Source organism: Equus quagga, chromosome 17 (genome assembly GCF_021613505.1).
Source record: "Equus quagga isolate Etosha38 chromosome 17, UCLA_HA_Equagga_1.0, whole genome shotgun sequence".
Taxonomy (NCBI): Eukaryota; Metazoa; Chordata; class Mammalia; order Perissodactyla; family Equidae; genus Equus; species Equus quagga.
Window position 1 is genome coordinate 50,282,051 of NC_060283.1, and position 103,111 is coordinate 50,385,161.

Genomic DNA, 103,111 nt, shown 5'->3' on the forward strand with positions numbered 1-103,111 from the left:
CAGTGGGGGCTGCTCTGTCCTGTGCCACCCTCCAGCCAGCCAGGCCCTGGGGATCCCCAGAGTGCACCCTGACTCCAGACTGCCCCCAGCTGGCCTGGGAGCCGCCACGGTGAGCAGCAGGCACAGTTCTGGCCTGGCCAGGCCGCCTGCAGGACTTGGTCCTGCGCCTCCAGGTTGGAAAGAAAGCTGAGGTCCACTGTCAGCCGCTGGGGATTCCCACCACCCAGGTCCCGAGCCCCAGAGCCACCTAGAGATGTCCCAGACACATCGCTCTTCCTGATTTAAAGATCCCGAAAGATAGAACTTGTTGGAAACGGCCCTGGCCCTGGATCTTTTTCTCCCTGACGGCAGCCGTCAGAACCCTAACCCCAACCATCCCGAGGAGCGCTCCTCATGCCCCTCCTCATCCTCAGAGAGGCGGGCTGGGCTCTCCCTCAGTCCCCTCAGGGTCCCAGCCACGCTGGGCACCAGAACAGACCACTGACCACCTGCCCCACGGGCTGGGAAGGGCCACAGCCGGCGCTGCCACTCAGGCTGGGGGAGGGGATCGGGCGGAGAGGGGGCTGCTGGGAGAGTGGGAGGGCCCCTGCGCTCCAGGGCCCAGACGGGTCCCCGCTGCCCCTCTGTGTTGTGCAATGAGCTCCCCAGCAACCCCCTTCGAGCACCGGTGGGTGCCCCCACTTCCCAGCCTGGGCTCGGAGCTCCGGACACCCGCTCAGGATGGGGTCAGGCTGAGTCTCCGCCCCCAGCTTCTTCCCCCTCTCAGTCTCTGGCCCCCACCTTTCCCCCTCCCTTCCTCTCCGGGTCAGCCCTCTTCCTATCTACCCCCCACACACGCCCCCTACAGACCTCTACCTCTAGGTCTGCCTCCACCTCCCCCATGGTCTCTGCGCCCCGCTCGCCTCTGGGTCTCTGCCCCCACCCCTCCCCCAGCTCTCTCTAAGTGAGGATGCCCTTGTTGGGTGACCCCACATTCCCGCCTCACTGGGGTCGGGAGGCCTTCCTGCCTGGTGTGGGAGCCCTGCCCCCACCCGAGTTCCCGGCAGCCTCTGCAGGCGTCCCGCAGCTGGCCCTCTGCCGGGCCTCCTCCTCGGACCCCTCCCCCAGCCCCAGGCCCGATTTAGCTCCTTTAATCTTCCCTGTCATCCAATCCGGCCGTTTCCTGGGCACACACTGCACTTTCCAAACTGCCCGTCCCTGGAGAGGGGCGAGGGCAGGGCGGCCTCAGTCGCTTGTCCCTGCTCTGCCGGCTCTCCTGCTGTACCCCCTCCCTTCTCCCACCCCGCGGAGGCCCCAGGGAGCTCCGGCTGCGCGGGCCTCTGCCGTCAGGCCTCTGCTAGCCAACCCGGGCCTGAGACAATCCTGACTCCTCACCTGGTGCTTCCCCACCTCAGGGCTTCCCCGATGCTGTTCCCTCTGCCTGGAACACCCTCCCCTCCACAGTGCATTTCCTCCGCTGGAACTCTCAAATTCCACAGGACAGATTCTGGAACCAGACCGCCTGGGTCCTGGGGCCCTAAACCCTGCTCTGCCTCTTCCTAGCTGTGTGACTTTGGGCCAGTTGCTTCCCTCTCTGTGTCTGCATTGCCTCATCTGTAAATAGGGATCATCCTAGTGCAGACCTCAGAGGCTCACAGTGACTGTGAGGATTAATTATTTTATGTCAAGTGCTTAGAACAGTTCTGGGTACATAATAAGTGCTAGTTAAGTGTTAAATGAAAATTATCTTTTCCTGCCTGGTATGACAATGACTTTATTTCCTCCAAGTGAAGACACCAGGAACTGTGAAACACTTCATTTGTTTAATGACATCATTTCGGGGGGGGGGGGAAAGAAACATGACCACGGGAAATGCACACACTGTCTGTAAGACACCTTCCGGCTTCATACATGTGTCAATTGCTCAGTAACCCTATTGGTGTAGCATAGCGGTCTCTTCCCTTCTGCCCCGACGGTCCCTTCAGCCTCGTGCGCATTCATCGCCTGTGATCGGTGCCCAAGGGCTCGAGTTCGAGTCCTTATGCCAGGATTGCATTTAGCTGCGCGGCTTTAGGTAAGTTCTTTGGCTCATTTAAGTCTCGATTTTTCCTAAATAGCCAAGATAACTCTCAACGATTGTAAGGAATATTAAGCGAGACAATACACATTTAGGGCACTTAGTGTTTCATTGGATATTCAACACAGGAGAGCTCTCATTATCGTGATGATTTAAAAACGTTCGTTGGATTGACTCGCGGCTCTCGGAAGGCGCGGGAAGCGAGAGAGCTGGTATCTCATGGTCGAAGTGCCCTCCAGTGGCCATATGGGGGAACTGCAGGCTTCCCGATGCGCTGGTGGGGGTGGTCCCTCCTTTGCTGGTCCGGGAACTATCTCAGCCACCCCCACCCTCAGGCCAAGCTTGTCCGATCCTCCTGGAATTCTTCACGTTATCTTTCCTTTTACAGAGGCTTTAAGGGGCTTTTCAAAAGTACTTAATGCGATAAGACTCAGGGCAGAAGTTTAGTCCAGTATGGCTACAGCAGGAACATGCACCATCTCTCAAAGCTTGTGGGCCCAGGGCCCTGTGGCCGGAAGGGACAATGATGGAGTGCTGTGTGCTGGGCATCAGTTGTCCTCTGGCCTGGACACTGGGATCTGGCTTCTGTGCTTTGCCAGGTTTGTCATTTAATCGCTCACGCACCCTTCCTTCCTTCCTTCCTCCCTCCCTTCCTCCTTCCCTTCCTCCTTTCCTTCCTTCCTTTTCTTCCTCCATCCGTCAATATTTATTGAATACTGGCTGCTTCCAAGCCTCACATCCTAGGTGCAGGGGGTTAAAAAGATCAATCAAACACAGACACAGACACAGCCGCCAAGAGTCGTTCACAATGTCCCAGACACCACATGCAGAGTTAATCCCTGCTCTTGAGTGTTTACGGCTCTGCTGTGAGGCTGAGTGGGAGGGCAGGGCAGCAACACCAGACCCAGGCTGCCTCATTCCCCCTGAGGAAATGTGTCCATAGTGGAAGGCTTGTCTGGCCAGGTTAGGGGCTGACTGCCTCCTCCTGGGCCACACCGCTCCCCTGAGAAATGCTCCCCATCTCAGACATGGACCAACTCCTGGCTCCGCCTGCATCAGGGTCCCTCATCCGCCCTCCTTTTCCCCACCAATGCCCTTTGCCCAGGGCCCGGGGCTGGAGTCAGGGGAGGGTGAGGTGTTTTTAACCCACCCTTGTAATGGATGGCCTGGATAGGGATCTTACTCACCCAATACTTAGCATCCAAAGCCAGCTCGGTGGCCAGCTCCCCACTGTCCAGGATTGAGAAAGGAGCCTAACTCTAGAGACGGTGCACGAGAAGGTAGCTGGAGGTGCCCGGGGCCCGACTTTTGGAAGACGGCAGGAGAGGGAAGAAGGGCTGGGTGAGAGACGTGTGCATTGTTCCTGGGATTCCGTTACCTCCTCGAGCTGCCATTCCCCCTCCTTCCCTTCATGATCAAACTTCTCAGATGTCCTCCCATCCCTTCCTCAGGACCCCCTTGCTTGCTCTGAATTGTTCCATTTCCTCAGAAGTCTTCCCAGCTGCACAGGGTCCCCTCAACTCCTAGACCAGTGCTGTCCGACAGAGATGTAATGGGAGCCACATATGTCACTTCAGATGTTCTTATAGCCACATTTTAAAAAGGTAAAAGATGGGGCCGGCCCAGTGGCACAAAGGTTAAGTTCGCATGTTCTGCTTCTCGGTGGCCCAGGGTTCGCTGGTTCGGATCCCGGGTGTGGACATGTCACCGCTTGGCAAGCCATGCTGTGGCAGGCATCCCACATATAAAGTGGAGGAAGATGAGCACGGATGTTAGCTCAGGGCCAGTCTTCCTCAGCAAAAAGAGGAGGATTGGCAGCAGTTAGCTCAGGGCTAACCTTCCTCAAAAGAAATAAAAAATAAAAAAAAAAGTAAAAGAAACAGGTGAAACTAATTTTAATAATATAGTATATTTAACCCAATTTACCCCAAATATTATCATTTCAACATGTAATCGAAATTTAAAAGTGGACATATATTAGATATTTTTGGGGGTAATCCAATATGTACGTTATCGTATATGCTTAGCCTCTCTCAGTTCGGACTAGCCACATTGCAAGTGCTCAGTAGCCACATGGGGCTGGTGGGTAGTGTATTGGGCATCATGGTTCTAGAACCTTCACTTGCTACATGGCATACATGCTTTCACTATGGGTGGTTAATCTCATCCCCACGTGTCCTGTCTCCCTAGGGAGATTAGCAGCCCCCGGGTCAGAGTCCTCATTTCACCCATCCCCGTATCTCCCTTGGCACCTGCGCTCTGCAGGCCCTCCAAGCATATTTGTTGATGGGAGTGAGCTGGGGATTGATTTCTTGTGGTTTAGTTATGGCTGTAAACGGTGTTTTATAGATTGCTTCTGTAGATGCACCCTGCTGCAATATTAGCAGAAACAAGCAGCCGAGGCTGTCAGCACAGGCGGAGGCCTCGGGGCAGATGGGGCTCTCTCAGGCAGGGGAAATCCTGCCAGACCACATACCATCTCTCTGGCTTAAGAGCCTGTCATTGCCACCGCGGTCTCCTCCCTGCAGCCCCATCTCCCTTAGACCTCGAGATAGCCCTTGTCAGTGTGCATTACACAAAGGATGTGTCTCCAGCATCCCACCCCAGGCTGGGAGCTCCTGGGGGCAGAAAAGGACTTATTCAGGTCGACAAGAGCCCGGCCCACAACAGACGCACAAAACACGCTTGTTGAATGAATAAATGAATGGACAGCTGGAGCCAGCGAAGCCTCTCATTCATGTATTCATGCTCCCAGAAAATCTTTATAGAGCACTTAAAACGTGTCAGGCACTGGGCTAGCCCTGGGGCTTCAGCAGGGAGCAAGGCAGACGTGGGCTGCGCCCTCTGGAGCACCTCTTCTGGTGGTGGAAACAGAGTGAAGAGGTAAACACACAAATAAAATAATGAGCACACTGGCTGGGGACGGAGACGGAGGAGCCCAGAGGACGGGGAATGAGGGCTGGGCTGCTTCCTGCTGGACTATAGGACGCCCTCCCCCCAGGTCCGGGGTCATCATTTAGACACTGGCCACAGTAGGCTAGCCTGAGGCTCGGGGACTGTGAGGACATTACTGTTTCAAATGCATTGATGATGTCATAATGGGCCGTGTGGGTGGACTGAGGACCCTACGAGTTTGAGCAGAGGGCCGAGGCAGCCGGGGGAGCTGGCAGAGAAAGGCAGCAGGTCCAGCTGGTCGGTGTCCACTCAGACTCAGACACGCTTGCCCCGGACACACTCGGCCCGGCCCAGGAGGAGGTGAGCGGGTCACCATGGCGCTCAGCCTCTCTGCCACGTCCATTCCCAGCAACTGGTTCCCAGGCTACCCGGAGGTAATGGACCTGTCTCTCTGTCCATCTTTGGTGGGAGTGTCTGGCCAGTGCAGAGGGCCAGCGTGTGCGTCTTGTGCTGCCTTAGGAATTGCGGGGATAAAAAGATGATTGGGAAATGACCCCTGCCCTCCTTACTGACAAATTAGACCTGAGCATGTGGCCTCCCGGAACAACGCTCGTCATGCTCTCGCCTAGCTTTGGAGGAGCGGGGTGCTGAGTGTTGCTGAATCTTCCCAAAAGCCCTATCTAGTTCCCCAGCTTCTCTTCGTGTCATCCCACGACATGGACTGAGATCAAGGGCAGCCCACCCACTGGCACTTGTGCTTCTGAGAATCTAGGTTAGCGTTTCTCAAGGTCGTCTAAGGACAGCAGAATTATTTGCAGCACAGGTTAAAAATGCACATCCCTGGGCCTCGGTCCAAACCTTCCAAAGCAGAATTTTCAAGTGTGGGGCTCATGAGTCTGCATTTTTAAAAGCCCTCCAGGGAATTCTTATCCTGAGCACTGCCCCGGAGATTAAACACCTTCCAGAGGTCCCAAGTCCCATGTCTGGCTGACCAGGGTGGGTGAGTTTCTCTGTCTGAGATGAGTGTTGGCTTTGATTTTTTTTTTTTTTTTTTGAGGAAGACTCGCCCTGAGCTAACATCTGTTGCTAATCTTCCTCTTTTTTTTGCTGAGGAAGATTAGCCCAAGTGAGCATCTGAGCCAATCTTCCTCCACTTCATATGTGGGTCACCGCCACAACCTGGCTGTCCAGTGGTGTATGTCCACGCCCAGGATCCTAACCTGTGAAATGGGGCCGCCAAAGTGGACTGCACCAAACTTAACCACTGTGCCAAGGGGTGCCCCCTTTGATATTTTTATTATTGATGAGAAGCCATGATTCCTAGGCTGCTGGTGTCCAGCTGGCCGCTTGGAAGGAATCAGAGACCACTGAGAACAGAATTTATCTTTTCGACCCATCCATAAAATGCTTACCTGAGCAGACACTGTTTAAAGGCCATTAAAATACCAGACACAGAATAACCCAGTCCCTGGGACTTTATAGACATATTTACTCAAAGCCAAGTGCTTGCAAAGAGTAAATAAAAGGGAAGCAAAATGAGCAAGCACCCCTAGAAAGACGAACTGAAAGTCAACAGCCCTGGTCACTAAAATAAACAGCACAAATCCAGCGAGGATTAAATGACCTCTAGTCAGACAGGCTCAGAGCCAGAAATGCCCCATCATGGTTCCAGAGGAAGGAGAGGTGACCGTCTGTCCCCACCACCTGGGGGTGTGCCAGGATTGCTGCCCTGGGAGGCCCGGCCAGGACTGCAAAGACAGACTTCCCCTTTGGGGGTGTGAGTGCTCCCCAGACCTCCCTGGGAACATGCCAGGGCCTGAAAATCTCCCAGATTAAAGTCAAGAAGTGTGTCCCAAGGCCTCTGATAAAATGCACATTTTCTGAAAGTGTAGCACTTCAAGTCACTATTATCTGCCATTTATTCACTACTTTAGCGAACTTTGTTTAGCACTTGCTGGGTTTCAGGCCTGTGCCAGGCACTATAGATATCAGGATGAGGAAAGCAGAAACCCGCCCCCCAGTGGCTCGTGGTTTCCTGTGAGATAATAATGGAGAATATTTATTGCTCGCTATTTGACAAAGTTAATGAGAAGCATGCTATGTGCATTGTCTTATTTAATCCTCATAACATTATCAGGTTATTCTGTTATCTTCCCCTATTTTACAGATGAGGGAATTGAGGCCCAAAGTGGTATGATGGTAACTTTTTTTTTTTTTTTCCAAAGATTGGCACCTGAGCTAACAACTTGCCAATCTCTTTTTTTTTGCTTTTTCTCCCCAAATCCCTCCCAGTAGATAGTTGTATACTTTTAGTTGTGGGTCCATCTAGTTGTGACATGTGGGACGCTGCCTCAACATGGCCTGATGAGCGATGCCATGTCTGAGCCCAGGATCCGAACCAGTGAAACCCCGGGCCGCAGAAGCGGAGCGTGCGAACTTAACCACTCGGCCACGGGGCCGGTCCCTGATGCTACCTGTTTAACAGTTAGCTCTCTGGAAGAAGAAAAAGCCCTGATTTGTGGTGCTTGCCAATCTCACTAGTGTAAATACTCCCCAGGCCGGTTTCAAGCTACCGGGCCATTGTCACTGAACGTGGAGTCGGAAAGAGATGCGACTGGGAGGTGGCTCCAGCCCCCACTGCACAGACAGCCTGCAGCTCATCCATGGGGAAGTCACAATCTGAGCCCCAGGGTGGCTGGTTCCGAGGCCACGTGCAAAACCACTCTGTTACACGGTCCGCCACCACACGAGATCGTTGACATTTGAGAGGGAAACATCATGAGACCTCTGTGAAGTGCCAGTTTTACGATCCTCCATAAAACCCCCGGGATTAATCACCAGCGCTTCCCTGTATCTCTTTGTCTTTATCACCAACAGGAGCACGTGGTTTTCTTTTGAGGGCCGATGAAAAAGACTTTTTATTTTGAAGTAATGATACATTCACAGGAGGCTGCACAGAGTTCTCTGTACCCTTCACCCAGTGTCCCCCCGTGGTTACGTCTTCCACAACTACAGCCCAATCACCACCAGGCAGGTGACAAAGGTCAAATGTGTGCGTATAGTTCTATGCCATGCTATCCAGCACTGCCAGATCTAGCAAATAAAAATACAGGACGCTCAGTGAAATGTGAAGTGTAAGTATACCCCGTGCAATATTTGGGGCAACCACTGTTCTCACAGGACTAAGATGTTATTCTGTATTTGTCTGAAATTCAAATTTGACTGGGTGTCCTGTATTTTAGCTGGCAACCCCAATTTTATCGCATGTGTAGAGAATCACGTGACCACCACCGTAATCAAGACAGAGAACTGTTCCAGCACCACAAAGGTGTTCCTGGTGCTGTTCCTTTAGAGTCACACTGAGCCCTGCCCTCACCCTCCCGAGCCCTTGGCTACCACTACCTTGTTCTCCATCTCGAGCATTTTGTCATTTTTTTCACACAGCATAACGCCCATGAGACCCATCCAAGTTGTTGTTATCAATAGTTTGTTCCTTTTTTTTTAAAAAGATTTTATTTTTCCTTTTTCTCCCCAAAGTCCCCTGGTACATAGTTGTATATTTTTTCGTTGTGGGTCCTTCTAGTCATGGCATGTGGGATGCCGCCTCAGCATGGCCTGATGAGCGGTGCCATGTCCGCGCCCAGGATTCGAACCGGCAAAACCCTGGGCTGCCGAAGCGGAGCGCACAAACTTAACCAATCGACCATGGGGCCGGCCCCTAATTTACTTAGTTTTTAAAAGTAGGTAATACATGTACATAGAGAAAAATCTGAAAAGTGCAAAAGGATTTACAGGGAAAGGAAGTACCCCTTCCACCCCAGACCCTCAGCCACCCCATTTCTCCTTCCCAGAGTCGGTTACCATGTTCTTGTGACTGCTGACATGTTTTAAACATATAAGAATATAAGTGTGTGCATCTGGATGTTTACACACACAAATGGCAGCATACCTGCTGTTCTGCCCTTCATTTTTTCACTTAGTTGTGTATCTTGGAAGCTGTTGCCCGGTACCTCTTGTACTTCCTTCTCTTTAACCATGTAAAGTACTTTTTAAGCCTCCCTCCTAGAACATAATTGGTTGGAAATTAGAATCTTGCCTGAGCTACTCACCTCAAGGCATTCTGGGATTTGTAGTCCATAATCAGTTGAATCCAGCATAGGAAACAGGACTTGAGCAGAAGACGTATTGGAAACTAAAGAGCCCTTCCAACGACACTGTTGGAGGACACATTGTCCCGTGTTATGCAAGTTCCTATCATTATACCTAGAAGCAAATTATGTATTCATTTAAACAACCAAGATATCTACCAGCAATGAGATACCCAGAAGTGTCTTGGCATCTGGAAATCAAGATCTGATTCAGCCCCCTCTAAATGCACCCATTTCAGCAGATGGGCAGGACACACACACACACACACACACACTCCGCAATAAACGAATAATGGTAGCATTGTAAACACAGCTAAGGTGAGGAGGGCAAGATTTTCTTGGGAGGCTGAGGGCAAGAATGATTCTCAGAAACTATTCTTGGATAGCTAAGGTGCCCCCCTTGGCCTTCCCACTTCATATTCAGTACCATTCCCTTATCTAGAGATGACCACTCTCCTTCCAAACCTGTTTCCATGCATTCACATATATATTTATATAAAGTCTAGAAATTTAGCTCATTATGTTGGTTTTACCTAAACGCAGTTGCCCTGTAAATATTATTCTGGAAATTGCTTTTTTCCACTTAACAATATATTTTGGAACTTTTTTCTACGATAATACATAAAGATTGACTTTGCATTATTTTTTACTGCCACGTGGTCCTCTGAAACATGGTGTCTCAAACTTTAAAGTGCCTTCAGATCATCTAGGGATCTTGTTAACACGGAGATTCTCATTCGGTAGCTCTGGGGTCAGCCCTGAGGGTCTGCATTTCTAAAACGTTCCCAGGTGTTGTAGATGCTGCAGGTCAACAAATCACACGTTGAGGAACAAAGACATAGGGTCTGAGTGAAGTTGTGTGCTAGAGCCGACTTGGACCAGGTCATAAGAATTGATTGTCAAATTTCCAGGAATTTTGTGATCCCATTGTTACACATAGCAACCATTAAAAAAATCACTTATATAAACTTACTATTAAAAAAGTTATATTACAAACATAAATACTCAGAAATCATCACTGTCAACTATTTTAATATCAATCTATGCTCTTGAGGTTATTTACGTCGATTATATCTATACGGTGGAAATCTATACGATGGTATTCTTTTGCACATCCCTTCCCAACTCCATGTTCAGCTCGTGTTGGCAGCTTGGAAGCAGCCCCAGTGAGTGTTGACACGACAGAAATTAGGTAGAAAGGCATGCATTACCCCAAACCTTCTCAAACACTTGATATTACCAGTGTTTTTCATTTTTGTTAATCTGACAAATCAAAAATGGCATCTCATTTTTAACTTGTATTTCGCTGATTATAGTGAGACTCGATCTCTCTTACATTCATTCCTAGGAATTTAATAGTATTTCTTTTTCTTCTAAATAGGACCTTTTTATTATCCAATTAACTAGTTTATTATTGTAAAGGAAAGCTGATGATTTTTAAAATCAGGTCACCTTCCTACCAATTCTAATAGCTGGTCAGTTTATTTTCTTGAAGGTTCTAAGGAATCATATAAGCTACAAGTAACGACAAACTTTACTTTTCCACATATATAATTGTTTATTTTAGTCCACATTGACTCCCAGCGCTAACAGCTCCATCAGTGTCTCGCTTCTGATCTGAACAGGAGTGCTTCTGACTTCCCCAGTAATGTCTGCTGTAGATTTCTGGCAGACAGCTGTTACCCTTTCTCTTCCTGAGTTCTTAAGATTTTGTTTTGGTTTTTATCACGAATGGATGTTCAATTTACCAAACGTTGACTTTCTCTTTCTAAGTTATCCGCTTTGGTGATGTTTGAATTTCTCACATTAACATGAACTCTTTTTTGTCATCAGAAGAACACGAAAGAGTTCCCTTAGTTGTCTCCTTCCCTGATACGTTGTCCCCCTGTTTCACCTCTTTTCGCTGCCCTTGAATGTGTCCCTTCCCCAGTAGCCAGCCTCTGGCTCCTCAGAGGAAAAGGATATTCTCTCCAGGTCCCACTCAGCACTGAAACTTTATACATAATGACATTTCAATAAGTGGTTAGGGAATGCCATGAATTTAACCCATCACCTGGTGTGTATATTCTTGAACACTCCCCTGCTCTATCAACTCCTTTGAAGTGAGGGCTGCTGGACCTTCCAGCTACTCCCCCAGGCAGTCCCACCCCAGTATGTAAAAGGCAGATTGCTTCGTTCACCTGTAATCCCTGGAGTGTTGACAACATTCCTGTGTTATCAGGTGGGTCCTGTTTTGAACCTGGGAGCCACCAAGAGTTCTGATCAGAATCTATGACTAGGCAGGTGTCTGGGTTTTTTAAATTGCTGCTCACCACTCTTGACTTAGGAATATTGGAATTGCCACCAAGAACATATGGAGTTTGGTTTTTTCTGTCGTTTTAAGAAGTGGAAAGAGTACAGACAGATATGGGTGATCTTGGGCAAGTCATTAACTTCTGTCCCTCAGGGACCTCCGTGTAATGTAACACTTAAGGTGCAGAGAAAAAGGTCCAGAAAAGATCTGAGAGTGGATTGTTCCAGCTCCCTGGAATCGAATTAATTGAGTCGAAACCCCACCTCTGGCCATTTACTACCTTGGACAGGTTCCTCGTCTCTGTCTTTGGGTTTGTTCATGTATAAGATGGGGACAGTAGAAGTACAAAGTTGATAGGGCAGTTGTGAACATGTTAAGCTTTATCATCAAGCTAAAGCTCAGGGCGAGCGCTCCATGAACATGAGCCTTGTTGCCTTCATTATCCCAAGGCTGCCTGTGGAGAGAGAGAACACCTTGTTCAGCACCCGTCGGACCAGGTGAGCTGGCGGGGACCAGTTTTTTCTCGGACTCTCTGACCCTGGGGAGGGGCGGGGGCGAGCGGTTCTCGGCTGTCCTAGCACCTCCGGGACGCCAGAGGGACCCCGCCACCGCCGCGGGCAGGCGACGAGGGGCGGGACGGGCCGCGGGGGCGGGGCGGGCGGACGGCAGGGGGCGGGGCGGGCCGCGCGCAGGCCCCCAGACCCGACGCGAGCTCAGATCTGGGGCTATGCAGGTACATGTTCCCCGCCCCAGACCGACCGGGCGTCTGCTCGGGCCCACGCTCAGCAGCGCGCTCAGGTGGGCGGCGCGCCCCAGCCAAAGCGAAACCGAAAGCCCGGCCCGGGTGACCTGACCTTCCTGAGTTGGAAAGGGGCTGTCTGCAGAGACCGGGGTGGCTGGGAGGTGGGTAGTCCCTGGAGACCACGTGGTGCAGGCAGGGCCAGAGCTGGGCGTCCGCTCCGAGTTTGGGAACCGACGGGGATTTCTCAGCTGGGCGGGCACGTGGGAGCCGGCCTTCGGGGGCGGAGCTAAACTCGGATTAGGGGGCGGGCGGTCTTGGACTGGCTGGGCCGGGAGCGCTGGGGTGTGATCCTGTGGTTGGAGGGCCCGAGCTCTCAGTCGGGAGAGGTTCGGCCCGGCATCTGCGCGTCTCGGTGGGGAAAGGGGCGGAAGCAGACGCTTGAGCCTTGGAGCGGTCAGTGCAGGGCGTTGGTGTGGGGCAGTACCCGGGGCCTCGCTGATAGGTCAGGGGTCCCAGACCTCGTCGGAGACTGAGCGCCCCCCTCCCCTAGGTGGCCATGAGTGGCAGGGGCGGCAAAGAGGCTGTGCAGGCCGCGGCCCGGGAACTCCTGAACTTCGTGAACCGCAGCCCCTCTCCTTTCCACGGTAAGTGACCAGTGCAGCGGAGGGGGCTGGGCTGGGGTGCCCCCTACCGCTTTCCATCGCTGTGAGGGGCTTCTTTCCCTGCAGCGGTGGCCGAGTGCCGCAGCCGCCTCCTCCAGGCTGGCTTCCATGAACTCAAGGAGACAGAGACCTGGGATATCAGGCCTGAGAGCAAGGTACCAGGAGTGGGATGGGAGCGGAGAGGCGGGAACCCAGGCTGGGTCTCAAAGTCCTGTATGCCAGCTGGCTGGCTAATACAACTCAAACTCCCCCCGCACCCCAGTACTTCCTGACCAGGAACTCCTCCACCATCATCGCCTTCGCCGTGGGAGGCCAGTATGTTCCTGGCAATGGGTTCAGCCTCATTGGGGCCCACACGGACAGTCCCTGCCTCCGGGTAAGGAACTGGGGCCCTGCTGGGGTAGGGGTGGTAGGAGGAGGAGTACAGGGCAGAAAGAAGTCAGCAGGTACAATTCAGGGTCTCTGTTCTCTAGAGCAGGAAGAAGGCTCCCTCTCCACTTTGGGCTGTTTGTCACTAATACTCATTTTGTGTTTTTTAGCTTGTGAACAGCCTGTCTCATCTCCAGGTCTTGTCGTGCAGCCTCTGACTTCTCATTCCCTTCCTCACGCTCAGGTGAAACGGCGGTCTCGCCGCAGCCAGGTGGGCTTCCACCAGGTTGGTGTGGAGACCTATGGTGGTGGGATCTGGAGCACCTGGTTTGACCGTGACCTGACCTTGGCTGGACGTGTCATTGTCAAGGTGGGAACTGGGGTTGGACCTTGGAGGTTCTCAGCTTCAGCTGTCTGAAGATTGGCTGTCACCACCTTCAGGGTACCTGTGGAGAGCCCCCCAGGGCAGGGGGGTAGGGGCAGTCCGGGTCCGAGGACCACCTTGGTTTGTCTGGGTTAAGTGGGGGCTCTAGCCAGCTGTGGTTGGGAGATGCCCTGCGCTGACTTGGCCTGGGGGGCACAGTGCCCCACCTCAGGCCGGCTGGAGCAGCGGCTGGTGCACGTGGACCGGCCCATTCTGCGCATCCCACACCTGGCCATCCATCTGCAGCGAAATGTCAACGAGAACTTTGGGCCCAACATGGAGATGCACTTGTGAGCCTGGGCAAGGGCTGTGGTGCCTGGGAGGGAGGGGGTGTGGCACCAGTGATGGAAGGGGCCCTGGTGGGACCTGGGAGATCACTCCCTCATGGGGGCAACCGTCAGGGTCTCCTCTTGGGACCCAGCTGGGAATCGAAGGGCAAGGGCATTTCCCCATCAGGAGATGCCTGAGCTCAAGGATGCCCTCCAGCCCTCCCCACACCCCAACATGTGTCTCCCCACAGGGTCCCCATTCTTGCCACAGCAGTCCAGGAGGAGCTGGAGAAAGGGACTCCTGAGCCTGGGCCTCTCAATGCTGCAGTAAGAGTCCCTGCTCACGGGGAGGTGTGAGCAGAAGGGGAGAGGGGAGGGAGAGCAGACCCTTCTCCCAGCATCCTTCTACCCTGCAGGATGAGCGGCACCACTCAGTCCTCATGTCCCTTCTCTGCGCCCACCTGGGGCTAAGCCCTGAGAACATTTTGGAGATGGAACTCTGCCTTGCAGACACACAGCCTGCGGTGAGGAGTGGCTGCAGGCACTCGTGGGTGGGGACCTCCGGGATCCCAGCCTGGCCCAGCATGTCCCTGGAGGCATTCATCACCTCTGCCAGTCCCCCCGTTACCCTCATTCCTGTTCTTGCCAGTAGATGCCACCGCCCTCTGTCTCCAGGGCAGTGGTTCTCCAAAGGCCGGTTTCCCACTGCAGACCTGCCTACCTGGACTGTCTGGGCTGGGGCCTGGGCCTCGGCCTTTCCACAGATTCCCCAGGAATTTCTGCCACAGGCGGTCTCTGTTCACTCTGACCCATGCTGGCCCGAACCTCTGAGGGCAAGAGGCCTGGCTGTGGCCGCCCTTTTTCTGGAGCCTGTCCTCGTGTCATTCCCAGTTGTTGACAGTAGGAGATTGCCAAGGCCAATTTGAATGTGCACTACGTTGGTCTCCTCCTCTGCTATTTCCTTAGCTTTTCTTGGGACTGTTCAGCCCTTCCCTTTTCCTGTCCCACAGGAAGTGGTTGGGAACTACAGGCCTCTACCACCACCACCCACCCACGCCCCCCTCCCCCGTCCCTCAGCTCTAGCCCAGCCCCCTTCACCATGCTCTGCTTAGCCCTGCACAGTGGGGATCATAGTGCCCTAAGCCAGGGATCAGGGAGACATTGCACAAGGAGCCAGAGAGGCTCGCTCAAACTCAGTCCCTGGGGAGCAGGGAGAACCCGGTGAGTCATGGCACAGGATCCAAAGTCCAGCTGAGTGTCTTGTCTTTCTAGGTCCTGGGTGGGGCCTATGAGGAGTTCATCTTTGCCCCTCGGCTGGATAATCTGCACAGCTGCTTCTGTGCCCTGCAGGTAACGGGCTGGGGTGCCCCCAGGTGGCACACACCACCAGGGGAGGCAGACAGTCTTGTAGGGGGTGGGGGGTGCTGCCTCAAGCCCTAGCAGGTTGTGACATGGCTGCTGGCCACCCCCCACAGTCTGCTGGTGCCGGGTGGACCGTGGGGAGGGGCGTAAATGCTTCAGCCTCAGCATCTCCTGTGGCCCCATCCTTGCACTGGCCTTGGGCCAGGGCTGAGGTGGGGGAAGGCTGAGAGGCTGAGGGCACCAGTGTCTTGTCCTAACCCTGCTCTTGTGGCTTCTCCTTTCAGTTAACCTCTGATTTGGGGAGAGGCCTTGCATGCCATAAGGCAGTGTCATCCACCTCCCTCTGCTCCCCCCACCCCAGACACAAGCCCCGCCAGCCTTCTCTCTGTGCCTTGGGAGCTCTGTGGGGTGGTCTCTTCTTCCCAGCCACCTTGATATTCCCCACCTTCTTTCTACCGTAGTCAGTTCCTTCTCTCCCGTCCTCTCCCTTCCCTCTCTCCTTTGACACCTCTCTTCCCTCCCTGTCCTGTCCTTGGACACGGGCTTTAGGCTGTAATTAAGACTAGAACCAGACCTTGGACTCTTTTCTGCTGAGTCACGTCACCTTGACGGAGCTGCAGTCCCCTCCTTGGACCTCGATCTTTTCGCTGAGGCCAATTAGTTTACCCGATCTGTTTGGTGCTTTTGACTTTCCAGGATTCTCAGCCCTTCCCCTCCGCCTCACACATCCTCCTGCCTTTTGCGTGGGAGGGTACAGGAGAATACCCAAAGGGTGGCTTCTCCCATTCCATTGAAAAGGTCCCCCACGCGCCCTCTGCCAGGCAGTGCCCTGAGAGAGGAGGGCCAGTGGCTTCTCTCCGATCTTGACTATGGGAGGCTGGCGGGGAGTGTCAGCTCCGAGGTTATGAAGAAGTGGGCTGAGGATGATGCCCCGCTTCCTCCCCACACCAGGCCTTGATCGACTCCTGTGCAAACCCTGCCTCCCTGGCCTCGGAGCCCCACGTGCGCATGATTGCTCTCTATGACAACGAAGAGGTACGTAGAGGGCCCTGGGAGGGTCCCCTCTGGAGTCTCCTGCAGCCCCCTTGTGCCAGGCGGCCACCGTGAGCCAGGGCTGTTGGGGAGGCCACAGCCACGGGGGAGACACTACCTGTGCTTCTAAGCGTGATATACCTCCTGTATATCTCTGTGCCGCGTGTGAGCTCCTGGAGGACACGGACTCGCCGTTTCATCCTCGTGGCCCCAGGGCTCAGCATGTGGTGGGTCCTCCTATACGTGCTTGTGTTAGGGTGCAGTCTTAGACGCTGCAACAGGGCTTGAACATGGGGCTAGTTCTCTCGTGTGACTGCACAGGTCAGAGTTAGCAGTTCAGGGCAGGTCTCTGACGTCCTGAACACACAGCTGCCGTCTCAGGGTCCCGGGGGCCATTCCAGCTCCTGCCATCATGTCTACTCTGAGGTAGTAGGCAGGGAGAGAGGACAGAGCGGGAGTGTACACCCGTCTTTTTCAGGGTGTGACCCAGAGGTGGGCTTCATCGCTGCCTGCATTCCATTGAACTTTGCATGGCCATGTTTAGCTGCAAGGGAAGCTGGGAAGGTCACGTCCAGCTGAGTAGTTGCATGCTTAGCTACAACCCCGGTGTTTTGTTATAGAAGACACCATGGCAGTTAGCAGTCTGTGTCACATAGATAAAAGAAGACCGACTGGGGCGGTGGGGCCCCTGTGCTGAGCCCTGGGTGTGAGGGTCGGGGAGAAGGAGGGGAGGCACTGTGGGAAGCCCACCCACAGGTGCTGTTTCTGCCCCAGAGATGACTGTGGGTTAGTTTGGGCCCCACCCACCATCATTAACACCCTCTGTTCTCCACCCACTGACTCAGAGGGGCCCTGGGCCAGTCTGGGCATCGGGCCACTCTCCCTGGCCTCTAGGCCAGACCCCAGAGCAAGGTCTCTGCTGTTGGCAGGTGGGGTCCGAGAGCGCCCAGGGGGCGCAGTCACTGCTGACGGAGCTGGTGCTGCGGCGGATCTCAGCGTCGCCCCAGCACCTGACGGCCTTCGAGGAAGCCATCCCCAAGTCCTACATGATCAGCGCGGACATGGCCCACGCCGTACACCCCAACTACCTGTGCGTCCGCCCTGCTGGGCTCTGACCTCACACTGCTGGAGGCCTCAGGCGGTGCCCGGCCCTGGTCTCTCCCCTCCTCCTTCCTTATTCTGCTGGGAGGTTCAGTGGGGACTTCCTTTTGCCTGCTCCAAGGCCCAACTTGGTCAAAGTCATGTAATGCTTAACCCAGTTTGTTGAATAGGCTCTATCTACAAACTTATTTCCATCTATTGCTAGAGGCTGCCTGGAGCACTGTGTTGAGCATGCCTCTGAGGTCCTGCCGGGCTGAGTGGGAAAGCATGCTGTGATCCGTTGGTCGTGTCTGCCTTGGGAGGGGTGGTGGGTGTTGACAGGCCCAGCTCCTGTTTGCCATCCCTGGCCCTTCATCCATCTCTTACAGGGACAAGCATGAGGAGAACCACCGGCCCTTATTCCACAAGGTGAGGTGCTCCTGATCTCTTTAGGGACCGGAGGCCTGGCTGGGTCTGGGCCCCATCTCGTTCCCTCTGGGCCTGTCACCGTCTCTGCCTCACCCTCGATTCCTGGTCTCCTTCTCCCCAGGGCCCTGTGATCAAGGTGAACAGCAAGCAACGCTATGCCTCAAACGCGGTGTCAGAGGCTCTCATCCGAGAGGTGGCCAGCAGCGTCGGGGTGCCCCTGCAGGTGAGGGCGGGCCCTGCCTGGGAAGGTGTGAGGGCGAGAGTGGGCTCCAGGGCACCAGCAGATGGGCCCCCTGTGAGAGGGGAGCCTGGTAGACAACCTTTAGCCGACAGGGTCCCAGTGGAATGAGGAGAACAGGGGTTGTGGATGTGGGCAGAGCTGGGACCAGTGCTGGCTCTGCTGTGGGGCTCACCCCGTGACCCTGGACTTGTCTCCTGATCTATGAGTCTCAGTTTCCACTCCTGTACAATGGGGCTGATAATGATGCCTCCCTGTGTCTCCTTACACCCCCGGGGGGCTTCCATGAGAGTAGTTCAGGGCTGGGCAGCCTGGCACTCCACCTGCTCATTTTCATTCTTGCCTTGGCAATGGCCCATCTAGCCATAGGTGTATATACATATATAGAGAGAGATAATATGTGTAATACACATGATGTGTGTATTAGGGAGTGCGGCCCGGGTGGTCCAGGGACAGACACAGCAGGCAGGTCCTGGTGAGTCAGGACTAGCACCCTGGCCCCCTGACTCGCAGCTCAGGGCTCCCTCTACTGCACAGCCCTGCCCTGCCCGGTGTAGAGTTGTTGTTCACTCTTAGGAGGGCCTCTCTGAGGAGGTGACGCTTGAGCTTCTAACTATTCTATTAAGAGAAGCAGCCATGGGCGAGTCTGGAGGAGGAGCTTCCTGGCCAGAGGGAACAAGTGCAGAAGCCCCAGGGGACAGGCGGGAGCTTGGTCTGTTGGAAGGAGACAGGCAGAGCGGGAGGGGGAGCCCGTGCAGGCCGGGCGCATGTGGCGCAGGCCTCCAGGGCCTGGAAGGGGTTGCATCTTTGATCTTCTAAGGCAGTGGGAAGACGTTGCGGGACTTTTCTTTAATTACTTGCAGCCGAAGGAGGCCATGTGTACTTTAGAAAATTAGAAGACACAAATAGAAAAAACAAAACATGAATGGAGATCTGTATATTCTTCCAGATTTTTTTTCTCTGCATAGACTTAACACACATTTTTAAAAATGAAATTCTAGTGGATATATTTTTCACTTCCTCTTTGCACTCAGAACTCTCCACTGTTCTGTTTCAGTCAATTTGTATCTCATCAAATGCACAGATCGTTTTCAATTTCCCCAAAATATTCTTTACGGTTGTCTGCCCCACCTTAGTCTCCAGTCCAGGGCCACATGTCGTTATTTCTGGTGGGTACATGGCTTAAATGGCTTTTAATCTAGCACAGCCTCACCTCCATTTTTTTTTAAACATTGACTTGTTGAAGAAACCAGCCTGATCATCCCACGTAATGTCTCACTTCCCGGATTGTCTGGTTCCTTCCGCATGGTGCTTCTAGCTTGTGCCTCTGGCCCCCGTATTCCCTGTAAACTGGAATTCATCCCTAAAGCTTGATGTGTTCAAGGTAAACATTTTTGGCCAGAAGATGTCATGATGGGTGTCCTCCATGTTGCATCATGCACATAGTATCTGGCTGATCCGCCCCAGGGATGATAAGATGGACCACTGGATTGGGTGGGTGGTCCATCCCTCCATCATATGGGGCTTCTCCTCCTTTGACTGGACAGTAACCTGTACAAGGGATGACTTCCCCATCAACCAGACATCTAGTGGTTTTAAGACTACTTGATAATCCCAGCCTAAATCAGTTCATTAGTTTACTGAAAAATGTTACCCCACAATTCATCCCTTCTACATTTCATCCCTTTTACATTTATTAGCTGCCATCTTCCTGTGACGTGGAACTTTTTCCCTCATTCACTAGGGCTTTTTGGTTATCATGAAGTATGGTTCCTACTGGAAAGACAAAAAAAAATGCTAATTATTTCCCTTTAAAGACAGTCTTCAAGATGAGGTGTTTGAATAGCCACCTTCAATGATGACAAATACTAAGGGGTTTTTTTGGTTTCCCTTTTCTAACTATCATTATAAAATCATAGGTTTTCGTTGGTTCGATGTGATCTGATGCACTATAATCATTTTATTTCATCCTCAAGTTGTCATAACTTTGGCCAGCAGGAGCTTTTTCAGTGGAGCTCCTGTGTCCTTTGACACGGCTCCTGAAAGTTTTCTTGCTTTTTGCTACAACAAGAAATTGCAGCTCCTGCTGTTCATTTCTCTTCCCAGACTTGGTTGCTTTGGATGGATGGTGATATTAGGGACCATGTCTGGCATGAGTGTTCACTGGTTTTTTTGGGGGGAGGGACAGTGCTTTTGGGTCATTTCTGTGAACATAGCTAGACAAAAATACATGTATTTTGAAAATCATGAGTTAATACTATAATTCTTATTCAAAAAATAGGAATAGTTATTAATTTATTGGATTTTATAATTCTGTTTTCCCTTAGACTGAAAATTGTGATATCTAACATCATATTATGATTTTCTTATTTACTTTTTTATGAAAGTATAAAGGAAAGAGTTTCCAAATGCCAGTAGCAGTCTTTTTAAAAACACTAAAACTACTGAGTGGTTTTTTGTGTGTCTGTGGAGGGTGGAGTGTGTGTCAAGCAAGAAGGTGACATAAAGGATACGTGTTTTTCTTCAGTCCCCTTGCCTGCTGTGTGGAGAGCGGATTCTTTATAGGAGGCAAAATGATAGCAGCTGGAACTAGGGTGGTGGTAGCACAGATGGAGAGAAGGGGGCCCATTCAGAATGTTCTGCCCTTTGTGCTGCCAGTTCGTCTTGGCTTTGTGGTTTTCTGCCGGTCACCTCCACTCTCCAAGAGGGTAGAAGCGGGCCATCTGCCAGGCCCCGTCCAGCCTTGCAGTTCCAAGGTGACATCCTCCTCGGCCTTGAGGAGCACTTCTACGTGTTGCTCATGAACCTCTCCTCCGCTCCCCAGGATCTCATGGTCCGGAATGACTCCCCATGTGGCTCCACCATTGGACCCATCTTGGCTTCTCGGCTGGGGCTGCGGGTACTGGATCTAGGCAGCCCGCAGCTGGCCATGCACTCCATCCGGGAGACCGCGTGCACCACAGGAGTCCTCCAGACCCTCACGCTCTTCAAGGTGACTCCCACCTCACCCATCACCATGGCAGCTGGGCCCCTTGCCCCTCTAGTGCCTGGAATGGTTGCTGGGGCAACATCACCATCACTAAATGGCGGGCCTAGGTGATGGGGCTGGTGGTCTTGGTGCTGCCGTGTGGGAAAAGAACGGTCCCCATTCTTCTCAAGGCCCTGGGCCCTGATCAGCCCCTAGAGAATAATGAGAGGACAGAAGGGATCAGGGAGGGCAAGAGTGGGGCAGTTGTCACGTGTGGGTGAAGCAACTCTGCCTCTCTTTGGGGCCTGTGTTGGCGGGAGGTGAGCAGCGGGGCGTCTCCATCTGGTCTGCGCTAATTCCAAACCCTGTGTTCCCTCCCAATGTAGGGCTTCTTTGAGCTGTTCCCTTCTCTGAGCCGTAACCTCTTAGTGGACTGAGCCCTCTTGGAAAGACTTGCACTTGAGAGGGGAAGTTCTCAGCTGAGCTGAAGCTGGATTATTAAAGCGGATTTTGCACTCAGACTCAGTCTGTTGTACTTCTTTGGAGACTAGTGGGGTGGGAGTTGAGCCTGGCTTGAACCTCTGGAACTGGAACAGAGCGGGAGGTTGGGGTGCAGGCTGAGGAGGCCACAGATCCTGGGAGCTGACGGAAGCCTGATTTCAAGTATTTCTTCCTTAAGCTCACGCCTGAAGTGGGTGAAGGGTGGGTGGGTCCCCAACTGGAAGGTTACTTCTGCTTTCATGCCCGTCCTCCTCCTTGGCAGCGGCCTCCATGCTCTTCCCTCCTTCCTTTCCCAGAATAGACCAGGAGCCTAGCTTGGCCTCTGAGGTGTCGGGGCTCAGCATTAGGCTCCCCCCAGAGCTGCCCTGGGCAGCCCAGGCTGTTTCCCACCCTCCGTCAACTCCTCCCGACCCCTCCCAGGTGCTACAAAGAGAAGGGCGCAGTCTAGGCATAAGCATCACCATCATCCGCCTCACTTCCCAGCAGCCACTGTGTCATTGGTCGTATATTACCAGGGAAGAAGATTATCACTGACAATCAATAGGAAAAGTCAAAGTCTGCTTATAAACACTTCCATCAAAATAATTCTGCTAACTGGTGTTTTTCCATTTTTTTGGATACCAATAGAAAAATTACTTTTTATATGAATAGGACAATTGAAGTTTTTTAAATGCTTAATATGATGAATAAAACAATAATAATGCTGATGGAATTTAAAATATACGTAACTAAACTGTATCACCACAACAGCATAAAACTCAGGCGAGATCAGCAAGTTCAGGTGTACTAAGTGTCTTGCAATGTCCGGGAGAGAGTGAAGGAATCAATTCATACTGTGCTTTGAAGTCAAAGATACATACTGTAATTTTTAGGAAAACTACTAAAAGAATTTAGAAAGTATTTATAGCTTCTGTTATGGGTCGAATTGTGTCCCCTGAAAAGATGTTGAAATTCTCCCCCTGGCACCTGTCAATGTGATCTGATTGGGAAATAGGGTCTTTGGCAGATGGTCAAGATGAGGTCATTAGAGTGGGCCCTAATCCAGTATGACTGTGTCCTTATGAAAGGGGGAAACATGGACACAGACATGTGCAGAGGGAAGAAGATGTGAAGACACAGGGAGAGGGCCATGTGAAAATGGAGTGGAGCGGCCTCTACAGCCAGGAGAGCCAGAGGCCGCTGGAGGCCAGGAAGGATTCCCCTACAGGTTACGTAAGGAGCATGGCGGCCGACACCTGGGTTTCGGTCTTCTGGCCTCCAGAACTGCGAGATGATAAATTTCTATTGTTTTAAGCCAGCCAATTTGTGGTACTTTGTTTCATCAGCCTTGGGAAACTAATATAACTTCAAACTAATTGAGTGGGGAAAATGGGATAATAAAAACAATCGGTCCATTCTGCAACTTAACTTCAAATGGTTCGGCAAAACCATATTATGCTTGTGTGTGGGTAATATAAAACGGTGAAATGGGTTGACTCTGGGTCTATACGTGGAGAGACTGGGTGTTTGTTGTACTATTCTTTCAAATTTTTTGTGTTTGAACATGTTTATACTAACAGTGTGGGGGTAAATTTTTCAAATTCAATCCAAAAGAAGGGGAGAAGTGAGAAAAAAGAGAAAGTGAAGCAACGGAAAGCTCTTAATAAAGTGGCAGACTGAATCCAAATATATCCAGTTATAACATTCAGAATAAGTGGACTAATAATATCTCAATATGGTGGTTATTTAAAAAAAATAGACTACATAGTTAAAATACAAAGCTTGTCAGACTTGATATCAAAAAATTACAGCTGTTTGCAAGAGATACACCTAAAACAAAAAGATACGGAAGGTTGACAAAACATTACTAAAGATTGATTTTGTGTGCTTTTGAATTCCACAAAAGGAATTTACATTCCAAATTTCACATATGGAACCATATTTACTCTTTTTTTGTCTAGATTCTTTTCAAACTTCTCAAGCTTTTTTTGGTCAACATAATATTCTTGAGATTTATCTGTGTTGTCGCATGTGGAAGTAGTTCTTTTCTTATTATTGCTGAATAATAATCCTTTATGTGAGTATACTGTGATTTCTTTATCCATTCTCCTGCTGATCACACTTGGGTTGCTTCCGTTGTTTGACTGTGATGAATAAAGCTCTTATGAACGTTCTTATACAAGCATATTTGTAGACAAGTACTCATTACTCTTGGATATTTACCTAGGAGTAGAATTGGCTAGATTATAGGTACATGCATCTTTATGAGAAATTGCCAAACAATTTTACAAAGTGGCTATGCCATTTTACACACCCACCAGAGATATATGAGAGTTCCAGTTGCTGTGTACCCTTGTCAACACTTGGTATTCTGGGTCTTTTTCATTTTAGCCATTTTGTTGGGTATGTAGTGGTAACTTATTTTTGTTTTAATTTGCATTTCCCTGATGAGTAATGTTGAGCTTTTTTGAGGAAGATTAGTCCTGAGCTAACACCCACCACCAATCTTTCTCGTTTTGCTGAGGAAGATTGGCCCTGAGCTAACATCTGTGCCTATCTTCCTCTACTTTATATGTGGGACACCTGCCGCAGCATGGTTTGATAAGCGGTGTGTAGGTCTGTACCCAGGGCTTGAACTGGCAAACCTCAGGCCACCAAAGTGGAACATGCAAACTTAACCGCTATGCCACTGGGCTGGCCCCCATTGAGCATTTTTTTATGTACTTATTGGCCATTTGGCTGGCATTGTGAAGTCACCATTCAAATATTTTGCCTATATTCATTGGATCATTGGTCCTATTCTTATTGATTTATATATTGAATATACATACATGCATACACACACACACACACACACACACAAAGGACTTATCTTCTGAATGTATGTGTATGTATATTCAGAATACAAATCCTTTTTTAGATATATGCATCACAAACATTGTCCCCCAGGTGTGGCTAATGAAGGCTCTTCATTTTATTTTATTTTATTTTTATTTATTTATTTTTTTAAGATTTTATTTTTTTATTTTTTCTCCCCAAAGCCCCCCAGTACACAGTTGTATATTCTTCGTTGTGGGTCCTTGTAGTTGTGGCATGTGGGACGCTGCCTCAGCGTGGTTTGATGAGCAGTGCCATGTCCGCGCCCAGGATTCGAACTGACGAAACACTGGGCCGCCTGCAGCGGAGCGCGCGAACTTAACCACTCGGCCACGGGGCCAGCCCCTAAGGCTCTTCATTTTAAAAATACTTTTCAATTTTATTGAGGTATAATTTACACACAATAAATCAGACCCGTTTGAAGTGTACAGTTCTATGAATTTTGACAGATATAGACACCTGAGAAAACACCTCCACAATCAAGATAGAGATCATTTCCATCACCCCCCAAAAGTTTCCACGTACCCTTTGCAATCAATCAATCTCTCCACCCCAAGCCCCAAGCAACCACTGAGCTGCTGTCTGTCACTATAGATTAGTTTGCGTTTTCTAGAATTTTATATAAATAGAATCATGCAGTATGTGCTTTTTGTGCCTGGTACATAACCCTATGATTGTTTCTCCTTAGGCCTATTAACATGGAGAATTATGCTGATGGATTTTTCCTAACATTGAGCCATACTGACGTCCCCAGAATAAGTCCCACTTGGTCACATCATATTGTTTCTTAATGGGCCATTGATTGCCTTTGACATTTTACTTAGGATTTTTGCATCTATATCCAGAAGTAAGATCAATTTGCGGAGTTTTTTGCATGTCTGTCAGGTTTAGGTGTTCATGTTACTCTTGGTTCATAAAAAGAATTTGGAAGTTTCCCTGTTGGTTTTTTTTAAGGCTCTGAACAATTTAAATCACATTAGGATTACCTGACTTCTGAAAATGTGTAGAATTCCTCTGCGAAATCATACGGACTTGATGTTGCTTTGTGGAAAAGTTCCTCCATAACTTTCTCTATTTGTTGTATGGAAATTGGTGTAAGTGTTCTACCTCTAATGGCATCAATTTTCGTAAATTTTATGTTTTCAGGAATATCATTTTATCTAGGTGTTCACACTTATTTGCACGGTTCTGTAAAGCAGTCTCTTATTAAATTTTTTTCCTCTAGTTAGTAATTTCCCCGTCACTTCTCTTTTTTCTCTTTCTTTCTCTTTCATTTTTTTCTTTTCCTCTTTTTTTCTTCCTCTTCCTCCTCTTCCACGCCCTCTTCCTTTTACTTGTATTTGTTTGTTCTCCTTTTTTGTCTTAAGTGAGCCAGTAGTTTGCCTATTTGGTGGGTTTTTTCCAAGTACCAGCGGTTTTATTTATTTGTTAGTGCTAAGTGTGTTGGTGGTAAACCCTGGTAGGCTGGAGCATCATGATTACCGACTTTCGCTGGCTGAGGAAGCAGCGGTGGCTGTCCTCCCTGGGCCAGGTCGATGGTGGCAATGCTGCTTCGGAGCTGAGCTCCCAACGTGGATGTGAGAACAGGATTACAGGATAGCGGAGACCAGGTGGCAGCGCTTTGTCTCCGGAGTTTGCAGTACTTTCTGTCTCCTAATTATGCTGTAAGCATGAGTTATGAGTATTTTTATTTCCTTCTCCTTTCGTTGAAATGAATGATTTTTGGAGGATGTATAGAGAGATTTGGGCTTAGGCAGCCGCTATCACTCGATGGGGACTGCAAATGCTATTTAATAGTAAAATGTTGAAGGTGTTTGTGGAAGACACTGTCGGTAACCTCCCTGTGTTCCCACTTTTACCACTTCAGTGCTCTTGTCCCCACTTCCAACTGCCATTATCTGCACTCCTTTGCCTGAGGACACTCTGGCTGCTTGACTATGGTTTTGCACTCGCGCGGCAGTTGGAAGTGCCAGGGAACTAATGCTCCCTACCCTGAGCATCTCTAACCAGCGACTGACAAGACTCTGCGTGAACCTGACTCATCTTGGGCGAGATAACTCTGATGCGCGTAGTTTACACTGGCTCCCAGAATTGAACTCCGGAACTAAGTCTGATAACACACCCCTTTATTGGCCACCTTCCCCTCCTTGTCACTTCCCCACGCCCCTACCCCTGTTTTCCTTCATGTCCCAAATGAACTCCTTGCACCCAGATCCTTGTCTCAGGTCTGCTTCTGGGGAAACCTAAAGCGAGTTAGAATTCCTCTGAGACTGAGAATAAGGCAAGGATGCCTGCTGTTCTGTTTCTGGTCAACATTGCACTGTGGGTCCTTGGCTGGGTAACAAAGTGAGAAACGAATAAAAGACAGAAGGGCTGGAAAGGGAGGAATAAACTTCCTTTTGATAGGATTTGTTGTGTAGAAAATCCAAAAGATAGAGTATTTGAATTAATGAGAGTTTATCAAGTGAAACTGAAAAATCAATATATAAAAATCAATTCTATTTCTGTATACCAGCAATGAATGGTTAGAAAATGAAATTTATAAAGGATTACTTCTACAAAGCATAAAACTCAAGTATGCATGAATAAACATAAAAGATATGCAAGATCTCTATGGAGAAAATTATATGACAGAAGGTCCAAATAATTTGGAAGATATGTGTTATTTGTGGATGTGAAACTCTATTATTGTAAAAATACTGGTTATCCTCCAAGTTCATTTTCAATGTGTAATCCTAATAACAATATGAACAGGTTCTCTCCTCCTTGCTTTTCTTCTTCTTTTGTGGGAGTTGATGAGCTGATTCTATAATATAGACGGAAAAACTAAGACAAGTTTGAAGAAGACAACTGCCTTACCAGTTAGCAAAGCTTATTACAAAACCATAGTAATTATGACAATATGTTACTGGGGCCACCTCTACAGCCTAGAGGTTAAGGTCAGCATGCTCTGCTTCAGCAGCCTGGGTTCAGTTCCTGGGCGTGGACCTACCTCACTCATTGATGGCCATGTTGTGGCAGTGACCCACATATAAAATAGAGGAAGATTGGCACAGACGTTAGTTCAGGGCAAATCTTCCTCAAGCAAACAGAGGAAGATTGGCAAAAGATGTTAGCTCAGGGTGAATCTTCCTCAGCAAAACAAAGAAAAAAAAAGGCTACAGTATGTTATTGGCTCAAGGATAGACTGACAAATAGAATCAATAGAAACACATGAATATCTGCTACTTGATTTATGACAGAAGTGGTAATTCAGACGGCCTTTTCAATAAATGGTGCTGTGAAAATTGGATATCCATATGGAAAAATGAAATTGGAACCCTACCTCCCACAATAACACAGAATCAGTAGCAAGTGGATTTTAGATCTAAATATAGATGGCAAAATCAAAGCTTTTAGAAAATATTAGAGGAGAATATCTTTATGACCTTGATTAGGGGAAGATTTAAACAGGATACAAAGAACACTAAGCATAGAGGAAAATATTGGCTTATTTGACCTCATTAAAATTAAGACATCATTAAGAGAATTAGAAGACAAGTCACAAAGGGAAACATATTTGCAACACATGTAATTGACACAGGGCTCATGACCAGAGAATATGAAGACCTACAAATCAATGAGAAAAGCACAATGGACAAAATATTTGAACAGGGACTTCATAAAAGAAGAATCCAAATGGCCATTTAATACAAGAAAACATGCTCTACTTCATTAGTCATCAGAGAAATAGTAGGTTGAATCATGTGAAATTGACCATTTTGACCTACACAATGGCAGTTTCATGTGGTCCAACCTAACATAAATTAAAACCATAATAAGACACTGCTACATACCCATTATTATAGCTAAAGTTTTAAAATCTGACAATACCAAGTGTTGGTGAGGATGTGGAGCAACAGGAACTCTCATACAATGTCGGTGGGAGGTCAACTGGCAACAGTTTAGGACATCGGTTTGGCATTATCCTCACTGACCCAGCCATTCTGCTGTAGGTGTACACCTGTAGTAAACATATTTGCGTGTGCACCAAGAGACATGTGCAAGAATGTTCAGAGCAGCACTGTTTGTAAGAGTCTCAAAATGGAAACAACCCAAGAGCCCATGAATCATACACTGGCTACTGGGAGAGGTCCTAGTTTTGTGGGGGCTGAAACATATACAGTTGGAGACCCTCTTTAAAGAGAAGAGTACAAAATTGCAAATAAAAAATTTAATATAAAAGCAACTATTTAATTACTTTTTTAATTAGAATGAGGACGTACATTTGGAAGAATGAACACCAATTCTTCCAAACTCTTCCAAAAAGTAAAAGAGGAGGGAACAGCAGTATTACCCTGATACCAAAACCAGAAAAAGACATCAAGTGAAAAGAAAAGGGAAGAAATTCATCCTTTATGAATACACATGCACAAATTCTCAACAAAATAGGAAACTGAATACAGCAACAAGTAAAAGGGATTATACACCATGACAAAGTGGGATTTATCCCAGGAATGCAAGCTTAGTTCAACTGATGAAAATCAATCAGTGTGATACACCATATTGATGGAACAAAGGACAAAACCCGCATGATCATCTCAATAGATGCAGAAAAGGTGTTTGACAAAATCCAATATTCTTTCAGGATAAAAATAATCAACACCCAGACAGAGAAGGGAACTTCCTCAACCTGATAGAGGATATCTGTGAGAAACCCCACAGATTACATCATACTTAATGATGGGAGACTGAAAGCTTTCCCCCTGAGAGCAGGAACGAGACAAGGATGTCTGCCCTTGCCATTTTCAGTCAACATTATACTGGAGCTTCTAACCAGGGCAATTAGATAAGAAAAAAGTGTAACTAGAATGAGAAAAACATATCATAACAAATTCTTTCTGCAAATCATACAAAAATATTTGATCATGCAAACACCTAGGGCTTCCCCCAGAGCCTTGGAAGGGGTCTGTGAAGATGAGGGCTCTTGAAGCTGAAGGTTTGTTAGCTTCACAGTACATCCCACTCTGAATTGTAATGTAACGTTATCACACAATGGAAGACTATATGGCAAAGAAAATGAATAAAATAGTTACACTCAATAATATGAGTGAGTCTTTAAAATATAGTGTTGAACAAAAGAAATCAGCACAAAATAATACATATTGTATTTATTGAGTTGAATAGTGTCTCCCCAAAATTCATGTCTACGTGGAACCTTATGATGTTTCCTAATTTGGAAATAGGATCTTGCAGATGTAATTAGTTACGGATCTTGAGATGAAATCATCCTGGATTTAGGGTGGGCCCTAAATCCAATGATTAGAATCTTTATAAGAGAAAGGAGAGGGAGATTTGGACGCACAGAGACACAGGGAAGAAAATTATGCGAAGATGGAGGCAGAAGTTGGAGTGATGCTGCCATAAGCCAAGGAATGCTGGGAGTCCGCAGAAGCTGGAAGAGGCAAAGCAGGATGCTCCATAGAGCCTTTGGAGGGAGCGTGGCCCTGCCCACACCTGGATTTCGGACTTCTGGGCTCCAGAACCGTGAGAGAGAAATTTCTGTTGTTTTTAAGGCACCGAGCTAGTGGTCACTTGTTGTGGTAGCCCTGGGAAGCTAGCATGCGGTATAATTACATTTCTAAACACTACTCTTTAGAACTGTGTACTTACCTATGTCGTACAACGACAAAGATAAGGAAGGATGTTATACCACAAAGTCAGGAGAGGGATTAACTTGGGAGGAAGGGAGGAGAGCAAGGGCTGGAACCTGGCCGCGAGAGGGAGGTGTTTCTGGGGTGTGGGCAGCGTTGTTGCCTGGAGAGCACAACATGGTTGTTCTCACTCTAGTCGTCTGTCTGTCGATATGCATCTTTATCTTTTATCCACTTTGGCTTATCTGTGTTACTTTTCACAATCATAAGGTAAAAATACTTCTGAAAAATGGGAAAAAGAAAAAAAAATAAAGGCCTCCAATACAAAAGTTGGCACCAGAAACATTCTTAATTGAAAGAGGAGAGGAGTTGCTTCTAAGCTGACTGGATTATTAGAAGTAAAGAAATGCCACCTTCTTGCCTAATAAACCCCCAAAGCTCGGGACAGCCCTGGGCAGAGAACCGATGAGTGGTCATTTGGGCGCTCCAGGAAAAACCCCAGCCCCGGCCCGCTCCTCTGGTTTCCCCCAGGGGGAGCTGCTCTCCACAGAACTCAGCTTCCAGGGACTGAAGGCAGCCTTTTTCTCTGCTCCCTTAGCCACGGCTCAGGGGAGACTGAAATGTTCAAACAAAAAAGAACCAGAGAGAAAGCCTGGACAATGGGGAGGCAAATGCAGAGAGGACCGTGAATCTACACACTCAGGATGCGAGGGAGAGCTCGACCTCTCCATCCATGTGCTGTCTCAAGAATAAGGGAGACTCTTCCCCTGGATGCCCCCACTCCTGGCTCCTGGCTCTCCTCCATATAGCAGGTGACATTTCTAAGCTTGCTTTTGTGTGCCAGCACACATTTATACACACAAACACAACATGTACATGCTCATGCACAGGTATTCATATACCCACACACATAGATAACCATAACACATACACATGTAAACATACCTACACACAGGCATATATATACACATACGTAAAAGCACATACATAAACATGCACACACGTACACAACACATACTCAAAGGCACACACATACACATGCACAAATAAATCCACATGCCACAAAACAGATCTAAACATATCCATTCACCTATGCACACACAAAACATATACAAATACATACAAACCCACATATAAACACAAACGCATGTATACACACACACACACACACACATACAACCCTGCACCCACATACTGCATTTGGTATCCTTCTTCCAAGATGACCTCCAATGATCTTTACCTCCTATTATTTGCGCTTTTTTTTTTTTTTAAGATTTTATTTTTTCCTTTTTCTCCCCAAAGCCCCCCGGTACATAGTTGTGTATTCTTCGTTGTGGGTTCTTCTAGTTGTGGCATGTGGGACGCTGCCTCAGCGTGGTCCGATGAGCAGTGCCATGTCCGCGCCCAGGATTCGAACCAACAAAACACTGGGCCGCCTGCAGCGGAGCGTGCAAACCCAACCACTCGGCCACGGGGCCAGCCCCAGTATTATTTGTGCTTTTGTGTAGTTCTCTCCCACAACATATCAGGGTTAGCACACGACAGAAATGATGGTATGTGGCTTCCCAGGACAGATTACAAAACTACGGTGACTTCTGCCCTCTTCCCTCTCTCTTGGGCTCCAGAGGAAGCCAGCTGCGGTGTTGTGAGGACACTCAAGCAGCCCTGTGGAGAGGCTGACGTGGCAAGGAACTGAGGGCTCCTGCCGACAGCCAGCACCAAACTGCCAGGAGGGTGAGGGAGCCACACTGGAGGGGGATCTTCCAGCCCCAGTCGAGCCTTCAGATGAATACAGCCCTGGCTGAGATCTTGACTACAACTTTTTGAGAGACCCTGAACCAGAAATCCCAGCTAAGCCTCTCTCAGATCCCCAATCCACAGACACTGTGTGAGACAGACGTTTATTGTTGTAAGCTGCTAAGCTCTGGGATGATTTATCATGCAGGAAGAGAGCAATAGACATGAATATGGTACACTGCACACACACCCAGGCACATACACATGCACACATACACATATACAGAAATACGCCCCCCCCACACACAAACCTACATACACACATACATACACACGGGCACAAGTCCAGATACCCATCTAGTTCTGATCTGTCTCTGAGGAGCTGCCTCTTCTCCAGGAGATTCCCACCAGGGACAATCATGTCCTTGTTCCCTGACAAAGGGTTGTGGTCTGGCTCTCACAGACATCAACACAATGACAGTATCTCCCCCCGGGACATCCAAGAGGAGGCCCAGTAATGGAGGCCCATATCTCCCTCATTGCCTCTCGGCCAAAATGACCCACAGCCAGGAAGCTCCTGGGGAGCCTCCAAGGTTGAGACCAGCTTTGGTCCAGCTTTGGTGAGGCCGCCTCAGGGCTCCCCGTCTCCCCGTCAGGGAGGGCAGCCTCTGCTCTCTGGGACTAACTGGCATCTCTCACCCGTTCCGCTGATGAGCCGTGAAGCAGGATTCTCGGGTTCTGCTCCTGATTCTCTACCAGACCAGCCTGCCCTTCTGGATTTCAAGGTCTCCCACTCACTCGTGGGGCTCGGACTGAGGTCTGAGAATCCCAGGGCGGCTGAAGCTGAAGGGAAGCCGAATTCCACCCACGATGTATTTGTATAGCATGAGGCTGTTTTCACATCCATCATGTCGTTTCATTTTCACAGTCACCCTCTTACGGTGCCCATTTAACAGATGAGAACTCTGAGACAGAGAAGTTCCATACATGTCTCTGGACCCAAAGTCTCTTTCTTTTATTCAACAAATACTTATTGAGCATCCACTCTGAGATAGGGCCCAAGCTAGACACAGAGGGTGTGACAGTAAATGAAACAGACGTGTCCCCTGCCTCTTGGAACTTGTACTCCAGTGGGGAGACAGAAATAAACAAGTAAACAAAGGAAGAAGTCATTATAGTGATAAGTGAACCCAGGGAAATGAAATGATAATGATGTGTAGGGAGAAGAAACATTTCAAGAGCTTGCAGTGTACCAGACCCTGCTCCAGGCTCCTGGAACGCACCTCATTATTCCAAGCAGAGATGCCATCTCAGTAAGGAGGAAAAGATGAGGGTGGTTGGAACCAGGGCGGTGGCATGGGGTCTGGAGACAACATGGACTGACAGGAGAAAAGTTTTGCAAGGAGAAACCACGTGGATGCCTAGGGGGTGCCAGTGATAGACAGGCAGAGTCAGAGAACAGGAAGCGCTAAGGTTAACTGGGCACTTACTATGTGCCAGTCCCGTCATATTTCTAAATGCTCCACGGGCATTAAACTAATGAATCCTTCTAAGAACACTGTGGGCTAGACACTGTTATCCTCATCTGAGAGATGAGGAGCTGGGGCACAGAGAGGTGAAGGTGCTGCCTGCAGTGCATGGAGCTGACCGCTGGCCACCTTACCCTCCAGCACACTATCTTAATGAGTACCCAAGTATGGGACCCTGCTTCTCAAGAATGACAGGTGCCGTTTCCACTGTGCAATTATTAACGCCCCCCCCCCAACATCTTTAATCCTTGGAGATGAGGAGGGTGGAGGCAATGTTCCTGGGGGGCGGGGGAGGGCGTGTCCGGTGGGGATTGTTGGGGGGGGCGCGTCAACTATATTCAGGAGCAGCCCACTCTTAAAGCCCGACTCTGACACCAAGACAGGAAGAGCAGGGGTTAGGGGGCCTTCTTACCACCCGCCGCAATTGGCGGAGCCCAGAGAGAGGGGCGCGCAGAGCTGCCGCTGCGGTTCGGGCGGTGGAGCGCGCGCGCCTGGCGAGACCCTGCAGCGGCCGCTGGGGGTGCGGGGGACCCAGGGGGCCCTAGGCCCTGTGAGCGTGCGTCCGACAGTGTGCTTCCTGCTGTTGAGCAGCTGCCCCGCGGGTCTGGGATGCCATCAGTCCCCAGGGTCCGGAGGAAAGCTGGAGGAAGGGCGGGGGCGGTCCCCAGAGGAGGGGTGCGGAGGAGGGGAGTGCACAAAGCTCGGAAGCTCGGGGAATTGCGTGGGGTGGGGAGAGGAAATTAGAGGGCGTCTTGGAGGCGAGGGTGGGGTGGAGGGGGTTTAAAACATCGGAAGAGGAGGGCGAGACCGAAGAGAAGAGGAGACTGGGGGTACGGCAGGAGGAATGGAGGAGACCCCTGAATGGGCTAAGAGACAGAGATCCAGGCCGCGAGGCCACGGGAGAAACAGCACGCGCGAGGGGCAGGGCGGAGGTGCTCGGCGCCGAGGGGTCGCAGAAGTAGCTGGGTCCGCGGGCACCCAGTTTCGATCTCGGGAAGAGGACTGGGCCCAGCCAGGCGCCTAGGCTTCCCCTCCAGCCTGGAGAGCGGGTTGGGGCGACGCGATCTCAGATGAGAGGGTCGCCTGCGGGAGGGCCTCCTCCCCCTCCCCCGTTCCTCCGTGGGTCCCGGAGCTTGGAGACCGACGCAGAGGACTTCCTGCGGGGCTGGGGGTTCGCGGGGTGCTGGGTGGGCGCGAAGGGCGTCAGGCCCCGTGCAGATGCCTGGCCCTCCCTTGGGGGTCACCTCCAGACCGAGGCCCCGCCGCGCCCGGCTCAGGGTTTCAATACTGGCGATAGCAGGGGCTGTGCCCAGAGTCACTCCCTTTACCTGTCAGTCCTGGGACGGCGACCTCAAAGACCCAGCTCCCCGCCCAAAGGCCTTCTCTCACAATATGCTTGCTGGGCTCTGTTTCTTTCGTTTTTAATTGTCGTATGTATTTTTTATAATCGCTTTCAATCTATGTCAAGAGGTACTGATTTTCCAATTACAGTGGTAAAGTTTCCTTTTAAAATAATTTTAATTAAATAAAACATATGAATCAACTTAAAAGAGTCAGCCAACGATAGTACAATGGTATAAAGATAAGCCCAAAAAAATGACGCTGGTGGGTCTCAATTAACTGAAGTTTGGGAAAAGTCGTGTTAAACTATAATGCTTCCATTTTTGCTAAACTAAATGTATTGGTGACTTTTAAATAACTTTATTGAGATGTAATTCACCAACTTAAAATGGTTTTTCAGTATATTCATGGAGTTGTGCAACCATCACCACAACCAATTTTATAACATTTTCACCAAAGAAACCCATACCCTTTAGCAGTCACTACCCATTCTCCCCTCTAACAACCTCCCCCCTCCACCATCCCTGCCCCCAGCCCTAGGCAACTACCAATTTACTTCGTGTCTCTATGGATTTGCCTGTTCTGGACATTTCCTATAAATGGAATCATACACTGTGTGGTCTTTTGTGACTGGCTTCTTTCACTTAGCACAATGTTTTCAAGATTCATCCATGTTGTAGCACGTGTCAGTACTTCATTCCTTTATATGAATGAATAATATTCCTTTGTAAGGATATGCCATATTTTATTTATCCGTTCATGAGTTGATGGACGTTTGGGTTGTTTCCACTTTTGGGCTGTTATGAGTAACGCTGCTGTGAACATTCGTGTAGAAGTGGTCTGCGGACATGTTTTCATTTCTCTTATGTGGACACCTAGGAGTGGAATTGGTGGGTCATATGGTGCCTCTGTGTTTAATCTCTCCACGAACTACCAGACCCTTTTCCACAGAGGCTGCACCACTTTACATTCCCACAGCAGTGTTTGGGGGTTCCAGCTTCTCCACGTCCTCGCCAGCACGTGTTATGATCTGTCTTGTTGACTCTAGCCATCCTAATGGGTGTGAAGTGGTTTCTCACTGTGGTCTGGATTTGCATTTCCCTAATGACTAATGGTGTTTAACATCTTGTCATGCACTTATTGGTAATGTGAACATCTTTGGAGAAATATCTATTCAGATCCTTTCCTTGGTTTAAAATTGAGTTATTTGTCTCTTTATTGGAGTCTTCATCCTTTTGCATCCTTGTTAGGATCTGCTTGTGAACTGGAGGAGGAGAGAGATTCAGGATGGAAAACCCTGGATTCTCCCGCACCCCACCCCATCTACCTGGGTTGAGGAGGATCTGTATAGTAGAAAGGTCAGTCCCTCATTGCATGGTGGGATATACTGTGGCTTTCAGGAAAAAAGTTTGGACTCGCCAGCCCTAACTGTCTAAAACCACCTTCCATTTTTATGATGGTTCTAGAAGTCTTTCCAGCTCTCCTCCCAGGAAGCAGAACTTCTTCCTCCATCTGTAGCCTGTCCACCTGTCTGTCCATTTAATTTTCGTGGCTGTCCGAGGCTCTGCTCACCTGTCTGTCCACAGGCTGCCTCTTTGCCCGAAGACGCTGCTCATACCTAGAAGTCAGTGCCAAGGGTGAGTGAGAGCCAGAGCAGGAAGAGGCAAAGGGTGGAAGCTGCAGGGCCGGGAGCTGGGGTGGGGGTTGGGAGTCGGGTGTGAGGAAGGGAAGGGTCTGGGAGTGACAGTGGAGAGGGTGCTTCTCCTCTGCAGCTGGGACCTTTTGAAGGCTTTTGGCCAAGTTCCCTGCTAATGCCATTCTTTTTTTTTTAGATTTTATTTTTTCCTTTTTCTCCCCAAAGCCCCCCAGTACATAGTTGTATATTCTTAGTTGTGGATCCTTCTAGTTGTGGCATGTGGGACGCTGCCTCAGTGTGGCTTGATGAGCGGTGCCATGTCCACGCCCAGGATTCGAACCAACGAAACACTGGGCCACCTACAGCGGAGTGTGCGAACTTAACTACTCGGCCTCGGCCTCGGGGCCGGCCCCTGCTAATGCCATTCTTGTGCCCTTAGAGGGACAGAGCCAGGTGGGAGTGCGGCTGGCCAGGTCCCTCCAGGAGGTCATCAACCCTGTCTTTCCATAGTGGCAAGGTGTGCTCCAGCAGCTTGTGCCCCCAGGTGAGACGGGAAGAGCTGGAGGGGAGAGGCTGGGCCTGTCCGATATGGGGGTAGGGAGGATATCCCCAACTTGACATTAAAGCTCCTTCCGCGAATTTCTCTGCCTGAAGCTTTCTCGTCACACCCACCTCTGGAGCCTCACCCACCCAGACCAGGGGTGAGACAGGGGCGGTGGTCTCCCAGCCTTTGCAGGGGGGCTGTTCTCACTTGGACTCTTTCGAGGAGCATAGTAGAGGGGGCTAGAAGTGCCTGGAAGAGGCCAGCACCCATCTCCCTCGGACAAGCCCAAGCCCCTGGTCCTGTCCGGGTGCTTCAGAGCCAGGAACCATGGGTCCCCAGCCAAGCACACACGTAGCCCAGACTCTGAACCAGGGGAGTGGGCAGCTCAGAGTGCATGGCAAATGGAAGTCGTGAAAGATGGAGGTGGAGAGGAAGGTGATTGGGGAAAAGTGTCTGACCCTCCCCGAAAGCAGAGTTCAGGGCTGCAGGTTCAGAAGGGAGGCCTGCTTTGAGTTTGAATGACTACTACTAATGATCATGGTGTCCAACGTGCGAGTTTCGCCTCCGTGGTTTACATCCTCACCCTCATTTGATTCTCACAACAGCATCGTTATTAAATTCCCAATTGGTCACTGATCACATGCCAAGCACTGTGCTAAGAAACTTACAAGCATTATCTCCTTTAATTCTCCCAACAACCCTGTGACGCTTGTCATTTGATGGATGAGAAAACTGAAGATCAGCAAGTTTAATTAAGTTTCCCAGGGTCACAGAGCTAGTGAGAGCAAGGGTTCAGATGCTGAGGTGGGCAGAAGGCAAACTCCTGTACCCCAGCCAGGCTGTGGATCCCCCCAAAGCCCTGTGGTCCCTTTTCACTTCAGGGAAAGCAGGAATTCTAATGACACTCTGGTTTCTGGGGTGGGCCAATCAGACTGTCCCAGGTGTCAACTCACTCTATCCTTTCACCCTGCAGGACTGTTCTGGAAGGATGATCTCACTCAAGATGTGAAGACCCAAAAGATGGAGCATATGCCCGGGTTCCATGCCCCAGAGACCTGCATGAGGGATGGGCAGGCAGCCTTTCCCACCAAAACCACCAGGCTGAGGTGTGTGAGGCCTGTGGTCTGTCCACACCGCACAGGTCTGGTTGACGGAGCAAGTGGGAAGGGAATGAGTGTCAGGGATGCAGGTAGGAGCTGCCAGGAGTCCAGCGAAGAGAATGAAGAGAGCGTGTGTCTGTTTTAGCTGGGAGCCATCTCGTGATCCATTAGTGATGTCTGCAAAGGGAGGGGACTGGGAAGCACAGCTCCTAGTTGCTCTCCCTGGCTTAATCTTTGTCTTCTATGGGCCAGCACGAAGAGAAACTTCAACTATTATCCCCTAAAGTGAGAGTCCTTCAGGGACTTTGAAATCCTCCATTTGGGCCCTCTCTTTCCCTCTGGGCCCTTTTACCATTATGTCTTCACCCTTGACTCCTGGCTTCCCTCCTCTCCAAGCCCAGTGACCAAGGGGAGCAGGGAGCAATACTCGAACTCTGATGTGGCTTCAGAGGTCCTGAACCAAGAGATGACCAACCAGGGAAAGCCCCACAGCAGGTGAGGGTCGGGCTGTGTCCAGGAAGATGGAGCCCACCAAGGGCCTATTTAAAGAAGGAGGCAGGGTAAAGGAGGGGAGGGACATTGGCTGATGACAGGACTTCACTGAGCCTGATGGAGAACCTTCTGGAAGAGAGGGCCTAGAGGACGGGAAAGAACAGGGCTTTTCATACAGACAGAGCCAGCCCACTCCTGGCTCTACCACTGCTCAGCTGTGACCTTGGACACATCACCTAAGCTCTTCTAGTCTCTTCTTCCACATCTGTGAAATGGGCTTGGTAAGAATGGCAACCCTGGGGGGTTGCCATGAGGATTAAAGACAGTGTATGAGGAATGCCGGCCAGTGACATTGCTGGATTGAAGGGAAATTCTTCCTTTCCCCTCTGGAGGGCGCCCCCACTTTCTCCGTCTCTCACAGACAAGCTTTTCACAGATTACAGCAACAGCGGCATGCAGGGGCTCTGGGCCTCCAACCGCCTCTTGTTCTGTAAGATCAGGCACAGGCACAGAAGAGCTGGAAGGGCCTGCAGAAATCTACTTCAGAGGTTCTCCAACTTTTAAAACAACATATGGGCTCTCTGTTTTTCTACGAAAATGTTGCATATAACAGGACCCTAGTCTTCACCTTGCCCATCCATCCACACACACACACACACACACACACACACACATGTACATATATATATATTTTAAACATTGTGCTGTTTTGTTGGGTTTTTTTTGCAGGGAAAGATTCACCCTAAGCTAACACCTGTTGCCAATCTTCCTCCTTTTTGCCTCTCCCCCACCCCCAAAGCCCCAGTACATAGTTGTATATAGTTGTAAGTTCTTCTGGTTCTTCTATGTGAGCCACTGCCACAGCACAGCTACTGACAGAAGAGTGGTGTGGTTCCACGCTCAGGACCGAACCTGGGCTGCCAAAGCAGGGCTCACTGAACTTTAACTGCTAGGCCGTGAGGGCTGGCTCCATATATATGTATATATGTATGCAGTCATGCACCACCTAACATGGCTTCAGTCAACAACGGACCACACATACAATGGTGGTCCCATACGATAGTACCCTATAGCCTAGTGTGGTAGGCTATACCATCCAGGTTTGTGTAAGTGCACTCTATGATGTTCACACAGTGACAACATCGCCTAACGATGCACTTCTCAGAACATATCCCCGTCACGAAGTGATATGTGACGGTATAGCTTCTGTCCTTAAATGGGAGAGGAGTACCCAGAGCCCCTCACAGTCAGCCTCCCCCTTGCTCTTCTCTGTGATGTTGAGGAAGTCACCTGGGCGAGGCTCTCAGGCATCCCTGGGAGCCTCGAGCTCTTTGAAGCCCAGATAGAAAACTAGCCATCCAGTAGTCAACCATCCATCTTTACAGCTGAGAAACTGAGTGGGCAAGCATGGAGCAGAACAGACCAGGTCTCCTGACTCCCAACCCTCCCCCTGCTCAGCAACCCCCTGCTTCTCAAGGACCCCTGTAGAGTTTGGGCTTTGTCACACATCAGACCTCTCCACACTAAGGATAGCCTGAGGAGGTGACCCTTGAACTTCGACCTAAATGATAGAAAGAAGCAGCCAGGGGAAGCTCTGGAGGAAGAGTCCCCAAGGCAGAGAGAATTACACATACAGTTAACCTTAGGTGAGGTCACAGGGCTCGTTAGGGGAACAGACAGCACAGCCTGTGACAGGAGATGAACCTGGAGAATAGGCCCAGGACTACTCAGGGCTTGCTGTCTATAGACAGGGTTTGGGTTTTATTCAAAGTGCAGTGGGAAATCATCAGGGGATTTTAAAGGAAGGAAATAGGACAATATAATAAACATTTATAAAGATACAGTGATGCTGCTGGAAAATGGATTGTGAAATGGACAAGAGGAGAGACAGGTAGACCTGTTTGGGGCTATTGAGTTGTCTAGGTAGAATGTGGCTGTACTTTGGACAAAGATCATAGCAGCATCTTTGGGAAACACCCAACTGGGCTCCATCCAGAGGCAGCCTGCACCTCAGAGGTACTCCAGCCCCTCACCCTTTTCAAAGAAACTGGTACCCATCCTTGTTACCATGGCAGCCAGGCCTCCTTAGCTTGGATTGGTTGCTGGACCACATCTTTGGTCCTATGACTGATCCTGTGATGCGACTGGTTGCTGTGGTTCTATCAAGTGTGGAAACAAGGAGCTGCCATTCTCCTCCAGGCTCAGGGGACCAACCAGCTCTGTGTCTAATGGAAAAGCCCAGGAAGGAGACAGGATTAGAGATTGGGACCAGGGAAGGGCCCGCAGTCTGACAATGCCTGAATCACTTGTCTCAGGCTTATTCAGATCAAGACTGCCATTGAGACTTCTAAATTGGGTGGGGGAAGGAGTGGCACCCCCTGCCTCAGTGTGTTCATTGAAAATCCATTGTTGCTTCCCATTGTAGGATGTCTTTGTGCGGTTCCCTACTCTGAGTCACAACCTCACAGCTGATTAAGGCCTCAGGAGAAGCTTCTCGTCTCTAACACCTGCCCTGGTGCTCTCAAGAAGGGCAATTTCAGGCTGACCCAAATCTGGATTATTAAAGCCTATTTTCAAGCAGACTTTTTCTATAGACTTATCTGGAGGCAGGATGGATGGGGTTTGGACCTGACCAGAGTCTCCGAGGTGAGAGGGTTGGGATCAGAACATCGGGAAGGTGGGGCATGGGGTACAGAGAACACAGCCTCTGGTTGCACCCAGGGCCTGGCTTCAGATCCCTCCCTCTTCCCACAGATCATTTCTAAGGCAGGCCAAATGGCAGCCACCCCCACCCGCAGCCTTCAAATGTGTCTCTTGGTCTCCCTTCCATTTGTGGAAGAAAAATCTTCCCTCCAGACCCCAGGTCTGGCATACCTGGGACCTTGCTCAGCCTTCTGAGGTTCACAGTATCCTCTGAGCACTAGGGTCCCCTACAGAGCCGTCATGCCAGCCCCAACCCCAAGAAACCACACAGAGTGTTCTGCAGTTGAAGGCTGTGCACACTTAACATTCTGATACCTGTGGTTGTTTGCCCCTGGGAAAGGGGACACCAGCCACCATTGCTCAACCCAACCACAGTCCAGATGTCCATGTCTCAAGCTTTGTGTTAAGCACCTTTTATACTCACAAATGGGCGCACATGGGAACATTACCAAGCCCACTGTCTTTGTCTGTTCATGCTGCTATAACAAAACACCATAAACTGGGTGGCTCATAAAACAATGGAAACATTTCTCACAGTTCTAGAAGCTGGGAAGCCAAGATCAAGGTGCTGGCGGATCTGGTGTGTGACGAGGGCTCACTTTCTGGTTCACAGACAGCGCCTTCTTGCTGTGACCCCCCATGGTGGAAGGGGTAAGAGAGCTCTCTGGAGTCTCTTTTATAAGGGCACTAATCCCACACATGAGGGCTGCACCCTTGTGGCCCAATTACTTTCCAAGCCCCCATTTCCAAATACTATCACTTAGGGGTTAGGATTTCAACATATGAATTTTGGGGGGACACAAACATTCATATATAGAATGAACCCACTAACAGAACCCAGAGGAATTAAGAGACACTCCTCTGGTAATACAGGTTTAATCAAGCTGCCAATGCGTGTCCTCCCCAGAATCCTTGCATCTAAGGACATAGCTAAACATGACACTCAACTCACCGTATTCGTCTATACTTAGTTCTTATTAGCTCAATTGATCCCTGCAACCCCTCCACTTTTTCCCATCATGCCTTCACTGTGCCTGGCCACTGCAATACATGGTTCCTACTTCAAGGCAATTGAAGACTAGCCAAAGAAGTAAGTCAAATATATAAGATATTCATACAATAGGTATTTATTGAACACCCGTGGAGCAGACCCCATAGATGCCCTGCCTCACATCCCCAGCCCATCTCTGAGCTCACCTGCAGCTGCAGGTGGACAGTGTCTGTATGTGCTGACAGTTTCCCACCTCATGCCCTGGGACTCTCTGCTTCTCATCCTGTGGGTTTTCTGGAACTTGCCAGAGGAACTTGCCTGCCTGTGCTCAAGACAGCCCTGAAGTGTCTGGGACTTAGCACCCCCAGAGGCAGCCCTCAACCTGCTAAGGACTGAGTTTAGCGGCTAAATATTCCAGCATATCCTTCCCTTGGTGGGGAAGTCTGAGAAAAGCTCTACACAGATTCTCAGGTGACCCTAGCAGGGTTCACTCCCGGTTGCCCACTGTGATGGTTAATTTTATGTGTCAATTTGACTGGCTAAGGGATGCCCAGTTAGCTGGTGAAACGTTGTGTCTGACCATGTCCGTGAGGATGTCTCTGGAAAAGATTAACATTTGAGTCAGTAGATTGAGTAAAGATCGCCCTCACCAACGCGGTGGGCATCATCCAATCCATCGGGGGCCCGAATCGAACAACAAGGTGGAGAAAGGACGAATTTGCTCTCTCTGCTTGAGCTGGGACATCCATCTTCTTCTGCCCCTGGACATCCGTGCTCCTGGTTCCCAGGCCTTTGGAGTCAGACTGAATTACACCACCAGCTTTCCTGGTTCTCTGCCTGCAGACAGCAGATCATGGGACTTTCCAGCCTCTGTAATTGTGTGCTTCCTCTTTCCTTCCTTATTTTGGGTTATTGGAACACTTTTTAGTACTCTATTTTAATGTAGCCATTGTGTTTTTTACTATATTTCTATGGTTGCTCTAGGGATCAGAATATACACATTTAACTTTTAACAGTCATTTGATAGTCAACGTTTTACCATTTCAAGTGGAATATAGAAATCTTACTAGTGGTAAAGTTCCCTTTACTTCCCAATTTATGCTGTAGTGTCGATTATCATCAATACATCTACATACATTGAAAACTTGATCAGACAATATTATGGTTTTTGCTTTCAACCAAACATATTTTAAATAATTCAAGAGGAAAGAATCATCTATAATATTTACCCAGATACTTCCCGTTTCTATTGCTCTTCCTTCATTCCTGCTGTTCCAGGTTTCCTTCCGATATCGTTTCCCTTCCATCTGAAGAACTTCCTTTAGCAATTCTTTTAGAGCAGGTCTGCTGGCAATTAATTAGTTTTTCGTCATCCTTATGTCACTTTCATTCCTGCAGTATATTTTGCTGGATATAGAATCCTGGGTTGACAGCTCCTTTCTTTCACCATTTTAAAAATGTTGTTCCACTTCCTTCTCGTCCCCATGGTTGATAATGAAAAATCCAGAGTCGTTTGGATTATTGTTCTCCTTTAAGTGATGTGTTGTTTTTCTCTAGCTGTTTTCAAGATTTTTTCTTTGTTTTCAGTTTTTAGAGGTTTGATTATGATGTCTCAGGGCACGGATTTCTTTGGATTTCTTCTGTTTGGAGTTTACTGAGCTTATTAAATCCGTAGGTTTATGGCTTTTGACAAATTTGGGAGGTTTTTGGCCATTATTTCTTCAAGTATTTTTTACATACTCCCCTTTTTCTCCTTGCCTTCTGGGACTCCTGTGACATGAATGTCAGACTTCGATGTTGTCCCACAGGGACCTGAGGCTCTGATAACTTTCTTCCCCCAATGTTTTTCTCTCTGTTGTTCCGACTAGATCATTTCTGTTGGTCCATCTTCAAGTCAACTGACACTTTCCTCCATCATTCCTATTCTGTCATTGAGCCAATCCAGTGAGTTTTCTATTTTGGTGGTTGTATTTTTGAGTTCTACTATAGCACATTAGAGGAAGAAACAGAATAGCCAGTGGTAGGGAATGCAGGTGGAGAAGCAGGCCCAGAACTGACTGTATGGGACCTTCTAGATAATAGTAAAGAGTCTTGATCTTACACAAAGGGAACAGAAGAAAATCACTAGGGATTTTAAAGAAGTGAATAGAATGATGTGATGTACAACTTTAAAAGACCACCCTAGGACTGTCAGAGAATACAGTGACAGAGGGCAAGAGTGGAACAGATAGACCAGTTAGGAAGTATTGTTTGGTCCAGGGGACACTGTAGTGGCTTGGACTGGACAACTGCAGTAGAGCTGAGCACCTCCAGCTGGCCATGCACTCTACCCAGAGGCAGCCTGAACCTCAGGAGGAGTCTAGACCTTCATGCTCTCCAAGGAAACAGCTTCTGACTCCTGTCACCATGGCAACTGTGCTTCATCTGCCCAGATTGGTTGCTGGGGCGACATCAGCAACACGAAAGTGACAGATCCGAAAAATGAGAACTGGTTGCCATGGTGCTAAAGCATGCAAATAAAAGTCTGCCATTCTTCCCCTGGTCAGGGTCCTTGACTAGCTCTATACCTAAGGGCAAATCAGGGGAGGGAGAGAAGATGAGATGCGGAGCCAAGGGGAGGCCAGCTGTCAGGCAGCTGCTGAGTCATCTGCCTCAGGACTTGCCCAAATCAGGACTGCTATTAAAGTCTGTCATTCACTGGGGCGGGGAAGTGCCCTTGTGGAGGGGGAGTCCTCCAGCGCATAGACACACAGATCCCAAATCCTATGTTCCCTCCCATTTTACAGCTTCTTTGAACTGTTTCTTTCTGAAAAAACTTTGTAGCTGATTGAGGCATCTCTAGCCCCCACCCCCTGCATTGCCATCTAGAGGGGCAATTCTAGAACAACCTGATTCTGGATTTTTAAAGTGAGTTTTCGTCAAAACTCTTTCTATGGGCCTGTCTGGTGGCAGGACACGTGGGCTCCAGCCAGGGCTTCTGAAATAAACTATAGGGCCAGAACAGTGGGGACATCTGGGGTGGGGATGTGGAATAGCTCCTTGGTGCAGACGGAGACCAGTTTTCTGATCCCTTTCTCCTTCTAGACATCATTCTTAACATGAATGGGAGGTGGGGTAGGACCACAGCTGAACTGCAATCTTTCCTCACCCACTTATCCCACCTCACGCACACTTTATGGTGGTCTTTGTCCACCTTGGGAAAGGAATGTCTTTCCTTTAAACTCCAGCTCCAATAGGCCTGAGAACCTGCTTGGCCTTCTGAGGGTATTGCTGTCAGCATCAGGGCCCCCTCCAATAAAGAGCAAAAAGAAGGATGGTATCGATGCATATGAAATTTATCATTTTGATGGCTATTTCCCTGGTGGTTTGAAATCTTAAAAGGGAGAGAAGAGCATATCTACCTCTGCTCAACCCACCCAAAGACCAATATATCCCTTTTTCCTGTAGCATTATGCTTCTCAAAGCAGGTTCACACTCAGTTGTTCCTAGGCCTCAAATTATTTCTGTGAATAACTTAAAAATCCCATGTGCAGTACACAATCAATGATAACCAGATAAACCTCCAGTTCCTGGTGTGACAAAATAGCTTGATGACTCTCCTATTGACACTGAATATATACTCTAGACGAAATATAAAAATAACTGTATGAAAGCATGGAGACCAACTAAAAGCAAGAAAAACTAGTAGAGGGAATATAATCCTTGATAAAAGGAAACTGGGTGGGTCCCACATTTAACAGGCTTTTCCCCTGAGGGCACTTCACAGTTCCCTGCGGCACATGGGGAAATAGAGCTCAGGCAGAGAGTGGCAGTCTGACCGGCCACAGAAGCAGAGGCTCGAGGACAGAAAAGCCAGGGCAGCTGGAAATTGAGGAAGAAATCTGGAAAATGAGTGAGCTACAGAGAGAGGAATCCAAAAATCCACATACAAATTCCCCACAAATCCGTAGCTACATTCTAAATGGCACTTGTGCAAGGTGAGATTTCAAGGAACCGAGTGGAAAAGTCAAATATCTGAACAGGGAGTTTAGAAGCTGCCACAGTGTTAGGGAGACTAAGTTTGGGATTCAAGACCCATAAAATTAGAGGGCCTTGGTAAACACTTTGGGGTTTTCCTTGAATGCCAAAAGGACCACATCCTAGGCATAAGTACAGTGCCCCAGGCCTAAGGGATACAGTCTAGGGTTAAGAGCAGAACTGAAATACTCCTGCCCTAACCAGGCTTCCAGATTTTCTGTCAAAAAATGTAATCGCCCGCCAGAACAAACTTGACACTTTTTAAAGGAAGATAATAAAATTCACAGTGTCTACCATGCATTGACCCCAAATGTCCAGATACAACAAAAAAGTAGTGGGCAAAGAAGCAGGAAAGGGTAAACCATAATCAAGAGAAAATCATCAATAAAAGCAGACCCATAGGAGAGCTGACAAGGAATTAAAAACAGTTATTATAAATATGTTAAATAACTTACAAGGAAATATAAACAATTGGGGAAGCTCCACAGAGAAATAGAAACTATAAAAAAGAATAAAATTCAAATTCTATAAAAAAAAATAATATCTGAAATAAAAAATTCATTGAATGAGTTTAAGAGCAGACTGGATGCAGCAGAAGAAAGGATCAAGTAGATAGAAATTATCCAAACAGAAGCACTGAGAGAAAAAGATTAAAATAAAAACAGAACACAGAATCTAAGACCTGTAGGACAATAGCAAGTAGTCTAAGCTATATGTAATGGGAGCCTCAGAAGGCAAGGAGAGACACATGGGGGACAGAAAGTGTTTGAACAGATAATAGCTAAAAATTTTCCAATAATGGTGAAATACGTCAACTCACATATAAAGAAGTAGACCCCATGCAGGATAAATACAAAAAAGCCACATATAGGCACATCATAACCCAGTTGCTGAAAACCAAAATGAGGAGGAAAATATTTAAAGCAGAGAAAAAAAGACACATTTTTTTCAGAGGGACAATGCTGAAAATGAAGGCTGTCTTTTAGCCCACTGAAGCCAGAAGACAACAGAACGATATCTTTAAACGCGGAACAAAAAAAGTAGACCCAAGATTCTATACATAGTGGCAACATTTTTTTAAATGAAGGAGAAATGGAGATATTTTTAAACAAACAAAAGTATGAGAGGTCATTGTCAGCAGGCCTGCACAAGAAATGCCAAAGGAAGCTCTTCAAACTGGAAGAAAATGATCCCAGAGAGAAAGTGGAATCTGAAGGAAGGAATAAGGAACATACATCAGAAATGGTAAACATGTGAGTAAATCTAAAAGACCATTTTTTCTTAATGTCATTAACAACTTTACTGACTTATTAAGGCAAAAATAAATTTAAAAAGTCTTGTGTGGTTTACAAAATATGTAGAAATAAAACATATAACAATATTACACAATGGGAGGAACAAATGAATTCTATTGTTGTAAGGTTTATATATTTTAAGTGATGTGGCATAATATTAACTTAAAGTGGTTGTGATAAATTAAGACGTTCACTGTAATTTCTAGAGCAACCTCCTAAAAATAACACAATGGGGTACAGCTAAAAGGTTAATAGATAAAATAAAATTGAATACTAAAAATTACTTCATTATTCCAAATGAAAGGAGAGAGGAAACAAAGGAAGAGAAAACAGATAAGTCAAATAGAAAACAAATAACAAAATGGCAGAATTAACCCCAAACATAGCAATAATTATATTAAATACAAATAACTAAACAGTCCAATTAAAAGGCAGAAATTGCTGGTCTCGATTTAAAAATAAACAGAATCAAACTATATCTTGTTTACAGGAGATATACTTTAAATATAATGACAGAGATAACTTGAAAATAAAATAATGGAAAAAAATATGCCATGAAAATGCTAACCAACAGAAAGCTGTTGCGGCCATCTCAATATCAGAAAGAGTAGGCTTAAGATAAGCAGTATTATTAGAGATAAAGAGGGATATTTCATAATGATAAAAGGGTCAATTCTTCAAAAGGACCTCACAATCCTAAATGTGGATGCACTGAATAACATTGTTTAAAAAAATTAAAATTGATAGAACCTAAAGGAAAGATAGAAAATTCCACAAATATATTTGAATATGATGGATAGATCAAGCAGACAAAAATCAATACAAATGTGAAAAAATTGAACATTATTAATCAACCTGACTTACTTGACACTTATAGAACACTAAAACCAACAATTGCAGAATACACGTTCTTTTTACATGTACATGGAACATTCACCAAGATAGAGTATATGTTGAGCCATGAGACAAAATCAATAAAGCCAAAACAACTGAACTCATACAGAGCATGTTCTCAGACCACACTGAAATTAAAATATAGATAAATAACAAAAAAACTCTAAAAAGTCCCCAGTAGCAATATCCTTCTAAATAATCCATGGGTCTAAGAAGTCACAAGAAAAATTAGAAAATAGTAACCAAAAATAATAAAAACACACAAAAGTAATGCTTAGAGGGAAATGTATAACTTTATATGCATTTGTTATAAAGAAGAAAACATTTAAAGTTAATGATCTCAGCTACCAACTCAAGAAGCCAGAAAAAGAGAAGAAATGAAACCCAAAGAAAATAGAAGGAAATAATGATAAGATGGGAAATCAATAAAATGGTCAAACAATAGAGGAAAGGCAGTTAAACCACAAGGCAGTTCTTTAAAATTGATAAACCTCTATTTACACTGATAAAGGTAAAAAGAGGAAAAATACAAATGATCACAATCGGGAATTTAAAAAGCGGAATCACTTCAAATTCTACAGCTATTAAAAGGGTAATAAATATTATGAACATCTTTATGCTAACAAATGTGGTAACTGGAATGTTAGGGACAAATTTCTTGAAAAATTCAAGTTTCCAAAACAGACATGAAAAGAAATAGGATGTCTGAATAGCTAAAGAACTTGAAATGGTAATAAAACTTTCTCTCAAAGAAATTCCAGGGGCTGGCTCCGTGGCGGAGTGGTTAAGTTCGTGCCCTCCGCTGCGGCAGCCCAGGGTGCAGATCCTGGGTGCAGACATGGCACTGCTTGTCAGGCCACATTGAGGCGGCGTCCCACATCCCACAGATAGAAGAACCTGCAACTATGTACGGGAGGTTTGGGGAGATAAAGCAGAAAAGAAAAAAAAGGTTGGCAACAGTTGTTAGCTCAGGTGCCAATCCTTAAAAAAAAAAAAGAAATTCCAGGCCCTAACACTTAAAGAAGAAGAAATATCAATCATACACAAACTCTTTCAGAGCAGAACAAAAGAGGGAACTCTTTCTGACTGATTTGATGAGGCCAGCATCACCAATCTTTTGGAAGAAAACAGAAAATCTTGGTAAGTTTGGGGTAGGCAAACATTTCTACCAACACAGAAAGCATTAGCCATAAAAGCTAAAATTAATAAATTAGACTTCCTCAAAATTAAAACATTTTGCTCTTCAAAAGACACTATTAAGAAAATGAAAATGAAATGCTTGGAGTGGGAGAAAATATTTACAAACCATTTATCTAATAAAGGAGTCATATCGGAAGTATGAGAGAATTATGTAAATTAGGGAATTGTAAATATTTTTAGACTTTATATTCACTTCCAATTGCTGCTGTAACAAATCACCTCAAATTTAGTGGCTTAAAACAACACAAATTTTGTATCTTACCATTCGGGAAGTCAGAAGTCTAAAATCAAGATGTCAGCAGGGCTGTGTTCCTTTTCCTTGCCTTTTCCAGCTGCTAGAGGCTGTTTGCATTCCTTGGCTTGTGGCCCCTTCCTTGCATCACTCCAGTCTTTTGCTTCCAACATCACGTCTTCCCACTACTGACTCGGACCCTCCTGCTTCTCTCTTATAAAGACTCTTGTGATTATATCGGGCACACCTGGAAAATCCAGGATAATTGAGGTCAGTCACCTTCTAAGGTTAATCACAGCTGTGAAGTCCCTTTTACCAGGTAAAGCAACCTATTCACAGGTTCCAGGGGTTCAAACATGGACATCTTTAAGGGCCATTATTCACCTGACCACAGAAGTCATAATGGTATTGGGGTTATATAGGAAACTATCGTTAATTCTAAGAGATGTATATTGAATTATTTAGGAGTGAAATGTCATGATGTCTGTAAATTACCTTTAAATACTTCATCAAGAGAAGGAAGCAACTGTGACAAAATCTTAATAATAAAGTCTGGGTGGTAGGTATATGAGAGGTCATTAGATTCTTCTCCCTTTTAATATTTGAAAAATTTCATAATAAATATTCTAAGCTTAATGAAAAAAATACTGAAATGTCAGTCTAGGGATTAGAAAGCTCACATACTAGCCTATAAATAAACAAAAGTGGAAGCAAGAGATCAGTTAGTTAGCTGGCTAGTTAGTTATTGTAATAGGTCTGTTGAAAAAGACTCCGGGGTCTGAGCTAGGGAGATGGCAGCGCATGCGGAGAGAAGTGGATAGATGTGCAATACATTTTGCAGGTCCTACCGAAGTAGGTTTGAAGGTTTTTAGGAGCGTGAGGGTAAACTGAGCCTCAAAGGTAATAAAAATAGACTAAATACATTGAGTGTCTACTGTCCAGTCGCTCTTCATATTTAATCCTCACAACAAAACTATGAGGTGGATACAATTCACATCCACATCTTACACGTAATCAGTTTCTCCAGCCACGGGACGGGGAGTAGAAGTGCTAGTTGTTGGGACTTGGTTTACATTTAAATAGGAGCAGGTGCCCGGGGGTCGGGTGGGGTGGCTGAGGGGGCCGTAAAGGGAAGGAGGAGTTGGGTAGGCATCCGTAGGGACAGGGCCCGCCCGCGATTGGCCGAGCGGCCAAGGGAGGGCTGCGCAGATCCAGCCTCGCTAGCCTGGGGGAAGCAACAGCTCGCCTGACCCCCTCCGGGTGAGGTCTCTACCTCCTCTGCGACTTAGGTGGGGAGTCAGCTCGCCAAGCCCGGCAGGATGCGGCGCCCGCTGTGGCCTGGGGGCTCTGGGGGGCTCCGGCTGCTCCTCTGCTTCCTGCTGCTGAACAGCCGCCCAGGAGGCTGCAGCGACACTAGTGGCCACGGTCAGGAGGAAACCTGGGGGGTGCGGACAGGGACAGAGAGCGATCCTGAGAGAAGTGGGTCAGGGGGCCTCAGGGTTAGGAAATGAAGAGGAAAAGAATGTGTTTGGGGGCGTGAAAAGAAATAAACGTAGAGGGCATCTCGGAGAAAGAGGCGGAGGCTTGGGGTAGGGTTCTGCATATGGCATCTGGACCTAAGGGAAGCGGATTCCGGAAGGTTGGGGATTCGGGCCAGGGGAGGGGGTGGCGGGGAAGGCCGGGAAGACAAATGGGCAGAGGGAAGTAAAACTGGCCTGTGCGGCCACAGGAGAAGCAAGACGCGCCGAAGGGCCGGGGAAGAGATGCCCAGGGCTGAGGGATCGGCAAGGGATCAGGATCGGCAGGGGATCAGGATCCCTTCACAGTAGAGGCAGGAACCGCGGGCATCCGGGTCCTGGCTCCGGAAAGAAGGCTGGGCCGAGAGAAGAGCCAGAGCTTCTTCATAAGCCCCCAGAGCCTGGTGGCTGCCATCCGATTTCCAATAAGAAGGGGAAGGCCAGGCTGGGGTAAAAGAGGATGGAGGGGAAAGGGCCCATCCTTCCTTCTCCGCCTCCCCTCGCCGCCGGCGGGGAGACCAGCGCTGACTCAGTCCGAGTAGCTAGAGCCCGACTGCGCAGACTCCAGGATTCCCGCGCCCGGCGCGTCGGGAACGCGGCACAAACTCCTAGACTGACGCCATCCCTCCCCGCCCGGTTCTTGGGTTCAGAGGCCAAGGCAGGGGACTCTCCAAGAACTGTAGGGGGACGCGAACTGGTGGCGAATGACAGGAAAGGTCGGGGGGAAGGACGGTCAAGCCTTGTGGGGATGCCTCGCCCTTTTTAACCTCCCCCCCAGAGATTCCTCCGTGCCAGGCTTCGGCCACCTCTCAGCACCACGGACAGTGCCGGGCGCCCTGTAGGTCTGGCCGAGGGTGTTCAGGTCACCACTTTTCCTATCAGTCCTAGGAGCACCGCCTCAGAGAAGGATCTTCCCTTCCAGAAGCTCTTTTCCTTCTCAGAAGGGTGCTGGAGGTTCTGTTCTTTCCTAAAGTCGGGAAACTGATAGTAGGATCCATTTGATTGGGGAAAGAAATTTCCTTTCTTAAGGCCTGTCCATAATGACTCATGGTAATTCCACTGTAGAAAAAACAGGACTGTCCTCCAAACCTACCCCATCTACGTGGAATAAGGAAGGTGTATATAGCATTAGGGTTATTTTCTTCCACCCCCTCTTCTTCCTCTCTGCACAGTTGGGCCAACTGTGACTTTCACGACAGGATCCAGATACTCAAACCCTATACATACCAAAACTTCTTCCTCTAAGGAGTCCAGGCCTCCTCTCTAATCCCCTCCAGGCTTCACAGCCTTCTCTGAGATGCAATTCACCTGCTTCCCATGCCACCACCTGTTCACTCGATTATTTATTCCATGTGTGTAACTTTGCCTACCTGAACCCCCATAGGCTGCTCTTCACCTGTAAGCTTGGTTCTCACCTGGAAGTTGGTGCCAAAGGTGAATGAGGCACAGGGGCTGAAGAACAGGGCAGGTGGAGATGGGGGAAAGGAAAAATGAGAAGAAGAAGGTCTTGAAAGGAGGAGGGGTCCTGATGAGGGGGTCAGAGACCAGGGAACCCAGGGGTGGTAGTGGAAGGGATATGCTTTTCTTCAACTGGAATTTGGAGGGCTGCTGCCCAAGCTCCTTGCTGATGCCACTATTTTGCCCTCAGATGGTCAGGGCCAAGTGGGAGTGGGGCAGCTCTGGCCCCTCCAAGGATTTGCCACCCCAGTCTTCCAAAACTTGCAAGTTGTACTCCAGCAGATTGTGCCCCAAGGTAAGTAAGAGATGGAGAAGAGAGTCTGGGGCCAGGTCAGATATGGGGGTGGGAGGGTAGGGAGGCTGTTTGATCTGAGGACAGGCTTTCTTCCCCAATGTCTCTACTTGAAACTTTCCTGTTATGCTCACTTCATGGGTGGGTGGGCTATTTGCTCTTGAAAACCCTGCAAGAGTCCAGCAGAGGCTTCTGGAAGAAGCCCCTGGAAGAGGCCAGCATCCAACTTCTTGGGACTAGCCCTAACCCCTGGTGGTATCTGAGTTTTTCCAGAGCCAGGAATCCTTAAGTTCTCAGCCAGGAGAACACACACACACACATACACACCACACAAACACACCACACACACAAACACATGCTCACCTCAGCCTCTAAGTAGGAAGCAGAACAAATTGCATGACAAATAGAGGGGAGGGATGAAAGGGAGTGGAGAGTCCCTTGGAGATAGATGGCTGACCCTTCCTTAGAGCAGAGCTTCATGAATGGGAGAAGAGTCAGATAGGAAATCTTCCTTGAGCTCATATTACTACTACTACTGATGTTTAATATGGTTATAATGCCTTACAGCAGTGGTTCTTAAAGTGCATCTCCGGGGCAGCATCATCAGCATGATCAGGGAACTTGTTAGAAATGCTAATTCTTGAGCTTGATCCCAGACCTACAGAGTCAGAAACTCTAGGGGTGGGGGACAGCAATCTGTGTTTTAATAAGCTTTGCAGGAGATTCTGATGCACACTAAAGTTTGGGAATCACCGCCTTAGCATTTTCTAAGCACACTTTACATCCCTAATCTCATTTAATCCTCACAATATCATCAAAAGAATCAGCAGAGAGAATCCTAATCCTAACAATATTTATTACATGCCATGCACTGTGCTAAGCAATTTTTATATGCCGTCTCACTTAATTCTCTCCACAAATTGTGATCCTTTATCTTCTTGGGCCCGGGGAGAGTGTTGATCTCACTCTGGTCCCTGGAGCAGACCAGTCAGAATGTCCCAAGTGTCAATTCACTGCATCCTTTCACCCCGAAGGTTTGTTCTGGAAGCATGGCATGACCCAGGATGCGATGACACAGAAGATGGAGCACATCAGCAGACCCCACCCCCAAGATCCATGTCTGAGAGACGGGCAGGCAGCCTTTCCCACCAGAAGCACTGGAGTGAGGTGTGTGAGGCCTTGTGGTCAGTCCCTGCTGCCTGGTGGACAGATGGAGCAGAGAGGGAGTAGGTATTAAAACCGCAGGTGAGAGCTTCCAAGAGCGCTGTGAGAATGATTGCGTGGTCCTGTCTGGGATCCGCAGGAAACAACTCCATGAGTCATTAGTGACATCTGCAAAGGGAGAGGAGGTGGGTGCTAGCAAGCATAGGCCCCATTTGTCATCCCTGTCTCTTCTAGGGGCAAGCAAGAGGAGAAACTTCGACTCCTATTCCCCAAGGTGAGACTCAGACGTCCTCTCAAGAATTTGAAATCCCTGCCTTTGGGTTCCACCTCTTCCCCTCTGGAGCCCTGCCATCCTTTTCTGCTCCATCTTGACTCCCGGCTTCCCTCCTCACAGAGCCCAGTGGCCAAGGTGACCAGGGATCAGTGCGTTACCTCCAAAGCGGTTTCGAAGGCCCTGAAACGAGAGGCAGCCACCCCTGTCAAGGTGAGGGGCCCCCTTTTCCTAGGGAGGTTGGAATCACAAAAGACCTTTTAAATGAGGGAGGCTTGGGTGAAGGGGGGAATGTGTATTGGGGTGTGAACAGATAAGCTGAAGAAAAGATGTTTCCTTTCTCAACTGAAGGGTACCCCCGCTTTCCTATCTCAGACTACCTGTGGGTGTCCATATGAGAGGTTGGGGGGCATGATGCAGGTGCCTGGAGCCTCTAAGGGTGAAATGATCTCTAGGATCAGGCTTAGGCATTGATTTTAAAATAGACGTTGAAAACTGCAGAGTTTTCAAAATCAGAGATCCCCCTTTTCTCCATACACTCCCTCGCATGCAGCAAGCGGTAGCAAAGCTCCTTTGGATAAATAGGAGAGGTAGCCCAGAGGCCTTCACGGTCAGCAACCCCCATGCTCCATACTATGGGCAGGGCAAGTCACCTGGCCAAGGCTCTGAGTTATCCCCCTGGGATGTTTGAACTCTTCAGAATCCAGATTGAAAACCCATCCAGGACTCCCATCTATCTTTATAGAAGAAACACTGGGGCCCAGGCTGAGCAAGGGCCTTCCTCAAGGCTGCATAGCAGGTTCACGGCAGAGCCAAGACTGGGCCCACATCTCCTGACTCTCAGCCCTTCCCCCGCACAGCCCCTGCCCTTCGTCTCAGGGCTGCAGTGGGGGTGGGTTGTTCCAAACATCATACTCCTCCACATTGACAAAAGTCTTTTTGGACTAAGACCTAACTTACAAGAGGTGGCAGCCGGGGGAAGATATTAAGGAAGAGCATCCTAGGCAGAGAGTTCTGCAATGACAAATGCCCCGAGGCAAGCACAGCATGGCCTGTTAGAGGAACAGCGGGAAAGTCAGTGGTAGACGATCAGGTTGGAGAAGTGGGTCCAGGACTGAGCATATGGGGGCTCATAGGTCGCGGCAAAAGCTTTGGATTTTATTCTTAGTGGCGAGTTAACTGGGAAATTTCAAGGAAGGAATGTCATAATGTGATATACGATTTTAAAACGCCACTCTAGTCATGTGGGGGAATGGATTCCTGGGAGAGCAAGAGTGAAAATTGAGAGGCCTGTAAGCATCGATCGTCCTGGTCCTGGGGGGGACAGGGGTGGTGGCAGTGGAGCTAGCACCCCTAGCTGGCCGTGCACTCCATCTGGAGGCAGCCTGCACCTCAGGTGGCTTCCAGCCCCTCATGCTCTCCTAGGAAACTGGTTCCCACTCCCTTAAGGTGGCAGCTGGGCTTCCTAAGCCTGGATTGGTTGCTGGGTCAATGCACTCATAGCTAAGTGCCAGACCCACCTGTGAGGGACGGGTTGCCATGGTGCTTCCACGAATTCAAACAAGGTGTTGCCATTCTCCAGCTCCCAGCCTAAAGGGAAATCAGAGAGCGAGGGTGAACTCTCTGTGGGAGCCAAGCAGACAGGCACTAACTGGTGGGCTGCGTCACTGTTGGACTTCCTGAAATCGGGCTGTTATTGAAGCATTTGGGGAGGGCGAGTAGGTGAAGGGGGGGGCCACCTCCCCACACATTGATTCCAATCCTTTGTTTCTTCTTGTTTAGGGCTTCTTTGAGCCACTCCCCACTGTGGGCCGCAACCTTGTTGCTGACTGAGAGCTTGTGCGAAGGCTCTCTGCCCCAGTGTCCTCCCCGTTGCCCTCCCGAGGGGCAGCTCTAGGATGACCTAAGTCTGGATCATTAAAGGGACCTTCATGCAGACTCTTTCTGTGGCTTGTCTTGAAGCAGGATGGGTGGGATTTGGACCTGGCCAGAGCCTCTGAAGTGAGAGAGGTGGGACCAGAACGGGGGGTGGGGATGAGGAGAACACAGCTCCTCGGTGCTGATGGAAGGCTGGTTTCTGTCTTGTTTTCCTTCCAGTGACCATTCCTGAAGTGGGTGAAATGAGGGTGGAACCCCAGCTGGACTGGCAGCCCTCCCCACCCACACCCAGCCATGTTGTGTGGTCCGGTTGCCCGCATTTCCATGTCAGATGGGCCTGGGCCCTGCTGTTTTATGAGGGTCTCCACCTCCAGCATCACAGCCCCGGCCAGGGCTCTGCCACTCATGCTCCAAAGAATCAACAGAGAAGTGCTGTGATCAAAGTACACACACATTAAATATTCCGATGGCTCTTGCCAGTTTGCTCCTGGTGGCTTAAACATCTTAAAAGGGTGTGGGTAATCTGATCACCCCTGCTCGGCCCAACTGCACACCACAATGTCCTATTTACAGAGCTTTACACTTTGCAAAGTACTCTCCCAAGCACTGGATACTCCCAGGTGTAAGCAGATGCGCAGGTATCAAGACTTTGTTTCTCTAAGGAATTGGGACTTGGCCATACATCTCACCCAGCGAAGCAGCCCAGAGAAATTAAGTTTTAGTTCTTGATGGCACAGATTCTCAGTCAGCTGCTGTCTTGCCGTCTCTCCGCCATTTGTTGAGTTCAAGGACGCAGCTAACCTCAACACTAGACCAGTCATATTCATTTGCATCTAGTTCTCATTAAATCCGTTAACCCCTGCCACTCACCCATATTTCCCCCTCATTCGTTCCTCCTTTTTTTCTCGTTCATTCTCAAACATTTAAGAAACCCTGCGCTTCACTGTGCCTGGGCTCTATGAGTACGTTCGGTTCATGTCCTCAAGGACCTTGAGGAAAGGTCAGGAAAGTAGCATATAGACCATAGCTTCCCTCAACAGGTATCCACAGGAAGTGGACGCAGTGGCTATCCTGCGCCATATCTGCTGGCCCACACTTCCTTTTGCCTTCAGCTTCAGGTGGACAGTTAGTGCCCACTAACAGCTTTCCACCTCCTGCTCCAGGACTCTGCTTCTGGTCCCATGAGTTTTCTGGGATACCAGGGGGACTCACTTACCTGCATTCCAGATGGCCCTGAAGTGCCTGAGACTTAACACCCCCAGGGACAACTCTCACCAGCTAAGGATCGAGTTTAGTGCAAAAATATTGCAGATTCCTCCAGCCCTTTGTGGACAACTCTGAAAACGTTCAGTATGATCCCTCAGAGGGTCCTCAGTGAGATTCAGCTCAGCTGCCCACAGGGGTAACCTGTGCAACAATATCCTTAATATTATTGACTTTTCTTCCTTCTTTGTCTCACTTTCCTGATCCCTCATTTGTGATTTCTGGGGTCATTTCCCACACACACTCCCTGTACCCAAGTTCTTGTTTCAGTCTGCTTTTGGGCCAAACCAAACTAAGCTTACTATGTGCCAGGCACTCTTCTAGGCCCTGGGGATACAGCTGTGAATAAGAAAAGTGTTCACTGCCTTGGAGTTTGATTATAAACCATTTCCTAACCCTTTGTTTATAGGAAAAACTCCAAGCAATTTATCTGGTCCACAGAGCACTCAAGGTCCTGGCCACCCTCTCTGGTCCCACAGTGCTTTCTCCATTCTGCCCTCCTATTCGCTCCAGAAATTCAGCCCTACTTGTATTTCCCAGAATGTGCCCAGCTGGTTCATGTTCCTGGGCTCTTGTATATGCAGGTCCCTCCAGCTCCAAGTGCCCCATCCCCAACATACCTTTTAGTCCATTCCCGGACCCTCCTAACATCTTTTTAACCCCCAGAGTAAAGCTGCAGAGGTTGGAAAGATAAAAACCTAGAGGGAGTTATATAAGCTGATAATTCTGAAACAGAGAGAATGGGGAGAAAAAGATGGGCATTTTTAAAAAAGGAAGGTAAGTTTAGTTCTTATTGCAGAAGAGCAGTTACATGCTTTGGACCGTATTTGATAGACAATAGGGAGCTATTGAACGTTTGTTGAGCAAGGGAGTGACACAGTGAAAACTGTGCTTAAGAAGAACAATCTCACATTTCTGTCTAAGGATGGGCTAGGGAGTGGAGAGGGCTGGAAACATTTTAGAAAGACTCTTGAAATGGTGTGGGTGTGCCACACAAGGACCTGAACTTGAGTGGAAGAAGACATACAGGAGAGGTATTTTGAAGAATGACTGAATAGGCCTTGGCAACTGTTATGGGTTGAATTCTGGTCTAAAAATTCATATATTGTAGTCTCAATCTCCTGTACCTCCAAATGTGAGCTTATTTGCAAATAGGGGTGTTGCAGATGTAATTAGTTAAGATGGGGCCATTACGGTGGGCCCTAATCCAATACCATTAGTGTACTATAAAAGTGGAAGTTTGGAGACAGACATGCATAGAGAGAAGACACTGTGAAGACAGACAGGGAGGAGATGGCCGTCTTCAAGCCAGAGAGAGAGGCCTGGAACAGATCCTTCCCTCACAGCCCTCAGAAGGAACCAACACTGCTGGCACTTTGATTTTAGACTTCTAGCCTCCAGAACTGTGAGATGATAAATTTCTGTTGGTTAAGCTCCCCAGTCTGTGGTACTTTGTTACAGCAGCTCTGTGGAACTAATACAGATGACTGGGTTTTGTTGGTGAGAGGATCCATACCTGAACTTAGAGATGTTCTGCCTGAGTGAATAATGATGTCACTCATAGAGCAGGGACATCTGGAGGACTGGCTGGGGAAGGGAAATGGATATACTCTTAAGGGTTAAAGCCAGAAGCTTATTCAAGGACATCACCACAGCAATTCTCTCCTCCATCATTACTTTTCCCCCGGATGCCTGAATCTTTTCATCAACATACAAGTATGCTGTAATATCTCCTATATTAACTTTTTTTCTCAATTTCTGCTTCTGGTAATGGTGAGATAGGTTATTCACACTATCCTCCTTGCTGAAGACAACTTGTCTTAGTCTGTTTGCTCTCAAAATTAAAGCCTGAAATAAGGACTTTCACAGGGGTCATTTAGTTCGGGACGAGCTTGCAAGATGAAGAGTGGGAGAATGGGAGGAGCAAAATAGAGGGCTTGGAAAGCTAACTGAAGGGCACATTAATCAGTTATAGGCAATTGAGGTCAGTTCTTCTGGGGTGTACACTTATTGAGGTGTCCTCTGAGATAAAGAAAAGGAAAGTATTTATCCTGTGGGCCCACCCCCAACCTTGGGTCGAGGGTTGCACTATGGGATGCTAATTTCCTTCTACTTCCAGCTTTTTCATGCATGAGAATGTCTGAGCAGATTCCCATGGGCATCTAATGCTGTCGTAGCAGAGAAGACCCAGCCCAAAACAAAAATCTGCAGTGCAAGTAAGGCAGATGGTGTCAGATTACACCTGCATGTAGCTGGTGGCTGAGGTAATGGCTGGAGTTCAAAGGTAACCTAAGACGATGCAAGATGGAGTGATAAGTGGCATCTGATATACCTTAAAACGCTGGATGAGGGGCCAGTCTAGTGGCACAGGGGTTAAGTTCATGTGCTCCCCTTCAGTGCCCTGCATTCACAGGTTGGGATCCTGGATGCAGACCTGGCACTGCTCCTCAAGCCATGCTGGGGCAGCATCCCACATAAAATAGAGGAAGATTGGCACAGATGTTAGCTCAGTGACAATCTTCCTCAAACAAAAAAAGAGGAAGATTGGCAACAGAAGTTAAGTCAGGGCTGATCTTCCTCCCTCCCCCCCCCCAAAAAAAAAGCTGGATGAAAAATTACCCCAAATCTTCTAAAAAGCATCAAGGAGCTGGCAAGAGAGTGAGGAGTAACTGACTCAGGTCAAGATGCAGGAGAGGAACAGAATCCAGAGATAGTGAACCCAATGTTCAGGGTTGCTAGACTGGGGCAATTTTTCATTCTAACAAGCAGGTGAAAGGCTGATTTAGAGAGCCTACGGAGCTAGAGGAGTAGATGTCAGTGTCCAGGGCCTATGACAGGAATAACTCTAGTAAACTGCTCTCTGTTTTGGTCTAGGACCAAGAAGCAAACTCTAGGAATTAGGATAAAATGGAAATAAATCAACCATTGCTCAGATTGCAGCAGGTCCTTGAAATTGGATTAAGGTTATATCAAATTGCTAGTGCTTTTAGGCACCTGCAGAAGCAAATGGAAATTCTCTAAGACCTTGAATTATTTCTACAAATGATTTTTCAAATACTATGTCCTACACAACAGATAATAGAAACAGACCCACAGGGATTCCAACGATCCCAACACGAAACAACTGTGCTAACTATGTTCAAGCATGTAAATGCCAAATCATAATTTTGACAAGGAATTAGAAACCAGAGAAAGTAATATAGAAGATTTTTTTAAAAAACGAACCTGTCAAAATACATGAGCCAAAAAACTGATAAAACTGAAGGGAGAAATAGAAAAATATGCTTTTATAATCAGAGACTTCAACACTCCTGTGTTGGTAACCGATGGATCAAGCAGGATGACCAATAAGGATATAGATGACCTGAACAGAACAGTCATTCAGCTTGACCTAACCGATATTTAGAATACACCATTCAACAACAGCAGAATACATATTCTTCTCAAGCTCATGTAGAACTTTCATCAAGATAGACCACCATGAAACACACCTTAAAAGATTTAAAGGAATAGAAATCATACAGAGTACATTCTGAGAGCATAATGAAATTAAACCAGAAATCAATAATAGAAAGATAGCTGGAAACCCCCCGGATATCTGGAAAACAACATCTTTCTAAATAACTCATGGGCCAAAGAAGAAATCTCAAGGGAAATTTTAAAATACTATTTTAAATGAAATATATACTTCATGAAAATGAAAATATAATTTATCACAATTTGTGGCACACAGCAAAAGTGGTGCCTAGAACGAAATTTAGAGCAATGAAAGCATATATTAGAAAATAAGAATGATACAGAATCAACAAATTAAGTTCACACTTTGGAAACTAGAAAAAGAAGAGCAATTTAAGTTTAAAGCAAACAGAAACAAAAATTAGAGAAGAAATCAATGAAATAAAAAATGGGAAAATAATAGAGAAAAATTAATGAAAATCAACACTGGTTCTTGGAAAAGAAAAAAAAATCAAACAGAAATTCTAAAACTTAAAAGTACAAGAACAAAAATTTTCAGTTAAGTGAACAGGTTTGACAGCAGATTAGAAATAGCTGAAACAGAATTGATGTACCAGGAAATAGGTCAGAAGAGACTTAGCCTCTCCCTCCAAAAAGTACAAAGGGATAAAGAATGGAAATTGCATTAAAAAGGGTAAAAAACCAAGAGGATACAGTGAGGAGGTCTACCATCCATTAATTGAAATCCCAGAAAGAAAAGAGAGAGACTAGGGAGTAAACAATATTTAAAGAGATGGTGGCTGAAAATTTTCCAAAGCTGTTGAAAGGTATCAATCCAGAGATTCAAGATACCAACAAATCCTAAGCATACTATTAAAAAACTAAAACAAACAAAAAATCATAGTGAAACTGCAGAAACACAAAGACAAAGAAAAAACCTTAAAAGCAGCTGTGAATGTGGTGGCAGAGAAGATTATTTTCAAAGGATCAATATTCTGTCTGGAAATTAACTCCACAACAGCAACAATAGAAGCCAGAGAAATGTGTCTTAAACGTGTTGAAAGAAAATAACTGTCAACCTGGAATTCGATAACTAGCAAAATTATCCTTTGAAATGGAGTTCTACTTCTGTCAACGATGTAGGAAGCTTGAAAATAACAATCCCATTCTAACAATAAGAAAACAGCTGGTTTAACTACAAAATCATAACTTTTTGTGAGCATATCAGAGAGCTGAGGTCACAAAGAGATGGCTTCTTTCAGAGCAAATTTAGATAGAAACTTTTGGGTTCCTTACACCAAACTTAAGCTGGAAATTTAAGACGCGAGCTCAGCATTTTTTGCCCCCAAGTCTCCAGTGCACGTAGAAACAACCAATCAACTCCATTACACTCCTTATTTCTGTGAAATTCTCTATAGCAATAAACTCTTGGTCATGCAGAGTCTTGCTTTCTATAGGCACTTGATTACAGGTATCTACAGGTAATAATTTGAGGAATTATTTTACCATTGCATGTCATGGACTGCCAATATCACCTTTACCACTGGAAACAGTCATTAATGCCTGTAAATCTAATCAGAGCAGAGCACCAATAACAGAAGACCCTCAGAGAAGTTATCCTTAAGATTCTCTTCCTTTGGAACCACAATCAGTACCAAATTCTCACCAGTTAGGGTTCAATCAGGGCAGCAGAATCACTAGTAGCTATTATATATATATATATACAGACCTTATACAATTGTAGGATCTTGTTAGGTAGTCTCTATGCAGTTGTTATGGCTGTTGTCTTCACATCTCATGCTGGAGCTTAAAGTTTGTGTGGCAGGCAGTCCAGAAAGGAAGAGAGACATAAAGTGGGAGAGAGCAAGGGGAAGCTACAACTCACAAGCATGAGCTGGAACTTGGGTCAGTTCTCGCTGTTTAAACCTTGATGAACGAGTGTCCTGCAGTTGACGCTGGCCCCCTTGGTCACACCTGGGCCAGGAGTCAGAGGAGCAAAAGGAGGATCCAGCAGAAGGTGGAGCAGTTACAGGCCCAGCTTCTGCCTCGCACCAGCGTACTGAGCCAGCAGATAAGCAACAACGTATGTGAGCTAACAGTGCCTTCCTTGATCTTCCAACTGTAAACATTTAAAAATGGCTGTTGCTTCATTTCTGCCTTTCAAATCTCATGCAGAAGTGTCTCTTGTTGCCTATCTTAACTGAAAACATCCAGGGAAAGTAATCCTAAGAAACTCAGTTCAGCCTAGCTGAGTTGACACATTTCAAAGCCACAACACCTGCTGAAGCTAAGTGTACCCATACGACCCAGTGTTTCCAACTCCAGGGGACATACCTCGCAGAAAAGAGACAAATTACTTCACCTTGGACATCTACCACAATAAAAAAAGAGACAATATCCTTTGTGCAAGAAGGGGATTCTTCAGCATTTGAGGCAACATACAACACATTTCAATGTGCTAATCTGACCCATTTAATCCATCAGGCTTCTAGGACGGCCTGAAGCAAGAAAAGTTTCTGCAGCAGTTCCAGGTTACAATGCAAGCAGCCCTTTCACTTGATAATCACAACCGAGTGGTCTCAGCGGCATTGGAAGTGTCTGCGGCAGACCAAGATGTCACATGAATCCTCTGACAAACCCCTGTAGGATTATTTTAGTGTAGACCCCCAGGATTTTAGAGTAACATTGTGCCCTTTTATGACATCGGCTATTCTCCATTTGAAAAGCAGCTCCTAGTTTACCAGGCCCTGGCATACTGGACGCCTGGTCATGGGACAACAAGTAATTACGAACTGGGTATTAACTGATCCACCAAATCATAAAACTGGAGGTTCATCACAGCATTCCATTGTTAAATGGAAATGGTATATATGAAGCTGGACCTAAGAAGATCTGGATGGAACAAGGAAGTTGCATCAGCAGGTAGCTCAGACTCCTACTGCTTCATTCCCTCTCACAACCTTATTATGGCCTCATGGGGAATTCTCTATGACCAGCTGATGGACAGAGAAAAAACACAGAGCTAATTTACAGATGTCTGCAGAAAATGCAGGCATCAGCCGGAAGTGGAATGTTGCTACGTCACAGCCCAACTCAGGAGTGTCTGTGAATTACATTGGTGAAGAGAAATCGTCTCTGTGGGAAGTTTTGTTGGTAGATCTGGTTATCTGCTTGGAAGAGAAGAAGAGGAGAACTGAGATAGGGATCTATACAGTGTTTATGGCTAACACATTGGTTGGCTGGCCTGGGATTTGAATAGAACAAGACATGAAGATCTGTGATAAGGAGGTCTGGGGTGGATCACTTGGAATGGACACAGAGTGTGAAGATAGTCGTGGTTTCCTACACAAATGACCATAGGAAGGCACGGACTGTGGAGAAGCTTGTCAATAATCAGCTTATAAAATAACCTATACTGTGAATATCAATTATCCTCTTTTCCTGGCTAGCCTGGGGCTTTCTTAATGGGCCCATGCACCAATGGACATGGTGGCTGGGGGTGAGGCTGTGCATGGGTTTAACAACATGGATTTCCCTCCCTGAGAATGATATAGTTACAGCCAGCCCTGCAGACCAATTTGCCAACAGCAAAGGACAATGTTGAGCCCCCAATATGGTGCACATGATGACAGATTTTTAGTCTGAATTCCTTTTACCATGAAAAGGGGCAGTGATTTATATTCTGGATATGGATTTGCCTTTCCTGTCCATAATGCTTCTGGCAGAATTCACCTACTATTAGTGAACTTACAGAATGCCTTATCCATCCCTAAGGGTTCTGGAATGAAGGAGTAAAGGTCAGAATGGCCCCTCTCACTATTATACTTCAAAACCTCTGAAGGAATGTTTGCTTTCCATCTCCTGAATGATGAATTTTCTGATCCTGGTGGCCAAGGAAGGAAGGCTTTCACAGCAGTCATAGTTATGTTCAGCTGGAAGCTGAGACCTCCACCTGACCACTTTAGGTTCCTTCTGCCACTGAATCAATAGACAGATATGGGTGTCACTATATTAGTCACAATGATTGGCTCCAATTACCAGGGGGAAGTTGATTTGCTGCTCTAAAAAGAGGGCAAAGAAAGGTTAAACTGAACCAAAGTGATCAGCTGGGGTTGTTTGTATTCTCTTTCGCAATAGTACTGGGTCAATAGAAAACTACAGAAACCAAATAAAGCCAGGAACATCAAAGACTCTGATCTTGCAGAAATAAAGATTTGGCTCAATCCACTAGTTCAAAAATCCCATGCAGTCAAGGTGCTGACCAAGGTAAGAAGACCACGAAATGGGTGGGAGAATAAGGAAGTTGTAATTATGAATTTAGGCCTCAGGACCAGCTACAGAAACAGAGATTGTAGCAGCTGTGTTTAAGGTAACTTGGCATGGAAGTTTCCTTTGTTCTCTCATTTCTTTTCCCTGCTACTTTATATCTGGTGTACCAGCACTGAACAATATTTTAAGTTTCATATGACAGCGTGTCTGAATTAGGGACGTATGTGTCACTTTTCATAAGGGTACAAGATTTTTATCCAAACTAAGGACAAGAATGGAAGCTGGGATTACGATAGTCCCCATTTTCCCATCCATATTTGTGCTCCATCATTCTTCACCCTGCTATATGTTCCAGGTTGATGTCATTGGATTGCATCAACCAGAGGTCCTTGCTCACTGATTTCTGGTTGAATTTGGCCAATAGTAGGTATTGACAACAGATCAGAGGCCAAAAAGGGAGAGGGGTCAAATTGTGTATTCCTCTGGCTCCCTGCCTGATCATCTGTGAGTGGACAAAAGTCTATACTCTTTTACCTGTCTATACCTTTATAAATATTTCCTTCATTAAACTCTTCTTATTACCCTGATTGAGTGTGCCATCTGTTTCTAGCCAAGTTCAAGACATCAGATTGCACACAGCTGAAGAGAAAATTAGTAAGCTGGAATACAGTTCAAAAGAAAATATTCAGAATGAAGTGTAGGGAGAAAAAAGAATGGAAAATACAAAATATAAGGTAGAATCTTAGAAGATACCACAAGAAAGACCAACATATTTACTTAGAGCACCACAGATAAAGGAGCAACAAAATGGGGCAGAATTAATATTTAAGGAGATAATATTTGAGGATGCCTCAAAACCTATGAAAGACATCAAGCCACATATTCAAGAAGCTCTTTGAATCTCAAAGAGAATAAATAAAAAGAAATCCCTCCCTAGTCACAACCTAGTAAAACCGCTGACCATCAAAGACAGGCGATCCCCAAAAGAGTAACAATTATGCTGACAAATGATTTCTCCAATAACACCAGAAAAAGTGGGAGAAGGGGATCCAGTGAGCATATGCCTCAAGTGTGCCCCTAGGACTCTCTCTTCACCTGTCTTCACCATTTTCTGTCCCAAGAGGCTGACGTATGGACTGCTTCAATGAGCTCCCTCTTCCTCTGGATTCTGGTCAGGTTAGGACAATGGGAATGCCTAGAAGGAGATCAGAGGGAGGGAATGAAGAGAGTGAGGAGAGGGTAGTTATGTCCTCAGCTTCCTCCCTGTGAGGTTGTTACAGGCTGTCTGCTTCCCCTGGCACACATGCGCAACAGGAAACATGCACAAGGGTAAACATAGTCACACTATTCATGATAACTCAAGACTGGGGATAATCCAAAATACGTGTTTCTTAGACTTTCTTTACAGTTTTATAACTTAAGCATGCAGCCTTAGGTTATAAAATTGTAAAGAAAAGCAAAGAAACATGGTCAACAAGAGAACGGATAATGGTTACCTTTGGGAAGAGGGAATGACCAGAAGACACAAGAAGGCTTGGAAGGTGCTGGAGATGTTCTATTTCTTGACCTGGGTTGCGTGGGTGTTCACTTTGTGATAATTTGTAGAAGTGTTAATTTTTGTTTTATGCATTTTTCTGTTTGTTATATTTCACAATTTTCAAAGTTTTTAGAAAGGAAATAAATGGGATGGAGTGATAAAAATGACAGGGGGAATTGTGGAAGGTGCAGAGAAGACTTCCCTGAGTTTATCACATTAAATGGTTTTCTTTTTTGAACAATGTAAAATGTTCAAAAAAGCAAACTGTAAAATTGAAATCAAATTGAAGCAAACAAACCAAATTGGTAAAAATGACTACACAAACAAAAGAACTATTTCAAATGATTTTAGAACACAGTATTTTGATGGTATACCCCTAGGGGTTATATTCTAAGGACAAAATAAACTACCAAAAGTCTTAAATGTATTCATTGTTTTATTAGTAGAATAATATTTGTCTTATTATTTGTAAATTATTGTATGTAGATTGTAGGGTTAAACACCTAAGCGATTATGTTAATGTCATTAAAAACCAAATTTTTCAGTGTAAGAATAAAGAGATGCAAGTATAAAATCAAAAGAGTTCAGAAAAAAAACACAGTTAAATTTTAATTGGAAATATCAGTGTGTGTGTGTGTGTGTGTGTGTGTCTTAATATCCTAGCTCTGTGCACCGGGAGGGCCTAGAAGCAAGATCACCTCAGTAGCTATCATCACCCCTAAAACCCAGATAGTGGTCTCTAAAATCAGTCCTTACTAAAAGCTACCAAGGCTCTTTGGAGGAGTGGCTGCTTCCATGTCTAAGGCAGAGGATAAAAAGATGAACCTGGGGGCCGGCCCCGTGGCCGCGTAGTTAAGTTCGCGCACTCCGCTTCGGCGGCCCAGGGTTTCGCAGGTTCAGATCCTGGGCACGGACATGGCACCGCTCATCAAGCCATGCTGAGGTGGAGTCCCACATAGCACAACTAGAAGGACCCACAACTAAAAATGCACAACTATGTACCGGGGGGACTTTGGGGAGAAAAAAGGAAAAACAAAATCTTTTTAAAAAAAAGATGAACCTGTAACACCTTGGAGTGACAGAGAGCAAGGGAGCATTTAGTGATTAATGGGATGTTTCAAAAAGACGCCAGAGCCAGTCTAAAGGAGCTTTCACTGACTTACCCTGGGACCATGTGAATATCAAAAAGAATAATTACTGTGATCAACTGATATACATTGAATATGTAAAAATCTGTACTTTCAGATTAACGCTCAAACCAAAAAAGTCATAAAATATATTTTTTAAAAACTTATTTGCCACTGTTGGAGGTAACTATTATACCAATTCATTACTCTGAAAATTGCTACTTAAAGAAAAAAAACTAAGAATGTATGCTGCCTTTCCAGCTGGAACTGTATTTCAGGATAACCAAGCCCAGCTGATGAGGGAAAGCTCTTTTTTTTTTTTTTTTAAGATTGGCACCTGAGCTAACATCTGTTGCCAATCTTCTTTTTTTTCCCCCTTCCTCTTCTCCCCAAAGCCCCGCAGTACATAGCTGTATATTCTAGTTGTAGGTGCTTCTAGTTGTGTGGGAGGCTGCCTCAGCACGGCTTGATGAGCAGTGCCGTGTCCAGGCCCAGGATCCAAAGCGGAGCGCGGGAACTTAACCACTCCACCACTGGGTGGCCCCAAGAAAGCTCTTTTTTTACAAAGTAATATCAACCAATACATGTTAAAGGAATGATAGAATTATAAAAACCACCATTTTGCAACCTCTGATGAAACAATTTAGTCAAAGGATCATCAATGAATGGCAAAACCATTAGGTGAAAAGTTGATGGGAATTAGATATTCTCAGAGGGCCAAAATCTCATCCAACGGATTACAGACTGGCACAAGAAGCAAAAGTAACTTTGCCCACAGTGATCTGGCTGTCTTTACCTTAAACCAGTGATCAGTTTTAGCATCACTAACAGTAGGGCAGCCAGACATTATGCACTTTCTGAAATGATGCAGTGGGAAGCATACAGCATCACGTAGAAAATATTTTTGCTTTAAAAAAATTTTAACCTGATCCAATCAAGACTTTAAATATATCTTCTAGTTTACAGGAAATACAGGGGATACACAGGATACATACAGGGAAAACACAAGAAAATCTATAACGAGGAAACAATGAGGCGAATCCAGAAGGTGAGGGGTTGTAAAGAAAAACTGACCCGGTCTCTTCAAGAAGACAATGTCAAAAATGGGAGGGGGGCAGGGAGGAGCGGTGTCTAGGCTAATTTAAAGAGAATTAAGAAACATAACCAAATGCAATGGTGATCTTTGAATGACTTCAATTTTGAACAAAACAGCTGGAAAAAAAAGGCAATTTTGGAAACAATTTGAGAAATTTGAATATGAACTGAGCATTAAGTGACATTAGGGAATTCTTGTAAATGTTGTTAGATGTCAATGGCATTTTGGTTATGTGGGGAGATGTCCCTGTTTCTTGGAGACGGGTATTGAAATATCTCTAAGGGAAATATGTTGTCTATCATATACTTTTAAATATTAAAAAGAAGCAAATATGAAAAAATATCAATAACTAAGTCTAGATGATGAGCGTATGAGTATTTACTATACTCTACCTTTTTTTTTTGTATTTTGGAAAACTTTAACTGAAAAGTAAGAGAGTAAAGTGATCAAATTTGAACTTTAGAAAACTCTCTCCCTAGGATATTGGGTGAAAGAGTGAAAGCAAAAAACTGGTTAGATGTTTGCTGCAATGTTCGCGATGAAAGGGCACGGTAGTTTAGACAGGGTAGTGATACAGATCACTCGGACGCAGAGATGTTAAGTAACTTGCCCAGTTACACCCCTAGGAGGTGGCATTGCTAGAACTGGAATCTAGGTACACACACATAACCTTTCCTGCTCTTAAGGATGACACCGGTGCCATTAATCGAGACGCATAAGAGTACCTAGTCTACTCGCTTTTATGTTCCTCATCTTAGGGTTTATACTACTTGACTCATGCACCTTTCCCGGCCCCCACCCAATCGAACCCTTTTCGCCAACCCTGGGACTGGATGATAGAAGTGGGAGTCCTTGGAGAGAAGCATACGTCAAAAGGGACGGGGACAAGTGGGAATTCTAGTGAGGCGCTTACTACTTGGCGGAGGAGGGATGGGGCGGGTAGGTGCCCCGCTAAGACGGTGCTCTTACGCCACGTATGACGCAAATAAGCGTAAGAACCGGGGGTGGAGGTGTCGTCACCACCCGCCTTGGGTTGGCCGAGTTGCCGCGAGAGGGGCGTATAGACCCCGCCTCGTAGGTGGGTGGGAAGTGGCAGGCTCCGCCTTGGCCCCTCTGGCAGGCTCCGGACAGCGTCGCTGCAGCTCTGGCAGCGGAGCCCGCGCGCGGAGCCCGGAAGGATGCGGCGCCCGCGGCGGCCTGGGGGTCCCGGGGGATCCGGGGGTCTCCGGGTGCTCCTCTGCCTCCTGCTGCTGAGCAGCCGCCCGGGAGGCTGCAGCGCCATTAGTGCCCACGGTCAGGAGGAAATGGGGGGTGGGGGGACGGTGCCGGGAGCAAAACTCAGTGGCAGGTGGGGGGCAGTGTCAAGAACGTAGGAAGCTCAGGTAGAATATATGTGAGGCAGGCACTGTGAGATGAGGAAGATGAGAGGGCGTCTGAGAGGAAAGGGGCGTAGGCCTGGAGGTGGGGCTGGGAATACGGAGGTGGGACATAAGAGAAACCGGCTCAGGGGAAGATTGCGGGTTTGGGAGGAGGAATGGAGGTGCATATGGCCAGAGGGACTCAGAGACGGGCTGCAAGTCCGCGGGATAAGCAAGTCGCGCCGAGGCGCCAAAGAAGTGGTGACTGGCGCTCAAGGATGGAGGCGTGGGGGAGGGGCGGAGTGCCGGGGAAAGAGGGAGAGGGAACCCTGATCTGCCGGTAGTAAGGGTCCGGGCCGCGAGCGTCAGGGTCCCAGCTCCCAGTAGAGGATCAGGCCGAGGGAGGGGCCAGGGTTTCTCTTTAAGCCTACAGAGGCCGATTGCCGCTATGATCTCCAATCAGAGGGGGACAGTTGGGGGAGGGGGCAGAATAGGACGAAGAGGGAAGGGTCCTCTCCCGTCCCCCTCCCCACAGTCAGGCCCAGTGCTGACTCACATCTGAGCGGACAGAGACAGTCAGCGCTGACTCATGGGCCGGGGGAGAGTGGGGGCGGGGGGCGCGTGGGGGAAGGGGCGCAGCCTCTCAGTCTGGCGCCCTTCCCCCCCCCCCCCCCGCGCTTGGAGGCCAATGCAGGATACTTCCTGTGGCGCTGTGGGTTGGTAAGGTGGTAGATGAAGTCCGGAACGGCGGAGGGGTCAGATCTTGTGGAGACTCCTCACCCTGTCCCCCCTCCCTCCCCTATAACTGCTTCCAGGCGAGCCCTTGGCAGCGCCAGGCTCAGAGCTTCAGCACCGCGGACAGCGCCAGCGGCTCTGGGGCCGCGGACAGCAGGGACACCCCACCCTTACCCCTTTCCCATACGGAGGGGAGGTGTGCTAGGGTTTCCATCTCTTCTGAGACCAGGCCATCATAATTAGGATGCTTTTGGAGATTTGGGAAGGAAGTCCTTTTTCCCTCAGAATTTGGCCCAAAACTTCCCTATAGTAATTCTGTGACAGAAGTATATGATCCTCCACCACCACTACCTCGATGCACCTGGAAGGTTTCTCCACTCTTAAGCAAACTGAGGCTTTTAGAGAAAGGACCCAGAGTCACAGATCCTTAAAATCCAAAGCCAGTTCCTATGCTTCCTTCTCTTAAGAATTCTAGGCCTCTTCTCTACTCTCCTCCCAGCTCAAAGCCTTCCTTAGAATGAAAGAATGGTGAAAGACCCCGTCTGCTTCCCCCTTTCCCAGCCTGTCCATCCACCTGACCATTCTATGGTGTCTGATCCTCTGCTCACCTGTCCCTCTACAGGCTGTTTGTTTGATCGCAGACTCTGCTCTCACCTGGAAGTCTGCATTCAGGGTGAGTGAGGCCCAAGCATAGGACTTACAAGACGGGGGACACAGTGAGAAAGGAGTGCGGGGAGGCCTGGAAGGGAGAAGGGGTACTGGCCTTGGGGAGATTGGGGACTGGCCTGGAGGAGCAGAGCTCCCTGCAGCCAAGAGAGGAAATGGAGAGCAACCTGGACTTTGGAAGGCCTCTTGTCCAAGCCGCTTGCTGATGCCACTTTTGTATTCTTAGATGGCTTGTTTGGACAGTGCCAGGTGGGAGTGGGGCAGGCCCGGCCCCTTTTGCAAGTCACCTCCCCAGTTCTTCAACGCTTACAAGGTGTGCTTCGACAGCTCATGTCCCAAGGTGAGGTCTAGGTGCATTGGAGGAGAGACACTGGACCTTGGTTAGGTAAGGGTGGGGAAGTGAGACGCCATCTGACTCAAGGCTTTCTGTTCATGCAACATTCTTATCACACCCACTCTGAAGCCTCACCTTCCCAGACTTTGCTGGAGAGGGAGGCAAGACAGGCGTAGAAGTGGAACCCTACAGATGGGCTGTTCACACTTAAAGCCTCTGTAGGAATCTAGAGGAGGCTTCTAGAAGAAGCCATTGGAAGAGGCCAGCAACCTTAGAACCACTCCCTGGAACTGTCCAAGTGCTCCAGAGCCATGAATCCCGGAGTCCTCAGCCAGGAGAAAACCCAACTCATCTAATTCACTCATTCAATAAGTACTTACTATGTGACAAGCTTAGTTTTAGGTGCTTAGGATGTATCAGAGAATAAAATACACAAAGATCTCTGCCTACTGGGGCTTACATTTGGGGGATGAGGGGATACAATACACTATATAAATTAGAAAATATATAGTATGTTAGAAGGTGATAAGTGTCATGGAAAAAACAGATATTACAGCAGGATAAAGTGATCAGAAATGGTGAGGTAGGAAGCTGCAGCAGTAAATCAAGAGGTCAAGATAGGCCTTATTGAGACTATGAAATTTGAACAAAGATGTCAAGGTGGGAATGTTTTCCAGAAGGTTGTATTGGGGCAGTGCTTCAAACTGACCAAAAAGCTAGAACAAAAGCCCTAAAGCAGGAGCACAAGTCTGAGGCACACCATGGAGTACACCACTACTGTGTGGCTGTAGAGGAGAGATGGAGAGGAAGAGTAGAAGATGCAGTCAGGTAGGTGAAGGGGGAAGGGATGCAGATCACTGTAGGGCCTTGGAGGAGAATGTATGGACTTTGGCTTTACTCTGAGTAAAAGAGGGAACCATCATGAGAATTGATCTCACTTCTACTTTAAAAGGATCGTGCTTGCTGCTGTATTGGGAATAGACTGCAGGGAGTCAAGGGTAGAAGCAGGAGACCATTAAAAGCTACCATAATAACTCAGGTAAGAGATGAATGTGGTGTAGACCAGGGTTGTTGCAGGAAGGTAGTGAGGAATGACAGAATTATACATGTATTTTTGAGGTAGTGAACACGATGTTGTGAAATATTGGATATGGCTGTGAAAGAAAGAGAGGAGTCAAGGATGACACCCAGGTTTTATTGCCTGAACAACTGGATTGATGGAGATATCATCAACTGTACAGAAGGATCATCTTGGGGGAGGGGGTTTCAGTTTTTAATATATTGAGCTTAAGATATCCATTCAAGTAGAGTGGGAAGTTTGGTATATGAGAATGGATCTTGAAAGAGAGGTCTGAAGTGGAGATATAAATTTGGAATTCTGTGGCATATAGAAGGTAATTAAACTCATGAGGTGGATGAAATAACCAAAGGATTGAGTGTATATGAATAAGAGCCCTAGCGAATTCTAATATTAAGAGGACAAGGACAAGACGAGAAACCAATAAAGGAGACTGAGAAGGGGGAGCCAGTGAGGTAAGAGGAAAAACAAGAGTGTTTGGTGTCCTAGAAGCCAAGTGGAAGTGTGTCATGGAAGAAGGAGTGATCGATGGGGTCAAATGATGATGGTAGGTTAAGAAGGATGAGATCTGAGAATTGACCACTGGATTTAGATATGCAGAAGTCACTGGTGATCTCAGTGAAAGCAATTTTGGTAGAATAGTTGGGAATAAAATCCTGAAGAGTGGATTAAGAGGGAATGGGAGGAAAGGAATTGTATACAGCCAGTAGAGATAACACTTTCAAGGAGTCTTGCTACAAAGAAAACAAAGAAATGAGATGATAGCTGGAGAGGAATGTGGGGTCAAGTAGTATTTTTTTAAGATGGAGGAAATTGCATCATGTTTGGGAATAATTCAGTAGAGAACAGGAAAAAAACGATGATGTAGCAAGTAGGAGAGAATTGTGGGGAAGATGTTCTTGAGTAGGTAATAGAGGATAAAATCTAATGCCCAAGTGGAGGAATTGGCCTTAAATAGGAACACAGATAGATCATCTAATGCCAGTAGGCAAGAAGGTAGGTATGGATGCCAGTGGATCCCAGAATATGAGTTGAGAGCAGTGTAGACTATTAATCCAGAAGCAGGGAAGAAGGAATAGGAGTGGAGAGCGAGAGATTATTCCTTTAGAATAGACTGAGCTTTCCTGAGAGCAGTTACATGAAGGGAAAGGGTCAAAGAGGAGATCCGCTTCAGGAGAGATGATGCTGCTGATGATGGTGAGGATGATGACGATGGAGAATATTTAAAGCGTGTTTAGTGCTTTAGAGTTTCCTAAGCACTTTCATTTCTCTGATTGCACTTGATCTTCACAACAACCCCATGAAATATGTATTATTCCCACTTCACAATTAAAGAAAACTAAGGCTCAGGATAAACAAGAAGAGGAATAGTAATTATGATGATAATAATAATAGTGGCTATTTAAAGTTCACTATGTGACAGGTCCTGTTCTAACCATTTTATATTGTGTTATTTTAATTATCACAACCATCTTAGGAGGTATAAACTCCTATTTTACAGATGAGAGAATTGAGGCTCAGATAGGTTCAGCAATTTGCCCAAAGTCACACAATTAGTGTGTGACTCTGCCAAATGGCAGAGGATTCAAATCCAGTCTGACTGGAGGCAGTCTGACTCCGAAACCTGTACCTGAGGGTCAGAAGAGGACAGCTCAGATCACCCACCAGGTCTCCAGACCCCCTCCACTGCCCCTCCGCTCTGCTAAACTCCACACACTGCAGGGTCTGGAGTGCAGTTTTGATGGCCACTGCTCCCTGTCTTGATCCCCCCCTGGGCCCTCAGACTGTCCCAAGCCAAGCTCACCCTATCCTGTCCCTTGGCAGGATTGTCCTGGCACGATGACCTCACCCAGTATGTGATCTCCCAGGAGATGGAACGCATCCCCAGGCTTCGCCCCACGGAGCCCCGTCCAAGGGACAGGTAGGCATCCTCTCTCAACAACTCTAGCATGGCAAGGCTGGTGGGTCTGTGGTCTTCCTGATGGACAGAGGGAAGGGGGAGGGAAGTGGGCACCAAGGTCAGCCGGCTGAAGTGCTGGTAAAAGAGGTTCAGGACTGGTCCTCTGATGTGCTCACATGCCCAGCAGGAGCTGAGTTCATCCCTGGGGATCCAGCAAAACAGAGGTATTAAAAAAATGTTTTGAAAAACTTGGACATTTGATATTTTAAAAGAAGCATCAAAGTAGTCATCATGGGACAAATTAGAGTTGTGCTGGACTGAAGTTGTTTGAAGTTCAGTTTCGTTACTATGTGGAATTGCCTGTGGCAGAAGATGCCATCATCTTTTCGTGGTTAGGGCCTCTGAAGGCATTGTTCAGTTTCCTGTAAAGCAGGGGAAAGTAAATGAGGGCCATGGGGCTCAGACAATGACACCAGGATGAAGAAGGCAGAATGGAGTGTGGGGGGCAGAGAAAGAGGGCACAGTATTGAGGGTTTAAATGTATACTTGGAGAGCCAGGTGTGGAGACATTCACACAGGGGCAACAGGGCAAGCTGCAGCCACTGTTCATCTAGAGAGTTTCCCAGGTGCCTTCCTCTGCCCCCATTCTTTCCCTCTCCATCCCCGGTCTCTCGCTTCCCTAGCCTCTGCCACTGTTGCAGGGACCCAGGCATGCTTACCAGTAAGACAATGGCCTCTGCCCTAGGCTTGGCCCTATGGCCCTTCCCTGTGCTGTTTTCTCCTCCCCTGAGGCTACCTCACTTCTTGAGAAGTCAGACTTACTCTAAACTGCTGAGCATGCCTCACCATCTCTGCCTCGTAGACTCCTTATGCTGTTGCCCCACACAACCAACACACACACACACACACACACACACACACACACACACACACACGCGTTTTGCTTTCCTCTCCAGATCTGGCTTGGTGCCCAGGAGACCGGGTCCCACTGGGGAGCTGCTTTTACAAGGCATCCCCACTGGCTCCGCCCCTGTTGCCCAGCACCGGCTTCCTCGACCTCCAGTGGGCGGGGGTGGAGCTGGGGCGGGCTCCCCCCTGTCCCCTCTGCAGGCTGAGCTGTTGCCCCCTCTCTTGGAGCATCTGCTGCTGCCCCCGCAGCCCCCTCACCCTGCCCTGAGTTATGAACCTGCCCTGCTGCAGCCCTACCTGTTCCATCAGGTGAGCCCTGGACACTTGCCCCGCCTCCACCCCATTCCCCCAGTCCTGATGTCTGCTCTTACCCGGATCTCTGGTTTCCCACAGTTTGGCTCCCGTGATGGCTCCCGGGGTTCCGAGAGTTCCCCAGGGATGGTCAGTGTCGGCCCCCTGCCCAAGGCCGAACCCCCTGCCCTTTTCAGCAGAACTGCCTCCAAGGGCATGTTTGGGGCTCACCCTGGCCACTCCTATGGGGACCCTCCAGGGCCTTCACCTGCTCAGCTTTTCCAGGAGTCAGGGCTGCTCTACCTGGCCCAGGAGTCGCCAGTGCCCAGCAGGGCCAGGGCACCAAGGCTGCCAGAGCAAGGGGGCAGCAGCCGGGCAGAGGACTCCTCAGAGGGCTATGAGGAGGACGGACTGGAGGGTCACGGGGAGAGGCCTCCTTCCCCAGCAGAGCAGCCAGGTAACAGGGTCTTCAGCATCCACTCCTGCCCGTCGGGGCTGCTGCTGGGGCTCCTTCCTCGCTATCCATGCATTTGTTAATTTGTCCTTAAAGTCATTCATACATTTAACTAATGTCTGTTGACAACCTGATCTATGCCAGGCACTGAGTAGGCAGCGTGTGTGTGTGTGTGTGTGTGTGTGTGTGTGTGTGTGTGTGTGTGTGGTGGGGCGGGTGGTGGGGGTGGGGCGGGTGGAGCTGATGTAACTCTTCTTCAGATGGAGAGTCAAGATGTCCACGGTGGGCCTGAAGTTTGGTCTTGGCCCCAGGAAGGCCTTTCTCCTAAAGTGTGGACAAGGGCTGGAAAGGGAGGGCATCAATGTCCTAGTGTTTGAGAAGAAGCTCTTGAATGTGCTAGTATCCCTAACCCCCAACTCACCCATCTGCATCGCCACCAGCCCTAAGCTCTGTGTCTGGCTCCCAGCAGATGTGACTCTGCAGAGGCTGGCAGCTGTGCTGGCAGGCTATGGGGTGGAGCTGCGTCAGCTGACCCCTGAGCAGCTCTCCACCCTCTCGACTCTGCTGCAGCTCCTGCCCAAGGGCTCAGGACGAAATCTGGGTGAGTGTCCAGACAGAGAGACTAGCACCTACCAGCTTCACGAAGGCTTCTTGCTCCACCTCTCAAGACCACAAGGAGCAGCCTAGAGAGGAAGGGTCAGGGTCGGGGGAAGGGAGTTCTTTTGAGACACGAGGTCATTGCCAACAAAGGGAGGAGAGGAAAAGGATGCAATGATGAGCTGAGGAGTTAGACCAAGAAAGGACTGGAGGGTGGAAGTAATGGGAAAAGAAGCCAACAGAGATCAGGAGGCACCCAGAAGGGTGGGTGGATGATAATGAGGATCTAAGGAAGGGTGACCAATGCCAAGGAGAAGCCAATAATTGATCCGTAGAGGGAGGACTGATCAAAGAATAGCTTTGAGAGGTTTGGCCAATGACAAAGGGAAAAGTTAGTAAAACAATGGATTATAAGGCAGAAGCACCGAGGCATGAGGCCATGCTGAGGATAAGACCAATGACAGGGTCTTGGTCACTAACTAAGGGGAAAGAGGCCACAGCAGATGGAACAGGCTCAGGGCCTCTGGCCCTTCCTCCCACTTGTGCTGAGTGGACCTTGGCCTTGGCCCTTTGCCCAGAGTCTTGTTTACCTGTCTCTGCAGGAGGGCTTCTAAACGTTGGAGCTGACATCAAGAAAGTGAGTTCCTGCACCTCCCTGACCCATAGTGCCCTGTGGCAGCAAAGCCCCTTGCTGAAATCTAGACCTCAGGATCAGGACCCAGAATCAGTATCCTCCAACCCCTCAATTTGGAGAAACCAAGGCACAGAGACAGCGAGTCATTGCCTAAGTCTTGCCACAAGTTGATGGCAGAGCTGGTTCTAGAAGCCAGAATTCTCGACTCTGCTTTGATCACTATGATCATTTCAGACCGTGCCCCCTATAGCCTGAGGAGCTCTATCTGCTCCACATGTTGAACTTCCAAGATTTTGTGGCTAAACAAGTCTAAAGTGGCTGCCTACCATTCATCTTCCACCCTCACCCCAGCTTCCCTCACTCCAGAGGTTCTCCCCACTCCAACCCTGTCTTGTGGATTGTTACCCACCATGTTCCACTCATTCAATCCTTATTCATTCATTCACCCACTTGGCTCACCTTTTTCGGTGCCCTCTCTATGCCCAGCGCTGCCCTGGGTCCTGGGGGTAGAAAGAAATAAGTCCTGAGCTCTCTGTAGGGAGCTCAGAGTCCAGGGTGTGGACCCCCAGTCCCCCAGTCCCTCCACTGCCCAGAGACCACACCTCCATCCTCTCTTCTAAACAGACAATGGAGGAGCAGGTGCAGGGTGGAGACACGGCGGAGCCTCCGCCCCCCACGCCCTCCCTGCCTGGATACCCCACTGCCAGCCCCGCCTCCGATAAAGCCCAGCAGGTGCCTACCTCTGGATCCTCTGAGCCCCTCAAAGCTGCTGTCCCCCCTGCCACACCTGTCCTGCTGGAGAAGAAAAGTCCACTGGGCCACAGCCAGCCCACGGTGGCAGGGCAGCCCTCAGCTCGGCCGTCAGCGGAGGAGTATGGCTACATTGTCACAGACCAGAAGTAAGGGCTCCAGCCTGGGGAAGCCATCCATTCCCCTGGGGGGTCGAGCTGGCCTGCCTGGCAGGAAGCATAGAGAGCAGAAATCCAGATTTGGAGTAGACGGAGGTAGGGGGGAGAGGAGTGGGCTGCTCTGCACCCCTGGAGGTGTCCTCTTTCCAGAAAGTGGCCAAGAGGGTCCCCACTTTCCTTGCTCTGCCTGCTCCCTATCTCCAGGCCCCTGAGTCTGGCTGCAGGAGTGAAGCTGCTGGAGATCCTGGCTGAGCATGTGCACGTGTCCTCAGGCAGCTTCATCAACATCAGGTGGGGCTTGTATCTGTCTGGAGCAGCAGGGAACCAGAAGGTAGCTTAAGGGGGGAGGAAGCTGGAAGGGCTCAGGAGAGGAAGGGAAGACAGGCTCTTGGTAAGGGGCCAAGGTGCAGTCAGCTGCTCTCAGCTGCATTGAAGGTACAGCCACACACCTAGCCCTGCTGCTGGCCCCATCTGGTATCTCCCTGGCCCCAAACGCTGCTGTAGGGCATCTCTGATCGGCTCCAGCCCCATCCTCTAACGGAGAGAGGGCCAGAGCTGGCCTCTCTTTTAGAGTCTGGGGTCTACAGTGGGTGAGGCAGTAACATAACTCCTATTCGGCAGTGTGGTGGGACCAGCCCTCACCTTCCGCATCCGGCACAATGATCAGAACCTGTCTTTGGCTGATGTGGCCCAGCAAGCTGGTAAATACCGCCTGGCCCTGGCCCAAGGCCCAGTAAGATATAACCAGGCTCCTCTTGAAATATTCCCAATCCACCTGGGCCCTGCCTGCCACCTGGCATATGGACATGGGGTGGAGACCAAATGGGGCTGGAGAGAGCCTGAACTACGTCCTCCCTGCAGGGCTGATGAAGTCTGAACTAGAAGCACAGACAGGACTCCAGATCTTGCAGACAGGAGTGGGACAGGTATGAGCTAACTGGAGAATCAGTCAAAGCCCCAGAGGGCTGACGTTGCCCACAAGAGATGGAGGCAAACTCAACAGAACTGGAGCTGAAACCACTTACCAGGCTCCCCGCCAGCTTCGCCAAAGCAGCCCTCCCCTTGCAGTTTCCTTTCTGACCAGCAGATGGCCCCAGTGGCTCTCGTCCCTGCAGGACCAGTCTTCTCTAGGGAGGCAGGACACTTGGCAACAGCTAGCTGAAGTGCCCATAGCCCTCCGGAGCCAAGTCTCTAAATTCCAAGGGGAAACCTTGCGCAGAAAGGACATTAAACTCAGAATATGTTTCTATTCTGCACTCAACACTGATGCCTCACATTCTACTATCTGATTCCTTGGGTTCTCTCTCCACTTCCCTACATCCACTTTTAAATGCAAAGAATCCTAGTGGAGTCACCCACTAAGTCTCTGGCTGTGCAGCATGGTTGAGTTGGTTCAATGGGGACTGAGAAGGAGAGGACGGTCTTGGGTCTGTCTGAGCCCTTCTGCCTGTCCCACCATGCCCCTGCCCTTCCAGCTTTGCCCCAGGAGGCATCCTAGCAGAGAGTGTGGCGTGGGGTGAGGAGCAGCTCTGAAGGCTCCTCCCATCACTGCCCCCCTTGATTCTAGCCTTGTTCCCACAGAGGGAGGAGGCAGCTGCAGCCCTTCCCCGAGCGGCCCACAGCACCTCTCCCATGCGCTCTGTGCTGCTCACTCTGGTGGCCCTGGCGGGTGTGGCTGGGCTGCTAGTGGCTCTGGCAGTGGCTCTGTGTGTGCGGCAGCAGGCAAGGCAGCGGGACAAAGAGCGCCTGGCAGCCCTGGGACCTGAGGGGGCCCACGGAGACACTACCTTTGAGTACCAGGTGTGCAGCCCCAGAAGCTCGTTGGGGAGAGGGAAGTCGAGGGGCTTGGGAGGCTGGGTCTTGCGTGGGGTGAGTGTGGGGAGTTGGGTGGGGAGTGAGCCCATCCCTGGGAATGTCCAGGCCGGGCTGGAGAAGCCCCAGGAGGGGTGTTGAATGGGGGGGAATTCGAAGCAGGTGGTTCCTAAAGTTCTTCCGATTCTGGGGTCCTGGGATTCCACTCTGTAATAGCTAAGGTTGTCACAGGTACCACTCAAACAGAACAGCCCCGAGAAGGATGAGGTCCAGGGTGGAAGACCTACCCCAGAGGAGATGGGCTTCATTCAAAATCAAGCAAGGATGAGCTTAGGGATCCAGAATTGAATGCAGGACTCTGTTGAAAAACCATCAGGTCACCTTGGCCCCTGCTCCATCCTTCTTCTGCAGGACCTGTGCCGCCAGCACATGGCCACAAAGTCCCTGTTCACCCGGGCAGAGGGTCCGCCTGAGCCTTCTCGGGTGAGCAGCGTGTCCTCCCAGTTCAGCGATGCGGCCCAGGCCAGCCCCAGCTCCCACAGCAGCACGCCGTCCTGGTGCGAGGAGCCCGCCCAGGCCAACATGGACATCTCCACGGGACACATGATTCTGGTCAGGGCGAGGCCTGGGCACGGAGTGGGTGAGGGGACAGGAGGGTGGGAGAGGCAGGGCTGGTGGGGGGGGGGGGGGCCGGAGCCAGGCTGGGTGTCCCTGCAGGCGTACATGGAGGACCACCTGCGGAACCGGGACCGACTGGCCAAGGAGTGGCAGGCCCTGTGTGCCTACCAGGCAGAGCCCAACACCTGTGCCACCGCCCAGGGGGAGGGCAACATCAAAAAGAACCGCCACCCCAACTTCCTGCCCTGTGAGTGAGTCCTGCTGGCCAGCTTGGTGCAGCCCTCTCTCTGCTGGGAGCTCTGGAGGGTTTGGGGGGAGGGTTGGGCTCCTGGCTCAGGCTGAGAGGCAGATGTGCCAGGACCTGAATGACTGGAGGGGCATTTGGGGTGGGATGCGGGTCTGTGCAGATGACCACGCTCGCATCAAGCTGAAGGTGGAGAGCAGCCCTTCTCGGAGCGATTACATCAACGCCAGCCCCATTGTGAGTAGCTCTGACTCCCGCCCACCTCTGCCTCATTTTGATTCTGTCCCCATAAACTCCATTTCCTTATGGTCACCCCTCACATCACCCGAGGCCTTGGAATGGTGGGGCCTGATATCCTAGGGCAGAAATGGGGGTTCTCAGGTCCCCCAGACCCTGGCCCGCTCCCTGTGAGCAAGCCCTCTCCACAGCAGCATTTCCCCTCTGGTTCATGACGTGTCTTCCCTGCCCCCAGATTGAGCACGACCCTCGGATGCCAGCCTACATAGCCACGCAGGGCCCGCTGTCCCATACCATCGCAGACTTCTGGCAGGTGGGCTCACTGGGGGCACTCGTGGGCAGCCAGCACCAGCCAGGTCCCATGGAGGTGAGAATGGAGCTTACCAGAGTCTCTGTCTCTAGATGGTGTGGGAGAGTGGCTGCACCGTTATCGTCATGCTGACCCCACTGGTGGAGGATGGCGTCAAGCAGTGTGACCGCTACTGGCCAGATGAGGGCTCCTCCCTGTACCACGTATATGAGGTCAGCAGGACCCCATGGCTAGGGGACAATGGGAGTAGGCAAAGTGGATGGTGGACCATTCAAACATGTAGGAACATATATCTATATAAGCATACATACATATGTATGTTCAGATACATTGATACATATACGTATGTGCATCCAGTCTGGGGCCAAAGAGCATTTGTAGAGAACATGATGAAAGGTACAGATAAAACTATAGAACCACCAAAACTGAGATAATAAAGAGTATGTGAGAAAGGGAAGAGAAGTGTACCCAAAGACCAAGATCAAGACCTACTTTAGTTGAGCCTAACTTAGCTCTGAGCTTCCTGGAGGCCAAAGCAAAGAAAGAAATACCATCGGTCACATATGTTGCTTATGTAAAATAGAAACAAACTTCTTCATTAGGAGAGAGGATAGGCAGGGCGAACTGGGCAGAGGCAAAGCAGAACAAGGAGGAACAAATTCCCGACAGATGGGAGGTGACCCCCTTACCCCCCAAAACAAGAGACATTAAGAGCACAACGGCAGCTCCTTGTTGCCAGATGAGCACTGCAGAGTAATTTTTTCATCATCAGATGAACACTCTATACTCTTTCTTTTTTTTTTAAAGATTTTATTTTTTTCCTTTTTCTTCCCAAAGCCCCCTGGTACATAGTTGTATATTCTTCGTTGTGGGTCCTTCTAGTTGTGGCGTGTGGGACGCCGCCTCAGCGTGGCCTGATGAGCAGTGCCATGTCCGCACCCAGGATTCGAACCAATGAAACACTGGGCCGCCTGCAGCGGAGCGCGCGAACTTAACCACTCGGCCACGGGGCCAGCCCCTACTCTATACTCTTTAAAAAAATTTTTTTTTAACTGGTTTTGCTCGTGGTCAAAAAAAAATCAAATAAAGATATTAGAGAATTTCATCAAAGTTGATGTGCGTGGCACAGACACTTTGCTAGACTGTGAGGAAGAGGAAGGAGAATCTCCCACCTCAGAAAGCTCAAAACAGTTGCGTCTAGATGGAAAAGCCACCAGTTGTCCTGAGCAGTAGATAGGTGACACAGACAGCTGGGGTTCTTGGGGACAGGTGGGGCAGGCGGTGGGGTGAGCTTCCTGGAGGATTTAGGATTTGAACCGGCCTGTGAGGCTGGCAGGATTGGGAGGGGGGAGGCGCGCGCCCGCGGGCGTGGAGAGGCCCCGACGTGCTGGGGCCGGGCCACCCTCCGCAGGTGAACCTGGTGTCGGAGCACATCTGGTGCGAGGACTTCCTGGTGCGGAGCTTCTACCTGAAGAACGTGCAGACCCAGGAGACGCGCACGCTCACGCAGTTCCACTTCCTCAGCTGGCCGGCAGAGGGCACTCCGGCCTCCACGCGGCCGCTGCTCGACTTCCGCAGGTGAGCACCCGGCGCGCCGGAGCGAGCTGCGCAGGAGTCGGGGGCCGCGAGCTGGGCCCACCATCACCCGGCCCGCTGGCTCCGCCTGGGCCCCCTGGTCCTGTGAGGCCGACCCTCTAGCCTGACCTGGAGCCTCCGCCCCTGACCTCCAGCTGCCCCCTTCCAGACCCCCCAAACCAGGAGTGATGCTCTGTCTTGCTGTGCCCATCCCTCCAGCCCTCTGGTCCAGCTCCGTTTCTGCTGTCTCGTGCCCTCTTTTTCTCCTTGCCTGTCCGCGTGTGTTTCTTTCTCCATTACCCCCTTCCCCGCAAAAGGGCTCACCTTGTTTCTATCTAGCTCCCTCCCTCTCTCCTCTCCGTCTGCTTGGCCGCTGCCTCCTCTCTACCTCCTGTCCTGCTCTTCCAGGGCTCCAGCACCGTTCTCTGTGTTGGGTGTCCCCTCACTCTCTCTCCCTCCCTCCTGCCCATCTCCCTTCTTTATCCCTCTCTGTCTCTTTGCCTCTATTTTTATTTCTCTCCTTCTCTTTCCCTCCCTTTCCTGCTTCTTCTCTCTCACCCTCCTTCCTCTCCCGCTCATCTCTTCTCTCTCTCTCTCACTCAGTCTCAGTCTCTCTTTATCTCCATTTCTCCCTCTCTGCACCTTCCTTTGTTCCGTCTATTCTTCTCTCTCTCTCTCTCTCTCCTCTTTTTCTCCACCTTCTGCCATCACTGCCTATGTATCTCTGCCTCTCTTTGTCTCTGTCCCCCCCTCTCTCTGTCTCTGTCTGTCCCTCCCTCTGTCTGTCTCCCGCTCTGTCCTTCCTTCTCCCTCCCTCCTCTCTCTTTCTTTCTCTCTCTCACAGCTGCCAGTGTCATTTTTGTGATCTGCAGCTAGTATTCTCGCTCCAGTTGCATAGTCACAAAAGTGATCATTGGCAGGTGTGGCCGCTTCATGGACAGGACAATCGGGACATGTGGGCCCAGAGACCACCCCGAAGGCTGCTGGGAGAGCTGGGGGCTGGGGGGACTCAGGGAGGAGACAAATCCTATCACACGAAGTACAGGAGGCTCTGGCTTCTTGGGGACTCAGTGGGGGCTAGGACAGGGAGCTAACTGAGGGACTTACCCTGTTCTGACATGGGAGGCACGAGCAGGCCAGGCCTCCAGCATCCCCTGCCTTTCCCCTCCCCACACACATGGCGGAGAAGCCTGCCACCATTGGCAGGGGCTCACCCACACTGCCGGCTCCTGCTGCCTCTCTGCCCCTTGTCAGGCGGGCCTGAGGGCTCTAGGCGCTGAGCAGAGAGCAGAGGAGCAGAACTGCGGTGAGGACCTGGGGACAGTTTCTGAGCCTCAGGACAATGGTTTCTAGCTGGGATCCCTGGGCCCCGAGGCACAGGCTTCTGAGAAGCGATGCCAGGGGTGTCAGAACCACTTCCTGTTTTCCACATTTAAAGACTCCCTGTAGCCCTAGTGCACGGGCCTGTTTTAAGATGCACAGGTAAGCTAGAAGGTTACGTTTCTTTGCTTCAGGCTGGAATTTTGGAAACTCGGTTGACCTTTGACACCCAGGACAAATTAATTGCTGCTTAATAAATACAGTTTGGCAAAGGTCCACCAAAGGCTAAGTAATTTTTTTAAGTCTCAGAAAGTGACCCTGAGCAAGTTGCTTGATCTCCCTCTGTGACCTTACCTGTGAAATGAGGACAAGGACCCGCACCTTTGGGCTTTGTTACGAGAGTCACTAGGATAAAGTCTGTCAAATCTAGTTTAAGTGCCTGGCACATTGCAAGGGTTCAGTGAATCCTAAATACTATTCATTGTCATTACGATTAAATGATTGAGTCACTGTTGTGACTTCTTTCCAACCCCAGCCCTCTAACATACGAGCCAGTGTGCTAGAAACCCGTGTGGACTCCTGTAAAACCACTCCAAGTCACCTGGCCCCTGCAAGTCTGGGGGACCAGGCTGGAGGGCAGTAAGTTCCCAGTTTCTCCTGAAACAATCTGATGACCCCTAAGAAAGTCTTCCCTAGTCCTGGTCCATTGGCGGGTATCAGAATTCTGCAGGTAACTCTCAAAGCAGGAAAGTCAGAAGGGACAAGGGCAGGTTAGACTGGGCCACTGAGGGAGGGAGAAACCCCCTGCTCCTTGCTGAGCTGTGGTCAGGGCAGCAGACAGGAGTCTGAGGTCCAAGTGGACCCCAAGTCTGAATATGACCCAACCACAGAGCACCTGTGCTGAGGTGAAGCTGGTCCGGGGAGACAGGCAGCAGTATAATGTTCAGAGATGAGGAGTTGTCTTCCCCTGGCCAGAGGAACTTTGTGCCTAGGGCTACCTGACCTCACTGTGGGTGAGGACCACGAGGAGCCTGAGTGGGGGTGCTGTAGCCTGGGACATTGTAGAGGAGGGCAGAGGAGCAGAGCAGGGATGTGGCAAGATTGACACTCGTGATGTCACCAGAAAGCCTATCCTCCCTAGACTTCTGGCGGAGGGTGCTGTTAATATTATTATATATGGTCATTAATAGTACTACCATTTATTGATCACCTACTGTGTGCCAGACCTTGCACTTAATTCTTTACATAGATTATCTCATATAACCATGATAAGAACACTAAGAAGAAGGTTATTATTATTATCATCCCCATTTTACAGGTAAGAAAACTGAGGCTCAGAGCCGTTAAGTCAGTTGTTCCAGGTGCGTAGCTTGAGCATGTGCTCGTAAGCCACCAGGCAAGTCCAGGGCCGCCCAGACCATCTCTGGTTCTTTGCCTCCCGCCCTGACTCCTGTCTCCAGCCCTCTTCCCTCCTCTGCCCTGGGAAGGAAGGGAGAAAAGGAAGATCGTGAGGCCCACAGGTGTGGGTTTCGGTTCCCCTTTCCCTCTGCTGGTGGCCCTGGCCCTTACCCCTGTTTTTTGTTGCAGGAAGGTGAACAAGTGTTACCGGGGCCGTTCCTGCCCCATCATTGTGCACTGCAGGTGCGTGGGGAGGGGCTGGGGAGAGGGTGGGGGTGGAAGGGGACTGGACAGCCCAGGCCAGAGGGCCCTGAAGTGGGGCATTCTGATTCCACCCCTCTCTCTGGTCCTGCTCCCTGTGCACGTCTCCCATGTACGCTGCCTGCCTGTCCCCTGGACACCGGCAAACTACAGCCCATGGGCCAAATTCAGCATACCATCTGTTTTTTTTTTAATGGCCCATGAGCTAAGAATGGTATTTACATTTTTAAATGGTTGAAGGAAAAAAAAAGAACGTGCCACAGAGACTATATGTGGCCCACAAAGTTGAAACTATTTATCCTCTGGCCATTTACACAAAAAGTTTGCTGAGCAAAAGCCTGGCCAGAGCCTGGAAGGGGCCCTTCCCGCGGCCTCCTGCTGCCTCCACCTCAGGGCTAAGCCAGGGCTCCCCTCTCTGGTGGGCCCACCGCCCAAGTGCGCCCCATGGGTCACAGGCTCCCGCTCAAGGCCCGGTGCTGTGACTGTTCCCTTGCCTTGGGCTCACTCACGCCCTGCCCAAGCAACCCTAATGGCTCCAGCAGTGGCTCCCGGCCCCATGCCTCCATGTCTCCTCTGTCCCCCCCCCACCCTTTCTGCTGGGTCCCATGCTGAGCCTGTCACCATCTCCTGTTTCAGTGACGGGGCAGGAAGAACTGGCACCTACATCCTCATTGACATGGTACTGAACCGCATGGCAAAAGGTGAGGCCCTTCCCCAGGGTGCCCCAGCCCAGCCCTGAGCAGTCTCCCCAGCACCCAGGGTCACAGGAGCTCGTGGAGGGGCTGGTTGCCACACCCTCAGGGTTTGCCCGGTCCTCCAAGCCTCCCACCCCAGGATGCCCCAGGCTTTCTGGGTCCTGTCCTCCTCTGGACACTCCTGAGCAGCCCCGTGCCCCCTGCACCTCCAGGAGTGAAGGAGATTGACATCGCTGCCACCCTGGAGCATGTCCGTGACCAGCGGCCTGGCCTCGTCCGCTCTAAGGTGACCGTCCCTCCCTGCCCCGACCCCAGCTGCCATCCTTCGCCAGGGAAGCCAGCAGCAGCCCGGCTCTCCCACCTGTCTCTGTACCTCCCCCAGGAGGACTGCCCCCTCTCCCAAGCGACCTCCCCCGCTTCCCCTTCCAAAAGCCCCCCTGGGGCAGGAGCAGAGGCCAGGCCTCCCCATGACCCTCCTCCCACTGCCTTCCCCAGGACCAGTTTGAATTTGCCCTGACAGCTGTCGCGGAGGAGGTGAACGCCATCCTCAAGGCCCTGCCCCAGTGAGAGGCCTGGGGCCCCTCTGTGGCCGTCCCAGCCTCTGCTCCCTCTTTGCCTGTGTGAGCATCTGTCTGTGTACCCACTCCTCACTCCCCCACCCGCCACCGTGGCCCTTCTTGGGCATGTCCAGCCCTTCCGAGAGGAGTGTGTAAGGAAGGGGAAGTGGGAAGGGGCAGACCTGCCCAGCCTCTCGCATGCCGGGGCCAGACATCCCACGGGGGAGCTGGCAGCTGGCCAGGAGGAGAGGAAAGTTACTGGCAGCAATTCCACCCAGAGCCTTCTCCCGCCTGAGTTCCCTGGCCCCCATCTCCCGCCGTTCTGGATGCTCCCAATATGTCCGTGTGATGCCCCCATCCTCCAGTGTGGACAGAACAGGGTGGAGGGGCCGCCACACCCAGCTCTTGCTGCTTTCTGGGCCCCCGCTGCCCACTGTCCTGCCTCCGTGACCCACACTCTGGTCCCTGCCGTTCCTGCCCCCTGGCAGGCCTCCTCCCCCTGCCTCCCACCTCGTGCCACTCAACTCTCTCCCTCTGGCGCAAGAGAACATTTCTAGAAAAATCTACTTTTGTATCAATGTGAATAAAGTAAGTGTGTCGTGTGTGCAGCTGCAACGCAGACTCCTACGCGTTCCCGTCTGCTCTGCTTCCAGACTCCAGCCCCAGCCTCGGTCTGGAGCCGGGCCCCGCTGCGTTTCTCAGGAGACGCAGAGTGTGATGGGAGAGCTGGGCTGCGGGGTCAGGCTCCCGAGTTTCAATGGTAGCTGATAACAATCTGGCAGGGTTTTTTTTTCCAGGAAGATTAGCCCTGAGCTAACATCTGCTGCCAATCCTCCTCTTTTTGCTGAGGAAGACTGGCCCTGAGCTAACATCCGTGCCCATCTTCCTCCACTTTATATGTGGGACAGCTACCATAGCATGGCTTGCCAAGCGGTGCCATGCCCGCACCCGGGATTCGAACCGGTGAACCCTGGGCCACGTAAGCAGAAGGTACGAACTTAACCGCTGCGCTACCGGGCAGGCCCCCAGCATGGTTTTTTATGCTGTGCTTCCTACACGTCTGACGGTCTCCAAGGTGCTTTACATACCTTAACTTGTTTAATCTTCACCACGATGCTACCAATTATTAGCCCATTTTACAGACAGACAGGCTGTGGCACAGAACTCACCCAAGGTAGCATGATTTGTAAGTGGTGGGGGATTCGAACCCGGGCATGCATAACCTCCTTACTGCCTCCCCTCTCGGTTCTCGGGCAGCTGCTTTGTGCCCTGCGGCCTCAGGAATCGGCCTCAGGAAGAGTGTGCATCGTGCAGCATTGAGGTTAGGATTGAACGAGGTGGTACAGGCAAAGAGCCTGCCACACCTTGAGCAAAACTTGCTAAACACCCCTGGCAACTCGACTCAGAGGCTGGGCCTGTGAGATGTCACAACAGGCGTTCACCTGAGGACAAAGGCCACTTTCTCCCTTTCTCTGCCCCATTCCCCAGCTCCCAGAATGCTCCACCCTGAATGGTCCCGGAGGAGCCCTTGCCTGCGTGTCATGAGGCATCGTCCTTGGACAAAGGTGGTGGACGTAGAAATGAGGCACAAAGAGCCTTGGGCCTGGAGCTACTTGGGAGTTAGGACCACTTAGCTTTGCCAAGGCGCAGTCCCCTCACATGAAAAACAGGGCACATCCCATCTGCCCCGCACAGGTGGTGGGGAGGCCAGCAGCAGACGGGGGCCGCCTGCACCTCACCTGGGCTCCGCTGAGTCTCAGCTCCCATGTGTTTGCCATCTCAAAGGCTAGAAGTGGGCAAGACAGCCATTTCACAAACTTCCGGGGGATTCTCTGTCTCTCAAGACAAAGGCTTGAAATTCCTTTCAGGGCAGGCTGCTTCCTTACCTTGAGAAAAATACAGTACAGGGCCCTTGACTATTGAAGATGAAGCCAAAGGCTTATCTTGGAATGGAAGAGAGTCGGTGGGGAGCCACGCTGCCCTGCTTGACAATGGGAAGGTGTTTGTCCGAGCGGCTGGAAGGGCTTCTCTGCAGGTATCTGGAGAGAGAATGGGAGGCCCCCGGGCCCTGGGTGGGATGGATTTGTGGCCCTCCACTGGGAGGGGCAGGCCTCTGAGACAGGCCACAGGCCTTGAGCTAAGGAAACCTGTGGAGGGGCTCCGTCTCTGCGCCTTGGGAGTACGTTTCTACAGGTTTCCACCACGTGTTCCCTGCTCTCTGCTTTCCTCATGCTTCCAGTCAACTCACAGCTTAGTCCGGTTCTAGCCATGCTGTGAGGTGCTGGGGGTTGGGTCCCTGTGTAAGGAGAACAGGCCCCTGGGGAAGCCAGCTGTGGGGCCCCAGGAGGTGAGGGCAGAAGAATGTGACCATTTCTCGGGATTCCACAATGTACTGAGGAGGGCAGCCTGGTTAAGAGGGGACTTCTGCTGTCAGCCAGGAAGGCTGCGACCTCTAGCTGTTCGGGCTATAAAGGGAAGTGTGTCACCCACTGGTCCCATAGGGTCCCTCCTGGGACACCCCGGCAAGGAAGAACACAGGAACACAGCACACCACCGCGCTCTCGAAACAGCTTTATTGACTTCCAGCATTTCCCCCCTCGGTCTGAGCTCAGCCCTGCTGGCTTTGATAGGTCTCTGAGGCTCAATTTCACAGGGGCTGGCAACACCCCGGCTCCCCCACTCCCCTCCCTGGCCCACTGGGCTCCCCAGGCATGGAGGAGGAGAGGCAGCTCATCTGTGGTGTTGGAGACAAGGAATGGGCAGCAGGGTCAGAGGCCAAGAAGCCATACAAGCAGCAACATGCCCGGAGCGCCCATCACATGCCAATCCCGGCCACACACACACACACACACACACGCACACACGCACACACGCACACACACACCCAAGAGGGCGGCCTTCCCTTCTAAGCTCCCTGCCAGCCCACGCCCAGCTGCCCTCTGGGGCCACACCCTGCCTAGCAGGTCTGCCCGGCTTGTTCCTGAGACCCCAGACCGCCCACAGGAAAAGAGCCTCTCCTAGATGCAGGGCTTCGATTCATACACTCCGACCTCAGCGCTAGCAAGAGGTGTCAGGGGAACCGAAGCTCGGACCATTACCCCTTCATCCACATTCTTGCCACCCCTGCCAGGGACAAATGAAATGACGAGATCTCCCCGTCTCACAGGGAGTGACAGGCTGACCTGGGCTGGAACTACATGTCCCAAGATGCACAGCTCCACAACCACGCACCACCTCCCCCAAGCGTGACCTATCAGAAATCAGGCAGGGTGCATTGCATTCTGGGACTTGTGGTCCCCAAGAGATAGCACCAAGCACCTAGGGAAGAGTTTACAGGCTAAGACTACCGACACCTCCCACCCGGCCCCCACCCACCACCCAGGCCTGGCTCTACGCTCAGCACGGGTGAGGGAGAGAGACGGAGGGTCCCCTCCCAGTGCACAGGGGAGGGCGCTGTCCTGTTGGAACTGTGCAGCGACTCTGGATCCCGGACACCAGCTCAGAATACATCTGGGGAGAGAGCGGGGGCGGGGTGACAGGAGAGAGGGTCAGCAGCAAGCCGTGGAGGGTGGAGCTGAGCATGCAGACCTGGGCTAGCCCTGTGGCCTCCCCTGAGCCCTGATGCATGGTGAAGGAGGACGGGAACGGTCCCCTCCTAGGCCTCCCTCCTGGGGCACCCTGGCCTCATCCCACCTCTCCAGGGTTAGCCGGCCTCACCTCTGCCTAGTCCCGAGGCCTGGGGCAGGCTGAGGCAGCAAGAGGAAGGGAGGAGGAGTGGGCTCCGGTTCCGAATCTGGACGGCCGAGCGGCTCCCGCCCCACCCAGCTAGCCTCCCTGGAAGACCTTATGGCCCTACCGGCCACGGCATCTTCCTCGCCACACAGGCCTTCTCGGGGAAGGAAGAAGGGAGTGCTAGCCAGCTGGCAGTGAAAGAAAGCGATGCGGCCCGCGGGGAATTGCAGAGAGAGGAGTGCGAGGAAGGAGAAGCAGCACCAGAAGGGAAGCAACAGAGACGGTCAGAGCTCAGTACGGCACGGAAACAGGGGGCAGGGGCATCTGCAGCTGGACAAGGAGAGCGGGAGACTCCCCAGTGTGGCTGCCGACTCTGGCTCAGAGAACCCCAGGCCAAGTCCTCCTTCCTTGACATCATCAGCAACACAGGTGGCAGAAGACCTGGGCACAAAAGGCCCGACCGAAACCACTAATGCCCCTTAGAAACTCCCCATCTAACAATAATAAGTGCATCCTGGCTCCTCAGGCCCTCCCACTGCCCCGAGGACCCCCACCCTGGGCTTCACCAGGGACCTATGAGCCAAGGGCTGAGCACAGCAAGTCCCAAGTCCACACTGGAGTGCGGGAGACCTGGGAGGGAAGCCTGCAGAGGGAGTGTGGAGTGGGAGAGGGGCTCCTGCAACTCAGGCCATGCCCCTCTCTGCTCTCCTGACAGTGAGCAGGACCCCTGGTCACCCTGAATCGGGGTGGGTTGGGCCTGGTGATCAGAGGATAAGGCAGCGAGAGGCCTTCTCCTCCGGGGATGGGCTGGGTTTGGCTGTGTCACCCCTGGCACCCTCACGGGCCCCCCCCATGCCTGGATCTTGGTGCTGGGCCTTGGGGCGCCCCTGCCGTCGTCGCTGCGCCCCCCGCCCACCTGCCGGTTTCTTCCCAGCTGCCTCCATCTCTGACAGGCTGTAGGCCATGGCCAGCTGCAGGTCCTCGTCATCCTCAGAGAGGTCGCTGTCAGAGGGGCGTGAGGCAGGAGTCTGCCGGACCTGCGTGCCCCCGGACCTCGAAGTGACAGACTGTTGCTGCTCACGACGGCTCAGCTCCAAGCCCAGTGCCAGGTCATCTGGGACACCTGCAAGAGTCATGGCCACCATGAGGCTCTCAGACCCAGGCCAGGAGAATTCTGCCAGGCTGCCTCATGCGGCAAGCACTCTGACCACTTGCAGCCCCTCCTTTGGAAGTGGCGTGCATGCATTTTGGCACCTGGCATAGTGGTTATGAGCGTGGGCAGGTATTCAGCTCCAGCAGGTACGAGGTGTCTCCTTGGGCAAGTTACTCAAGCCCCCTGAGCTTCCCTTTTCTCATCTATTAAATGGGGATGATGAGCATGCACACGTTGTCATTGTTCCAATGGTTAACTACGACTACCCATGGAAAGCACTTAGCAAAAGGTGCTCCACAGCTGCAGGCAGGGAAGGGTAGCCATGGCAACCATCCTGTGCAGCACGGTGCTGAGGAGAGAATTCAGCTCCGGAATCCTGCACCCTGAGCATCATTTCTGGCTTTTCCCCTTACTAAGGAGGACAAAGCCTTGGGCCTGGGGCTACTTGGGAGGTAAGGCCATTTAACCACACTGAGGTTCAGTCTCCTCAAATGAAAAATAGGGTGAATACCAACTGCCCTGCTTTCCCCCTGGCTGTTTTAACAATACAGGGAATACGGGATCTGTGCAACTGCTTTAAAAATAGTAAAGTGCTCTGCAAACGCCACGCGCCCCACTAACAATGATGAGCCGACCCTCTGAGACTTCTCAAGTCTCCATCCCAGCCCCCCACCCCAGGACCACCATCTCTGACCCTGCCAGTCTGGCCTGTGGCCATGATTCCCTCCCTGCCCCAAGGGAGTCCAAAGAGGAGCAGTTTGGGGAGAGGGCTTTGGGGCCGGGGCCTGGGTGGCAGAGTGTTCCTCACCATTGATTGTGACTGACTTCAGCTGCCCGTCCTCCTCCACTTCCACCCGCTCCTGCCCGTTCTCCATGATTCTGTGAGGGGCAGCACAATGCAGTCAGTGAGCATGCCTGGGTCCTGCAGGCGCCCGTGCAGGCTCTGGGAGGCCGCAGTGAGCAGGACAGGCTGGACTCTGCCCTCCAGGGGCTCACTCTCTAAGTGCGTGCAGCTCCCCCACCACCCCCACACCCCGGATTGTCCCAGAGGAGCCCTCACCTGCGTGTCGTGATGCGGCGTCCTTGGACAAAGGTGGTGGACGTAGACACAGAGCGGAAAGCACCAGCCCCAGGACTGAAGGAGAAAGATGAGGAGGAGAAATCTAGTGTTGGGACAGAGGAGGGGGAGAGGCTGTTAGATGGAAGGTGCTCGCAGCACGGTCAGTCGTGCAGTCACAATGGGCCAGCAGCCTCCACGGGGTCTCACCGTAGAGCTGCCCGGAGGCGGGGCTCCAGACACCCAGGAGGAAAGGCTTGGAAGAGCAATGAGCCAAAGCGAGGGGTTCCACTGCAAAAATGGGAAGGGACAGCACTTACCAGAGTGCCCCGGGAAGGAGGAAGAGAAGCTGAAGAAGGGGCCCGAGTGTCGGGGAGCCCGGTTCTGAAGCTCTGAGAAGGGGCCCAGGTCATCTGCAACAAATAAGCAGATTAACAGTCATTTGATGAAGAGATTGCCTTCCAAAAAACGTGTGAACCCTGCTTGTAGGTCTGGAAATATAAGCTGCTAAGCAATTGGGAATATTTCCGATTTTTTTCTTTTTTGCTGGGACTTATTTACAAATTAAGCTCCTAGTTAATATTATATATGAAAAAGTTCACCAGTAAATTCTGTCCACAATAAAGAATAGAGGAAGGAAGAGGGGGACGGCGTGAGGGAGAACAGACAGACAGCCTCTTGGGTCCAGGCAGATAAGCGTGGTATGAGGTCTGGCAGACGCGACACGAGTTCCGGCTCTACCAACTGCTGTGTGAGTCTAAGCAAGTTATTCGAAGGTGCCTCTGTTTTCTCATCTGTGATTGGGGATAAAATGATCCACCTCGCAGGGTTCATCAGAGGATTGGGGGGGATCCTTGACATATATTAATCATTCAAAAAATGGCATCTGTTGGTGTTTGTAATGTCGTTATTATCGTCACATGATGCTTCTAGTCTTCCTTTCATGGATGTCATTGTGGAGCTCTAACAAAGCATTATTGTTGTTATTATTTAATAAGGCGAGTCTCTGAAGTGTCATACAGGGTCACGTGGGCTCAGGCCTGTGTAGGGCTCTGTCCTGGCTCTCACTGGATCCACCCCCACAAAATATTCAGTCTGTGGAATTCTGCTTCCGTCTCAGCCTCTCGCCTAAGGGCTGCCCAGCTGATGGAAGGATGGGCCTGGAGAGGGAAGTCGAGCTAGTCAGGGGCCTCCCCGAGTCCACTCACCAAAGAACTCTGCAAAAGGGTCTCCGCTTCCGAAGAACTCCCGGAAGACCTCCTCAGGGCTGCGGAAGGTGAAGGTGAAGCCAGGCCCACCACCGCCAGCTTCTGGCCGAGATGGGCCAGTTCCTGGAGGAGAGGCAGGATGAGGAGCGAGTGGAGGGCGCACATCTCGCCCGAGCCAGGGGACCCCACCTAAGGCATGGCCAGGAGCCTCGAGAGCACAGCCACTGCAAGAACCTGCCCTCCCCTCCTCCCTGACCCACTTCCATCTCTGGGCTCCCGCTCCACCTACCTGCCCCCGTCAGCCCTTCCCGGCCATAGCGGTCATAGATCTCCCGCTTATGCTCTGCAAAGAGAAACCAGATCATTTCTCCATCCCTCTGGGTTGACAGCCTCCCCTTCCGGGCTAGGACCTTCAGAGGATTGCCCAGGGGGACAACAAGGTGCACAGGGGCCATGGGCTATAGGTTTTAGCAGCAGCCCAGTCCTGCTCATCCGTAGAATGGACACAACAGCACCCGCCTAATAGGGCTGTTGCAAGGATTCAATGAAATAATCTACATAAACTTCCGAGCACTGTGCCTGATACACAGTAAGTGTTTGATAAATGTTAGCTAATTATTACTACGTTATTATTATCAGGGCTTAGCGCAAATGTCACATCCTCAAAGAGGCCTCCGGTGACCACTATAACAAAAACTGCTGCCCATGATTCCTTGTCACATCAACCCGCTGCTTTCCTTTGGAACACTCTTGTCTGTATTTACTTGGTTAATGTCTCCCCTGACCAGAATATGATAAATCCATCAGGACAAGAGACACTGCCTGCTTGTCCTCCATTGTTCCCCAGAACCCAACAAGTACCCCACACCATAAGTATTCAATGAATATTGTTTGAATGAATGAATAAAAGACAGACCTGGATTCATATTCCAGCTCTGTGTGACCTTGAGCAAGTTACTTCACCTCTCTGAGCCTCAGTCTCCTCACCTGTAAAGTGGGGGTAATAAACCCTGCCTCGTAGGATGGCTGTGAGGACTCAGGGAGGTTACACCCGCCAATGCCTGGCACAGAGAAGGCTCAGCACACATCGGTTACCTGCCCTGCCTCCTTCCCCTTGTCAGGACCTGTGCCGCAACTACCAGATCCTGGGGAGCAGACACTGAGCACAGGAGATTAAAGGAAAAAGAAAAGGATACTTTGCACATAGTAAGTACTCATTTGAATCGAAGCAAAAAAATAAAGGGAAAAAGTCCCAGAGTCCCTGCAGGAGGGGTGACCTAAGTGCCAGACTGGAAAACGGCACGGAGGAGGCTGGGGTGGTGGCAGCATGGCCTTGCAAAGGAGCGGGATGGGGCATGCAGTGGGGGCGATGGGTGCTGCCCTGCCCTGCCCTGGCCCTTACTGTCAGACAGCACTTCATATGCCTCGGCCACCTCCTTGAACTTCCTCTCAGCAAACTCTTTATTATCCGGGTTCTTGTCCGGGTGCCACTGTAGCGCCTTCCGCCGATACCTGCACAAAGTGGGTTCAGAGGGGAAGGTCAAGGGACAAACCAGCCACTTCTCACCACAGAGCAGAGTGACCCATTTCCCCCCTGGCCACCGCTGTCCTTTCCCTACTCACATCCCTGTCCCCCCCACTGCCGGGGCTGCCTCTGCTGCAGGGGTTCCATGGAGTCCCCCTCTTTCCCCTCTGCCGCCAGCACCTGGACCACTAGCCTCAGCCACGCTACCATGAGGGTGAGAAGACACCCCAGCCCTAACCCCTCCCCAGGGCTCAGGGGGGCTGAGGTTGCAAAGGTGGGGGTACACCTCGCCACGGAGGGTACAGGAGCCCTGGTCCCTTCCAGTCACACCGCCTGGGCATCTTTGCACAGCATCCTGAGAAAGCTCACGCCTAGGAGCAGGGATGGTGATAAGAGGGGAGGGGAGGGGAAGGGAGAGTTTGCTGCAGAAGGACCCACAGTGCAGCTCCCAGCAGAACTTCTTCACGCTATGGACACTATCCTACTCATCCAGGGGTCTCCTGCCCCCCTACAGGTGTCCCTCTCTGAGGAAGTCCTCCAATCTTTTCTAGGGACTTGGTTGCCTGGCATTACCCCTGAAGGGCCCCAGGACGAGGGGGGTGGGGGGGGGGGAGGTTGGAGGAGAGAGTGAGGCTTTCTGATGCGCAACGGAGGCACTTACGCCTTCTTGATGTCATCAGCGGACGCACTTCGCGGCACGTCTAGGATCTCGTAGTAGGATGCCATGGCAACTCGTCAGCAGTCAGCTTTCTTGGGGCTGCGGGAGAGAAGGAGGCATCAGGCAGAGAGAACCAAGAGCCCCTCCCTGGGGCTGGAGCCCCCCCGGGGTGGCGGAAGGCGCTCCCGGGGGAAGCGGAGCCCACTAGGCTCTGCTTGCCGCCGGTGACTAGGCTCCTACGGGCAGCCTTATCGGCCCCCGCAGGCCGGTGCCACGGGCTATCTAGGTGCCCAGGCCCGGGGAGCCCTATCGAGGTCCCTCCATTGCAGCAGCCCGGCCCAGGGCCCCCCAGCCTGACCGGGCCCCCCCGCCCGCACCTCCTCGGCCGGGAGTCCCTGGCCTCCTGCAGCGCCCCGCCCCTGCCCCCCGCCGGGAACCGTCTGGCACCGGCTGCCCGGCTCGCGGCTGCTGCGTAGGACGCGCCCGGCCCAGCTGTGCGCGCAAGCATGCGTCAGCGGCACGGAAACTACTAGACACCCAGAGGAGGCCGGCTCGGCCTGTCACCCGGGGGGCGAGGGGTGGGGGATGCTGCTGCAGGGGCTGCCGGGAGATGGGGGCGGAGCCGGCTATTTTGGGCTTGCACCAGGATGACGTCATCCCCAGATGGGACCTGGGAGACAGCGGCCGGGGCCATCCTGGCGTGGCGCACTCGCAATAGCAAGCCACCCGAACCCTGGGCCCTCTGTCGCTTGCCTATAAACAGTCTCGAGGATCGATGGTTACTCACCCCGGAGGAAATCATCTCAAGGATTCACACACTCCCCTCTGGCCCTAAATCCTCCCCCTTTCTCGCATCCCTGGTCCAGCCCCCCAGATCCTCAGAAGAGGCTGCCGGACTTCCCTCAGTCGATCAGACCTGCCTCATACAGCGTCTCATGGCATCCTTTATCACACGTGTCAGAGCTACAAATTAGCATTTATTTCTTTGTTTATTTGATTGACATTCACTTCCCCGACTAGAATGTAAATTCCACAGGGCGGAGATTCTGTCTTTTTTCTCACTAGAGTATTAGGGCATTCACGGGATTCAAAAAATCCACTGGATGATTAAATAGTGAACAGATGTCAACCTCTTGTCGACAGTTTTGACATATTTGGGGGGAGGTGGGGTGAAAGGGTAAAAGGAAAAAAAACAAAAGGAAATCCCCCAGATTCAAGGTTTTTCTTCCCAAAGTGATGAGTAGACCTCTTCCACCTCAATATGATTCCTGGGTTCAGGCCTCAAGGGAGAGTTAGAGAACCTTCTAGAATTGGCTCCTGCTTGATATCATCCGGCCAATCCACAAGCATTAACTGAGCATCTTCTACATAGTAGATGCTGCCAGGATGTAAAAAGAATGTGGTCCAATCTTTGCCTTCACAGAGCTCCAACTTGACAAGAAACCAGCCTATCAATATAGCCCACAGGGAAACCCCAGGCTTTGGAAACAGGCAAACCGGGGTTTGCAACCTGGTGCTACGGTGTGACTTGGGAAAACCTCTGAGGATTAGTTTTTCCTCCCTAAATACAGGTAATGCCTAGGGCTGTTTGGAAGTTAAATGAGGCATGGTACACAGGGTCTCAGTGCACATCCGCTCTGGCATCATGACTGGCCCAAGCGGCACCTGTTATGTGAATCGAGAGAGTGTTTTAGGCTAGGTGACCCAGAAACCCTTTACCAAAGAGAAGGGCTTGTGTCAGACAAGAGGGAAGAGGGTGGCATGCATTCGTGCAGTTTTCCTGGCTGCTCACGGTCTGAGCCTCCTGAGTATTTTGGGGAATTCCCACTTCGTAGGTCTCGAGGGCAGGCAAGCCACTACCTGCCACAAAGCCCGGCCGCTTGCTCTCCTAGACTCCTCGGCTCCAAGGTGCAGGCAAAAGACAGAAGCTCTGCCAACCGGAAGCTCCAACTGGGACTTTGAATCTGGAGCAGGTCACAGAGAAGCAGGGGCAGGTTAGATTTCATTTCTGCAGTGCTGGCGGCGGAGCCAGCAGCGGCCTCTAGTGTTTGGAGGAGGAAATGTCAGCCTCAGTGCCTGCTGGGAGGGGACCTCTCTGCAGGGGGTGGAGGCGGGAGGGGTCTATTAGGCAGGCTGTCCTGTGCCCTGACCTTGACTATGGTGCTGTCTGGTCAGCTTCCCTTGGTACCTACCTGTTTGTGGAGACTTGTTTGTTGGCCCTCGCATCGATTCTGTGTGCTACTCAATCTCTCTCCAACTGTGTGTGTTTGTGTGCGTGTGTGTGGTTTTTCTTCTTTTTTTTTTTTTTCACTTTGTCAGAGTTCCTTTCCGCTGTTTACAAGAGTCCTGACTGGTCTTGGTGTAAGAGGAAGGAAGAGGTTAGGGTGGGTCACTCCAAATTTTCCAAATCTATCTTTCTTCTTCTTCCTTCTGTTATCTTAACAGACATTTGTCTAGCACCTGCCATGTACGTGGTATTATATTAAACAGAGGTTTAAATGCCAGTGCTGTACTCAAGGAGATGAAAATCGACATCGACAAACCACAGCTGACGGAAATGACGTGGAACATATCTAGCAGACAAAGGGTTAATTTCCTTCATTTACAAAGAATTCCAACAAATTATTAAGAAAAGACAAACAATGTAATTTTTTAAATGGGCAAAGGGCACAGACAAGACAGTTCCCAGAAGAGGACATACTGGTCTTTAAATACATGAAAAGATGCTCAATCTCATTCATAACAAGGGAATTATAAAGAAAAGGTACAACAAAGTACTTTGTTTCTCTTAGATGATTGACAAGGATCAAAGAGTTTAACACATTGTATGGGCAAGGCTGTGGGCACAGGCATTCTCCCACGCTGGCAGTGGGAGGGTAATTTGTTATAAATTCTAAAGAGAGCAATATGAGATGTATCAGAATTAATATTGCATAGCCTTTGACCCAGTGATTCCAATTCTAATAATTTATGGTTGTACATGTGTGCAAAGAGGTAGGTACAAGGGTTGCAGCATTCTTTTCCATGGCAAAGGAGTGCACATGACCTAAACACCCATTAATAGCAGACTTGTTAAATAAGCCATGGTGTGCTATACAATGGAATATTACGTTCTCATCAAAAAGAATGAGGCATATTTATTTGTATTGGTATGGACCATCTTATAGATTTATTAAGTGAAAACAAGGTGTAGAAGGAAGTGTATCTAAATATGTATACATACATTAATATATACATAGATGTCTCTGGAAAGAAACACTAACAAAAAAGTTAACATTGGTGGCTGCCAAGAGGGGAACAAATGAAGGGGATTTATTTTCGCTGTGTTGACTTATTTTTGCTGTTTGTAAATCCCCCTGGTACCTTTTGAATTCTGATGCAGGTGTATGTAATAAGTGTTCAAATACATGCATATTTTTTTTAAATCTAGTTGGGGAAATAGGATATTGGTAGAAAGCTAAGTGTGACCATACCAAGCAGTCCATGCCAAGTGCTAAACGCGTGGTAGAGGAAGACAGTAGGTGTCAGGAGAATCTAGAGGAGGGAGCGCTCTGCAGGGCTGGATGGATTCTGGGCGACTGTGACCTAAGCTGACAGAAGTGGAAATATTGAGACGAACAGGTGGCAGGGGTGTTCCAGAAGGAGGGAATCGTGAGAAGGCAGCTTTGCAGGCAGGCGTGTTCCTGACACATCAGAGGCGAGGGAATAAACGTGTTGGGTGGAATTCAAGCTTGGGAATCTGTCTCTTGTGTCTGCCTGCAGGAGGGAATGGTACCCGGGCTTTAGAAGCATCAGGGATGAAAGCGTTCCCCTGCACTGAGGGAGTCCCCAGGGGCCAGGCTGGGTGGCGCTCCCAGCTGCTCTATGGAGGTTTGGGTTGCCGCCTCCCCAAACCCACACCCAGTCCAACCTAGGCCTGCCAGTGCCTGCCAGTAGGGTTACCAGCTGGGAGGCCTCGCGGGTTCTGAAAGGAGGTGGCCATGCACCTGCTCAGGGTGGGCTGGCTGAGACAGCAAACAGGAGGGAGCCTGGCCACCTCTCTGGATGCCTAGCCATCCTGGCAGGTAAAGACCTCACCTCTCTCTTGGCCCTCCCTTCTGGTGGCTCCCAAGCCCTCGCCTCATCTCCTATGATGTCGGGGGGAGGGGACCTTTCAAGAAGGCACTGACAGCCCCCAAACCTGGCCCCAAAGACACCTCTGCCCTTGTTCAGCCCCAGAAGCTGGGTCCCTGCACCCCCATGCATGCCCTCCACCACAGTGCCTGGGCAAGGGAGTGTCAAGCATTATCCCCTCCCTGCCTTTGAGGCACCTGAGTCACTGTCTGGGCATTGGGAACCTGACAGCCCCAGAGGAGGTGACGTCTGGAGGGGTGCTTGGAACTTCCGTGGGCAGGAGGAGAGGGCATCTGAGGAAGGGGAGGGCAGCAGCATAACTTTGGCCCAGGCGGACCTGGGTTTGAATCCTGACTCCTCCATTTACTAGTGAGTAACCTGGGCAAGTCATCTAATTCTGTGAGCCTCAGTCTCCACATCCATAGAATAGGCGTTCATTCAACAAGTCAATTCAACAAATATTGAGTGTCTTATACGTGTCGGGCACCCTTGAGGGTGCTGAGTGGAGCAGGCGCTGTTCCCACGAGCTTCCACCCAGGAGGTATAACGGTATTGACCTCAGGACTAAACAAGATAATATGGATACAGGGCCAGTTCACAGCAGATGCTCAATAAGTGACAGCAATTTCTTGGGCTTCGAAGGGCTCCCAAAAGAACCCCTGTTCCCTCCCCAAGTTTGAAACCAGTTGAGAGAGAAAAAGACATGAGAGTCAAATAGAGACTTGAAAGTCAGCCATTTTAGTAGGAAAAAGTGGATTTGAGGATATAGCTGAATTGTTCAGCCAAAATGAGCTTCTAAATACTCCCTCTGAATTACGTTCCCTCCCCAACGACCACACAGACACATACGCACAATGCAGGCGTCTCTCCTCCCAGGCCAGAGCTTCCTCTGTAAGCTTCAAGCCTCAAAGAGCAGTTGAGAATATTTACTATCTCTGGGCAAACAATTACAATACAGAAGGAGGGAACTGCTATGCTCTGCATGCCCATTTTCTTCTCTAAACCATCCTGTTGCTTCCACTCCATCCTCTACTCACGACAAAATAATCATTGGGACAAAAGTGACAGGGACAGGTGAGGGGGACCAGACGTCACTCCATTTCCAGTTTCACCCACCGCAGGCCCTGAATGGCATCCGGGTGCTAGGCCTAGGTGAGGTGTGTGTTTGATTTGCCTGCTTTCTCTGATATCCATTATCCCATCTTCCCTGCCTGCTCTGTGTCTCATGGACTGCACCTCCTTTTTCCTAGCCACCGCCCCCGCCCACCGCCCCTGCCAACTAGCTTCTCTGTAGATTCAGACAAGGTGAGCCACTGGTGGGAGATTGGGTGGGAGGAAGGGAGAAGTCAGGTGGCACCTCAGGCAGTGATTGTGTCTCCTCCATGGCTCTGAATCCTGCCAAATGTCCCTCCCTCCCTGGTCCCTCTTGCACTCTCTGGGTAGCTCTGCTGTGGCTCCAGCTCCCACCTAGTGTTCCAGCTCCTAGGTTCTGGCATCACCATCTCATCCCTTGGCTGGGGATGGAGGTGGGGTGGGGATTCCTCTAGTTCCAACACCTGCAGTGGTTAAGCCACCCCTCCAGCCCAACAGGGGCTACGGAAAGTCCATATACAAGGGTTTTAGGGGCGGCCATCTGGTTGGAAGTGGAGGCTTGAAGCTGTGCTTGCATAACACACGGCATAGGATTGAAGAGATGTCAATTGTCTTTATCAAAAAGTAGTGAGTGCTGATGGAGATTCCTTGGAGGTAAGCACCCTGTCCCAAGGCATTCCTCCATT

General features: G+C 49.7%; 4 protein-coding genes across 12 annotated transcripts; 3 read left to right on the forward strand and 1 right to left on the reverse strand.

Moving 5' to 3' along the window:
* Positions 1-12,020: 12,020 nt before the first annotated feature.
* DNPEP (aspartyl aminopeptidase) lies at positions 12,021-21,488 on the forward strand. 4 transcript variants are annotated; one of them, XM_046644899.1, is made up of 15 exons: positions 12,021-12,125; positions 12,685-12,778; positions 12,863-12,951; positions 13,059-13,172; positions 13,410-13,535; positions 13,749-13,879; positions 14,110-14,185; positions 14,275-14,382; positions 15,131-15,208; positions 16,172-16,255; positions 17,182-17,342; positions 17,722-17,761; positions 17,883-17,984; positions 20,824-20,991; positions 21,354-21,488. In XM_046644899.1, exons 1-15 carry the CDS (start codon positions 12,120-12,122, stop codon positions 21,402-21,404), a joined length of 1,428 nt encoding a protein of 475 aa, XP_046500855.1. In that variant the 5' UTR covers positions 12,021-12,119; the 3' UTR covers positions 21,405-21,488. The 4 variants fall into 4 exon arrangements, with proteins under 4 accessions (XP_046500855.1, XP_046500857.1, XP_046500858.1 ...); XM_046644901.1 differs by lacking the exon at positions 12,021-12,125 and adding an exon at positions 12,163-12,295; XM_046644902.1 differs by lacking the exon at positions 12,021-12,125 and adding an exon at positions 12,172-12,190.
* Positions 21,489-41,678: 20,190 nt separating this feature from the next.
* Positions 41,679-57,378, forward strand: RESP18 (regulated endocrine specific protein 18). Its single transcript, XM_046643118.1, has 6 exons — positions 41,679-41,690; positions 50,958-51,093; positions 52,834-52,938; positions 53,970-54,097; positions 54,494-54,583; positions 57,361-57,378. Exons 1-6 carry the CDS (start codon positions 41,679-41,681, stop codon positions 57,376-57,378), a joined length of 489 nt encoding a protein of 162 aa, XP_046499074.1.
* Positions 57,379-70,116: 12,738 nt separating this feature from the next.
* PTPRN (protein tyrosine phosphatase receptor type N) lies at positions 70,117-88,506 on the forward strand. Of its 5 annotated transcripts, none has more exons than XM_046644333.1 (23): positions 70,117-70,289; positions 71,712-71,762; positions 71,982-72,095; positions 74,992-75,088; positions 76,024-76,285; positions 76,370-76,724; positions 77,188-77,322; positions 77,921-77,955; positions 78,577-78,851; positions 79,065-79,151; positions 79,482-79,561; positions 79,722-79,786; positions 80,442-80,660; positions 81,084-81,284; positions 81,390-81,537; positions 81,698-81,771; positions 82,007-82,084; positions 82,174-82,293; positions 83,493-83,659; positions 86,564-86,617; positions 87,272-87,336; positions 87,543-87,616; positions 87,826-88,506. In XM_046644333.1, the coding sequence occupies exons 1-23, from the start codon at positions 70,175-70,177 to the stop codon at positions 87,895-87,897; spliced, it is 2,943 nt and encodes a 980-aa protein (XP_046500289.1). In that variant the 5' UTR covers positions 70,117-70,174; the 3' UTR covers positions 87,898-88,506. The 5 variants fall into 5 exon arrangements, with proteins under 5 accessions (XP_046500289.1, XP_046500291.1, XP_046500292.1 ...); XM_046644335.1 differs by having other exon boundaries at positions 70,118-70,289; positions 76,544-76,724; XM_046644336.1 differs by having other exon boundaries at positions 70,118-70,289; positions 76,553-76,724.
* Positions 88,507-90,445: 1,939 nt separating this feature from the next.
* Positions 90,446-97,759, reverse strand: DNAJB2 (DnaJ heat shock protein family (Hsp40) member B2). 2 transcript variants are annotated; one of them, XM_046644340.1, is made up of 10 exons: positions 97,598-97,758; positions 97,224-97,319; positions 96,440-96,549; positions 95,327-95,380; positions 95,038-95,160; positions 94,150-94,242; positions 93,833-93,935; positions 93,581-93,651; positions 92,536-92,742; positions 90,446-91,397 (listed from the first exon to the last, which is right to left on the reverse strand). In XM_046644340.1, the coding sequence occupies exons 2-10, from the start codon at positions 97,286-97,288 to the stop codon at positions 91,387-91,389; spliced, it is 837 nt and encodes a 278-aa protein (XP_046500296.1). In that variant the 5' UTR covers positions 97,289-97,319; positions 97,598-97,758; the 3' UTR covers positions 90,446-91,386. The 2 variants fall into 2 exon arrangements, with proteins under 2 accessions (XP_046500296.1, XP_046500295.1); XM_046644339.1 differs by lacking the exon at positions 90,446-91,397 and having other exon boundaries at positions 92,240-92,742; positions 97,598-97,759.
* Positions 97,760-103,111: the final 5,352 nt, after the last annotated feature.

Excerpts from the sequence above, each read along its gene's own strand:
- RESP18 (XM_046643118.1), top strand. Across the intron at positions 51,094-52,833 it reads CAGCGACACTAGTGGCCACG|ATGGTCAGGGCCAAGTGGGA; the intron begins GTCAGGAGGAAA and ends TTTTGCCCTCAG. Across the intron at positions 52,939-53,969 it reads CCAGCAGATTGTGCCCCAAG|GTTTGTTCTGGAAGCATGGC; the intron begins GTAAGTAAGAGA and ends TTCACCCCGAAG.
- DNPEP (XM_046644899.1), top strand. Across the intron at positions 13,173-13,409 it reads CGGACAGTCCCTGCCTCCGG|GTGAAACGGCGGTCTCGCCG; the intron begins GTAAGGAACTGG and ends CCTCACGCTCAG. Across the intron at positions 20,992-21,353 it reads AGACCCTCACGCTCTTCAAG|GGCTTCTTTGAGCTGTTCCC; the intron begins GTGACTCCCACC and ends CTCCCAATGTAG.
- PTPRN (XM_046644333.1), top strand. The coding sequence starts at position 70,175 with ATGCGGCGCCCGCGGCGGCCTGGGGGTCCCGGGGGATCCGGGGGTCTC. Across the intron at positions 79,562-79,721 it reads TGATGTGGCCCAGCAAGCTG|GGCTGATGAAGTCTGAACTA; the intron begins GTAAATACCGCC and ends TCCTCCCTGCAG. Across the intron at positions 82,294-83,492 it reads CCCTGTACCACGTATATGAG|GTGAACCTGGTGTCGGAGCA; the intron begins GTCAGCAGGACC and ends CACCCTCCGCAG.
- DNAJB2 (XM_046644339.1), bottom strand. The coding sequence starts at position 97,288 with ATGGCATCCTACTACGAGATCCTAGACGTGCCGCGAAGTGCGTCCGCT. Across the intron at positions 93,936-94,149 it reads CTCCTTCCCGGGGCACTCTG|ATTTCTCCTCCTCATCTTTC; the intron begins GTAAGTGCTGTC and ends TCCCAACACTAG. Across the intron at positions 92,743-93,580 it reads GAAGTCAGTCACAATCAATG|GTGTCCCAGATGACCTGGCA; the intron begins GTGAGGAACACT and ends TGACTCTTGCAG.